The sequence below is a fragment of the Liolophura sinensis genome, chromosome 9 (assembly GCF_032854445.1).
Source record: "Liolophura sinensis isolate JHLJ2023 chromosome 9, CUHK_Ljap_v2, whole genome shotgun sequence".
Classification (NCBI taxonomy): Eukaryota; Metazoa; Mollusca; class Polyplacophora; order Chitonida; family Chitonidae; genus Liolophura; species Liolophura sinensis.
In genome coordinates this window covers 10,565,086-10,709,264 of record NC_088303.1, presented here as the reverse complement: position 1 = coordinate 10,709,264, position 144,179 = coordinate 10,565,086, and the positions used below count along the sequence as shown (strand labels likewise).

The 144,179-nt window shown below is 40.5% G+C and overlaps 2 protein-coding genes across 2 annotated transcripts; one reads left to right on the top strand and one right to left on the bottom strand.

The window, feature by feature from the left end:
* Positions 1–28,183: 28,183 nt before the first annotated feature.
* LOC135475575 (metabotropic glutamate receptor 3-like) lies at positions 28,184–107,250 on the bottom strand. Its single transcript, XM_064755500.1, has 10 exons — positions 106,842–107,250; positions 65,560–65,705; positions 57,351–57,521; positions 38,275–38,419; positions 36,603–36,745; positions 35,953–36,240; positions 35,597–35,702; positions 34,890–35,029; positions 30,996–32,121; positions 28,184–28,468 (listed from the first exon to the last, which is right to left on the bottom strand). Exons 1-10 carry the CDS (start codon positions 107,248–107,250, stop codon positions 28,284–28,286), a joined length of 2,859 nt encoding a protein of 952 aa, XP_064611570.1. The 3' UTR covers positions 28,184–28,283.
* Positions 107,251–124,450: 17,200 nt separating this feature from the next.
* LOC135475574 (glycoprotein 3-alpha-L-fucosyltransferase A-like) lies at positions 124,451–130,695 on the top strand. Its single transcript, XM_064755499.1, has 2 exons — positions 124,451–125,103; positions 130,587–130,695. Exons 1-2 carry the CDS (start codon positions 124,451–124,453, stop codon positions 130,693–130,695), a joined length of 762 nt encoding a protein of 253 aa, XP_064611569.1.
* The last annotated feature ends 13,484 nt before the right edge of the window (positions 130,696–144,179 follow it).

The window sequence follows — 144,179 nt, the reverse complement described above, 5'->3', positions numbered from 1 at the left end:
TACAACATTTGCCCGATCATACAGTCAAATCATGAAGTGGGAAACATCAAAATCTGTACCTCAGGTTATCAGATCACTGAGGTTCGTCCCCTCCCCTTTCCCCCACTCGGAGATCTCAGCTACGTAGTCTTTCAACAAATCATGTCCTTTAGTTCTGCTACACTCAGAGGTTAGCATTATTTTCATTAATCTTTGCTCATTTACTGTCCTTACATTACTGATTTACATATTTACAGCTGGTGAAATTTGTCCTCCACCAGGCTTGGCGCTCAGCATTGAGGGTTAGAGCAAGGAAACAGGACTGGTTGGCCCAGTATCAGTATAATGTGACTGGGTGGGGTGTCATGTCTGGTGTCTTCGGCATGATACTTCAGTGGCGGCAGCACTTTGGCGACATGAACTCGTCCTGCCACAAGAAAACACATTATATGTACACACGCCTAATGGCTCTTCGCCGTCATATGACTGGAAAATTGTTAAGTATGACGTAAAACCCCAAATATTCATTCATTCTTCCACCAGTGCATGGTGGGTGCATGTTTTGTCCCACGTGAGAAAGTTCCTGAGTAAATTTCCAAAGATGTGTGGCACCCTGGATTTCTCCATCCATAAAACTTAAAGTAATTCATAAATCTACCTTACGTTCACTACTATTGGTTTATGTTCAATGTTGTAGGCCTATGTACTGGTCTTGCGATTATTGACCTCGAAAAATGTCATACGTATCAATATAATTAGCCAACGTGGCGGTCTAATGCAACTAAAGACCTGCTGGTGATAACTCGTTATAACTTCTACATGTACGTTGCATATTACTATTTTATATACAATCAGTTGATACGCACAACCTGGAAAAGAATTTTCTTACTTTCTACTAATTCTAGATAAATTTCCGGCTACAACATATTTATTACACAGGTTGTTTTACAACAGGCGCTTTTAACTATCATACACCTAAATTATGAAATGAAAAACATTAGACAAAAGATATGGCACTGCAAAGATTAGTCCTGAATTGCTCTGAAAGCTTTAGCGAATCTGCCTTAGATTTGGACTGCCTTATCAGCTCTGTTCGACACAATATTCAGTAAATGTCTCTGCAGAGAAAGGAGCATTTTCTATTGTGTTATAACACAGTGATATATCACAAAACACGGTCCGTATGCATCGTTTATTCATTGCGATAACCGGTATATGTTTCAGACAGGAACTGAAGGATGCCTTGAAATCCGGATGAAGCCATGGAGGGATCGCAGATTCTGGCGGTTTAACGGAAACATAGGGAGAAAATTTCTTGATATTAGTCGTGTTAGATCAATTTGAGGGAAGGCCAATTATGGACTTTATCAATCCTCTCTTTTTGTGTTACAAATTTGGCGAACACTGGGTTCAGTTTATTCTGCTATGGAGAGGTTTCACACTATTATCTGATGATGGCAACTGTTGCGGCCGAAAGCTCATCATATACCACCATTTACAAAGTTGTCAAAATAGGGTTTTGGTTTTGGGTTCAATTTACTCGTTACGACTTTAACTGTCCCTTCCTACATTAACCATTGTCACGCAATCATATCACCAGGCTGTCTAAAGCGTACCTACCCAAACCGTTGCTCACAAAATCAATGTGTTATCACGCAGGAATATCATTATACAGACACCAAACGTGACACCGTATCCAGTCACAGTTTTCTGACGCCGGGTCAATCAGTGCTTGATCGATAGCCATGTGGTGAGCTCAGTCAATCTGTTTTTAAGACGGAATACAAGGGCATGCTCCAGTCCACTGACGCTCATGTGTAGAAATGGATTATTCAAGGGAATGGTGTTTCCTGTCTTACTTTTATAATCATGAGACGTTTTTAAAATATACGATGTTAGATTTGCTATAACTAGCATTAAGCTTAAAAAGGCTCCTACCATATGTCGCTTTTGTATAACATCTGAACACAGATAGGATTGTTTGTTTTGGGGATATCTTCAAAGGTGCATGGTCATTTAGCATTTAATATTTAAATTTTGTTTGCGCAAGACGATTCCATGGAATATGACGGCTTGCGGAATTTTTCAGCCTTCAAAAGTGGGGTGTGGTCTTCTATATGTAGCCGACAGCTGATCTTTCAAACACAATTAGCCGGCGCTCTTTTCCCGTCGATGGTTATGAATCTCACTTATCATGCAATAGTTTTCATTATAAAGAAACACAGCACAATAGTAACACCCAGTATCAAGAATACACAACTGACTTCCATCTCCCAGGAGAGTTTTCGCCGTAAGTATAATTCCTCGGATTCCCAACCGTTATGACAAATGGCTTGACACGGAAAGAACAGCTTTATCATCATACGCTCGTGTCGGACTTGCTTTTGCGCAGATACCTAGCAACGTTTAGGAGGCGTTCGTGAGCAGAGTGTCAGAATGCCATCAAGTCAGTGTGATGGAATCCGCGATCTGGTTCCTGAGGCAGATAAGTGTCTGTGTCAGTATTGATCTGTCCGGCTTGTGTAAATCACTATCTGTCATGTTAGGATTAAAAATCAGATATATTATTTTTCCACGCGGATTTGCCAGTCTAAGTCAATATGGTAATAACTTCTACGACTACTGCAAATAACGACACTGACAAGTTTATGTGTAAAGGTCAGAGTAGATTTATCATGGAGAAATACACATCACCGTCTTTGTCTTAAGTTTTAAACTGAGAAGGCGTTTAAAATATGGATTTGGTATATGTATCAATTAAAGGTTAAGAAGGCTATTGTATTATAACATGTCGCTTTTGTATAATATCTCAGTACTTCACAGATTTGACTGTATGGCTTGAGGACATCTTCAGTGGATGGGAAGTTATGTACTGTTTAAAATTAATGCTGTAATGCGCAAGACAATTGTATTGAAAATGACAGTTTGTGAAAGTTTACGAGTTTTCAGCCTTCAAAAATGATGTGTTGTCTACTAAATGTAGCCTATAGCCGTTCATTGAAAGATAATTACCCTATCATCTAGTTTCTGGCTGTTTATGAATCTCACCCATCGTTCTTAACTTTCCATTATAAATAAATCCACGAATCACGTAAATAACTTCCCCAATATTAAAGAACCACATCTGACATCCATCTCCGAAGAGATTTTTCGTCATAAATGTAATCCCACGGATTTCCAACCGTTAGGACCAATGGCTTGATAAATGGCTTTTTTTATATGCAGACACGTAGCAACGTTCAGGAGGCGCTCCTAAGCAAAGTGTCAGGACGCCATCAAGTCAGTGTGGTGGAATCCACCGATCTGGCGCCCGAGGCAGATAAGTGTCTGTGTCAGTGTTGACCTGTCCAGCTTGTGTAAATCACTATCTATTACATGTGGACTGTAAATCTATGGCATTCTATTTCTGCGTGTTTTTTGGGACAACAAACAATTTCGGCACTAATATGCATTCGTATACTGGACATATGCGATAGTGAGTGAGTAGGGTGTATTAGGGTGTAACGTCGTACTTAACAGTTTTTCAGTCATATGTCGACGGAGTCCTTAGAGTGCATGAACGTGTAATGTGCCTCCCTCTTACTGTGATTATTTGACGATATCGGAGAAAATTGCTCCCATATGGTTAAGTCCTCTGTGGTGAGGTCTACAGAGGTTCTGTATGATTACAGTTTTTAGCGTATTATTTGGCTGGAAATAGTGAGAGCGTTAGTCAGTAATGAGAGGATCTGTATTCTTCACCCCTTACTGTATATGTTGTAATATGGTTGAAATGTCCCCATGTCGTTATTGCTGTGTTGTGTGTCTTGTGAGGGCATATAACATATGGAAAAATATTCACAGGACAACAACCCGTTCTGTTTACATTAACATTTATTGATTAAATGAGACGGAGGTTCTCAGTGAAGTGTATCCATTCTAAGCTAAAAAGCCATGTTAAAATTGACGCCGCGAGACATCAATTTGTGTGTGCCGAAAAAAGACAACCAAAAAGTTCTTTGACGCACTTTTGGCTTTAAATTATTAACAAGTTCGAAAAGCTGCATAAAAACAACAAGGTATGCGTTTTATGATTTATGCAAGGAGCGATTAAATGTGATTGGTTGTTAATTTCTTGCCTAGTAGCACAGCAATCGAAATCTGTAAACAACATTGCCTTTGATGTCATCTTTCAAACTTAACCCTTGAACTTCCATACTGAGATTAGTCACGAGATCAAGGACACAACACAGAGATGAATTAACAGGCTAATGAATATTGTAATAACGTTTTTTCATCAGAAGACTGTAGGCTCGAGAGGACAGGGTGCGAAAATGTCTATCCCACAGATTTGGCGTATTTGTGATTTACCAGCCCCTATCTGTAATCAAAGCAGACTTTGGGGGAGATGAAGAAAGATTTTGTTTGTCCTTGCCTTTGATGAGGGATAGCAACTAAAAAGCTGCTGTTGTAAAACACCAATTGTATGCCTACAATCCTTTGACAAGTTTTTCTTAAAACGCCTCTAATCACACAGCTAAGTCGGCGATAACATTGCCATAATCAGCTGTAAAGTCAATAGAGAAGTCGATGGGTGCAGCTTTACCATAAATGCCTAAGGGTTGACCCTCTTAATTAGGGTCGTTCTCGCAGATCCCCATTCTCTGTGGCTGCCAGAATATCAGTGGGTTCTAGGGCTTTCCCTCTGTCACGTGCTGCTCTTCCTTCTGTCACGTGCTACGTTTCCAGGTCGATCCTGTCTTCTTCGGCTCTTCATTGTATAGTAAAGAATTGCGGCATTTTAAATCAACACCTGTTTGGTGCCTTTTGGTTGTGGGCCTTAGCTACAGTTTAAGGTATTGAATGCATTTTAAATATCACCTGCCCCGATAGCTTGGTAGAGCGTCGGCTTCGGGGACGGCAGATCCAGGGTCTATCCTGTGCCTTCGTTAAGTCGTCCCAATGAAGCAGCACTAGATAAGACAGTGGTGGAAATCCGTCCTGCAAAAAGGTGCACCCTAAGGACTCCTTCGCCGTCAAATGACTCGTCAAATGATTGTTAAGTACGACGTTAAACTATAAGCACTGACTCACTGACTCACTCAGTGACTCACTCACTTTTAACAGTGGCAAATTGTATTAAAATGAAATAAAGCTGTTGTAAATCAAACTTGGTATGTGGAAAAATCAAAACCAGGAAACATTATTCAATAGGCATTTTGCTACCTTTCATAGAAAACTGACTGGGTACAAAACTCGTCAGGCTGATACACATTTCTACGTAAGTGATTGAAAATGATAAAAAGAGGTTAACAAAGTTGTTTGAACACTCTTTAGGATATATTAAACAGATCGTACTTATTAAACCTAAGCACAGCCCATACTCAGAAGCGGGTCTGTGCACTATAAATTCTAGTCCCTATAACTACTGCACTTGAATGCATGTATTGATGGCAATGATACAAATGTCGCTACAGATTCTGAAGTGGACAACCTCCGAGCAAGTGGTGGGTTACAGTCAGTTCGTGGAAATTGGTTTGCCGTATTTTTATAAGGTTCGTGGTGCTGTGAACAAATTGAACAGCGGTGAAAAAACCCACAGCTGACCTAATTGATGAATAGGCAAATCAACTAGACAAAATGACTGCTCCTGTATACGGAACTGACTGGGAAGTGTAATAATCTGCACATGATAACAGGACGAATAAAAAACCGAACACGGACTAATGGGATTTTCGTTATGGCTTTTTTGATTTGTAGCTATTCAATAGGTTTTTGCGTCATCTTATGCACGAGTCGATTTGTTATCCTATAATGACGTTTGTATAATATCATTCGGGAGGAGATTTCATTAACTCTGACATTTAGACTAATACCTCTTCTATTTAAGAAAATTAGCATTGTGAAAAAATCAGTTCCTTGGCAAGCTCAATAACTTTGAGTGCTAAAGAAATTTTCGGTGTAGTCTAAATTAGAAGAAACTGTTCTTTAGTGGTGATATGATTTCTTTAACAGTACAAGTATTGTACACATCTGAAGCCTGAAAACTGAAACCTGCCTCTAAATTAATGTACATAATTCAATTTGTGAATCACTGAATCTTCTGTGCTAATATTGGGCTAGAATACATGTGTACTGTTTGTTATAGCCTAACGATGAAATAGGCCCTATATGCTGAACGTATATGGAAAAGACAACATAATACCTGCTTTCAACTGAATCCAGTTGTCATCTTCTAACATCCGACTCTAGATGACACATGGTTATGATCTATTTCTAAAAACACCCTAATTGTGACCGCCTCCAGATGACACCTAATTATGAGGTATTTCTGATGGCAGCCTGATTGTGGCCATATTTAGATAACACCCTGATTGTGACCGACTCCAGATTACACCTGGTTATGACGAATTTCTGATGGCAGCCTGATGACGGCCTTATTTAGATAACACCCTGATGGTGACCGACTCCAGATGACGCCTGGTTATGATGAATTTCTGATAACAGCCTGATTACGGTCTTATTCAGATAACACCTGATTGTGACCGACTCCAGATAACACCTGGTTATGATGAATTTCTGATGACAACCTGATTATGGTCTTATTCGGATAACACCCAGATTGTGACTGACTCCAGATGACATCTGGTTATGACGAATGTCTAATGGCAGCCTGATTATGGCTTTATTTAGATAACACCCTGATGGTGACCGACTCCAGATGACACCTGGTTATGATGAATTTCTGATAACAGCCTGATTATGGTCTTATTCAGATAAAACCCTGAGTGTGGCAGACTCCAGATTACACCTGGTTATGATGAATTTCTGATGACAACCTGATTATGGTCTTATTCGGATAACACCCAGATTGTGACCGACTCCAGATGACATCTGGTAATTACGAATTTCTGATGGCAGCCTGATCACGGCCGTATTCAGACAACACCCTGAGCATGACCGACTGCAGATGACACCTGGTTATGATGAATTTATTCAGATAATACCCTGATTGTGACAGACTCCAGACGACACCTGGTTATGATGAATTTCTGATGACAGCCTGATTATGGTCTTATTCAGATAGCACCCTGATTGTGACAGACTCCAGATCACACCTGGTTATGACGAATTTCTTATGGCAGCCTGATTATGGCCTTATTCAGATAATACCCTGATTGTGACAGACTCCAGACGACACCTGGTTATGATGAATTTCTGATAACAGCCTGATTATGGTCTTATTCAGATAACACCCTGATTGTGACCGACTCCAGATGACACCTGGTTATGACGGATTTCTGACGGCAGCCTGATCATGGCCGTATTCAGATAACACCCTGATTGTGACAGACTCCAGATTACACCTGGTTATGATGAATTTCTGATAACAGCCTGATTATGGCCTTATTCAGATAACACCCTGATTGTGACCGACTCCAGATGACACCTGGTTAGGATGAATTTCTGGTAACAGCCTGATTATGGCCTTATTCAGATAAAACCCTGAGTGTGACCAACTCCAGATGACACCTGGTTATGACGAATTTCTGATAACAGCCTGATTATGGTCTTATTCATATAACAGCCTGATGGTGACCGACTCCAGATGACACCTGGTTATGATGAATTTCTGACGACAGCCTGATTATTGTCTTACTCAGATAACACCCTGATGGTGACCGACTCCAGATGACACCTGGTTAGGATGAATTTCTGATAACAGCCTGATTATGGCGTTATTCAGATAATACCCTGATTGTGACAGACTCCAGACGACACCTGGTTATGATGAATTTCTGATGACAGCCTGATTATGGTCTTATTCAGATAGCACCCTGATTGTGACAGACTCCAGATCACACCTGGTTATGACGAATTTCTTATGGCAGCCTGATTATGGCCTTATTCAGATAATACCCTGATTGTGACAGACTCCAGACGACACCTGGTTATGATGAATTTCTGATAACAGCCTGATTATGGTCTTATTCAGATAACACCCTGATTGTGACCGACTCCAGATGACACCTGGTTAGGATGAATTTCTGGTAACAGCCTGATTATGGTCTTATTCAGATAACACCCTGATTGTGACCGACTCCAGATGACACCTGGTTATGACGGATTTCTGACGGCAGCCTGATCATGGCCGTATTCAGATAACGCCCTGATTGTGACAGACTCCAGATTACACCTGGTTATGATAAATTTCTGGTAACAGCCTGATTATGGCCTTATTCAGATAAAACCCTGAGTGTGACCAACTCCAGATGACACCTGGTTATGACGAATTTCTGATAACAGCCTGATTATGGTCTTATTCAGATAACACCCTGATTGTGACCGACTCCAGATGACACCTGGTTATGACGGATTTCTGACGGCAGCCTGATCATGGCCGTATTCAGATAACGCCCTGATTGTGACAGACTCCAGATTACACCTGGTTATGATAAATTTCTGGTAACAGCCTGATTATGGCCTTATTCAGATAAAACCCTGAGTGTGACCAACTCCAGATGACACCTGGTTATGACGAATTTCTGATAACAGCCTGATTATGGTCTTATTCGGATAACAGCCTGATGGTGACCGACTCCAGATGACACCTGGTTATGACGGATTTCTGATGGCAGCCTGATCATGGCCGTATTCAGATAACACCCTGATTGTGACCGACTCCAGATGACACCTGGTTATGATGAATTTCTGATAACAGCCTGATTATGGCCTTATTCAGATAACACCCTGATGGTGACCGACTCCAGATGACACCTGGTTAGGATGAATTTCTGATAACAGCCTGATTATGGCCTTATTCAGATAGCACCCTGATTGTGACAGACTCCAGATCACACCTGGTTATGACGAATTTCTGATAACAGCCTGATTATGGCCTTATTCAGATAATACCCTGATTGTGACCGACTCCAGATGACACCTGGTTATGATGAATTTCTGATAACAGCCTGATTATGGTCTTATTCAGATAATACCCTGATTGTGACCGACTCCAAATAGCACCTTATTTGAAACAGATTCCGTCCTGCGTGCTTTATTCATCATTCTCTAGAAAGAAGCATAGCTTGGTGGAAGTCCTTTGTTTTCTCCCTAGTTTGAATGAAGTTGTCAAAACAACGTTTTTGAAAACTTATTTTCAATAACGGTTCCAAACAAGTTTAAAAAACAAAGGTTATCAATCATTTTTGAAGATAACAAAAGCTTTGAAAGTATATTTTATCAGGAATACTAGAATAGGTAGTTAAGAAATAAACTGTATGCTGCTAACCAATTTGGCGGATTTTTCAGAACGATTGTCACACTTGTTAGCGTCACTGTTTCCACATTCTCAGTGGTAATTAGTTTCATTAACAGTCAAAATATATCGATGAAAAATATCATTACACCAGTGGTACCGTATGGTCACACTTGTAGCCATGTTCTCATTAAATTGTATGTATCCACTCATTGCATGAAATGCTCTCTTTCAAAAGACATGTTCAGACGGTGCAATTGGTCCAAATTCCACAACGTACATAAAATATCGTTTGTCGTTCGACAGGTCGAATGGACAAGTTGATACTACCAATCACGCCGCGTGAAAGCGATTTAACCCAGTGTCATTAAATCAGACCTGATAGGAGCTGCTTGTACTGTCTTGTCGGTAATATGATAAAGTCTATTCTTAACCGTTCCTCCAGTCGCAACCTTGTATTTTGAAATATGAAGGCGGCTCTGTGTCACTCGCTTGTCACGTGATACAAGGATTGTGATTGGTTCTAAGGTTAAATTTTCCGCCAAAGACGTGTCGTCGGTTAGGAATGGAGAAGATCTTCACGCTGCCAATAGGTTACTTGATTTGACCTTTAAATAGTCAGACTTCATTTATTTATAAAATTGAGAGCCTTGTAAAAGCAAGCTAGTTATTTGTTTCCTCAAAAATTACATATTATATAAATTGAATTACTCAAACTTTTAGACACCACGGGTTAACTTAACTGACCTCCAAAACGTGGACAAAGCGCTCTTTCCCGAACTGTCGCCAAATCCGTGTCAGATTCCAACAGACGTGATGGTAAATAGTTGGTAACAATATTCTTTCATATGTGTAATTCTCGTCATAGTTGGTGTCGTGAAATAAAAGGTGAAAACATAATCTCACCTTAAATTTTAATTCTGACATATACAGCTGGAAATGATATGAACTTACTGTAGCAGAACAATGTAGAGGAAAGATTCATACTTTAGCTAACGTGTTTTTTTTTTACAGTATTGTTATTAACACAGAGTAGATCATTTAAAAGTAAGCGTTGTCGATGCATGCTAACTCTCTTTTTGTGACATCCAGTATTTTATACGATTTTTTTGTAAGCGAGTATCTGTTCACAAAGTGCAGTATAATGACACATGCAAGGGTATTGTTCGGAAAAAAACTAGTCCTGTAGTTGGACTCAGCTCTTCAGTGAGGTGACGTATAGCTTTCAACAGATGGAGTCACTCATTAGCACTAGGGTTTACAAGAGGACGAACGTAATTCGCTCTATTTTAGGGTGTTTGTCACAACTTAACTGGCACTTTGGTGTTTAGAGGCTTGTTGAATATGAAAAAAAATGGAAAATTTATGTGAATGAAAACTGTGCATTTAAGAGTTATATTGATGAATTGTCGAAATTCGATGCTGCGATTGACGTCCCTTTGACACTGCCAGGTACCTCTTCCAGGTCCAGATTTTGACAGTCAGTCTATTTTAACGTTTATATGGTTGCTTGCTTAAAGTTGGGCAAGGTAGGCATCAATCATGCTTATTGGCTGTGGAATATGGCCATCACAGAGAAAAGCTTTTTGTTGTTTTTCTATCCTCTTTTTAGTTTCTTTACAAAATATGGCGAAAAAGTTGGTGCTACAGGGACTAAAGGCTGTATATATCATATAGTGAATATCATTGTTGTCATGATGATGTCTTCATGTACCCCATCCCACAGAGGCCATATTTCACCGGTTACGTGTGATCATTTGCCAGTTATCACGTTGTTCTCGTTTTACTCTCTGTTCTGTAAGTTTTTAATTTTATATATTCACATCATGCATGTCATGCTGACCTACATTTACTGACCTGTATATTCACTTTAAGTTAAAGGAAAAGATAACACCAGACCAAATGTATGTATGCATTGATAAAATATCACACACAAAGGTTAAAAAGCGTATCTTTTACTTTTTGTGATGTTGCGTAAACGAGGTATCGCAGATCAAAGTGAATAAAACTGAGCGCATTGTGAAATACGATAACACAGTAATGTTATGTGTTTTAAACAATCAGTCGCGAGTGATTTCTATAAACCTGGACCGCAGCTGTTTCCGCTGACGTCACCCGGGAAGCCTGTTTTGTATTTTAGACATTTATGCGTGGGGTACGAGTGATGGGACATCCTGTTTCGGGTTGGCGCCTCCCAAAGAATTACAGATTAAAATTTTTTTAAGTAGTTACCAAACACGTCACAAAAATATGGGTGTGGAAGTTTAGGTCTGTATCCATGCATCTTCCAAAAAAAGTAAGGTTGTATTATTGTTTGTCTTTTCTTTTCAATCTGTGCGGCATATATATTTGAACAAATTATTCAATTACTTACCGATGGTTTATTATGGTTTCCTAAACGGAGGCCGTTGATTTCTCAAGCCAAAGGGAAATATGCATGGTTACAGGCTTCAATCTATGAGTCAGTCAATAAATCAATCAATCTTGTGTGTGTACGCTGTCATTTTTACTGTAACTTAACTTTTTTAAAGTTCATAATAAAATCACTGATATGGTTAAGTGAGTAGTGTTCTTCTCTAGAGACATATACCTGAGCTCAATTCGAGCTCTGGTCCCACCAAAGATTTCATAATTGTTAATGTTTATACTTTCGCTTATACAGATGTATAATGAATACTATTCCGGTGGCAGAAAATTAGGATTGGGTTGGTGGCACCATGTTCAGCTTATTCGGCAACTCTGTTCATATGTTAGCAATGGAACTGCACGGCGACTGCTAATCATCTGCATGATGTCGGCCTACTGTTTATGTAATAGGCTGTATAGACCTATCAAATTGATAGGTCTATACAGTCTTATTTGCTTTGAATTTTTTTTTAAACTGTGAAACTTAGCATGGAAATGCATATAACGTTACAGCAAGATCTGCTCTAACTGAATCATAAATATGACTCGAATGAATGAGAACCTCCGTACGACAGTATTCGTAACGTTCGTGCTACGGGAAATGTTTAATCCAAGTCAGGAACCAGCTTACACAGCAAATCTGGCCAATCACTCACGTGACGTCCGCTTAGGCACGTTCCTCTCCCGTTTTCGAGTTAGATGCCTCGACAGTTCTTCATCCAAAATTAGTTCCATTAGCAAAGAGAGCCGTGATCAACGACTATAAAACCAAACTGTCTGTACGCAGGCGTGAAATCAAGCTAGCTCCCCTGTAACGCTCCGAGACGCCAATAAAACTAATTTCTAGGTTGGCGTTTGATCATTCAAAATATTTTGATTGATTACTCTCGTTTATCAGTAGGGAATGGCGCTTTTCTTCTACAGACACGGCGTCCTTTAGCCCCCTACAATTCATTTAAATCCACGCTACACACGGACCGCCAGTAAATTGACATAAAATTTACGCTAGAGGGATTCTCCTAAACTACCGGGCTGATTCAATCCCGTAGACATTTTGTGGATATGAGAATCGTGTCTGGACTTTGTGGCGTAATAGACTGAACAGGACGACGCTGTGTACATGGTTGCCTTTTATTTTAATCCGCTCTTGAAATATACATCTTAGTTGAGTGATTCACACAGGCAGCAAAACATAGCGACGCAAACTGCGTAAAGAATAGAATGCGGCTTGCCATTGACGTCACATATTTTTGACAAGCGTGTATAATGACGTCATGTATTGACGTAAGCCGCCTGTACACTATGGATACTGAGTTTGAGGTCAATACCATGCAGTCAATCATCATTTCAGTAGAGTAATATTTTCCTTCGTTTCCTTGGTATCGATTTTGACGTCATAAGTCGGATTGTATATTGTGTAGTTTCTAACCAACCAACCGGTCGTTTAGTCATTAATTTACCAAGTATGGTGTCAGTAGGCGCACTAATAATGGAGATATGAGCCAATAAATAATTTATAGAAATAATGACTTGTCCCCATTGAATAGTTAACCGCTAATTGCGAACCGCAGTCTAAGTTATTTCATGTTAGTAAGAACGTTGTATATGTAATTAGACAAAAGCACAAAGTTTGCATCCATCATGTTTATTGCATATTTGGTACATTCATGCTATAAAATACTTATGGCTTTTGGGGAGGATACAAAACATATGGCTTCTCTGGCATGTTTATGATATTTAGTATTTGCCAGTGATTTATCCCCGGCGTTTATTGCCACGCTTTTCGGTGTTTTGAAAGATTTATTATGTTTTCCTGGACGCAAAAAGGAGCCATACAACCTACTTAAGGAAGAGAGAAATCATCTGTGTATTTAATATTTGATTCCGCCAAGGAATGATTTACTTTACTAATATGTCCCATATGTCTTGTGCTCTCAAACGACGTCAGGCAGGAAACGAAAAAGAATTTGGTGTTTATGAAAATTCCATCACAACACACAAATCAACAAATCAAAATTCAATGTGACACGCCAAGCAATGAAATGAACCAATAAAAATCCAGCGTGGACACCAAAAGTTTTTAATTAAACCAAACAAAATCCACACACAAGTCCTTCATATCGACCAGTCTTTATCATATTTGTTTATATTTGCAATGCAGATCATTATTATCATTATTAACTCTTTTGGTGCAGCTAACAATGTGTGTGGAAAGTAGGTTCACAGTAATTTAAGAAAAAGCATAAAAATCATCATCATACTTAGAAGTATGCAACAAAAGTAGTTCTGTTTGTTGTTCATAGGCAGATCGACGATTTGGAAGCATTCTACAGAATTTCCATCGACGTTAGAGTAGGGAAATGATAAATTTTTCATAGTTGTAATGGCACAAGAATTGCAAGACATGTATATTTATGATTAACGACTTCCGTTCCCCACAAGATAAAATAAAATAAAGAAGTCTAGTCTATCATCACAAAACACGTCGTCCAAATGTTCCGCAAGAAAAGCCTTATTTCAAATGGATGTTACTATTAAACGATGTGAAAACCAATAACGGAAAACTGTAATAATGGACCTGTCACCAAAAAACAAAACGTTTTTCCACTTGTAAACAAACTTCCATTATTCACCTTGTTAATAATGAGGGAAGGAGCACTACAAGGTCTCAGCACGCAAAAAAAACCCCAGATATATCTAAGCAAAACATACACACCAAAACCAATATTAAATTCATAAATCATAATTAATGGTGCATAGAGATAACACTACTCTAAAGCAAGCTTTGTCTACTACATTTTTTCATTGAAATCTCGAACAACACGAAATAAATAGCAAACCGCATAGCAGGGTTCCCAATTTCTTAAGGTGGATAAACTTTCTCCTTTCGTTTGGTTTTTATGTAGCATAAATGGTCCAAGGGGGAATAAGAAGATCATACATGTATAATACGATCTGAAGATAAAACTCCTAGAAAAAAATCCCCTCTGTCCACCGGGACTGCTCTTAAGTGAGAATGTTCATCTCCGTGCATCCCTATCTCAACAGTGTCACATATGGTAACAGTTTCACGCCTTTTTGTTAATGAGCATGTGCACTTAAGGCGTGCGATACTATTGCCGAACGTAAGACTTGGTCCGAAATTTGCATCAAGTATAAGTTATGCCTTTGATCACATCAGTGCATAACTAGTACTTTCTGAGAAATATTCTGTAGCCAGTAATTTTGTAGTTTTTTTTAAAACTAATATAACAGATTCCTTTACATTGTCTCAAGAGGCGACCTTATCACGACAGCACACAGTGATCTATCTACTCTATTTAAAGTAGTCCCGTGTGACTTTCTGCTTGATACATAGAAGGAAAGCATTTGGTTCGAACTATTACTTTGGACGAATTTCCAGAACCGTTTTTCGTGTAAAGTTTACACGGATTGTTATAGGAGAGAGAAATGGTTGCATCATCAATTCTAATGTTTCTAATTTGCCTTAATTGCGGTACATCTTTTGAATTATGTCTTAACAGCATTGTAGCCTCAACGACACTTTAGGATAAGCTACATTCTACAGGCCGATAGGAGATCTGTAGTATCGGTGTCAATCTTCATTTCTCGGAGATGGGAGATTAAGGAACCAGCATAGGGAAGTATTATGTGGTTAGGTCTGTCACAAGTTGATGGGATTTATGTCTCAGAACTGATACGGGTTACCACATTTTACCATGTTTTTCTGTCAAAGAAAGGATCATGGTCTTTGCAGTTAATCTGACAGTTCCCAGTATCTCAACGGAAGTGTCGTTTTTAAACCGAATGCTACCAAAGATTTTAATCTGCCGTGACGATTGCGCCCCAGTAGCGACCCGTCGATCGATGGCCGGGGCAAACAGGAAAACTTAAAATACGAATCGCTTCTTTGGCTAAACTCCCCTTACAGTAAGGCAGTGGATAAGAATAATCAATAGGATCTGAGACGTTTGTATGTTTGGCAGACAGTACGTCAGGAAATGTCTACGTGTGTTCCGTTATGAGCTCAGCTGTTCCAGTCTCCTGACATGCCCAGAACAATTCAGTGCTTTCGTACCAAGCGATCTGAAGAAACTTTTTTTTAGATCAAACAATATTTATAGTGTGGAGGGAAAAATTCAAGACATTATGTGCTAAAAACGACGACTGTCTCAAGTGTATTCCAAGTAAATGTTAAATGAAAATGTTAATGAACAGCTGGAAAATTGAAGTTATTTGAAACAGATTTAGACAATGCTTATTTACAGGCAGAGGACACGAGAACAACGTCAGATACACAAAGTATGAAACGTTGCCTTACCTAATAATTTCTAATAAATGTATAATGTAAGAATACACTCAAAAACTTAAAGGTGAGTTGTTAATCACTTTACATGACGTGCTGCAAACTTAAAATAGTTCCCATTATTAACCAGTGTATTACTGTAATCAAAGCAATTTCCAAAGGTCGCAAAAACAATGAAATCGCTAGACAGAAAGTAACAGGAAGGACACGGTAACACACCGCGCGAACGAGTGAGCACATGCGTACATGCAAGCGCCTCTAATAAGACTAAATATAGGCTAAATTACAGATATACAACACAGAGAATGCGTAACTTCCGTTACAAAAACAAGACTGGAATCGATCCTACCGTTTTATAGACCTCGGTAGATACTCATGACCAGGAAACCTCAGGATTTACACGTCTACAACGAGTCTTCCTATCAGATTATTACGTGGAACAGCGCCCTCTGACTTGTTGTCACAGAGTGACCTCCCCTGGCGCACACTTTACGGTACACTATCAACACGGTTACACGGTATAATGCTTACATTACAAACATAAAAATACTAAATATTAACAAACTAAAGATTTGACCGCTGCACCCTCAATGCATTCATCTCCCTATTCATAAGCTTATTTTCCCGAACTCCTATGAAATTCTCCAGTATAAATATATATATTTCAACAAATGGTTTGAAGAATGGAATTAAAATAGTATATGGAAGTGTACATCTTAGATACAAAAAAGTTTGTACTTGTATATATAGCCATGTAGTCTTGCCATAGTTCCTAAGCTAACATGGCCGAACTGGCTTTATGGCGTCATTATGTCATTCAACCACAGCTCACTTCGAACACATCGAGGTCTGAGGTCGTATGCTTGCCATATAACACGAACAGATGAGTAAAACATAACTTAAGAAAGAAGTAGCCTTATTTGTGAGTTAGCAGCTGTCACTCACAGCTATAATCAGTTTCGCTACTCGCGGTCTACAGTTTTGCGCACTGAGACTGATTCCGTGCCTTACAATACCAGGTCCTTTCGATTTAAGTCAGGAATGACTTTGTGGAATAGGTCCTGCATTCTTATCAGTAACGTTGTCTGATTGCCATAGCAACCTTATGTCGGAAAAACAGCTAAAAAAAAGTTGTCCAGATTTGTCGCCTGTGGTTGCGCAAGACGGGAGATGAGCTAATCAGAAACGACATTCTTCTCTCTAATCACGGAAACTGTATTGACATTTTTCTCAACGCTAAGCGATGTTTTAGTTTACTATTAAAGACAGAGACTCTTCAATAACCCTGCATTGGCCTCACGGATTCTAGAACACTCAAAACAGGAAGACAAAATTTCTTTTCCTCTGCAATCATGATTACACCCCGTTAATGTTGCTTAAATTAGCTGACATCAAATTAGAAGTCTCTATGATGTTTTATGTACTACATACATGATCAGGATCAACAGACCAGTCATCATGGTATACAGGGTGAGAGGAGTTTGTTCATGAAGAACTGTGATTATGAAACTAACCGCTGTTTTCTAGCCGTGTTCACACGTAAGAATAATTTGTCTGTATTGTTAACTGGTTTGTTTGGAAGGTCCAGTGTCGAGTCCTGTCACTAATAGTATCAGTTCACAATGGTACACAACGGAAGACTATTATGGAAACTAGCTTTTATACTGTTAAAACAACCGACTTGACTCTATACAAAGTGATTTATTGTGCAATCTTAAACAGCTTGGGTTGTCAGAGCAGACTTTCCAGTGAAATATAAAGGCGTGACGTCTAAATTGCTGCCTGCGGCTTACTTCGACAAGCATTTTAACTCATGTAGTCCTCGTCCATAAAGGTACTTAGTCTCAGCGAGGAGAGATGGAGTTAAGCAGCAGGACTATTTGTCAACTTTAAAGGCGTTAGATTGCTTTTAGAAGTACCATCACGTTTCCAGGAAGGCCAATGCACGTCCAAACGATCCGTGTTCTTAGCGATTGCCTGACGTGAGAAACCCGCCGCGTCTCGCTCGACCAGCGCTGCTCCGGAGCGAAGGCCGTCATTGTCATCCGGGGACAATCACGCCAATTCTAGCCTTACGAAAGATGCTTGTCTCCAAGAAATCGCCAGCCAGGCGTCTTGGCAAACAGTTTCATCTAGGATCATAGATCAGCGGCGAGAGACAAGGTGGGTAATCCATCAAGAGAGAGACGCTCTGCTGACAGTTCCTATTGGATAGGACTTGAATCTAGTCTGCTCTTGCATGACCCAAACACAGCTATTCTATTATTTAAACAGGTTTTCCGTCCCCGTGGAAGGTCGGCACTCTGGCGACCCGATACGGCCGAATACAGGTCTCAGTCGTATCGCCCTAGTGGAGCCGATTTATAATGGGTCATAATGTGCTTGAGCCAAGGCAATGAGGAAGATTTCTAGACTATTCTGTGTCATATAGTGCCATCGAGCCTGTAAAGGTGGGTTAGGTAGTACAATAAAACCTGAAGGATGCAATCTAACCACACCTTAAGCAGCGAAATACGGACACTTAGCATTTGTACTTCCGTCGACACTTCAATCTAAGACAAAGCCTTAAGTGTAGATATTCCCTTTCCATCTAACTTCAGCGGATATATGTACTTCCGCTGAGGACTGTGTCTTGAAGGCAAAGGCCACGGAGATTTTTTTTATTAAACATGGCCTGACAAAGCGCCCATGAATTCCCCAATGTAAAATTGTTGTACGTTATCTTGCCAGTAGTTGTTTATATGAAAGTCTTGGTGACTGATAACAGTAATTCTTCAGCAGCATTACGCTGTTTGTCGCGTACTTAGTTTCGTTAGAGTTAATGTGAAGAAGAAAAAAATCGTGAAGAGCAGATATCACTCCACTCCTCGATATCTACATTGGAGTATTGCTGGAGTAAGGGGAAAACTCAATAGAAAACACAGTACTGTGCTGACATTGCTTCTCTAGTCTGAATAGATTGTTGTCTTTGGTGTTATATTCTTCCTGACATGGTTACAACTACATGAATTATATGTTGAGGAGTGAAAGGTGGGTGTCTGAATCTACACAAAGATATGCCAGTGATCTGGAGAGATTCCAACAGCTGAGTGACCACACCATTCTTATAAGCTGTGAAAAACGTATACAACGAGATCGGACCATATTTCAAACGCACAATAGGACCACTAATGAACCCTGTCATGCGACACGTTTGTCAATGGACGACCCTAATGAGTTTGTTGATGAAAATGGGTATAAAATGCCAGGAAGACAATGAGAAGTATACAACCGTATGTCAATGAATAATTGGATGCATGTAACAGAGTGATTTTAATGGAAGAAGCGAATTGTTTGATAATGAGTTCATGTGAACATGAAAGGGTCACCAATGGACAAAGTGTATATCCAGGTGTGATGTTCAATACCCCTACGGTAAACCTCAGCAGCTAAATGTACCTGCCTAATGATAGTAAACCGACATTAGTGATTATTGATCCTGTATGGACACCTTGTCTCTATGATTATAAACATGTAACCCTGCACAATGTTGTCAATGGACATTGTACCCAGCAATAACTGTGAATGAACTTTACTGGTCTTTAGTAGACTTCCATGATCAATCGGCCTGAAAGCGACGTCCATGGTCAGTGGACATTTAAACTGCATTCATCTGTTAAGTATTAACACGGCTCCGGCAAAGAAGTTTTAAGGCATTAGTAAACCATCTGTATGTGTTTCTGTGGTGTCTAATTTAAATTATATACCGGTTAACTTCTCAATTTGCTGTACAATAAAACGAAATTCAAAGTATATATAATAATAATCAAAATAATGTGACCATTTATCTCCTTGTCTGCTGAGTTGCTTGAATTTTTCATTAGTAAGATCTGTGTGAACTTCGGGAAAACTATTCATCAACAATGTACAGGTATTTGGATGGCTAAAAATGATGACCCCTTTTGGCTGACTTATACCTGCTGTTGTGTAAATACGATTATACGTAGAACTTGTTAAGTCTTTTTTTACCAGAATCGACCTGTCTCATTCAACAGACGGTATAATGGTAGCAACATATGCATCCCTTTGCATGAATGTGTCCTAATGTCTTACTTTGTGTACTTCTTTGTATGTTGAACGTTGTGTTGGAAATTAATCTTGCGATTGTTGAACATCTATTTTAGTTGACAAGTGATAAACGAATGTTTTGATATCTAACTTCTCTTAGTTGTACCATTCATAGACTGTCAAACTCAGAGTTGTGCTATGGAAGGAGCATGTTGTTAATTACGTACGCGTAACTGGAACACCAATGCTAAACAGCTTAAACAGGACAAGATATACAAAAGAGGAGTGCACAACCCAGAAATAAATGTGTGTTACTAGATTTATCATGTGACTGGCTAGACGTACGGAAAATGGTGTTGAAATTTGATTTACTGGTTCTTTTACACGGACTCCTGATTCATAGTGTTGTCTTAGTTCGCTAACCATTCTGCCCCGCAAGAAAGTGGTTTGCTTTAAGTTAAATGGCAAATAGATACAAATTATGATGGGATTATCGTAAGTATGACATATGTTTTTTGAAAAAAGGTTGCAAATATACAGTACGGTAGTAATTTTTTGGAAAACAGAAATAAGCCACTGAACCAGGAATGGTAAGTTTACCGTTTCACATTCATACCCATGGGGTGCAATGCAGACATGACTACACCTGTCTCATTGGTTGACCGTTGAATGACTCACGTGTTGCCAATGGTCCATTTATGCGCAGTCAACCACTATGGCAGCTGACAGGACGTGTTTCATCTGGGTGACTGTGTTTAGGCGTAATATCTGATTAAGACAGTCTAATTGAAACGACCAGTCCGTCTACTGACTTGTCAGACATTATCATGAGGCGTAAAAGGCCTGGTCAAACGGAAATGGCATGCCACGCAGTCAGGGTCTCTGGCGTCTACTCCAGATAAGATGGCTTGGCTATTTGGTTAAATGCATGAAATAACCAGAAAGAGAGGTACAATTTTATCGCTGGAAGTATAAATGGAACCCTTTGAAAAAGACCGCATAGCGTGTTGCACAGGTTCCGACCGGATGAGTTGAACTGCTACAGTTTACGCATTACGTGAGCAGACAGCTTTAAACCATATCTACATGAGGTAAAGATGTTAAGCGGTCATACCGAGCAGGAGCTTCCCATCTACCAACAGCAGACACCCATTAACACTTCACTATAATTCATGTCACTTTACACTTTTTAAAACGTCAGTCACGCTACCTAGTTCGAAGTACATTTCGAACATGTTTCAAAGGACCTGGCATTGTTAGGAAGGGAATCCGCCCCAGTGCAAGAAACTGTGCGCCTCCAGAAGCGAAACTGACTATAACTTTGAGTGACTCACTCGTAAGGACACTTCTTTACTCAGTTGTGTTTTACTCTTCTATTTGGCAAGCATGTGACTTATAAAGCCCCAAACATGCACTGAAGCGATGTATAGATCATAAAATCGAAGTATGGTACTCTGCTCTAATCACACCGAAATATCTTTTTCTTTGCATTAGACACTGTAGAGTGGGGGAAATCACTGAACCACAAATATAACACTTCTGAAAAATTCTGGAGCACGCGGTCAACTAAATAAATAAATAACAAATGTAACTTTCAGCTTTGAATATCCTCTACGCATAACATGATAATGTTAATGACAACTAGAGCATCACGTACTCTCTACCAGGATTCACATATGATTTCCCTATAGTTGCCACACGTAACGCAGTACCATAGCTTATCCATTCTAATTCATGATAAAAACACTTATTTAAAACAAGACGGCCTATATCTTTACTCACACAAAAGTTGGTTTCCAGAAACAAAAGAAGCACGAAGATTTCCTCCTCGAGGTTGAAGTTGTTCTCCATAGTGACTATACCAGTCCACTGTACTATGAATGATTCCTGACAGACTACGGCAGAAATACAGATTTTAAACTTGCCAAAATATGATCAAAGTCTTCACAGTATAAAGTTTATATTTTACATGTAAAGACAAACGTTAACCAAACTGAAACTTTGACAGCACGTAGAAATAAACATATCGAAGTTTCAGTATTTTTCTGGTTAACGTTGATCTTCGCATTGTTAATTAAAACCACAGTGCTTCATTTGAACGAAAAATTTAAAAATTTTGATCGGGAGTGCATCTTTGGCGGGTTATTACTAGGCGAACATCTCGTTTTATGACTAAATATAACTTTCATAGATGATTCGACCAAGTTTTAGACTTATGATTCGGAAATTTATAGAATGTGCTTGGATTTTGAAATTTTCACTTTCTTATCGTATCTCAGGATTCTTCGCATTACTGTACCAGGTCCTTTAAACCGAGTCAAGTAAAACAAAAGAATGATCTGCTTTGATATGGAACTACCTTGACCAGATTAGGAACTTGATTAAATTTGAATTTAAAATTAATTGTCATGCGCAAGAATATTTTAATCTTAGAACTACGGTCGATTTTAGGGATTGAGGAATTCGAAATACGCGGAGTAAACCACTGTCACGGGAAAATGGAGTTATGAAGTGTTAACCGTCAAACTAAGGCATAGGACCGGTAGATATTGGACAGGTAAGCATCAAATCTGTCACGAGACAAAGGAGGTAGTGCCGGTGTTTGTAGGTACTGGGCAGATAACCACTAAGTTTACCATGGGGAACTAGAAGTAGTGCCAGTGCTTTCAAAATTGTGCTTACTGGATAGATAATAGCCAAACTCTGTCACGAGAAACTAGGGATAGTGCCTGCGCTTGTAGGTACTGGACAGATATCCTCCAAAGTCTGTCATGGAAAACTCGAGGTAGGGCTGGTGCTTCTAGGTATTGGACAAAAAACAACCAAATGCTTTCACAAAGAAAGTAGAGGTAGTGCCAGTGCTTGTGGATATTGGACAGATAACCGCTAAAGTGGACAAGATTGCGCTTTAGTTTGGTTTTCTCAATGTGCGCGGTTTTACCTACTTTTGAGCTAAGATATCTCAGTTAAGCAAGATAACAATAATAAAATGGTGTACTTTGTAAGCTTTGTGTGGAACGCTTTATTGATGGTCCAGCGTATTTTCAACAGAGTGATAGGCAGGTGGTCAAGTGCAGTTCATGTGGACTCAAGATGGACTGGTATAATCGGTGTTACGCTAACTACCCATGGTGAGGTATTAAAGGACTGGTATAATCCGTTGAGTTTTCACTCTGAATCTTTACATAAGGCTGTGGTACTTTGTAGATATAACTGGGGGATATTCCGTGGATTATTTCGCTGAAAGTTATTGTACATGTACTAATATGGTTCAATGTATGAACGGGAAATTTCAGTTTTCCCCCCATCCAAGTGTCGGATAGTACCGGATGTCTCAAGCCAGCTAAAGAGGCTTCCATTTGGAACCGACAATGGCGAATATTCGTGTCTCGTCTGTCCCAGAAAACGTCACAATAAAAGCGAGAATGACGCCACAAAAGGCTTTGGGTCATGTTGTTACTTTGACCTTTCGTAACTGTTACATATGGCAGGTAAGTCCTCTTAGACCCAAAAAGCACATAGCGCCATTATGATACGGTGTAAAATGATGGGCGTGATTCTCATTACAGTGAAGTCTTCTTGTGTGTAATCGCAGCATTGCACATGTATGTGGCTTTCTGCGGTGGTGTAACCAGGAAAGAACACAGTGATTTATTTATTTGGTTGTTTTTTTTTTCGCCGTACTCAGGAATATTTCACTTTAACTATGGCCGAGTACACATTGAACAGTGAGTGAGTGAGTGCTTGGAGTTTAACGTCGTACTTAACAACTTTGCAGTCATATGAGGGCGAAGGAATCCTTAGAGTGCATGAAAATGTGCCTCCTTGTTGCAGGACGGATTTTCACCGCTCTTTAATCTAGTGCTGCTTCACTGAGACGCCTTACCGAAGGCAAGTAAGCCGCCACGCCCAAGTCATTATACTGATAGGGGTCAACCAGTCATTGCACTATCCCCTTCATGCTGAACGCCAAGCGAAACATTGAAGAGGAATGAAAATAGGTTTACCTTTATATGAAAGGGTACTCGTGAAGACTGAACTGAGCTGGCAATCTGGGCCACTCATTCACGTTCATTTAACATGACTGTGAAACTGTGCATGAAAACATTCATTGACAATCGGAAGGCGGCACATTTTTAAAATCCCGTAAGGTGGTGCTAGTGTGAAGCAGGACCTTGCGCCATTGTTTTGTCAAAAATGATTGTTGCTCACGCCTAAAATGTTGCAGAGTATTATTTCTACTGTTATGTCTTTCAGCCTTTATTGTGACGTCATAATGATGAGCTGGGAAATGAGGCATCAAGGTCCTACTGCCGGGCGTTTGACAGGTCCCCACTATAAAAACTCTACGTCACTAGTTCAATCGAAAGGTCAGTTTACCATCAGCTCGTTTTTTGATTCCGTTAAGGGTTCATAATAGTTTAAATGACAATTTCTTAAAACCCGAATTACTTTGTATGCAAAGATGTATTCGTCTAGTATCACATCTACCAGGAACAAATCCATCAAATATACGATATAACGTTTTCAACAAAGTTAATTGTTCTTCTCAGACATAAACAGCGTTTTACGAGAGAGCCAAGATAAAGTCTTATAAAAAGTCAGGAAATGTCCCAACCATTATATGGCTCAATTTACTTTGTACCAAAGTTGATATAAAACACTGCTCCGAATCTGAATTCAATATCAAACCTGTTCATGTGCATTTGTGGCCCTTTTCATTAAAAGGGGGTTCCCTGGCTGAGATGATTAGCACACCAGCGAGACGCAGTGACTCACGAGCCTCTCACCAATGCGGTCACTGTGAGTTCAAGTCCAGTTCATGCTGGATTCCTCTGCGGCCTTACTTGGAAAGATCTGCCAATCTGGGTTTCCACTGGGCTGTGCCCGGTTTCCTCCCACCATTCTATCCCCCCTTCTTGTAAGACAAATATTCTTGAGTACGGCGTAAAAGACCAATCAGTCAATCCATTAATCTTTTCATAAGGAGACCATGAAGACAATTCTAGAAGTTGACCAGACAGTTTCAAGATCTCAGTATTGAATAAACAAATTACAACGTAGTTGTTTCATTTTATTAGAAAACAGTTTTTAAGAGAACAAAACAACTTCAGCGACGCACATTTTTCAAGACGAATACTTATCCTCATTTTTGTAGTGAACTTTAATATATTTTGCTTAAAATGACAAAAGTGTATGAAGCCTTTCACGCTTAAGAATTTTACCGAAGATAAGCAGTCTGTTGATTTATTTTGTGCATCCTGTGGCCATCTCTCAGCTATAAAGTCGTTCGCACAAACTGCACCACTGCGTCACACAACAGATCAATGGAGAGTCATTCATGTTGAAACGAAACTAGCAACAGATGAGTGACAATATGGAAACAGTTTTCATGAGCACAATCACTACAATGACTTATAAAATCCAACAGCGAAAAAATAGTCACAAAAATTATCAGTGAATACATCTGTTTAACATAAGTGACAACAGTAAACTTGTAACCAACCAGAGACTATTATTAATGGCGGATGGATGTGGGTAGCCAGTTACCATTAGTGTAATATTCATGTAATGGTTGCCCATCTATTTGCAATATAAAAGCACCTAATCTGTCTGATACGACCATTACTGTCGAGTCTCCCTATAATTTTAACCTCTAAAGCACGAATGTTTCTAACCTCCGTCAAATTTCACTTTGGTATATTAGCACAAATCATATGCCTTTACACCGCTTTTGACGGCGGAAAGAGTTTTACCAGAAGCACCTCAGAGGTATAAGATTGTCCTTTCATTATCACTGTGGGTTTTACATTCACACCGAACAATCCTATTTTCTGTTTCAATTAAACGAATCAATGAAGTACTTTTTCAAACATCCGTGCCACCAGCTAGTCTCAGGCATTATTTCTGAATGTAACCAAATTCTTATCATGGAATGTTCACCGGATTATCCAAGACTAAATATCCCGAAATGTACAATCTTCTACAACCAGACACAACAGTTAAATCTGTCACTTCTTTCATGAATGCTCCAACATGTCACTTCTTTCATGAAGGCTCCAACGTGTCACTTCTTTATGCAATAAATGCACCAACCTGTGGCTTCTTTCAATGCTTCAACGTGTCACGTTTTCCGTCACACCTGTCATGAATGTTCAAACGTTCCAGGCCTGTCATCAATAGTCCAACCTATCACGCCTGCCATGAAGTATCCAACCTGTGACATTTGTCGATGGTTGTTTTGAAAACTGGGTAGGATCATCGAATGTAAAACGTTAGACACCATTGGGTGGTTTAAATTTTTCCGAGGAATCTTCCTTTCAAGAGTTGTTGTAGAATAATCTTTGTGCAAAAATCTTGAAGGTTCAAAGCACAATACGGTACAATCAATATGTACAGGAGCAGAAAGTTCCCAAAAGTTTCTAGACGTTGTAATAATGAAGACTTTCAGTTTCTCGCACTAATTGAATCTTTCAAAAGGCTATCAGAGGAGATTTTTGTGCAAAAATGTATCCACATAAACCCAATCGAATTTGTGCTATCATTTTGGAATTGCCCAAATAATTCTCTTCCACTAAATGGAATGGAAAAATTTGATTCCATTTGCGAAAATGGATTTTGTTCTGCCCAAATTTCATGTATAGCCTGTTTAACTTGAGATTATTCTATTATTATTTATTGACAGCTTTAACAATTCTGTTTTTCTCGCCATTCAGTCACGAAGTGACTTCCTATGCCTGTTAAAAACGTTTTGAGTCTCTATAAACCTGTGACATTAGTAAAGTCTTTCTTAGTTTATTTTATCAAACAGATAGCGCAGAATAATGACCCAGGTCGTTATGAGTTCAAGTCCAGCTAATGTAGGCTTCATCTTCGTGGGAATTCTGCCAGCAACCTGCGAATGGCCATGGATTTCCCCCGGACTGTTCGTTTTTTTCTCACCATCATTCTGGGCGCCGTGGCGGGCTATCATTATAATATTCTTGAGTGCGTCAAAGAAATAATCAAACATTGCCAAACGTCGCATTCGTCTATCACATTCAAAGCCTGATAATTGGAGTAGAGCCAGCAGTTGTACTCCATCGTGTGGCGAGGTTGTGAAGTTCTGTCAGTGTCAAACCCTAAGCATCTATTAGAAATCCAGATCGATCATCCAGTCAGAATGGTCTTATTCTAAGCTATGACGACGACAATTCGAATGTTATTCGTCTCATTAAATAAGCCCACACGTGTGGACAGGTGTTGCCTGATTTCTGCATGAATTGCTGACGTCATGGACTTACGATATATATGCAAATATGCAAATGTTGCGCGTTGTCCTCCATGTAAATCACCATTGACAGCTCTCGATCATGGCAATTCAGGTATCTAATTGGAATTAATTCAAACGGAATTTCTAACAATCAGAATTACGATGTCTCTGCGCTTTCACTGGACTTCAACAAAACAAACTTTCAGGTCGCACAACACTTTCATCTTGCATACTTCTAGTTCGATGTTTTGGCTAGTCTTTATTCTAGCCATTTATACTTCTATTTTATATACCTATAGTGTCATTGTGTTTTCCGCTCGGCTATGTTCCCACGATAAACACATTTATCGGGTACATTCATTGTGCCTTCCACAAACTTCATCCTTCGTTGTTCACATTTCTAATTCACGTATGTCTTTATTACGTTTTCTCAGGCATTTTTACCACGATATACACTTCTATCAGTTACGCCCATGGTGTCTATCTGCCTTTCATGGACTTCATCACTCGTGGTTCACACTTCCACTTCTAATTCACCTATTAGGTTTTCTCGGGCGTTTTCACCACCATTTACACTTATGTCAGGTATGTACATGGTGTTATTGCACTATTCGTTATACCACGATGCACATGGTATCATTGGGCTTTGGCAAGAGGCTTTTTTCTCACAATACTGATGATGTCCATGTGCTTGGCTTTGGCTAAAATCCAAGATTCATATTTCACCTGGCCCGCCCTTACATCTCTTTCAGGCAAATGCTTTGTGTCAAAGTGCTTTGCCTGGGATTTCCACACAAATGACGAACTACCACTGCACTCCACTGGTTCAAGCTGGCTTGTTCACGGATAGCACTTCGTTCAAACCTACTCATACGTCAGAGTATCAAACTGCTATCTGTGTCCACCAGCCATGACGTCACCATCTGGGCCACAATCTATTTGACGTCACCATCTGGGCCATGATCTATCTGACGTCACCATCTGGGCCACGATCCAGCTGACGTCACCGTCTGGGCCACGATCTAGCCGGCTTTCCCCGGTTTACACCCAAGCCGTTAGGTTTTCGGTGATATACAACGTTCATAACTGCACGTCCCCCGGTCTAACTCACGACCAATGCTGTCCAGAGTCTGGGTGCTGATGCTCGTTCCATTACTGCAGGTCTGGGTGGCGCTCGTGGATCGACTAAGTCCACTGCTGAAGGAACTGGAAGGCTTCAGGCGTTGCGTCATCTCCATATCTGTGGGGAAAGCGGAAGCAGTCAGGTGAGCAAAGAATGAAGTGTGAACGATCTGTCACAGGGCCAAAAATACTGTACCCTCAACGAATGACCCAATTATTTTGTTATTTCGAAAATGAAGGCATTTTTCTGTCATACCTTCATGTGTTTCTCTTCACTTTTAGGAATTTATGCGGAAAACAAGGTCTCTTACTGACCGATTAACCGAAAAAAACAGGGCGTGTTGCGTCAATTGGCAGTCACACTCGATCTAAATACCAGTAATGGTATGTGAAACAGATTTCACATCAACAATATCAAACGGACATAAATCTCCAAATAATTCCCTAACTAATTTGTTAAAAGAGTAATAACCAGAGTGGCAGGCGCACTGATTTGAGTGACGTGGATACTAATCGTTTGCATGACTGGCTGACTAAACGATTAACTGCAAACTGCAGACTGAATTACTGATTGAGACTATTTACCGAGTGATTATGTGACACTTAACGACTAAACACGTTCATGTTAATATTCTACAAGAACTAAAATTCTACAACAGGTTTTATATTAACTGCAACATCAATAGTTTCATTTTCTCACTAAAGTACAACGACTGTATTCAGTGTGGAGTGGCACTCATATAAACATGGCAATGTCATCATACACTGGATATGAATACCAATTTAATTCATCCCCATAAATGTTAAATGATTTCATTCTTTCATGTATTATGAAATTGGCCACGCAATAAGTATTCTTTGTCACCCGCACACGCGACAATCTCAGCTGCAAATAGCAGATTTAAATACAAAAGCAGCGTGTAAAAGGCGTGGTTGGCTGGAAATAAGATTGGTCCTGCAATATTAGCTGAGGCCAAAAAATTAACTAATAATGATGACGAAAAGGTTGAATCTTTTAACGACACACACCCCTATTATTGGCTCATTCAACTAAAACGTCACTCTCAACAGCGTTCATCTACGTCAAATACTCTAGAGTCAATGAGTGTTTGGTCTAAATCCAGTAAATCAACAAATAGCAATTGTAGATATGTATATCAATCTTCAGTTTTATACTTCATATTTCTTTCCCTGTATTTATGCCCACACGAGTGCTTCAAACATGAAGAATCAATGGGCTTACAGTTCCTTGGTGAATTATGGTTTTGATGAGGCCCACATCTTTTACTATAGACTCATTTATATATGTATAAATACATCTCACACGATCTTCAATGTTACTCCTGGCATTAAGCTATTCCCTTAACAGACCGCTTTGTATACTATGGATAATGCACGTCCCAACATGGATTAGGTACAAATTATCATGGCACGTAACGATCTATTTCTGCATGCATCGTGTTTTTCCAAACAAATCTTTCACAAGAAACAGACAAGTTTATAGAGAACACAGCCTATATTTAGATCCACTCAAAGCCATTCTCCATTTACAAACACACATGTAATTGTTCACAACGCTCACTTTCCCACATTTACACTAGTGTACATCAGTCTATTCATGACACCCTCTGTCTAAATTTCTGTACACATATCATGGCAAAGGATAGCATTTTGACAACGTGTTCTCAAAATGCTACCATGTTTACCATTTATGAAAGCATTAAAATTACAATTAGCCTATGAACAACTGAAGTCAACATGTCATTTGTGGACAATTCTGTTAAGAGGTAAGTGTAGTAGTCACGTTTTACACATCATATGTATTCTCTACTGCGTCGCTTTCTGTACCCATTACCACACTCCCTTACACCGTATAACGTTTTCCTTATGAACACATATGTTCAGGAATCCACGACTTCTTCCACACAGATCTTTTCTAACGAAAGTACCTGCACATTATTTCTCCATATAGCGCTTGTAAGTACTTTCCATTCTTTGCTAATGTACTTGTTCATTAATGAACACCCTTTCCCTGTGCAGCACCCTCCTATCTACATACCTGTTCATGAATGCATACTTTTTCCACACAGAGCTTTCCCTATATCTTTGCCTGAATGTATACTGTCTTTCATACATTTCCCCATACGTGTTGGCATAACTATTTATGAATGCAGACTTTCTCCACACAGAGCTTTCCCTGTATCTTAGCCTGAATGCATACTCTCTTCCACACATTTCCCTATCCTTGTTAGCATAACTATTCATGAATGCACACTTTTTCCACACAGAGGTTTCCCGATATCTTAGACTGAATGCATTGGTTTAAATATTTTCCCCCGTACCTGCTAGCACAGCTGTTCATGAATGCACACTTTTTACATAAGAGCTTTCCCTATATCTTTGCCTAAATGCACACTCTTACATGTAGTTTTTCCTATACGTGCTAACTGTTCATGAGTAGAGGTTTCTTTCACATAATGCTTTCCTTACTAATATATCTGTTCAAGAATGCACACACTCTCTCGGCTTCTCCATCAGCATATTTGTTCATGAACAAATGCTCTCTTTCATACAATGCTTTCCTTTCTGACATACCTGTTCATGCACTTACAAGCCTTCGCATGCTGCTACTATTCCTAACATACCATCAGATTGCGTACCGGAGTCAACGCGGGACGTGGAAGTGGAGTTATACTTGTACGAGACGGATGAGGTCTTGGAGGCCATCATAGACTGGCGCACGTTCCTCTCAGGGTGCAGTAGTATGATGTAGAGCTTCGGGGTAAACATACACACCAGAGCCACGGTACCACTAAGGCTAATCGTAAAGCACATGGTCGCAATCCTAATTTCGATTGTTTTATCCGTGCTGAAGTATATTGGGACAAAGGCCAGCCAAATAATACACGTCGTATACATAGTAAATCCTATATATTTGGATTCGTTGAAAGCCTCTGGAATCTTTCGAGTCAAGATTGCATATATTGTGCATATTATTATAAGAATATTTGGATAGGACAGTGCAATCATGTAAGAAAAGCCCACCCAGGCTATGCAGACCAGCTGGTGGTCATCTCTATTGGCATAGAAAGGTCCAGCTTTTGGAGGCGTCATAAATAGCCACAGAACACCAATAATTACTTGTAAACTAATGAGTCCAAAACATATAAATAACTGGGATTTGGGACTTATAAACTTTGGACGCTTTGCCGTTCGCTTCCCGGCTCGGAAAATCCTGGCAATCCTATTGGTTTTTGTTAAAATGGCGCCATAGCACAGCGCGAAACACAAGCCTATGCCAAATCTTTGCATTCCACACATGATGACGCCAGGTTTCGAAATGAGAATGAAAGTCATTGAGTAACAGAGGAAAATGCCAGAGAGAAGCACAAAGCTGAGTTCCCGGCCCGACGCCTTCACAACCGGCGTATCGTTGTACTTGGAGAACACCGTGATGACGAACACCGTGGCGATGATTCCAATGGAAGAAAAGATCATGGCCCCAATGGCCACCCCGTCTGTGTAGGACAGGTAGATGGGAGGAATGGGGACACAGACTGTCTTGTTGGCGTTTGGTAGCGTTCCCATGGCACACTCCTGGCACTTGGCAGGGGTGGGTAAGTACTGATACTTGGTACAGGTGATACATGTCCAGCAGCAGGAGCCGTCGTTGACGGGTTCCTGAGCCTCGCCCGTGTTACACGGTTTGCTGCAGACAGATTCAGGGTGGTCCGGCTCCTCCTGTCGGTACTGTAGCAACGTGCGGTTCATCTGGGAAAAAAAGAGGAATAATGTGTTTGGCGGACATCATGTTTTCTCCAGGTGGTCAGATTAAATAATTAAATTGTGCACCGAAAAATCTCAGTGATGTTGTAACTGATTTTAATAGCTCGCCTACCGCCCAGACCCCTCTTTTTGAGTCATTTTAAGTCTGTGGTATACCACAAGCGATATTCTAATTGTAACTCTAGTTTTATCGGTTCTATCAGATAGAATGATGGCAACAGGCCGATGTATTCGTATTGGACATTTCCCCGTGTAGCGGGCTCAGTCGGTTAAAGCGCTAGCGCAGCGTAATGACCCAGGAGTCTCTCACCAATGCGGTCGCTGTGAGTTCAAGTCCAGCTCATGCTGGCTTCCTCTCCGGCCGTACGTGAGAAGGTCTGTCAGCAACCTGCGGATGGTCGTGGGTTTCCCCCGGGCCATGCCCGGTTTCCACCCACCATAATGCTGGCCGCCGTCGTATAAGTGAAATATTCTTGAGTACGGCGTAAAACACCAATCAAAAAAAAAAAATCAATCCCCGTGTAGCGGCTAAGGGTAAAACCGCTTCAGTATCTTTTCAGACGTTTAATGCTTAACTAAATATTTGTGGCATTTATAGTTATAAGTAAAGATATTTGCTACCACATAAAGACGAAAACCCTAATACCCCTCAAGTTTTGTGGCAGTTTACCGGGCATTGCTCAGCTGAGGTGATTTTCAAACTTAAATGTATCCTGACTGTGAATCTGCAGTCCTAGATCTAATACCGGCTGAGGCGGAGCCTGATGGTTCAGCTGTCAATACAATGAGGTCGTTTGGATTCCTGTCAGAGGTATACGTTATGGCTCTGTTTGACAAAAGTTTGCGTAAGTGGTTAGCTGTTAGCCTTGCCAAGGAAATCTATAGGCCATACACTCCAGTTTGTCTGGATTTGCCGACCATTTGAATTCCTATTTTATGCCAAGCGCCACAATTACTGCCAAAGACGGTTGGGATTTTACCCTGCTTGATGTAAAAAAAGATATTTATCGAGAAATCAACACATGGTGAGAGGAATACTGGTATTTTTGGAAGTTTTGATGATAGTGTGTCTTTGGGTATGCAGCAGTATTTAGGGTATTCATAAAGAAACTTTATTTGGTGGTGTTTTAATATGTTAAAAAGGGTACAAAAAAGAGAATGACATCCAAAGGCCATAATTCCTTCCTAACAAGCAATCAAAGATGCATAAGCTCATGCGATATTGCGTTATTTTTTGCTCTTTGAAGTGGACTTCGTCTTGATAAACTTCTATCCCACAAGGCATCGTCGGAATTAATTGCAATTATGAAGTAGAACATCAATGAGTTTTAAAACTAGAGCACGTATGTCGGAGAAAATGAGCGACGACCGTGTAATGATTGTAATTGGTAATAATTACTAGTGAAACATACCCGTTATGGTAGCGTCGACAGCGTAATATTGTGTCGTGGTCAAACATACCCGTTATGGTAGCGTCGACAGCGTAATATTGTGTCCTGTTCACACATACCCGTTATGGTAGCGTCGACAGCGTAATACTGTATCCTGGTCAAACATACCCGTTATGGTAGCGTCGACAGCGTAATATTGTGTCGTGGTCAAACATACCCGTTATGGTATCGTCGACAGCGTAATATTGTGTCCTGTTCACACATACCCGTTATGGTAGCGTCGACAGCGTAATACTGTATCCTGGTCAAACATAATCGTTATGGTAGCGTCGACAGCGTAATATTGTGTCCAGGTCACACATAACGGTTATGGTAGCATCGACAGCGTAATATTGTGTCCTGGTCAAACATAACCGTTATGGTAGTGTCGACAGCGTAATATTGCGACATGGTCAAACATAACTGTTATGATAGCATAACGAAAGCCTAATACTGTGTCTTGGTCACACATACCCGTTATAGTAGTATCGACAGCATAAAATTGTGTCGTGGTCACACATAACCGTTATTGTAGCGTCGACAGCGTAATATTGTGTCCCGTTCACACATAACCGTTATGGTAGTGTCGACAGCGTAATATTGTATCCCGTTCACACATAACCGTTATGTTAACGGAGACAGTGTAATAATATTTGCTGATCACACATAACCGTTAAGGTAGCGAAGACTGTAAGAATTTTTGCTGATCACACGTAACGGTTATGGTAGTGAGGACAATGTAATAATTGCTTGCTGGTCATTGACCGATATGGTAGTGATGAGAGTGTAATAATTGCTTGCTGGTCACATAAAACCGTTATGATAGCGACGACAGTCAGTTTAATAATTGTTTGCCGATGACACATAACCGTTTTGGTAGTGAAGACTCTGTAATAATTGATTGCGGGTCACACATGGCCGTTATGGTAGTGACGACATTATAATAATTGCTTGCTGGTCACACATAACCGTTATGGTAGTGACAACAGTGTAATAATTTTTTGCCGGTGACATATAACGGTTATGGTAGTGAGGACAATGTAATAATTGCTTGCTGGTCACACATCATCATTATGGAATGGCTATCTAATTTTTCGTAATCATGCACAGCTGAACTCGGGCGTTTTTTTATGTTTCACTTGTAGTAAGAATTAATGGTGAGTCATTTGCACCAGAATGCTGTATAACCTCTTGCCCTGTACAAAGAACATACAAAATCAAGGTGCAAAATAAGACACACTTCTAACATGTTAGATAAAACATACAGTCTGAATGTTTATCATACAAACTGTGATATCTGGTATTGTGTTTTGCATGTATCACCTGTGTCAGCTTTCCGTCAATGAAGTATCCTACAGTTACCCAGCGGAAATTCCCGGGTCCAAATTTCCGGAAATTAAGAATCCGGTACTTGTTTGGACCGTCTCCATTGGACAGGAAGTTAAACTGTTGTCCAGACAAACCTGGATAAACAACAACACGAAATTTTGGTTAATATTTTCCATTTCAGACAGCCATATTAAAAACAATCCTTCTGAAGACAAGAAAACAACTTTTATTTACCTATGTTGGGCTGCGGCATTGAGTTGAAACCGGGTTTTCTCATTATAACATAAACCGTGCAGTCGCCATGCTTCTGATCATGTTTTCAATTCCTCTTAATTTGGTAAATGTTGACGATATACAATACACAAATACGATTCCATCCATGAGCAAAACATGAGATATCACATAATGTTTTTTATTTAATTATTTAGAGTTGTGTTCTCGATGCCGATTCCACTATAAGATAAACCTCGGAGAGTTTGAAGGTTGGAGGAGACACACTCGTGACAAAATTAATGGACGTTGCTGTACACTATCTAGTTGCAGACGCAAATTGACAGGTGGTCAGAATTCCCTAATTATGATATTTAATGTTAAATAATCATAAGAAGAATGACAAATGCCACCTGAGTTGATTCTTAAGTCTTTCCAATTTTACCTGGAAACCTAATTATAACGTCCTTTCTTTTATTAATTGTCCGTACCTGTGAAGTTAACTCTGTAAAGTTCTGACTTGACCATTTCCCCGTCGGGTGGGTCCATTTCGTCACACACCCCGGGTCGTCCGTCACACACTTGTTTGTGTAAACTCTGAAAAATATAATAGAGCATATGTAGATACAAGCAGTAAGTGTTTAAGTGTCTCAAAATCATTACGTTTCTCTACTGCCGTAGACAGACAATTTTGTGAACGGAAAAGGGTGCTAATGCTTGTGGTTTTTGACTCTAGGTGCGTGTTTGTTACACTTATACATTGAACTGACCTGCGGCACTTCGGGGTAACATTGGTGAGCCTACTTATGTCCTAGCGGAAGAGATCTCAACCACTTGAAGTCATTACCTTGTAAGCGTAGGCAAATGCCATGACGGCGTCGCTGACAAACTGTAACTGGGCCTCCGGGCTGTAGGGATAGTCATCACTGTACCGCTCTCTTCCTGTACACGTCCTGTTGAATTGCTCGTTGTAAGGGGTAAGGCTTCCGTTAGGGTGCTTACACATGAACTGTTTCTCCCAGTATTCAATAAACCAGGGGTTACGAGCGTTGTTCTCCGGGGTGCGACTCAGAAAATACTCATCGAAGCCTTGAACGGGGTAGGCCAAGGGCTGGACGGTCACTGCGCCCTCTACCTGTAGGCACAACATAGTTTCCTTGCAAAATTGTGTGAGTTTTGGAACAGTGCGCAATTTATTTCTTCTACACAACGGCAGTGCAGTTCATGTTTGAAGGAAATGGAAACCATTACAACACGTATCGTAACCAACATATGAAACCGTACACGAAGCCAAATCTGATGTACATATCCTGAGAATCTGGATGTCACCGCTTACACTCTCGTGGTTGTGATTTTATCATTTGTACTCAGGTTTGTTCTTTTACCACTACAGACTAATGGGTAGAGGAAACCCGATTTTCTGAGTAGATCAACACTCGGTAGCTATGCTGAGAGTGCTGTGAGTAACTACAGGTCACAGATCCACAGATACCTCACCTCTTCCTCCTTGCCCTCGTAAGCTAGGCCGCGGGCCCCCCAGCCGTCACTCCCTATCCAGGAGAACAGTCCTGTGGCACCTCGCTTCTTCACTGCCTTCATCAAGTCTCCGACCTCTTGATCCGAGCCAAAGATAATGACACCTGGCCAATAAAGTATAGAATCGAGTCAGTAGGAGTCAATAGAGCCCGTGTTATTTGGCCGTAGTCATAGTAATGGAGCGCAGAATTTGCTGGACCGGAAGTTAAAATAAACTGGAGAACGGACAGAAAATTGAGCTGCATATCAGCGAACAGAAAACCCCCTTTTGCATGCCCGTTAACCGAGCATTTTCTTCACGGCATCAGTTGTTGGCTGTATGGATCAAATAATGACTTTAAAAGCCTGGATAAAAGTCCATTTTACTGCTAAATTACTGCCGTCTTCCTTGAAATCCGTCTGAGAAGGATTGACGGAGACTACTTATAAACTTTGATGTCGACAGGATAGAGCCCATGGGCAAAAATATACTGAACTCAGAATGACGTCATAAAAATGTGAGTCTAGTTATTTCCCACGTTGTATTAAGATTATTCCTGTATTCCATAGCATTATTTTAAAAAAATCTTTGTCATATATTGATATTATTGCATATGATAAAATGAGTTTTTGTTCTTGCATCTGATTCGGACATTGTCAATATGTCCACATCATTTCAGACAGGCCTTATATGCAGGGTTAACGCTATCTGCCAATGCTAGAACTGAAGGCCATTTCACTTTTTTCACAGCCTCAAGCAGGCCTGCTATCTGGTAATTTATTTATTTATTTGATTGGTGTTTTACGCCGTACTCAAGAACATTTCACTTATACGACGGCGGCCAGCAATATGGTAAGAGGAAACCGTGCAGATCCCGGCGGAAACCCACGACCATCTGCAGGTTGCTGCAGGCCTTTGCACGTACGGCCGGAGAGGAAACCATCATGAGCTGGACTTGAACTCACAGCGACCGCATTGGTGAGAGGCTCTTGGGTCATTACGCTGCGCTAACGAGCTAACCAACTGAGCCAAGGAGGACCAACAACTGGTGAGCAATATGGGAAAAGCTGGAACAACATGTAACACACTTCACCAAGACTCACATTAATACTTCTTCATAAAAGATCAAATTACTTGGCTGAGAACTTGCAACGTCGCTAGACAAATCTAAAGTAAACAGGTAAACTCAAACTTTAAAACGTTATATCCAAAGTCGACATCGCTACAAAACAGACAGCTCAAGACTTATAAATAACAAGTGTGGGCGACTGCTTGGGGTGAGTACGCTGTAGGTTACAATTTAGAGACTTAGAGTGCATGTAATGTGCCAGATGGAATTCCACCTCTCTTTTATCTAGAGCTGCTTCACTGAGACGACTAACTGAAGGTAAGTAAGCTGACCCACCAAAGCCATTATACTGATACGGGTCAACCAGTCGTTGCATTATCTCCTTCATGCTTAACGCCTCACGAAGCGGACGCTCTACCAACTGTGCCATCGGGGCTGGTTCACCAAATTATGAATAAATATGATAGATTTCCTCATCACGCTTTAAAGAAACCAAACATCAGTGTTAGCAAAATTGCATGCGATAGTCAGACATGTTTGAATTTCTATTATAAGTAGTTGACAGATCAGCATTTAGTACCGACCTCTGGCGTTAGGTCGCTTCTTCAGCTCGTCAACTATGCTGAGGTAAGACTCCTCAGTGGCCACTCCGGAATCTTTCAGTAACTTGTCTGTCCAGGCTATACAAATGTTGTTTTCTTTCAAGGCTTTTTCGACTTCGTTAAATCCCTGAAAATACAGATATTACCATAAAATTAATTCCACTGGTTTATAATGATTACAAAAAGGGCCACAGTCCACACCAGGTACACTGTGGTTCATGAGACCAAGACTCATATTTATCAAACAACTTAAAACTTAAGTAATAAAATTGCAAGTACTTTTTGTTTCGTTTTCTTTTCAGGTCAATATAATCGCAAGGCCACTTTCCCAAAATTACTATTCAACTCAAGCTTTTGTTCTATCTGTATAAAAACTCAACAAGGAAAGAACTGAAACTGTGGTTGATACATTGTTTTGCAATATAAAAAAACGGTGTGCAAATTTTAAGCTTCCGTGAGCAAACATTGTAATTGTAGCTGTGTTTGAATTCTGCACTTATGTCTAAGAATGTTTGATAAATATAACCCCAAGGTTTTAAGACGTTGGAAGATAATGCTGGGGCTGAGCTTTTCTTACGGTACATACTTATCTAAACTCAGGGATATTTATGCCATGTGAGATATGTTTTGTCTCAGGAGCTCATTTTAGAGCCATATTCATAGGTATACGCAACGGGCGACTTGAGCACAAAACTGGCGCTAATTCGTATTGTTATATATAATATGATACGACGTTCTGAGTTTTTAATGCCTTGCATCCTTCTTCACTAAAAGTCTTCCATTTTACCTCATGAGCAGAGCAGAATTTTTCATGGCTTTTCCAACTGTTATCAAACATCAGCTTAACCCTGGAGACATGTAGCATACTTTTTATAAGTTTATAATGTCATTCTATGTAGGCTCATAGGGGCGAACCGAAACGCACCCCACCGCCAAGACGGTGCCTCTGCTTACAAAACTTTCGCCTATGGCAGCGATTTTTCAGGAAGAACAGGAAAACTGACTTCGTGCTTCTGATACCTCTATCTCCCTCTAAATACTTTTAGAACACCTGTCTTTTTACAAAAGTCCTGAAGGCCCAGAAGATCAGATGACCATAAGACTGAATGAGATGAATTCCCCCGTTAATAATCCATATTGCGTGATTATACTGTGAAAAAGCCCTAAAATGGTCCATCAGCACTGAGAGCACCTCGCTTAAGGCTAGCAAACCCTTGCCCACATTCCACGTACAGGTTAATCCCTTAGTTTGCGGCCAATATAACTCATTTCACCTTCCCAATGGTATTTTCCACTTCACCGAGCTATTATTAATCTTTTGAACGCCAGCTGTTCCATTGCCCACCTCGCCAAATAGCAAAGGCTTTTACGATCGCTGCCCTAGACCCATTGATCACTTCGTCAGCTTTCACGGAAGGCTGCGTTGCATGGCGTAAGCCGATCACCACGAGAAGATTCCCAACCCCACAGTCTATGTATGGCGAAAAGAGAAGGGGATGGGGGAGGGGATGGTGGTGTACAGATGAAGATGCAGATTGCCTCAGCCGTTCTATTAGCATACTGCTCTGGGAAACCCTAACATACTATGTCCTCGCGGTAATATCAACAATGCCTGTGAAGAAAAAAGTTGTTGCACATATCATTATGGATATGGCACAGATAGATTGTCGCTGGTGGAAGCCATGTCAAGGGATATTGAAAAGCTTTAAAACTTCAAGTTAAATCTGTACCCCATTCCTTGTTCTCTAGTTTGCTGGCAGTTTTCTGTTTGATCGAAGAGGAACCCTGGCCAGCAAAAGAAATCAACAGTGCCAAAACAGATGACACCTGCTGTAAAGCCCAGCATTGAACTACATGTAGACTGATGCCACATTGGAACTACGACATGTTACTATAGTGTAAGAGGCGTAAGAAGCCAATGAATATAAAGAGCGTCGTTAGTTCAGACACAAGCTTCGCAACTGTGAGCGGAATATCTTAATGGCCTAAAACAAAAATGAAGTAAGCCAAACAATTTATTTATGCGGTCTTCTAAACAAAGGAAGAACTAAATTCGTGGAACACATTTAACATGAGGCATATTTTATAAGGACACGTTATGCCACCATGAAAACATATCACAAAACAGCATTGCGCCAAGAGGTCCATGTGACCATGATTGCGCTAGCAGTTCACAGTTGCGTTCAGAATATCCACTGTTCCATTACATAACGACGTTTCAGGGTTTAGCATTTCCCTGAACAACGTGATCATGCTACTTTTTAACACATAACGTATTTGACACTTTCTTACACGTGTGATCCATCACAAAGATAGGGTAATACCGCAGGCCAAAAGCAGGTTTCTGAGCTTGCCATGCTTCTGATGACAAAACTGGGCAAATGCAAATAATAATACCGGTATGCCTTGCGACCAGTGATCTCTTGTTGATAAGAAATAGTGCAATGCTATTGTGTGGTGTTGTACGAAGTTTGCTTGAGAACTGATGCCTTCCATGAGTATAACGTACAGTAAGTCGTCCGAAAATTTGCAAGAAACATGGCACAGTTAGGTGCCCCTCTGGTTTCACCCACACATAAAGCTGACCTCTATCGCGCAGGTAAAAAATTCTTGCGTGAAGCGTCGGACATCAGTAAAATAGAAACAGCGGTATGATGTGAATAGGAAATGGAGCTTTACGATTTATTGACATACTTAAGTGATATTTTACACCATTCAAAAGAAAAATGTCTTATACGATGACGGTTTATGCTGTGAGAAAACCAGGCGTAGCCCGAGGGAACAATTGCACGTCGCCAGATGCTTGGCTATCATCTGACAACAGAATTAGTCGGATATTGCTTCGAACACGCCATCTCATTGTGGTATGAGCTATGAGCCTTGGGGAAACAGGTACAAACTGTAACCTGCTTTTAGTGGAATCGTTAGTTATTACATGGGGTTAAACGAAAGGTAAACTAGAATAAATCAGGCTATACAGCCATTAAAATATGATACTCAAGTTAAAAAAATTCATCGAACGCCAATTCTTGAAACATTGCTACACTTGTATCTTTAACCAGGAAGAAGAACTGGGGTTATGGTTACAAACAGAACAAAATCTCATTTTAGATGTAATGCTTCGTGTAAGTGTGCTTTTAAAATGAGACAAGCGTTATGTTAGTTCTTAACACATCTCCAGGAATCCAAGCTACTACCAAACATAAACGTATGTCTGTCGGAACTATAGCTGACTCCTCTCTTGCGTGCCTGTCAGACTCAATCCCTTCAGCCTGTTCTCTGACACCTGCGAAGTTCTCACGTTGTATATTTCCTGCTACGTTTCGCAGTGGATGATACACGTCCCCACGGGACATACGTCTCAAAGGGTGTGAAGAAAACCTGAAACTCATTCTTGACAATAAACGAAGGGGACAGCGACGCGTCGATAGTTATCTTCTCAAGAGAAACACAGGAGACAAATTTGTCTAATGAATCAAAGATTTCTTTGTTTGTTTTCACGAGAGATGACCACGTGACGTCTGGGCTAATGTAAATGTCTAAAAAAAGATGTCATGTACTCTAAAACGAATTTAAAAAAGGCTCAAATCTGTGCGTAACACTTCTGCTTAATTACAGAATGCTGATGTGTAGTCCTAAGAATATAATCAATGGGTAATTTGTTGGTATTATTTGCGTAAACTATGGCCTGTGTGCATGCCGCTGTAGGATAAGACATGTTGTACTCACATTCAATGATTTACAAATAATGAAACTGATTCTTTAAGAACGCATAATTTCAATCGTAAAGTTTTAGTAATGAAATGGATTTTACCAGCCATGTTTGACCAATTGCCAAATATCACACAGTGGTCTCTGATCTGGTTTTACATGTAAAACTATAGGGCTATATTCTATTATACTGAGCTATTAACAAAAATTATACGTCCAATATCATCTTTTGCCTTTGTCTTTTTTCTACTTTTTTTACTCTATCTGAGAAAATAGCACAAAAACTGTCCTTTAAATTCAGTTTTACGACTGTCTTCCCAGAAATATTTTGGAACACGGAATTTTCGTGAAGTGATGTAAATGTTGGCTGAAAGGAGAAGATTTCAAAAACCATCTGCTCTCGAATATTTTACTGGTAAATAGCAATCAATATGAAATGTGACATGATCTTATGGCTTTTTAAGGCCAGTTTCATTACCTTCTATGCATATTTATTTTAGGCTACACTTTTTCGCCCAAGTAAAATTGTCTTTCATTTCATGTTTGATTTATCCGTTGTTTTCTGTCAAATTGTTGCAGAGAAGAAAACGAAAGTGCCGGAAGTCTGTAGGAAACTGGAGGTATAGGTCCTGAAAGTCGACGTATAGCTACAGGTTGGTGTGAAACACGAGGCCTCGTATTGGATGTACTGGGTAGTCTGGGAGTTTTAGTCTCCGCATTTCAATCCTCGTATTTCTCCACCGCTGGGCAGTTTAACAAGCACTATAAAGCTACTAGACGGTGGAAAGTCAATATAAACTTTCCACCGTATAAAGCTTTTATGGAACGCCAGTAGGTATTTACTGGTAGTGAACAGCCGCTAGAAGTGAAGACTTTGAGAACACTTGAATCACATTCATTAAAAAACATAGACATTTATCCAAGAAAACACACCAAACATGCCTGCCTTGGTTTAACATATGACTGCTATGTCTTTTTATGACACAAATGTTTATAAATATGTGTGTTCATGTTTCCAGTTGTATTTTCTGACTTGTAGGACCACTGTTAGGTTTTATTACTGTAGGAATAGATAGGCCCAATACATACGAACAACTGTCGTTGAATACATAATTAGGTTAATGTCTAACATGGGCTATACAGTGAGAGCTTAGTCATGCCGTTGGCTGTTATACACCCTGTGCTAATCACATTTGTCCTCGCCCCATGGTGTTAAGGTGGCCATGATAAGATTAGCATAAATGGCTACAGGCAAAGGGCAAGAGATGCACATATTTAACAAAAATTTCGTTTCCTCTTAGTAGTGTAAATGAATTATTAATGGTAGAAGGTAACTTGGGAAAACCATGGAAACTACGAGAAATGAGGTGGGTAAAAAGAATGCTCAATCGAAACTTTATACCCTCCCAAACAACTGAGCATACCCTTCAGTTCTAACAAATTTCGGACTACTTTGAACCGGCAGAGTTGTCCAAATTGTCCAGTGTTAGACTATCTTATCAAAAGTTTCATTTTTAATTTATCAAATTAAACTTATTATGGCGTTTACACCAATAAAGCAAAAAAAAAAAAATGGCTTAGTGACTGAGTGAATTATTTATTGTGGGAACGGTTAACTAATAGTTTGGTTCTTAAAAAATCCGGTTTATCTTGAAACATATTTTAAAGCAATAATCCACTTTCCACTGACAGACACAATGTACTGAGGGACAGAAACACTGTTCAGGATCGTGAACTTAACCAAGGCGTAAACTACATGCAGTGTGATGACTGGTACTTCATGTGACACAAAAGCTTTGAATCTATGCATCGAAACAGACATCGGTATACCAGCCGTCAACCAAGATGGACGTTCCAGGTCAATATAATCGCAAGGAAAGTTTCCCAAAATTAATAGAGTTACTATTCAACTCAAGCTTTTGTTCTATCTGTACATAAGTAATAAATTTCCTGCATTGATCAAACCATTTTGCGCCAAAAAACAAAATTACGACGATACAAAACCAATGCTCAATAGAAAGCAAACAAAATAGCTTGATATGGACAGCATTCTTAGAATTGTAAATAACTCATTGCCACGAGTGTTAAAGGAAGTCTTCTACTCCGTTCAAACGAAAACAGTCCTGTGCAACAGTCAAATAAATCTTAAATAATTAGCATTAAAAAATTTAATAATCTATCTCCTGAAGCAGGAATTTTCACAAGGCTTTCTAGTGACAGTCACATGTTTATCTACATGTACATGGTGTATGTTGGTCCACTACCTACCCAGCAACTAACATCAACTGAGGGGACGCCACTGTATCCCCCATCTGTGTCTCTTAGAACAGATAAACTATACCTTGTTATGGTTCCAGATTTGTAGATTAACGATATCGAATGCTGCTTTCGTCTACGGCTTGATATTTATAAGGAGCTGGTGTTTTAATTTATTTATTTATTTGAGTGTTGCAGTGAAGAAATACTCCAAATTTTTCACCATATACGACGGTGGCCATCTTTATGAGTGGAGAAACTCTGACAGCCCGAGGCAAACCACCTTCCCTTTACAAGTTAGTGACAAACGTTCCCATATGTAACCTGCAAGATGTGCACACCATACTGGTGAAAGGCAATTGGTGTTCCACAAATGGCCTCTTGAGTAGTGAAAGCCGGGAGTGGTGGTGGTGTTGGTGATGCTATAAATGCATGTCATTGAAATGCCACGTTTTAAAGAGCCGCATCACACGCTAAATGACCAATTCCGTGCATAGATTTAGCCAGAACTTGAAATCAGACCGTCTCATTTCCAATTTTCTCCTATTTTCTCTCATCTCTGCCACGATAATGTTGTCGGAATAGGGCATATCAAAAACTGTGAGACTCCATCCAGGCTAAACCTATGGTCCCGTGTCTACAGTGTGAACCATTGACCACTTTTAATTTACCTTTGCTCTCTGTGTTGTTCTCTGGGCTTCTGCACGTTTATAATTTCCACTGGTTTGGAACTAGACGTAGCGAATCGATTCTAAACGGTCGTTTCTGCCTTGAAGGATATGTGGCGACTGTGCATGAAATATGATGCCTCCGTGCGGTCTCCATAAGCCCTCGCCAGATTTGTATTATAACACTCATGGTCTAATATGTCTAATACACAACACAACAGAGAGAGTTTGTTGTGAAATAAAGACCAATCTGCATTACCTCGTGTATTTTCACCTATAAAACCATCAGAAGGCTCCACTGCCTTCTGATGTGCGATATAGTGTTTTTTTATGAACCTTACGATGCCATCCACGCAGTGCATCCGGCCTTTTCTAAAGTTTACTGAGAGGGGATTGAAAAAGTATTTTCTGTGCACTCAAAATGACGGAAGTACGCCTGAACCGGAAATGCACGGAGGGAGATTTAAACACTTGACCGGGTAACACATTATATGGGTGTTGCAAATTAACCGAAAGACCCACATTAATGGTGATGTGTTATCGAATGATGGGAAGTTGGAAGGATAAGGCAGGGAGAGGGTGGATACAAATTACAGGCCAACTCCAGAGACCATATAGAAAAGATGTGAACACAGCATAAGCAACAATACCAGTACATCTCCGCCTGAAAGCCATTGATGAGAGACAGTCAGATGGCGTGATCTAAACCAAAGTTGCAAGGTCATTCTTACAAATAGCGTCTAGTAACATGTAGCATATAGGGAATGACCATTTGGCACTTTAATATGACAGCCATAAAAAGTTTGTACAACTACTTTGTACAGAAAAAACAAATTTGCACAAAATAAAATACTTTGTTGTCAGGGACACATGCTTGTAATTACACAGGTATGTTTTCCGGAGACTAAGACTTCATACAGATGGGTTTATTCAAAATTATAACTATTCAATTACACTCTCTGTTAAATGACGATGTGGCATATTTTGGCCCTGTGCAGATGACACATTTTACCTTTTGCCTGCAGGATATTATTGGCTTGAAATCGCGTTAAATAATTAATAGGGAAAACCGGTCATTAATTTGATAAAAAGTTAAATCGGATAGCCCCTTGAACTGATTAATCAGTTTTAGGCAGCATTAACATATCGCTTTCCCCTGATAATGATAAGGAATAATATTTAGTACCAATCATGGATTTTCACTATGAATTCTAATGGAATAAAACCCGTGAATCAGAGTTATGATCTACCCTTCAGAAATTTTAGCGGCAAATCCTATCCGCGTCGTAACTGCCACCTCATGAATTACTTCATATCTCAGTGAGTTTTAGGGTAAGCTTATATTCGGTCACATCCTCAGACTATCACAGCAGTATGTCCTCCGAGGCGATCAGGTGTCAAGAGGTTCACATGTAGCCAAATTCCTTTAAGTTAATCTGCAACGGAGAACCTTCAGCGTTTTTCACGTCCTTGGTTGCCACAATCAAGTTTGCGAACATAATCTTACCTCCAGACTTAAACATCCGCTTGGGGTTTCTACCTAGCTGAATGCCTTCCTTTAGATTTAACCCTCCGGCTATAGCCACTAGATTCGACGTCAAAGCCTAACTAGTGTTTGATCACGGATTTGGCGAGCTCGAATTTCATTTTCACGCCGAAGAACGAGTATATCCCAAGTAGATAAACCCAGACCCGATATTAAGTAAGCTTTTGTAGGGACTTTGTAAAGGAAGATTCCCAGATTGACTAGCTTTCGGACTTACAAGTCGCTCTACTCGAAAAGGTGGCACGTTCTGGAAACAGTACGGCCAACCACTCGCTTCATTGCCTTCTGCTCTAAGCTGATTTCCTGAATAGTTTAATCAAATAATGATCCACGACGCTCCTGCAAAAATGGACGCCTAACCAGTGGCAAGTCCGGAAGTGTATGATTGCTGTAAATTGATTGGGCTGATGTATCCGCCGTGGAGTCCGCCGCTTGTTTCGGATCCTGTGATCAACGGGTAGAATTCCACACGGCAGAGTAAACACTCAGCCATTATGTCAACCTGACAGGCTTCTGATGACGAACACGGGCTTCTTACGTATACGCAGACTAAGCAAGCGCCGTTAACGAGTTTATCTGTGAAGTCTCTTTGCCGGGGGTGTATTGGCCCAGCCCAGTCACTTGCTGACCACATGACGATCGGTACTGCACTGTGATTACACGGTTGATAAACCAAAGATTTGGGTTTAGTCTCGTCAAAAGGCAGACACTGACGAAGTAGCCTACGCTGTAGTTTCTCTACAGATACTTGTCAATATCGGGATATTCAAATAGCAACTAGGTCGTGTGTTTGTCCTATGATAATATAAATGTGTACAGCATTATTCTGTTTATTAGACATGACCTGTCCCCTTCTGCTAAGCGTTCCGCCTGGAAGTTTGAGGAGTGTAAATATTTATAATCTTAAGCGGAAGAGGACACTGGATTGAATCCGAATGTCTGGCTTGCAAGGCCAAAGCTCTAACCGCTTGCAGCGCCGACCGGTTATTATCATGGAATCCAGATGCTTTTACTGAGCTAACAATACCGCTACGACAACCTACAAACAACCCATAGGCTTGATACCTAATTTCGTGTTTAAAACGCTACCGCCGATTCTTTTGAACACCAATGCTGAGCCATGTTTACACCCATAACGGTTCCATCTCATGAAGGAAACGTTATCAAGGTGCACGGGATTTAAAGTCAAATGTTGTAAGATGAGCAGTGTGTTAGTCACATATGTGTTTACAGAATGTTGTGTTGTCTGCAGACATTGGTGTTTTATCGCAGAACATGATATTAAAAGTAAGTGCGAAAACAGCTTTATTTTAACACAGTCATCAAAACACGTAATATTTTCTTAAAATGAACAACTTCATCCGAATTCCAGTTACCTTTGTGGGGCGTCCAGATAAGAACAAAAAGATAATCTAGGGTAAGTGTCTGTGCTTTTATAGATCTTAGAATATCGAGACACTGTGAGTGAGGCAAACGCTTACAACCTTATCATACCGGTATATGTCACTTGTTTTTTTTTGTTACAAGAGCACCTCGTAATAACTTTCTTCCCATCCTCAACACCACCGTCCAATACAAAATGTATGTACCCTTTTTGTTCTTTCCTGTAATACATTGCATTTTTGGGCGTGTTTTCAGTCATAATAGAATTAGGTGGTACAAAGCCATGTGTGGAAACAGCAGAAAACTACTGTAGGTGTTTTTATTGCGATTTGGACCTCTTTATGTAGCACATTAAAGTGGAAAACCTCCTTAGCACCCCCTATATCTGTGAGGTCGTGGTCCTGAAAGGTCGTGGTTTTCTTATACCCTGCATAATCCTTTAGAAGACCAACGTAATGGTGACCAAATATGTGAGTTAACCTAAAATAAGTAGACCGAAGTCCATCATCGTATTATTGACGAAAAAAAAGGGAAATAAATTTGAAAAAGAAACCCACGTTCGAACCAAAATAACCAGATGAAGTACAAATGTGGAGCTTTACTTTCTCGTGTTTTATACATCACGCGTAATCTCATGTCTCGCCCTGCGAGTTTCAAACTGGTCACCTCTTTTCAGTTAGTTCATATACTCCTCCTACATGTATTACATTTGGCTTTGAATCACATACATCTGATTCGATTTCTGGGTGTAACAGATAAATCTAAATCGTAAGCTGACAATAGTTATTGACGGACCAAAGGTTCTGCGCTACGCACGTAGAAGTGAAATTAATGTCCTCAGATCTGGACCCAGTTGTTCGAAATTGGATGACCTAATTCTGGTATTAAGTCAAATTTTAAGTTAAAAATTTTAGACAAACTCAGCAGCCAATGCAGTTGTCCAAAGTCAATGTAAAACAGCAACAGATTTATTGCATATTTAATACACTGTTGCACAGTTTTTTTTAGGTTAAGAACACAATTGAAGGCTTGGTTTCAAGTCTGGTATGAAGACTTAAGTCCGTTTTGAGTAAATTTCAGGCTTTCGCACAGAAGAATGTTGTTCAAGTGTGTAACCTGACATTTGATTTATAGATGAAAGCGCAGACATGCAAATGTAACACTAGGACGTAGAACTCAGGTGTTTTAGCTGTAAAATCTAGATCCACACCTTATTTATGCCGTTTTATAACACACAAAATGCATCAATTTAAAGTGAAAGACAGCACCTGGGTTAAACATTTTTCAGTCGAAAGCAGGACACTAAAGCTTGCCAAAAAGTATAAGACCTTATCATTTTAATGGGATTTCACCCAATAACATGTAGAACAAATGACATCACTGCACAAATGACTGGCGTGAGTCGAGGCAGCCATCTTGAGAATTTTAACCAATCGAACACGTTGCTATCAGAATGCGCGGCCTATGCTGTGACGAAGCACAGAGCTACAGCATAAGACGTCATTTTGAGATCGTTTACAACGATTTAGGTACTTGTAGCCAAAGCGCCATTTTACAAAGTACTGTGGGGCAAGTCTAAAAGGTCTAAAATCAGTTGATTTACAAGCCGTAATAATATGTACGACGGTATCACAAATTATGTCAGACAGTAGCATACCGTCTCGGCCCAAACTACATTCATCTCCCCAAATACTTTTTTGTCGACAGATGAAAATTCATTAAGAATGCCGAAGATTTATGAGAATGCGAAGACGGCATATCACCCGATAATTTTTTTCTCTCTGAATTTATTACACCTGAAGAATTTAAATTTTGCTCCTTCGTCTTTCTCGCATGCAGGGAATGTTTTGTTTCTGTTTTATTTTATAAAATACAGTAAAACTGTTGACACACCGTGTTCAAGCCAAGGTGTTTTCTCTGAATGCCCGAGATAATTAGGTCAGCACTGTTTCAATCTTAGAGGCCACCGTTAAAGAACTGAAGCATACAATCCAGCGACAGTCGAATGCCTAGATCAGACTCAGTGGTGCTTAGATTTATTTCCATTTGTTTCAGAATTAAGCATGAATCTAGTTGTACAACGTTCTTGTTGTGATTTTGTAAGCATTTATTAGAGGTCAAAATCATCAGCACAACCCTCCGGAGGCTACGACCTACACCAGGAATACTCTCGCCAATAGCCGTCAATAAACGTAGCTGGATAGGCCGAGGCAATAGTTCCCGTATAAGGTAACCTGGTTCTAACACACACCTGACTAAACCCATACGTACTAATGGGAAATTACAGTCTTTTCTGACTAGGTACTCAAGGGAATAAAGGCCATTCAGACATCAAACACAGATAGATTGTTCGTGGATTATTTCTAGACGTGGATATATCAGTGTCCTGCCGACAGAATACCTCTGTTACTAATTGAGGAGATGGTGCGAGACAGACCTGGTGATCACACCTCAGCACGCAGTTAATGACTGTCGCTTTGTCATGGTTAGTCTGGCTGTCTATCGCGTCGTGTACACACTTCGAATCCACAGTCAATCCCCATTTTCAAGACAATATTGAGATGACAGCATTGTCTTACTCGGTAGGAACCATCCTAGTCCCTAAAAGACTTAGCCCATAAACGCTCTCTGAGGAGATGTTAAATTTTCTGGCAAGGAGGTTACGGGCGTTTACTAGCGTGTTCATAGATTCCATCAAGTGGAAAAAGCCATGACCAAAATTTTCATGTCGGAATTCAATTGGTAGATATCGCAATCTCTCAAAATATTACTGGCTTCTGTGAAACAATTTATAAAAATTCACTTCATTCCAGTGTTTCAAAGAGTAATGCCGTTTCGTCTGTCTGTGACTGAACATAGTTTTTTTTATGGATGGGTACGCGGATACGAGGAGACAATCATATTACAGACACTGATAAATAACTTTCATCTAATGTTGATGTTCTTTATAATCTATACTAAACTTTTAGATTTAGAGGTTTAGAGATTAAGGTCAACTTTGTGACTGCGAGCGCACATGCCTTGACAACGGTGGTTAGATGGACACGTCATCGTCAGTATCCAACATATAGACTTGAATCAGTATATGGCACTATACGCCTATCATGGCTCTCTGTCAATTAGCGTGAAAGGGATCGCGAGCACTACACCAAATTTAATTTACAGGAGACGTCTAGTAGCAGGTAAATGTACCGGATTTTCTGTACTGTGAATAGTATGATACGTGTAGCAGTATGCTGTATCGAGACTCTATTGACTTTCTTATTTAATAACATGGGACGCTATTGGAATACGCACTACAGGAGGTTAATGTAATTCTTGTTAAACCGAACAGATTTTCCCCTGTACCGGATGGTAAAACTACTCGAATTGTGACTGCGGTAAAAATGAGCCATATACATTATCATGTAACATGGCGTGCCAGTGGAAATCTCATTGTTGTCACAGCGGTCTTATCCACATGTACATGACAAGGTCCTTGTCGAGTGAGTACATTCTGTTCTTATTCCAACCCGCCAAAACTCCCTTTGTCGAGTGTAGTTACCCCTCATGATTATATATCTCCAAGGGCAACCCTTCATACTTATGCGCTGGAAGCAATTTACCAACATACGCCCGGACAAATAGTTGTAATGTACAATGTGGAAAAAATAGATGTACTTTCCGATTTGGAGAAGCATGTTAGTTTGGGTGGAAACATTGCACATGCGATAAAAAATGTTAAATCTTGGTGGATAGTCCACAAAGTTCAGTCTAAGTGCGTACGTTAGCATAATATGAGACACTCGCACACTTCTTGCATTCTTTTTAAATATGCGTAACACAAATTCTTGAGATTGCCATTTAGATTTATTTTATTGCTGTTTTACTGCGGCATAGTTTGAAAAAGGGTGAACAAAATTGCAGAGCGTTCTAGATCCGCTGATTGGGTCAAGTTCTAGAGAAATCTACTGTAGTAATACTGAAAGGCACGGATTAACATCCCTTTAATGTAGTACAGTTAACTGCAGTTCATTAGTTGGAGAACAGGGTGTATCTTACTGGGGACATGAGGGGTATCCAAGGGTACAGAATTACGCTATAAAATAAATGTGTAAAGTATTTGCGGATTGTTGTCTGGTGTCGGTTGTCTTTATATTCGGTACCGTGTCATTTTGTGGATATATCCGAAGATTATCAAGACTGAAATCTGTGGATCCAACACATTCAGGTTTTACCGGATGCGATTTGTCAGTTGTATATGTTCCTGATACGGTATAAATAACTGTCTTATTCACGCTGCAAGCTTATTACAGCATCCACTGTGGGGCACCATTCTGTGCACGAATTCTAACAACTAGTTTTTAATGCGCTTTAGTATAAGTGGAGGTCACAGCAGATGCCTTTAACTGAACAAGAGCCGTTAGAAACAAAATTCCCTGACACGACCACAAATTATTGTCATCAGCGTTGCAAATCAAATTTTCTTCAGATTCTCTTACACCTTTTACAAAGGAACTAGGCCCGGCATTAATAATACATTCAGCTTCCATCAAGTATTTTTGTCCCCACGGACTAGGCTTATTAGTCAATGCCCAGTCAATGCCAGCCCCGTGCAGTCGGAATACATTTGTCATCGTTGAATCACTTACTCTAATGATAATGTGCACTCTAGGCAGCTGATTGATCGAGTCTGTTACACCTCGGTGACGTGAAGCTTTCATTTCTTCAAGGCTTACTTCAGACCAGTTCACGGTATTGTCCTTCATACATATGACCTTTGGAGACAGGTCGTTTTGTGCCATAGAATTGTATCATAATACTCCCCCCTAACCTTCCCCAGCAGTTTGGCATTTGGATCGAATCAAAATTTATTTATTTATTTATTTGATTGGTGTTTTACGCCGTACTCAAGAATATTTCACTTATACTACGGCGGCCAGCATTATGGTGGGAGGAAACCCACGGCCATCCGCAGGTTGCTACAAGACCTTCCCACGTACGGCCGGAGAGGAAGCCAGCATGAGCTGGACTTGAACTCACAGCGACCGCATTGGTGAGAGACTCCTGGGTCATTACGCTGTGCTAACGCGCTAACCGCCTGAGCCACGGAGGCCCCTCGAATCAAAATTTAAAAAAATATATACCAGAAAGTCTTCCACAGAAGCATCGCATGTGTACAACTGGGAAGTATTGGAAGCTAACGTTTCATTCTGTAGGTCAATACCCCTAAGCCGGATGCTCATCAGAAGACTTCAGAAAGTAGGCCAGCTTACAAGCTAGAGTTGACTTGTCTTAAAGGTTGTGATAACTAGACCAGGTTTTTTTTTATAACTTACATTATAAGGTAGTAGAATAAAAAAATGTAAATATTCATTTATGTGTAACAGCTGATGATTCTCTGATTTTAAGTGGTAATGGTGTTGTGGAATGATGGCCGGTTATGGAGTGAAATGTCACCGGAAGATAACGATCAAGCCCGGGAAAAAGAAATGTACCAGTTCACGGATGAAGCGAACATCACCATTACAAAATAACGCAGGAAAAAATCGATTGTATCAACTCTATGTCCATCAAACGCGCATAAAGGAAATGTTTTGAAATCAAGATAACGGGGTTAAAAACAATTTTAATTTTTCTTTTCCGAATCGCTACATGGCGTGATCCCTTTTAGGACTCCGAAACTCTGCTTGAATGACAGACGGCGCGCAAACCGGATAACATGCTGGAAAAGATACTAAAAGTGTAATTAATAAATGTAAAATGAGCCATTCACACGCGGCTCTGATATATAAAACGATGATTCTGAGGCACAGAGTGAGCATGAGTTAAGAAAAGCACTCACAGGAGTCACCTTTGTTGATTTCAAAGCAAAGATTAAAAATTTGAAATGTATTTTTCTGTCTTGCTTCATTTTTTTTGCTGTCTGGGGGGTTTAATGCCGCTTGCGGCGCTGCCAGGAATAGGATTTAATCTTGTTTGTTCCGTTGATATCGAGAGAGTTTTATGTTGGTTGCTTCCTTGTTAGCAAAATGTTTCAATTTGCCCTTGCTTCGTTGACATCAAGAGGGCAAAATGTAGCTTGTTCCGTTGATAGCGACATGATATAATGTTGCCAGTGCCGTTGACAGCAAGAGGGATGATGTCGCTTGTTTACTTGATAGCAAGAAGGATGATGTCGCTTGTTTACTTGATAGCAAGAGGGATGATGTCGCTTGTTTACTTGATAGCAAGAGGGATGATGTCACTTGTTTACTTGATAGCAAGAGGGATGATGTCACTTGTTTACTTGATAGCAAGAGGGATGATGTCGCTTGTTTACTTGATAGCAAGAGGGATGATGTCGCTTGTTTACTTGATAGCAAGAGGGATGATGTCACTTGTTTACTTGATAGCAAGAGGGATGATGTCGCTTGTTTACTTGATAGCAAGAGGGATGATGTCACTTGTTTACTTGATAACAAGAGGGATGATGTCACTTGTTTACTTGATAGCAAGAGGGATGATGTCGCTTGTTTACTTGATAGTAAGAGGGATGATGTCGCTTGTTTACTTGATAGCAAGAGGGATGATGTCGCTTGTTTACTTGATAGCAAGAGGGTTGGTGTCACTTGTTTACTTGATAGCAAGAAGGATGATATCGTTTGTTTACTTGATAGCAAGAGGGAATGATATCGCTTGGCTGGTTGACAACAAGAAAGTACAATGTTGCTTGTGCCGTTGATAACAAGAGGGTACAATGCCGCTTGTTTACTTGATACCACGAGAGTATAATGTCGCTTGTTTACTTGATAGCAAGAAGGATGATGTCGTTTGTTTACTTGATAGCAAGAGGGAATGATGTCGCTTGGCTGGTTGACAACAAGAAAGTACAATGTTGCTTGTGCCGTTGATAACAAGAGGGTACAATGCCGCTTATTTACTTGATACCACGAGAGTATAATGTCGCTTGTTTACTTGATAACAATAAGGTATAATGTCGCTGGTTTACTTGATAGCAAGAGGGTATAATGTCACTTGTTTAACTGATAGCACGAGTACAAAATGTCGCTTGATTGGTTCATAGCAAGAGGGTATGATGTCGCTTGTTTGTTTGATAGCAAAAGGTTATAATGTCGTTTGTTTGATTGATGGCAAAAGGGAATGATGTCGCTTGTTGCGTTTTCAGCAAAGAGGGCATAATGCTGTTTCCTACGTTGTTAGCTGGAGGGTTTAATGTCACTCGTGGTTGTTTTTACATCATTTTCTCTGGTCTATTTTAAAATTTGTTTTTACAACTAATATCATTTTTGGAAAAGGCTTCAAATTTGACTGTTACACGCGTGATATACAATAGATAGAGGTCATAGATATCAAATCACGAAGAATATCCCTTGTCCTATGTAACAAATAATATTTCTTATACGTGGTCGAGAACAAACTCTCAAGAGCTTTACAACGAACATGATAATCCATGTTTAGAAATGTATTTACTGCTCTGAACTCGGTGAATAAATCAATTAGTAAACGAATGGCTCTGTATCTATTTAAAGCAACATTGCTATTATAAATGAAACAGACTTTCTCCCTCGGCTATGAAAAGTCAGCCCTTATAAGTCCGAGGGAATTGCATTGGGATACTGTGACGAGTGAAGCCAGGGTGGAGAAATTTGTCTTGAAGCAAGACACCTAGGACCGGGGAGTGATGGCTTAACTGGATATGCATATTAAAGACAGGATGCATAATCCGAATGCTGACAGTACAAGGACTTTACTCATGCAGACGTACCCCTGAGTTGATTAATCATGGGGTTGTGTCACAGGACTCGGCAATATCGCCAGGGCGAAACGAACGAGGCTGATACAGAAGCCGTTAGGTAGGCAATGATACAGAGCGAGAGGTGGTGTTGATGAAGTAGATAGCCAGCGTGATTCCGGTGGTGGCTGCCCGTGTGTACAGCTTCAGACTGCGGCTAACCCATCACTTCTTCCGGTATTATCATTACCTAACTCCACCCCAGCTAATGCTTACAGCGGATAGGCATACCTCACCGTCAATAGAAGAAGCGTGGTGGGCAGAGACGTACGGACGACATATATATCAGAGCGATTACCGAGAAGCCGTGCTGGTTTCCATTTAAACAATTCAGCGACCACGTTGATACATATCGCTCTCTGTTGCGCACATTAGCAGTCACGCACTGGAATATCCGCTCTCCACGCTTAGCTCATATTGACGGTCAGTCATCACATAAAACTGCTAACCTCTTATACATTATACAAAAAAAAAACATCGCCACAATATAGCTGCAATATTGCTGAAATGTTTAAAAAACAGCCGTGTATATATCAACTGATTCCAGACTGCGAGAAAAATATGCTGTAAAATGTAAGACGGCAAACCTTATGTTGTGATTTTGCAAAAAAGTGCGTTTTTTGAAGAATGCTGTATAATAACACAATATAATAACACACCCACTGTGAAAAAATTCCACGAATCCCGCAGGAAAAGGAATCGTTTACACTTACGGGGATCACGTATGTGATCACACTTGTTATGTTAACGGCGAGTATATAGACGCTCGAAATATGTCTTTTACATTTGAGATATAGTTCCAGACTGGTAGATTTTTCATTTTGAAAGTGTTTTTAACCAACAGTATTATTGTTACTGGGGAATGCGCGTAATGTATATAACACATATTCTAATACTGAAATTCGCTAAAGACGGTTGCAATGTATATTTGGCTATCAGGTGCCCGCCATTGAGGTGAGGTCGTTGGTTCAAAACACAAAGTGCTCTCAACCAACTTTCAGAACTAGAATCTGCGCAATATGCACATCCGGATAGTGGAATTTCCAAGAACGACGATACTATCACCTAGGTAAAGATGGTGTGGTAGAGTGAAGCAAAATGAATTTTGTTTGGGTGAAAAAAGAAAACGCTGACTCAGTGGTAGCATGGAGTGTGGTATGTTATGTTCACCCTCTTCCTGCAACAGCATTTCTGGTCATCAAATTCTCTGCATGTGCCTTATCCAGTGATCATGTCTTAGCCTTGTTGTGACCATGCCCTTTATGTAGTTTCTGGTAGTGAGTTGTTAATGAATGTAGAAACAATAAGGATTCGTTCATATTATGAGTACTCATTATGTCATGGGTTTTTCCCGTTTTGTGGGACTATACAGGACATACTTAGCAGATTTTCAAATATTCTGAACTAAATTATATGCATCGATAGACTATAGACATCGGACAGCCAAATAAGGCTATGTTCAAAGTTGGGTTAAGTTTAACAAAGAATGATCCTTTTACAGATGTCCAAGTATCTCGCGTTTTCTTTTCTTACGATGCTGCCATATATCACTTTGCACCAAGGCACTTTCTGTAACTACATAATAAATACATGACATAGCTTGTCTTATCTTCTGGAAAGGGTTATTAAGTACCCTTAACCAAGACAATGGCCTAGTTTCCAGTAAGCTACGTATTTTGGGAGAGTGATACAAGAGGTAATGATGAGATAATGACATTACCTTAATGCCATAACTCGATTCTTCGTAGATAACGGAAACATAAGACCAGCCGTACATCTTGACCAGCTCCACCATAGCCTGGGCTTGGTTCACGTCAGATGGAATGGTTCGCAGGAAAAACGGGTATCTATCTCTACTGCTTAGCTCCGCACTTGTGGAGAAAAAACTAACCTGAAACGAAGAAAAAAGGTGGATCAGAAATCAGGTGAATAGTAGGCTAAAATGTGTAATTTAGAAATCAGGTAAATGGTAGACTGAAAGCGTAATTTCTTGGTATAATTTTCTTGGAGATGAAGCATCGTTTCCCAATGACGCAAGCGCGGATCTAGAATTCGAAACCATTCTAGTAGCCGTGATATCACTGACACAATGAGATACAATTTCCCTTTACACTAACGCAGGCAAAATGGTATGCCGTTTCCTGTGAGAATGACTCCAGCCATTTCTCAAAATGGGATACTATTTCCCGTCAGCTTTATTCAGCTGACAATGGGATGCTTCTTCCCGCCAGATGGATACCGAGAATTGCCTCAAATGGATACCACTTCCCCACGCAATGGCTCAGGTGGTCCAACACAATGGATATACTACTTTCCGGTGAAACTACTAGTCTATGTGCTACAATGAGATGTCATTTCCCGTCACTTTGACCTAATATGGGGAGATGCTTTACACTACACGATAGGCCCACTTTCATGATAAGTCTCGAGAAATGCAAGGTAAGCTTGAAGGTTGGGTACAAAAATGTGTTCCTGTTCTAACAATCGGAGTACCGACGCGTTTCCAATATTCGTGTGACCATTTAACGCCACGACATTGATGTATTGGGTTGCACAGTGGCTTGAATGACAGCTATGGAAGGACATCCAGGAAGAATAATGGAAGATTTATGCAAATGCTAAACGCGTTTTAAAATCTGCTTAATTAACACAGTGAATGAAAATGGCCAGTTGTATCTAATCGAAAGTAGATTCAAAAGAGACATTTAACCAGAATGACACAGAGGATGTGACGGGTATCAAGAACATGTTTCAAGAGAATTTTTTGATAACAACGACTAAAGTTGATTAAATGCTACCATTTTAAGCTGTCCATCAATGATGAGTTTTTGTTTAAAAATCGTGTGTATTAGGAAATGCCATTGATTTAGATCTCATCGCTTACACCAGCTGGTGTTAAAATATTAAAATTTAATATGTTGAAAAGGTACGCGTGAACTTTCCCGACATTTAATTTGAAGCAACGTCCTGCTTCAGAATAAAATCTGATGTTGAATACTATACTGTGTATAATGAAAATATGAGAATAGTACACAGTATTTGTTCAGTCCAGGAGACCTGAGCATGCTTGCGGCTTCCCAATAACGTCAATGGCAGTGACTCGCATTGTACCACTTGCGTTTATCAAGGTGTGATTGGAGAACACAACGGCTATTTCACGGCTCGGAAATACAGGACATTATCAGCAAAGTGGCAAGGCATATTGAATTTCCATGCTTCCCTTCAGATGTTAGAATTCTGTGACTAATGTGTAATAACAAGTCTGGCAATCAGCTGCTGGCATCGCCACGACATTGTTCAAAAGCACATTGCGCCTACATTGAAACAAAAAGGGTAGATCTATTACAGTTTTTGTAGTTTATCAAGAGTTCGATCATTCACAAGCACTTATCTCTAGTATCTAACACGTGGTCATTCTAATGTCCTGTATTAATACGGCGACAATAGATCAATAAATCCCTGCCTGTTTTGAAGTATAACTTTCACACATTGTCGGCTTCTGTAACTCTACCTGGCCTACACTTTATGACAAGTATCAGGTGTTGCAAAAGGGTGTGGCCTGACATTTTGACCATACCAGCCTGGCGGTCAATACTGTCACACATGTAACGCGGTATAGAGAGTATATCACCAGCATGCAGTGGACGAATCTTGAAAGAGCTGTCGGCTGTGGACAAGAAGCGCTGAGCTGTTTGTCATAAACTATTGAGTGTTTGATGATTTACAGATCACCCACCAGGTAGATGTCAGGTCAGAAATCCATACAGCAACCATCAAAGGCGAACAGGGCGTATATTTCAAAGCGACTCAGTGTAAGGAACGGCCACAATTCAGGTTACACATTGTTTACAAGGAGTCGAGAATTGTCAGTTGTCAATTTTTCTTCTGTACATATCAGAATATTATTATATCTGCAGAAGAGTATCACAAGAGAAATGTTGAGACAGAAAGAACTGAAATTCAAAATAGAAAGAGACACACAATTCTAAGTCTTGGGATGTTATAGAAATAACGTTGGCGGATCGGAACTCCCTAACGCTAAGCAGGAAAACAGCCGATTATCATTTGGATAATTGAAAAATGTGGCAATATGGATGGATAAAACATAAAGTGAAACATGGCCATTAATACAAATGACTCTAGAATGTACACCGGTATTGGGTTAATATAAAAAGGACTTTATTAATTCTCGTTGGAAAATGATTTTTTTCTTTAAAAATAGAAAGGAAAACTCATTCAGTCGTCTTTTTGGGCCCACATGTATGAAGCCCACTTAACATTACGGACATGTAACAGTCATGGCCGCGTAATGCCTACCTTGTTGTTTGCCATGGTAGTTACGTGTTCGTAACGTTAAGAAGGCTTCGTACAAACAGGCCCTGTTTTTAATGTCGTTATCAACGTTATTTCGTCGTGTCGAAAACACCAGACATAACATCGCGCCTGAAACACCAGGTATAACAACCTGCCAAAATACCAGGCACAACATCGTGCTAGGGCCAGGCATAATCCCGAAAACATGTCAAAAACACCAGACATGACACCGAACTGCAAACACCAGGGAAAACACCGTACCAAAAACACCAGGTATAACCCCATGCCAAAAATACCATATATAACACCGTTCAAAAACACCCAACACCACTCATAGCTCCGTGCCGAAAACACCAGGCACACTGGACATAAAATGGTGGCAAAATGCCGCGCCGGACACACCTGGCATAACACCCAACCAAAAGCCCCAGGTATAATACCCTGCCAAAAATACCGTAAATAACACAATGCCAAAAACACCAGATATAATACCATGCCAAAAACACCAGGCATAGCACGGTAACAAAAACACCAGACATAACACCTTGCCAAAATCCCCTGATATAACACCAAGCCGAAAACACTGGACATAACTCGATGCCAAAACACCAGACATAACACGGTGCCAAAAACACCAGGCATAACACGGTACCATACCCACCGGACATAACACCATGCCAAAAACACCAGACATAACACCTTAGCAAAACACAAGGCGTAACACCCGGCCAAAACACCAGGCATGACACACTGTTGAAAACATCAGGTAGAAAACAGTACCAAAAACACCATGTCGCCCCCTCCCACTTTTCCCCATCCCACTAACGGTATAAAAAAAGACTACTAGCCATAACTTGCTTTTGACGATGGCAAACGCTGACGCATTAGGCTTGCTAATTCTAAGCATAGCACGTGACATTAGTGTCTGGAAAGATCCTCTGGCACCACATTCGTTAAATGGTATTTTATTTTTGACTACATCCTTGTTCCGATACCAGTAGATCTATGCTTGGAACCTTTCGTAGCACCCCTTTTTTTCACTTATGTTGAATCAAACCAGAAACTGAACCGCCGATCTCTTGTCAGGGGATCTAACCCCTTATTCTTCACATAACTTGTAGATTGCCTCTGGAACAGATGTACATAAATGACAGGTACAAAAACTCTTACCCGTAACTAAGCAATTAGATTTCCATTAATGTGAAATAGCTTTTTTAAACTAAAAAATGCTTTACTGAGAAACGTCAGTTGGGAGCTAAAGCAGTGTTATTATCTGTAATAACCATAACCAAGTGCATTGTTTCTAGGGAAAAAACTATCTGACATAATCGCCTCAGGGTAAGACCTCTTCAGTGACGTCACTCAGATATTCCAGACAAGACTTTTGCTGTACTGTGTGTATGCCCAGGCTCTATCCTCGTCAACACGTCTTACTTAGTCGATACAGCCCAATGAATTCTTCTGATTTAGCGGATACAAACAGGCTATTTATTAATTCCCAGCGGAATCATGGCGAAGCTGAATTAATCCCCGGAGAGTCGTGGTTATTTCTTCCATATCCTGTTGGCGTCTCGTTACCAATGTTCATGAGGTAATAAATCAATGCCTTGTTCCGCTCATTGGAACACAGAGCAATTAGTGCTAGGTCCAGCTGTACCCGGCCAGGGCATCGCCTACAACCAGGGCTTTGTCCATTTACTTCTTAACAATAACTGCTCTTTTCTCAAGATTATGTCTGAAAGAGGACAAGTCCATAGATGTTTAACAGGGTCCATACAATAATTGCAATGTTCTTACAACGGAATAATCAGATTCTTTCAAACCTGACTAGATGAATTTGTCGTAATCGTTTCAGTTTTGACCACATGATCTGTGTGTAGTACTTCAAAAGAATGATGCTCGTTACCGTATGGTATTTTTAATGACACTAAGATTTATTGTGTACCAGAAACAGGAAATGCGACTGACATTACATTAAGACTGTTTCAGAAGGATACAAGCGCAAAAATGATGCTTATATTGCAAAGATTCACACTCTGACCAAAATTATGTAACGTCTTGACAATGAAAGTGTACCGTTGTTCCAAACACAAAACTACATGATATGTTCACTCCAAGAGCAAATGCAACAAACTAGGCAACATATACTGAACGGGCTTTTCGTTATAATATCTTCTGATAATATAATGTGAGCACAATTTGTGGTGGCATTGTGCTGTGACAAAGTCTTGTGACGGAAGGCTGTGCAAAGGCGAGGAGAAAAAATGTTCTACGCAGAAATAGCTGCGTCTTTACAGAAAAATGCGCATTGTTCGGTTATAGTAGGATTACCTCAAACTTTTCTTTACTTTATCAATCATTGTCGTACTTCTACTTATGCCAGTTAAAATGCTTTATAAGAAACTGCGTCAAAGCAAAGAGAACCAAAACAATTTCAGTCACAGAGAAAATTGTGAAAGCGTATGGGCATCAAGAAACAACATCACAGGGGAGAACGTCAGAGAGAACACTCAAAGAGGAACAACTGCAAAAAGAACCATATATACATTCGCAAGGGACACACAATCGCATAATGTCACGAACTACACTAACTTGTAGTTGTCATTAGTATGATAAAAAGTCAACCATCTACCAACCGTTCTAGCCTGAACGTTCATGCTTTTGTTAACTTTTTATAATATCTTCTGTGAGCCAACAAAAATAGAAATATTTTTCCGACCTATTGTTACTGTGATCCTATATCAATATTGCATAAAAGAAAAAAAGCATTGAACGATGATCGCTGCTAACTAATGCATGTGTCCACATGTGTTCATCACGAAGAAATGTCATTAAAGACCGCGCGTGATAAAAATTATCGCCGGTGGATTTCACAGCAATAAGAAAGCACAGTATACGAATAGGCAGTTCCACGTTTCTGACTGCGGGTCCAATCCTCTGTAATAAGTTGATTACCACGTATACTACATACCCCTCCTGCAAATCTTTGCCCAGAAATTGTTTATTGTCTGGCTCAATTGAAAAAGGTTATGATTACAAGGCACTGTAAAAATGTGAACCCTTGACCAGCCTTGTGGTGAATAGAGGACATGAATTTCTGGGCGACTTGAAATTGTTGTTTGTGAGGAAGGTATTCATTTTTCTCCGTCTCGGATTAGACTGGAATCGATTGGGAACTCTGCGGGTGTATAGCTTTAGAAACTTCCAACCTCCCCGATAGAAATTAATTTCACGGACAAAGCCGTTGGAGATTGGCGTGCTAAGTAAAAGCAGTGACGCCATAAGCGTGTGAAATCATATCAGGTCGTTACTCGTATGACCATCCACGGACCTAAATAATCCGGATAACAGCCGAGTAAAACTGACAAGGTGGCTCTACAGGCAATCACCTTTCTGTCGGCCGGCAAGCTTAAGGCTCTCACTTTACAGCCTCGCTGTACCGTTACTTTGGATAATTGGTGATACTATTCCCAACACTTACTGCCGTCCAAACCCACACCACCTGTAATAACCTTCACACAAAGATGGCTTGTTTACACGTTAGTCAAGTTAGCTGCTTTTACAACTTGCTTTTTAGCCAGATCGAGGGAAGCGAAAACGTGCAGAGTGAGTGCCAACACTTTACACAGTTAAAACAAGATGTTTTATTTACGACCACAGACCAACGGTTATTTTCATCTCTGAAATAAAAGAACTGTGTGCTCAGTAACTTAATCCTGTTAATCAAATGTTTCGTTTACTGCTGTTTTATTTGGAAAGGTAGGCAAATAGTTGGCACAAAGTGTGAACCTCACGATATTGGCAGAAACTCGAGCAATGAATTAGTAGATTAAATGAAGTTCTGGTCGTACAGTTCTCCAGAAACATCGACGAACGCCATTTGTGAGAAAATGCTGATCGCCATGTCTTGCAGCCAATCATGACATGCAGGTTACCATGACATGTAGCAAATGATGACATGCAGTCCAACACCACATGCAGTACACCACAACAAAGAAGTCCACCATTACATACAGGCCACCATAACTTGAAGTCCACGATGGTATGAAGCCCACCATTACATACAGCCCACCATGGCTTGAAGTTCATGATGGCATGAAGCCCACCATTACATACAGCCCACCATGACTTGAAGTTCACGATGGCATGAAGCCCACCATTACATACAGCCCACCATGACTTGAAGTTCACGATGGCATGAAGCCCACCATTACATACAGCCCACCATGACATTAAGTAAAGCTTTCATAGTTTGCTCACTTTTCAGAGATATCCTCACCAAAGCTATATACTTCATTTTTCTTCTCTACACACGAGGACAGTTTCAAACCTCAATATTTCAGAGATAAACTGGTCGCAAATCCTTCAACACAAACGCCCGTGTGCCAACCCCTTGGCTATATTATGCCAATGATTCCTAGTGAATAGAATTCGCTAAATTATTAAATTCATTTCTTGTAAATATAAGATGGTGAGAGACGTCATTGCTAACAACCTTCATGTTGTTCTGAGAACGCATATCTATGAGCAGTCCTCTATCTAACTCCACAAGACATAATTCACATTTCATGACATGACAGAAGACATCGACATAATATAGTCTGCTGTCTTTTTTTTCACACATGACGAATGAAACAATTTGTTATAGCTTAAGGAACTTTGTTATGCATTATAAATGGTTAGTAAGAAGTAGTTTGCCATTTGTAGGAAAAGGTTTCCCACTGGCGAATTGATTAGCTGTCGCTGGTTAAAAGCAGCCATTTATTTCCTATCCGTTTAAATATACAACCGGCAAGAAACTGAATTAGCTTACATGAAACATATGCTGGCGTTTCGAATAATATCATCCATTTCGATTTTCTGACATACCCCGCTACAAATTCACTCTTTCCAGATGTTGTAATCTGATAAATAACACAGAAAACTCATTATTGTGCATTCGCCGTGATACAGGACAGAGTTGACGAATGTTTGGCCGTCGTTCTCTTACGTGCTATCTGAATGGTTCGTGACACACAACACACCGTTATGTCACTCATGTGACAGCAGACAGGCTTTGATGTGGAAAAATACTTATTGCATACACTGATTGCTTTTACTGATTTTATCAGCGTAGCACTAGATTCTGTCAAGTCGGTTTCATGAGTGTACAGTTATCTACAAAGGGCAAAGGCCTATACAAATATTCCCTAGCATAACAGGTAAAGCTAACTGGTAAAGCATATGAACTCGATCTCTGATCATACCACAGCGCTGACATTTCATCACCTTAAATAATGCTTGGATTGTCCCAGTTTTAATCCAAGCTTCTCTTTTTTGCCTGCCCAGCATATCAACCGACAAAGGCAGTGGTATAGAAAACCTGCACATGTATATACCATTTACATTTATATTCAGTTTACACATGAAACTAACTGACATGGTATACGAAAAATCTTCTAGAGTATGGCGTAAAATAACGAAAGAATAAACAAGTAAAGTTAAAAAAATAAATAAATAAACAGATATATCTGGAATTCAACATGTCTGGCAAATACTGTAGATGGGATTGTGCCCCTGGTACACTGTCACCTAGTTTGTCATGTGGAATACACTAGCTGCCATCGTGATCTCACCTGGGGTATTTTAAAGAGTTTCAGCAGGTTTGCCACCTGTATAGATGTGACGCTAGAGGGCGCCCCGAGCACTCCGGAGATGAACAGCTCAGACTCCGTGTCCTCGTCACACTTGTGTTCTGTGCCCCCCACTAAACTGATCGACCCTACAAACAGAGGAAATGTCAAGCATGTAGTTGGTTATATAGATACATTGACACGTCAACTGGGTGATGGAAAACCATTACACTGCTAGTAATACGACAAATGTCCCCAGACACATGTAGGCTATAGACCTCAGGGTAAGGATATTATAAACCAAGCCTCTGTGGCCAAGTTGTTTAGTGGACCAGTGCGGCGCAATGATCCAAGAGCCTCTCGCCAATGCTGTCGCTGTAAGTTCAAGTCCAGCTCATACTGGGTTCCTTTCCGGCCGAACTTGGGAGCAACCTGCAGATGGTCGTGGGTTCCCCCTAGACTCCGCCCGGTTTCCTGAACCATAATAGCTGACCGCCGTCGTAAAAGTGAAATACTCTTGCATACGTCGTAAAACCCCAAATCAAATAAATGAATAAATAAATAAAGACCAAGCAAACAAAATTGTTTGCGATAGGCTACTCCAGGTGCGCGGAAAAGACTCACATGGTACCGGTACATATTCAGTTGACAAGGTATACAAAATCCGTACGAACGTCATCATCAGCCTCACTTAGTTTTTGGATATTTGTCTCATTTTTACAGTATTCTTTTACATGAAGTTGCTTTGTTCGTGAATGTCACACAGATCTCACACTTCTCGTAAACTGTTTGTATTCATTCCGTTGACACGGAACTAATGAAACTAAGCGTCGAAACAGAAGTTCGTATACCAGCCGTCAACGAATAAGGACGTCCCAGCTCAATACTCGCAAGGCCAATTCCCAAAAACGATGTATGACACAGGCCACCAAAGAACTAGGAGAGTATATAGAGTACAAAAATAAGAACGACTCATGCAAAGAGAAGCAGTCAACAGTCTTGAGCGATGTTTGTAAACACAAGGCATGTTCTAGGCGACTGAGTGACATCAGCATTCAAAAAACCCAATCTGTTTGTATATAGGTAGGGTCTTTTAAGTGATCTTGTATGAATCTCATTGAGATCACTTGCCTTTTACCAACACAGTATGCTCGCTGAGCCCTCCTGACGAGAGACAAGTGCTGGTATTGCGGTCTCCTCTATTCAGATAATGGCCGCCGATTTAAAAAGTGAAATACTTTTGAACACTGCATGAAACGCTGGCCTGTAAGCAGTCCACCAATCAGTGAAATTAATACCCAGTTTTGACTTAGGTGGCAATAGAAGTAATACTTAATATGAATGTCTACAGTTTGCAGCCATCAAGGCTGATGGAAGTTTCAGTGCTCTGTTTGCTCCTGTCAGATGAATCATTTCAATTAACTCCAACATGTCGTGGGAGTGTACTCTGGTATAACTCGTGTGTCTGCATAGATGTTCAGGGGAGTGGATATGGTTGGAGTCTTCGATCGAAGCCCTTTCCTGTTTATTCCATTTAATATTGTGAGTGTCTTCAACTTGGTCAGTCTAAGATCTGGGTTATGTTATTCTGGAGAATATAATATCCGCATTAATGTCCTGAAACGTGTAACAAGAGTAACAAGATGATTGCTGTTTATAAACATAGAATGTAATATAATTAAATTCGGTAAATATACAGCTGTATTATCAGACTATCACTCTGCTGGCACTACTCTGCTCTTACTCCCCGTGCTGTAGTAATCTGTTCCCTTTGCACTGTTTTCATGTTATCTCGATTAAATCTGGCCATGGCGGATCCTGATAAGCAATTCTAAGCCAGTGACGTGAAATAATTTGTTATTAAATACCTCAGTATTTGTCACCAAATTCTGCTTAATTTATTTTATTTATTTATTTGAATGGTGTTTTACGCCGTAGTTAAGAATATTTCACTTACACGACGGCGGCCAGCATTATGGAGGGTGGAAACCGGGCAGAGCCCGGGGGAAACCCACCATCATCCGGAGGTTGCTGGCAGGCGTTCCCACGTACAGCCGGAGAGGAAGTCTTGAACTCACAGCGACCCCATTGTGAGAGACTTCTGGGTCCCCACGCTGCCCTAGCGCGCTAACCGACTGAGCCACGGAGGCCCCAAATTCTGTTTAAACCATGCTAGTTCGGAGGTGTGTATGTTGCTATTATTTTTGCATTTACATAAAGTGTTCAAAGTTGCAGTGATAAGTTGCCAGTGATTAGTTTCAGTGATACGTTGCCAATGATAGGTTACCAGTAATAAGTTCCAAGTCATAAGTTGCAGTGATAAGTTGCCATTGATAACTCTCAGTGATAAGTTGCCAGTGTTAAGTTGCAGTGATAAGTTGCCAGTGATAAGATGCCAGCTATCACACATGGCGTCACACATACATCAGATGACTGAATGCTTGAAATTTAGAATCGCCAAAGACCTGCCCCCACTGAAGTATCATGTCGGAGAAACCAGACATGACACCCCACCCAGTCACTTTATACTGACACCGGACCAAGCAGTCCTGTCTCCTTGCTCTACCCTCTCAGTGCTGAGCGCCAGGCGAGGCAGCAACAAGTACCATTTTCAAAGTCTTTGATAAGACCCGCCCCGGGTTTGATCCCGGGTCTCCCAACTTCGAGACGGATCGACGTTCTTTTTTTTTTTTTTTTTGATTGTTGTTTTACGCCGTACTCAAGAATATTTCACTTATACGACGGCGGTCAGCATTATGGTGGGTGGAAACCGGGCAGAACCCGGGGGAAACCCACGACCATCCGCAGGTTGCTGCAGACCTTCCCACGTACGGCCGGAGAGGAAGCCAGCATAGGCTGGTCTTGAACTCACAGCGACCGCATTGGTGAGAGGCTTCTGGGTCACTACGCTGCGCTAGCGCGCTAACCGACTGAGCCACGGATGCCCCGGATAGACGTTCTAGTTATTGGGCCACCGAATCAGTCACATATATTGAAGCACGGGTCATCACCTGCTTAAAACATATTTCAATCAAAATTTCATTAAAATTAAAATATCATATCTGATTTTACCGAGTAAGATGCAAAATCTTAATGACAGTACCGATCAATAGGAATAGGCTGGTGTAAATCGATAACGCAATCTTGAAAAACAAGTGTACTTATTCGTATCATATTGCACAGCCTAACTTATGTCTGTATTCTTTATCCATTCACTTCATCAAGGGACAGCTGAACATATTGAATGAGCGCACCTCTTTGAGATCATTTGCAACAAGTTGGTTAGGTGGAACTGAAGGGCCATTTCACATTATTTCACGGTACTTTGGAACAAGTCTGTGTCATTACTCACCATCACATATGAGCAACTATGTCCAGATTTACGACCAGTATAACGTGTAACAACAGGTTCAAAAATTATGTATGGGGGTAGCGTATATTGTCTCGGCCTATCTATCTCAGCTCCCATGCCACCTGCCGGTAGACATACATGTCATTTACAGTACAGCTTATATAATTGTATTCGAATAAAACAAACAACATAGAGGTAAATATATTATGTCGTAGAAACAACCCACGCGTTAAGACTTTATTTCATGCGTTAACAACGACATTGGGGGCAATGGAAGGCACAGATCAACAACTGTTTAATCTCGTCACTAGCCCCACTTGGGCTTACATTTTAAATGTTTTCAAAACTGGCTATGTTGCAAATCCATATGTTTGTAGCACAACCCTCGGTAAACTACGCCGTGGATCCTATGTGTTTTGGCAGTCTGTTTGAATGGTAGCCGGGGGAGCTGACCAGAGGGCAGGTTCCTCACATAAGGGTCGAACTTAGCTATTCCGAAGCGCCCGTGGCCGTTCCACAGATTCTCAAGGTGGCACTGAGACTGTGTCTGTATATGGAAGGTCACTTCAGCCTTTATCGCCTAGGTACACAACTTTATCAGCCATACTTCCTAGCCCATTTTGCGCCAAGTTCAACTTGTTACTTCGAACTAGAATAGGTAAACTAATTTACCTTTGAAGTTACAAGTTACAACTTGAAGCTGTGTCATGATCAAGGTTTAATAAACCTAATTATTAATGCCTGTTTAGGATACCTGCAATGGAAAATAAATATTAATCAAATGTTGTCTTATCCTTTAATTGCTGTACTATTTGACACTGTTATCACTTTGTTCATGGTAACATGAATTTCCAATAATTTGTGGTTACATATGAATGAATAAACAAAACTCAGCAATACCCTTTCATTTCATCGAATTCCTAATATACTGCAGTCTCTTTCTCTGAGGAGACTGTCGATACCAGGGTGTAAAGTGCGTTTCTATGTTCCACCCACATAAAAAAGAGTTGTTCAATCCACCCTTTAATACAGGGAATCGTCTTTGATGTAAGTAATTGCCTCTCAATGTCCAGATGCCTGTGGGTCTTCCATGTGTCATAGGAATAACGACATATAGGTTAAAATGAAGCATCGCAGTGGTAGGCATTTATTAGGAGATTCATCAACCGAGTCTACTCGCTGCATGGACAGATGTCTGTTTCGATAATTGACCGATCAGTTTGGATAAAACACAAATACGAGGTTCATGAGCCCGAACAAAGGACACGAGGAAATCACTCAGGCTGCATGTCAAATGATAATCGCTTTCGGAAGAATTTATTTAGTTGTGAAGTCGCTTTAAAATAGTGCACGCGACCCCATAAAAATAACACCGAAAACTGGAGCAGTCGTCTACCGCCTTTTATTCAAAGGTGGTATATGTAGCTATGTATGGTTGGTGAACTCCGGTACCAGTGCTGAACACATTACAATATCCCAGGAGAAGACATGGTAACATTGTTACCAGATGACGTGCGAGACATTGCTGTTTGATAAAGTGTCGGTTACTCAGTTTGTTCCAATAAAGAACATCAGCGATGACACCGCAGAGAGATTCTAGCTTCGAGCGCTTTATTGCATTTTATTACCCAGCGTGCCTCTGTGTGTGCCACCAGAGACCCTTGAGTACCCTGATGTTGCCCGATGTCCGAGCGCCTGAAGAGCCCTTGTCAGAACATTTACCAAATACATTTCTCTCCTTAAGAGACTAAGCCGTAGGAAATGTAGAGCATAGCCGGCGGCAGGCTATTGTAATCGAACAAAAACGAACATACCAAATCTTGTACACACTTTTGTAGAGCTTTACAACTATGAGCTTCACCATCTGTTACCACAAGCACGCTAATAAGCGTAAGTAAATGTCCAGTTATAAGAAATTACTAAGAATTCATGATTTCTTAGAAATTTGATAAGCTGGTGCAAGGACTACGTTCCTTTTCATATAAAACTTTATGCGTGCTTACAAAAGAACATCTACTGTACTATAATTTAGTCTCTACTTACATAAATCAAAATCGAACTGAATATTTTTGCATTTAAGCTAGTACTGTTGATTGCAGTCAGGTCTAACACAATTACTTATTTAATGGCATGGAGCATGTTAGCTACGGCATTTAGTGCGAGTTTTTGTGTTGTCACATCATAGTTGCACCCTTTCCGTTCATGTTCTTTGACTAGATTCCAGGATTCACCTGGAAACGTAATGGATTTATTTGTGACTATTTGTAAATATCAATCCCGGACGCCATAGGTCTGTCTGGGGTAAGAGGTCGTTCGGTTTGGGGACTACCTATGGCGTTGCTGGCCGTCAAAGCTTCACGAACAATGCCAGATAACGCTGTTCGTCAGCCTTAGATCTGACAGCGTTACTTGCAACGAGATCCATAACATAGTATTCCATGTCCTCTGAGATAGTTTGTCAACGAGTGAGTTTGCCTTCGTTTTCAAAATAATGAGATATAACCCCGTAGAAGATTAATTGCTTGAGGTGGCCGCCTCGCTCCTGGAAAGAGGAGGCCAATACGATTGATTTTTACAATGGCCACGGGCTCCCCCTAAGCGGCGAATTGCCCAAACCTGCCTTAGGCAAACCGCCCATAAATTCATTCAATTGACTCCCAAATTATCTTTGATAGATTAATTCAGATTATGTGTGGCCGGTTCTGTCGCATTTGCCGAAATAAGCGAGGTCAAGTGCTTCATCTGTCATCTCCATCCAACAACTCTGACCATCTTAGCCAGCCGACAACGTGTAGTGGTCAGTGTCGCCTATAGAACACAGCACTTCCCATTATATATGAGTAGATCGATGCCTGAATGATGGACCTGTGATACCTCCAAATAAAAAACCAGAAACCTTGGTTACACTAATGTCTGTCGAAGAGAAAATTAGCAAAAATTAGGTCATTTCTTGAAAGCCCTTCTTCGGGTCTTTAATGAGACGCCTTTGACAAGTATTTCTTAGGCTTTTCTTATTCCAATGAGACATCTGCTTAACCATGAAGTGATACGACCATAAAATAAACGACCTGACATATGCTGCATTAAAAAAAAAAAAAACCCACAAGCATACCTTCTATATAAGTAGTCTGAAGATCAGCTCTGCTTGATATCGCAGATGTATTTTTAGCACACGTTTGCTGCCAGGAGATGGCGGGACGATTGAAAGCATTCTTTGGTCAAAACTGGTACATGCTGTACACTGTGGATGAATTACACTGAAATCCAGGCAGCAGTGTTCGTAACGTCCTGTGGCGGTAACATAAGACATATTTACTCACGAGACAAAACTGTAAATGGGGAATGTTTGCCGCGTATGTACATAAACCTTTCTTGGAATATGTCAAATGATGACGTGTAAGTTTAGGTTGTTACTGATTTCCTGAATTATTTAAGAACAGACGTAGTTGTTGCTCTATATAAGCCAGCTCAGATATATATTCGTGTGAACACAGCGATACAGAAACGGATTTGATTCTATACCAGATTGTGTTTAGCAAATACCATCAATAAGTTCTGGACGTATTATACCACACTTTTGAAAACACAGATATTGTAGGTGTATGATCGGCGTCAGATACGGCTGTACGGATATCGTGAAATACGCGAACCACCCTAAAAAATGTAAATGATAATTCACTCACATGATGTTTTTTAAATATCTCAAAAACGGGGCAGTTGGGTTTGGTTGTACGTGGGAACTGTGTCCCTGAAGATATAGTCTGATTAGCTTCGTTTGTCTGTTCAGGTCGCCCGGAAACAACAGCCAAACAATGAAGTGCAATGACTCCCTAGGAGTCATCCTAGGTAGACGAATTATCTCCGCAAACGTACTGATAAAGGTCGTGTGTCGCCATAGACGGAATTATTCAGAAAATAAACGTATTCCTGGAATGCTAACAAGCCTTAGTTACTCATGGGCAAGATATTGTGTACAGATAAAGATAAATAATCTTTTGTATTCTTAATGACACTGTCTGGTGGTTAGTTTGTTTTATTGATGCATAACGGCCAGTTAATTAGTTTCGTCAGACACACGACGGTGTTGGAATAGTTTCCGAAAGCTCTACAGTCTGTTCTCAGCCATTACACCTGACCACTCTCAGAAAAATGGTAAATAGCCCATTCCCAGTATAATGGCACTGTTATGTCATTGTCTATTTTTGGAAACTTGTAGTGTAGGCCTACCCTTGGTAGAAATGATCTCAAAGCACGTTTGATAAAGATCAAGTTTTCGTATTCTTCTGTACGAGTATCTATTTTGGCACTAATAGGTTAATTTATGTCGGAGTCGCTTACATCTGTATATAGAAAAAGAACAAGGATACAATCGCACAGGAGTATCGTGGTGTTTAATACCATAACGGATAGATATCCATGCGTAATCCATTCAGTTAGGGAAAATCAATCTTCAAAGAAAGCATGCAACCACGAGCTATGTTCGTTGCACGTAAAGCACTGAGTGAAAAAATATTGTAAACCTAACTGGGCTGTTATACAGAGATAATTTACAGCGATATTACATAGCGACAGGTGAATCCCGGTCTATATGGGTTTGAAGTCAGTTGCTTCAGAAAGATGACACACACTGCTACGTCACGAGCACATTGTTGTATCTCAACTGCAAAGCCGTCCCTTCTGTTCCGGTTATCGCCAATTTGTCTCCACGTAAGTTTATCAGTTTCCGCACTTGGCACTGAAATAAACCCTAAGAGCACCCAAATACACTCACACAGGTTCCCAATACATTAATAATATATAGTGTGCTGGTTAAATTAGACGCTATTTCCACGCCATACTGTACTCTGTTTACAGAAAACTGCTCACAGGAACGACGTGAAACATTTCCATCTTTTGTCGTTAGCCCGGCTTATAGTCTTACATGTAGACACCACTCGACCTGAGCCATCATCTTCAGTCTCGTTTAAGCAGTCCGGTAATGGGCTCGCTAGAGAGAACTGAATATACAACACTATGAAAGCCATGAAAACTCCATGGATTTAATCGGCCTACCACCACGTGACATTCACTCACATGCTGCATGTCGTTGTTGTGGTTTAAACAGAGTACGGTTCCACACACTGGTTACAGGCACGCGACGTGACACAAGATTATGAAAACGTACAGGTGGCTACTTTTCCAGCTTTATCACTAGCTTTTAGGTTTTCGGCATTTTGCATTTCCCCAACATGTTGATCAACTTGACATGGTATATATGGGGAAAGGCTATTTACACTTGACAAGCACAGCTGTTAAGGCCCACGTTTATATTTTGTTTGCTACTCTGCGTTTTATATAGTCAGTTTCAAGACATATTCCTTACTAACGCACTCGTTGCTTACGCTCAGTTTCTGTTTGTTTTATGTGCTTGTTTCAGATCATGACTAATTCGTCTCGGTAGGACACTAAAAACGAACACAGTATGTACAGAGTTCTTTTCCGAAGGTTAAACCTACGCTTGTTGGCATAAGGTACTATACAGGGAAAGGTCATTTGATCTGTTAACATGTGGTCGCCAACCTCTTCATCGCAGTCTAGATCCAAGAGACAGAGGCAATAGAACAATTCAGTGAGTAAAACGGATGCATAGGAAGACAAGGCTAACTTATTCCTATACATACAAGTATCAATCTTTATTTTGCCACTCCTTTCCTGGATTTAATATTTGTCGAAAAGTGTATTGATCAGTGTGTAATATCTGAAAGAAATTACGTAACTCGGAGCATATTTAGTGTGTTTATCAAAAATACTTTTTTTTTGAAGAAAAACAGAAACCAGATTTACTAACGCCAGCCTTCCGTGCGAGAAAGGAATTGTCTGATGTGCAATAATTAGAAAAATCTATCCCGAAGTAGATGTTGAATTTCTATTAGCACATTTAACTGCAGGCATATAAAGCATCAACAAAAAAGTCGGCTGGTTTCTGGGTTATCGTTGTCCAGGTCTAGTGACAGCTTATCCTGTTCACGCCCCGCCAAGTTAATTATCCCTCCGCTGTTCTTGTCTTCTGTGCTGACCCGCTATAGTTCCTACCCTAAGTCGGCTTAGCCCCGCACCACGTTGGGTTTACGGTCAGACATATCGATTCCAACTGATAACAACATGAGAAGCGTGTTGACTTTTTAGTCAAGAGGCTCGCTGTTGAGTGAGTGTCAACATTTACTGGAGGACAAACCGTTCGCATTTAAGGCCGCTGAGAAAACTGCCTTGCCAGAAACCAAACCGTCGGGGTCTAGCGAATCTCGCCAACCTTTTCTTGTGTGACAGTGTTCAAGTTTACAGACTATTTATCGAACTTAAGCCCTTCCTCTGGCTAACCTGGGTTTATTCGGATAACCGAATACACACAGACAGACACATTCCGGGATTACTCCGTCTGATTAATTGATTGTCCGTAACTGCGCCCTGCCTACCTTATTATCTATCTTGTGTTGTATGTTTGACGTGTGTCTGTTTGGTGTTGATAACGGTTGACTTGGACATGTGCTGTGACATCGTGCCTTTAAATAAGACAAGGAGATAAGTCACAGTTTCCTGACACAAATGGCAAAAAATCGTGGTTTTTTATACGGGATCTTCAGACACAGCTGTACCGTAGTCATAGGGATGTAGGGGATATCCTATCAACAATTTTGTGACACCATATACCTGACATCCTTTTTACAGTTCACAGTTACAGTACATACGTGACATCCACATTTGTCGGACACCCTATACGTAACATCCTACCCACATTTGTTTTACACTCTATATGTGACATCCTATCCACATTTGTCTGATATCCTATACGTAACATTCTATTGACAGTTTTCTGAAACATTACACGTGACATCGTGTTCGCAGTTTTCTCACACCCTGTTCAATGTACGGGGTACGGGATGTTTTCTGACACCCCCTACATGTGACATCCTATTAACATTTGTCTGACGCCCTATACGTAACATCATATAGACATTTGTCTGACATCCTATACGTGACATCCTATATCCACAATTTTCTAACAACCTATACGTGGTATTCTATCCAGATTTGTCTGACGCCCTATACGTGACATCCTATCTACATTTGTTTGACAATCTATAGGTAACAACCTATCAAAAGTTTTCTGAGACCCTACACGTGATATACTATCCACATTTTTTGACGCCCTATAGGTGACATTCTATCCTAGGTGGTTTCCTTTACACATTATCAAGATTTCCTTCGTGAAGAGAACATGTCTTGGAAGTGAATCAGACACGCTAACTGTGAATCGCGTAGAAGGAAAAACATTCAGACGTGTTTGCTTGTTTGTTCACGTGACGAGAGCTTAACACAGTACTCAAGACAAATCATCTTAATGTGACGCCCTAGAAACCTTGATGATAGGCTGGGGGTGTGTATGTATGGATGCTTGGGGTTTAGCATCGTAATGAACAATTTTTCAGTCATATAACAACGAGAGGTTATTTGGTGTGATTACATATATTTGTTCTTCTTGTGACAGGGCGGGTTCATGCCGCCAAAGCACTGCCTGCTACTAAAGTATCATGACGAAGACACAGACATGACACCCCACCCTGTCACATTATACTGACACCAGGACAACCAGTCATGATTTCGTGCTCTGGCCTATAGCATTGCTGAGCGCCAGCAACAAATAGCATTGTTAAAGTCTTTGGTATGTTCCGACTCGGGTTCGCGGACGGTCTGTCAAATTTGGCCACCCAAGCGGTCCAGGCTCAAAGTATGGTCATTCAATTGTTTGGTCAAAAGTTATTCTTGTTTCGTTCTTAGTTTGTGTCAGCAGAGGCCTGCCAGGTTTTAGCGCTATGATAATTAAGTACATATGCTAATAGAATAGCACGTTACCAAACAGGATTCGGTGCTACTCTCCAATCCCTGTTAATTACTTTTGGTAATAAAACCTCGCCTCATTACAGCCGTGTTTGCTCATGATGGGGATAAAACAGGCGAGTGGTTTTTGTGTTTTAACGACAAGAAAAGAGGATCATGGCAAATCGCAGCTTTCAAACGAGCGGCTTGGTCTACAGGAGATTAACCTTGAGGACCTATAACGATTGTGTTGGTGGGAAAAAAATAGGCATAAAGGGTTTGATTTGTGGATGCTTTGAATGGCATGCATTACCGTACTGACTGGTTCTCCCGCAAGGTTAATATTTGTATCGTTTGGATGTGAAGCGACCCGTGGTATACTGACCGCATCGGCTTACCGGAGGCTCCAGAGTAGTGACCCGATTCTCCACAATATTGTCGCAATAGTATTTGTACAGGGGGACAGTTCGAGATGCTCGTTACTTAATGTAATTAATTAGTCTGAATGGTAGAGCTATCAGGTTCATTCAAAGGATAATGGGACTTTAGGTGTATTATCGACCCCGGAGTCATGGCTCTGTCTAGCCTTTTAATGCGATCTGATCGGAGAGTCAGAGGCCCCGTGACACTTCGCTGAAGATAGTAGCAGTAACCTATGAGAATCCTTTCCATACCTTTAACCCTGACCTAGTGCGTTGCTTAAAGCCTCTACCGTTTCTGAGGTAGCCCAATCCCGAAAAATAAATATTCTCTAAATGGCAATTTATTACCGATGATGCAGAAACCTGGCTCAACCAATGAATTTATCACTGAAGTTGGACTACGACCAGGACAGCGAGGTGTAGATACCCTTATACTGTCATTACCAGGAGCCGCGTGGCAATACAAGATATAGGCCCTTCCAATAATACCAGCCCCAAGATAATAAGACTTTTCATTACACATTTATACTAGGTCATTATCCATTAAGAAATCGCAACAATACAGCTAGATAAAGGTTGAAGGCCAAGTTGTTCTTTACAAAGCTGTCCTTAAGAGGTACTATTCGAAACGTACACGGCGCTTACCTTAATTGGGAGGGACTCAAACAAACATTTTATGAGTCACCTTGGTGGTATAAAGCAATTCTTTACTGCGTTACAATTCGATGTTATGAGATATAACTGTGAAACAATTTCCCACTGTGAGGCAATAGTGAACGGTTAGGTATTGTCGTGTTGTAAATCAATTTTATACAGTATACTATAGTACTGTGAAGCTACTCAGTAGTTTGATTTCATTCGATAGTGAGCAGAAATACAATGATGAAATATTTGATTTATTTCTTTTATTAATGTTTTATGTCCTACTCAAGAATGTTTGACATACAACGGTGGCCAGTATTCTCGCAGGACTCTCCGCACGGATAAAGTCAGCAATGAATTCGTTGGTGAGAGAGCCCTAAGTCATCAGTCTGCACTAGCACGCAAACGACTAGTCCACGAAGGACCTTATTATAAAATAAGGCCAATGTGCGGCAATACCATAGTAACACAATTCGGTGTAATGAAGTAATTCCATACTGTAAAGCAATACGCCACAATATAACGTACATCATGAATAGCATGATACCAAAATGGCAATACACATCCAGGTGCATAATGTAAAGCATGATATCATCATGGCAATACACAGCCTGGTGGCATGATGTCATCATGCCTAGACACACCCTGGTGCATCATGCAAGTCATGATATCATCATGACAACACACACCCTAGTACATCATGAAAGGCAAGATACCATGATGCCAATACATATCCTAGTACATCATGTAATACCGTGGCTTGCATGATGCAACCGGGTGTGTGTTGTCATAGTGATACCGTGGCTTGTATGATGCACCAAGGTGTGTGTTGCCAAGACGATACCGTGCCTTGCATAATGCACCAGGGTGTGTGTTGCCATGGTGATATCGTGGCTTTAATGATGCACCAGGGTGTGTGTTGCCATGGTAATACCGTAGCTTGCATGATGCACCAGGGTGTGTGTTGCTATGATGATACCGTGGGTTGCTTGATGCACAAGGGTGTATCTTGTAAAGCATGACATCATTATGGTAATACACATTCCGGTGGATCATGTAAGGCATGACATCCTCATGGCAATACACATTTCGGTGGATCATATAAGGCATGACATCCTCATGGCAATACACGTTCCGGTGGATCATGTAAGGCATGACATCCTCATGGCAATACACGTTCCGGTGGATCATGTAAGGCATGACATCCTCATGGCAATACACATTCCGGTGGATCATATAAGGCATGACATCCTCATGGCAATACACGTTCCGGTGGATCATGTAAGGCATGACATCCTCATGGCAATACACATTCCGGTGGATCATGTTAGGCTTGACATCCCCATGGCAATATACATTCCGGTGGATCATGTAAGGCATGACATCCTCATGGCAATACACATTCCGGTGGATCATATAAGGCATGACATCCTCATGGCAATACACATTCCGGTGGATCATGTAAGGCATGACATCCTCATGACAATACACATCCCGGTGGATCATGTAAGGCATTATCTAGTTTACTGGCACAATCTACTTTTTGCAACATAGTTTGGAATACATGTACGTACGTTTTTATGGTAACCAACCTGTTTGACTTTTCTATTGGTAATATATAGTTGGGCAATATACAGGCGCATTTATCATGTACAGACTACAAGTATAAAACAACCATACATATACTTTCATCATCTCAGAATAAACCTTAAATGTTAAGCTCTCAGAAACAGCAGGAGGTAAAGTGGCACCAGTAGGGGTAATAAAAACGATAAGAATCTTTGACAGGGAAGCACGGTACATTACGTAATCCAATCTGATCATTGTTAATATAATTGTCACGCTCTTCGTATTCCAAGAAGAAGCTGCCTCATTCCTATTTGTAATGACGGGTCGGAAGCCAAGTGGATTCCATTTAGGCATTTGTCCACCACTTCTGTTGCTATGTACGCACAGCAGTGGGCTCAACAGAGAGTTGGATGCTGTTCATGTTTCAGGAAACAGCTTAAGATGCATAGAGATAAGTGCCGGGTCAAGAGCATTGCAGTAAGTCGTTGTTCATGGCATCAAAACAAGTGACGGCCATCTTGAAATCGTTTCAGGAGAAGCAGTCAGAATTCAACGGATCCTCTAAAAAGCTCTTGGCTAAACTTCCAATTACACTGAGGCGGTATTTTCTAATTGTCCTCCCTGTGGCCCCAGTCATTCATTCTGGAGGAAGCAGCCCGTAGTAAATCACCGAATTAAAGCCGTTGCTAACAGAGCCAATCAGTCCCATGTCGGCATGGTTAGCTCCACATCTGATGCCATAGGTCGATCTCATCAAGGCTCCTCACATTCACTTTGCTACGTCACTCTTTGCCCTACCATGCCACTTTCTAGCCAGGAGTCTGATATGCTGGGGATAACAGCCTCGGCCTCGACCCCCTCCCCTTTCTCGCCTCCTCGTCTCACTCTTCTAACCATTTACCAGATTTCTCTACATCCCAGTTAATGGACATTACACAGATATCATGCGACAAATGTCGGTGATAGCAAGTGATCATTCAAATATGGTACACGTTATCCAAGAGACCAAAGCATATCGTTTGCTTCTTCACATTTCATGTGCTATGTTTGACCAACTCAAGCAGCTACATGACTTCGCTAACTTTGTTCTTTTAGCCGTTAAAAAGTAGACTCGGTTGTCGGAGATTTCTTTTATAATTCATGCTTATACAATACGATAAAAGCAAAACAAGCAGTTCAGAAATGTTATTATGTTGACACATTTGATCTTCAAAATGAATTTGCCATTTGGTAGAATGTCTTGAAACAAGAATGGGAATTGCCTTTTTTGGGGTGGGGGGGGGGAGTACTGAAGGTCAGGCAGGACGTTACTTCGCTGAAGCATTACTTAAAGCGTATGCAAACAGCTTTGCAGTTTTTGTTCTTTTTACGGAGATCTGAATGTTCGTGATGCAGGCTTGTAGCTCCAGCGCTGTATTTTTTCATAAAGTATCAGACCATCCATGTTTGTTGCCTGGGGAATAACACACTCGATCCAGATTATCTTCACTTGCCTTGGGAGGTAGGCTTAGATCACGGCCATCCCACTATCGTGTAAACTATTTGTTCCTGTGGTGTGTGAGGCGTTTTGTAGTAACCGTCAAAAGCCTGTCATTTACTTACGTTTTATTAATTTATTTATATAATTGGGGTTTTAGGCCGTACTCACTTACACGACAGTGGCCGGCAAACCGGGCAGAAGCTACGATCATCCGCAGGCTGCAGGAAGACCTTCCCACATACGGCCGGAGAGTTTTCTTCTCTCATAACATCAACACATTTTTTTTTTGCATTAAGTAATTCGAAGCACCAGTTTTAGACCCTTTTAGGGGGCAATGAAAGTTGTTAATAGTACAAAAGTAACTACAATAAGAATGGTAATATTATCAATAATATACACCAATTGGCACGATACTTGTGTCTAAGGCATGGCTTCTATCTATTCCCCACCTTGGTATTACCATAACTCACTGTGGGTGTTACATTGTATGGCCACGATGTGAGTGGTGCTAATGGCGCCACGATGTGAGTGATGTTAGTAACGCCACAAAGTGAGTGGTGCCAGTAGCTGAGGATTAAAGCATCAGATAAGACCGCTACAACAGAATATTTTCTCCCACCTGCACGTCATGTAACCAGTCAACCATTAATTAAACAGGTTTAGTAATCTTAAAAATATATTTGACGCCACTTTGACACGATCATAATCAGTCCCGGCAAATTGTCTGAAAGGAAAACATTAGTACAAAGTGTCAGTTGAAAGACCAGTAAGTACTCTGCAGGAAAATGGTTTGATTATTTTTTTCTTTAGATCTTCCACATGTTATTAACACATAGTAAACACACTCTGCTAGATTTCTGGGCCCATGCTGTTGTTCAAAAGTGTATAAGCAGTTAAACCTAGAATTAACTTTAGTCTGGACTAAAGTCCCAGTTTTGCATTAGGTCAAAACCGGTATTAAGATTTAAGTCTAACTTTTAATACATCCTTGAACAATGGGACCCTGCTTTTCAAATGCATGTACAGTGGTACATATATAGCTGTGAATGCATTCGCCAAAATGGACCTTGAAACGAACTGTTTTAAGAAAAATATGGATGTGATCTCACTGATGCCAACTGGGTCACACCAGAGCACCACTGAAACTAATGTTTTAAAAGCATTTTACTTGTTTCTAAAATAAATATAGAGCTATCTTCTGAGCTTTAATGGTCGTTCATCTAACATATTCGTCACGTTACACGCAGTACTTTCTATCCCTTGAACATCGTGCACTATACGTGTACTTTAAGAAACTGACTTCATAAACAAAACAGGCGCGCGGAATGCAGCAAACATCAAAGCATCAAAGGCACGTGGAACGTAGTAAACATCAAAGGAAAGAACTGTGGATGCGCCAGATAAACAATTCTGCTTTTTGGCGCATTTGTGAAGTGTTGTTAATTTAGAAATATGTTCATCTGTTGGCGACATTTTCCCGCAGGCCATATTGTGGCAAAATAAGGAAGCAGAAGCATTTCCTATCTATAAATATATATGCACATATTCCTGAAGACCTAGACTTTCACAGACCGCCAAGTTTATGAATGTTTTATACAGTCATTTGTTTTTATTCTCCTGGTGCATCTTAAGGCTGTTTTATCTGTCACGAAAGGAAAACATTCGCATATCTGGCGGGCGCATATATCCGTGCGTACAGTTTAGGAACAGAAGTTCGGTGAGATTACCAATAACCCCTGACATCTTTCTGCAATTCAAATGCAGAAACGATTCCTCGTCAAAGACATAAGAGGAGGGTTGATGGATGACGGAGGGGCCCCATGGTATTGGCGATGGTAATTCTAACTACAGTCATACCGCCAGTGACGCAAAATTCCTCATTGCTTAAGATGTCTGGAATCCTTCTGCTGGTCGCCGCCTGTACTCTTTCTAATTGTGCTTAATATAATGACATCCTCGGAAGGTGTACGAGCGATTGGCAACGAACAGGAGCTCGTGTCTACGCTCTACACAATTTACACCGACAAAACGACATTTAAAACCGAACTGGTGTTCACTTATAAATAGCATCATATTACGAGCGTCTGGCGTAGTCAATTACGGTCTGTGATATATGACTCCATCCAGGCACAAATATCATTTAGGCCTTATAAAGAACCCGATTATACAGACTTTTTTTTACTGCAACTCAGAGAAAATACGGTGGCCATCAGAAAGCTGTTCCGGGCAATGCACGGGAAGGTTTGTGAGACTGGTCTCGTGATAAAGTCAACAAGGTTTTCTCCTGATCGATGGTGTAGCTAACTAAAGGCAGTGGCGGCTAGTTTGCGGCCGTTTGCTGTGCCGATGGTCCTCGGTGATAGCGGGCGGAATGACGATATTGACAAAACTTGCCGATAAAAACCGTCAAACCATTTTGAGCTACAGCTGTTACTATATAATCTCTCGTCCTCTTTCACGGGTTGATATCGGAGCAAATTCCCGAGTCAACGCTGTCAAATTGGTACCGTGTTCTTAAGCAGCGCTATCAAAAGCACTTTTCCGTTTGAAGTGCAATCGAGAGAATCGCAGCAACCAAATGAAGGGGGGCAAAAGCCGAAGGGCCAAACTCCAATCCAGAGGATGACTTCTTTGACAAGATCTCATCGGCTTGATGGAGTTCCCTTTTAACGTGCCAATATACAAGAGCCGCGACACGACTGCAAATAGTGAAGACAATACCCCATCGATTAAATATCCTTACCATACATCAGACTGACAAGGCGTGAAAACGGAGAAATTCTATCCTGCCCAAATGAATGGAAGAACGCTGAAGGAGTGGATTTCGTTGAAAGGTGTCATGGTTGAAGAGTCATGTCTGACACTTGTCTGACAGTCATCGGAGTATTGCCCTTGAAGAAAAGGACAAAAGCTCCAAACGTAAAGATGGATTGGCGGTCTAAAGGCTGACCATAACAGTGTTGTACACAGGATTGGACACTTATACTTCATCAGCAAATACATGTAAATACTGAATCTTGATTAGTTAACCGAGAGCGTATGTAAAACCCATGCTTGCGTTACGAGATCAGTTTCTGTCGGCGTCTTTTCTGTACGTGTGAAATTCATTTATTGCTAATGCACTCATTCATCTGTAGCAACATGTGTTTAAACGGAAAAATCAAATTAATCAGATTAACCATACATGTATTTTATTGTGTCTATCATTTTCAAATAATACTGGCATAATATGCAACTTTCGTTAAATTTTGCAAATGAACGTCGTCATCTATAAAATGCGCCATAGCTGAACAACACATCTCATAAAAATCTGGAGAAATATGAACTCTTTAAATAAAGTGTCTGGAACAAAGAGATTTTACACCCATACCCGAATACACATTAACTGACAACAACATGGACCCAGCTTACTGAACTTTTTAAACAAAGAATGTTTTTTAGTCTTATTTGTCATATCCAATGTATGTATGTAGGTGTGCCTGTTTGTATGCATGTATGCTTGGGTTTTTACGTCATACTTTTTCAGTCATATGACCACGTGGAGTCATTAGTTGTGTGTACATACAGAGAGTCTTCTTGTGGCTTGGAGAGTCCATGCAGCCAACGTAATGCCACCACTGGTGCAACATGCCGAACACACGAGGCATGACATTCATCCAGCCACACTGTACTGACACTGTTTCCTGTTTTCTTGCTCTGATCTCTCTATACTCAATATCAAGCGAGGCAAGAAGAAGTGTCATTTTCGAATGACCCGAACAGGGTTTCATACCAGGTTTCCCGACTTCCATTCGAACGTTCTAACCATTAGGTCACTGAGGCGGTCCAATGAAAAGTTATCTGTTTTGCAAATGTGAGTGGAATAAAAGGATCATGCTTTCAGTATGTTTGTCACAATCACACACACACTCCAATCCTGTCCGACAAGTGGCTTGCAAATACTGTATATAAGTAGTTTGATGTCAGGTAAATTAGGCTTTCCACCAAAATCAACCAGGGCCGAAACTTTGATCGTCTGGCTGATAATGAACCTTTTTTGGACAATGGCAACCGGTTTAGAGTATGGTTAATGTTAGCAGATAACCGCAACCCAACTACAGGAGCTGTAATGGGGCCTGTGCTTTCAAAGATCTCTTTTTGTTCAACGAAATAAGGGTGGAAAGAGAACATCCGGGTAATGGAGACCATTGCTGATCTCTGACAGAGAAGAACATTTTGCCTGTGGCAGCGATGCCCTGTCTGTCCAATCTTGAATACATTGGCCAGTATTGCATCTTAGCTGGCATAAGGCAGTCAGATCGTGGGTCATGCCATGATTTCTGGAATCTCAAAGCGACACTGAATTCAGACACACAAGACTCTCAATTATGTATTTCAAATAAACACAAACCGTCTGCAGTGAAAATGAATGCTTAGCCCCACAGCCCTTCATGCACTGTGAAATCTGTCATACTCGGCTAACAGGCAATTATATACACACCCACAACCTCTGAGAAACTTTTTCAACCATACTGATGTTGTTATTCTACATGATAAAGAAGAACTACATTTTTTAAACGTTTTCAGAACTTTATTCATTGTTTACCCTGTTGGTGTGTAGTAAGTATAGACTATTAGCTGCTAATGTCTTATACTGGGAATTACAACGGATGTTTGTTCCTGGTGTGCATAGAAATATATATGTCTATCTCACAACCGTGTTTTCCGATTTCACTGAGAATCAACACAATAAAATGCAGAAGCCGAATTCAACAAGATCTCCGACCGAAGTCAATTCACTCCAGTGTGGTGTGCATAGCTATACGTGACAGATGGGAATGTTCGTCAGCAAAATGCCGAGAGACCGTGGTTTACACCGGGAACTCCGGTTTCTTCTTCTCATAATGCTGACGGCTGAAGTATGGCCATCAAGAACAGTCAAGTTTAAATGTATAAAATAAAATAATGTACGATGATTATGCTTGTATCTAAAGCGTTGATAAAGTGGTATGTTTACATAGTATGAAAACTGTATCGAAAAGAACAGAAAACATCAGACATCTTAGTGGCATTCCACTTTTCTGTCAGTGTTTTAGTTGAGCATGTGGGTAAAGCTGTATAGTGAATGGCAAACCTCAGAAAGACACCGTTCCTGACTACGGTGTAAACGCCAATCAAGAAAAATCCAAAGGTGAGTAAGGATTTCGAAGGAACCATACTGCTTTGTCTTGTAAGCACAAAAAGTCAGTGCCCAGACCAGCCAGCTTTAATACACAAATATAAACTCAGCTATGAATCTCCAACCTGGCACAGACAACAGACAGCTTCTTCCAGAAGGATAAACATATGGTTAACGATGAAAAGCATCGGCTTCTTTTCTCCAGGGTCTTTCCTCCAATCCAAGACGTAGGGGACAGTGGGGATACGGGCGCTTATTAGCCTTTCTTTGGAAAATAAGTCCCAGTAAATACCGGTACCTGTAATGCTCCATTGTTCAGTGCCTTTTCTTTGAACATCTGGGAAATGAGCAAGGCTTAAGAGATGATACCTAATCCATATCGCCAGAATGGTTTACACCAGGTACGCGCCTGTATGTACAGTCTTGGTATGGACTTAATTAAAAATCGTGATGATGGGATCCTTCCATTCTCGTAATCACGTGAGTATAAAGCATTAGTGATCGGGTAATTTCATTATATTAGCATACCCTTAATCGGCTAATATAAAGGGGCTTGGTATTTAGATATCCTTTCTGCAAGCCACATCTATATTTGGTAAGTCGCTGATGTATGGAAATCTTTGATGTACAGGACATCTGATATCCATATCAAAACAATGTCGTAACAGGTGAGGAACGTGATGCTAAATCTTAAATCAAAGAGTTAACAGGTGAAAGGTGTCTTATAAGTCTCATAGCTTTTGAAGAAAACAGTGAATCATCGCACACTTTACTCAGTGTATGAAATTCATATCCATGTTGCTTTCATACATAAATCCTAATTCATCATATCTCATTCTTAGGAACACATTTTTTTAAACATATATTCCTTTTTTAAACATACAAACATTTTTTGTATGTTGAGTAACATCAGGTAATGCACATTTAATGTAAATTTAAATGAGAATAAAGTCAAAAGTGACTTCATGCGTAGCAACTCGTCCATTCGTTGTCCATTCGTTGTTAGTAAGCTACAACCTCAAGGGAGGTCATGTCTGGCGTGTAATCAGTCGGGTGGAGCGTCATGTTTGGTGTCAGTGAGTTCGCTACAACTGGGTGGGGCGTCATATTTGGTGCCAGTCAGTACGCTACAACTGGGTGGAGCGTCATGTTTGGTGTCACTGAGTACACTACAACTGGGTTGGGCGTCATATTTGGTGTGAGTATCCTACTGTTGGGTCTGGTGCCATGTCTGATTTAATTATGCTACATCGGGGTGTGACGTCATGCTTGGCGTCAGTATGCTACAAGTGGATAGAATGTCATGTCTAATATCAGTGTCCTACAACTGGCTCCTTAGATAAAATATTTACGTTATTCCCATTAATTTGAGAGAGGGGTTAAGGAAGTCATTTTCGTAAATGTTCAAAATCCCACTCGTGAATTGTATCTCAACATGGTAAAATTTGTTCACTCGTGTAAAACTGTATTATATTCAAATTCTGTCACTAAATACCAGGTTTAGTTGTCTTATTATTTTAAATTTGTATAGACCCATTGTATATTTCAACTGTGAACGTGAACTGTGTTCACTAAGAAACTTACACATACTGGCTTGTTCACCTTGTTTTTGTATAAATAGGAATTCATTTTGTTTATCATCTTACTCTGTTGAAGGCGATAGGTTGTCGCCGCAACGTCAGTAAATAATATACATTGTCCAGTGGAACAGTTTTATAGTGTTATCTTTTATAGTATATTAACCTGGGCGTCTGACAATCTGCATGCCTATATTACTGGCATTGGACAGGCCTGATATAAAGTGTACAGACGTGCAATGTTCGAAATTACTTTGAAAGCTACGTTTATCTCTAAATAGCACAAACAATTAGAGCGTCTGTTGTTGACTTAAACTGTTCATAGAACTATTTAAACCCTAACTGGCGCATTTTCATGGGCCATTTTGAAACTACCCTTGCTTCAAGGGTGTTCTACGACGAAATGTTGCCATTGATTTTCTGTTCCTTTTGATGATGGTTTCGTTATGAAAATCACATTAAAAGAGAGTAAAACCTCTCGAGCTAAAATTATATTTATTGTATAAAGGAATCATACTGTAAAAACTGACACTGCTTAATGTCCAACAATCTCATGTAGCAAGTCTTCCATCACTGTTTATGAGATTTCGGTGACGTATGCAGCTGACGTCGTCGGTCAGTACAAGAAACGGGCACCTGCCGAGACGACCGGCCTCTTAGACAGCCTTCTTTCTCGATACCGTTACACTTTTAACGCAGTATTTGGATTCAGAGACATTTCCACGAAGAACTTAGGCGTGATTTATGCCGGTGGAATAAGAGCTAGATTCTCATAAATTGGGGAGGTTGGCACTTGGTTAGCACCCAGCGCTCTCGTATCTACGCTCAAAGCTTTAATATTTATGGGTTTTCCTGTCAGTCGTCTATGAGGGACACTCCAGGCCTCGAGCTGTATCAAGCCAGCAAACAACGTCTTAGAAGCACCGCCCTAATGCTAAAGACGCTGGGGGACAAATTGTTTGCTTGGCAATTTTTTGCGATCTCATGTAGCTAGCGGCTTACTGGACATTCGCCTACAGAAATCGTGCTTTGGAATGCCTCAACGAGCAATAAGTTTTGCTTCCTACGTAGCTTCGTCAATTCTGTTGGCAGTCAAATTGATTGTTTTCTTGTTTGCCTGGCATATAATAGTGACTTGCCCACATGGCGTTTCCGAAGAGAAGAATGTGTTTTGCCTGAGAACATCAGGCTTCTAAGAATACGCTGGTAGAATTGACGCCCGAACATCTGCTTCTCTTAGAATTACTCTACGTCTTAAATCCATTAATTTACAGAATTAAATTAAATCCAGGATCCTTGATATACTGGATATAGTTGAATATACGGATATATTTTAGAAGCATACTTATCTATTTCATGAACAGGTCGCCCTATGAAGAGTGTAAAAAATCTCCATATAACCCCCATCGTGACTAGAACAGAATGTTTGCGTAGTAACAGCGTCTACTTGTTTTCTATCGACGAGGTGTTCTCGCTCTTTACCTGTTCAAAATTACAATAATCTAAAAGTTTGGGTCGCATGAGTTGTATTAACTGTCTCTTGCCGACGGGTCACCACGCTACATACAAGTAAAATATGGAAGGTTCAGGCTCGCCAGCATGGAAAGTCACATCATTCAAACGGGCCACAAAAGCAGTAAGAGTTATATTATGCAGGAACAATGGAACTGGCAAAGGATGGAAATACATCTAGCTGGTGTAGCGAGATATTTTGTTTGCAAATTTTAAACCAATACCATCATTTACATGTTTTTTTTTCAATCTTCTCCTCATTAACAACTGATGATAGTGGGCCAGACCCTTGACAAAGATACCCTTTCAAGAGATGTTTAGCGTGGTAAATGTAATCCAGCGTAATATAGCTGGGCATTACGTGGGGAGAGGATACCGGAGCATTGTCAGCCCACAGAGTGCGTCATCAAATCAGAGGAGGGCTGATGGTTTTACTGCGGAGATGGACTCGGAGCCCATAAATGTCTTCATGCCGCAATCATAATATAGCCAACGCTGCTTGATTTACCGTCCAATTTCTACAATAAACACCCCATAAAGTGCCAAACGAAAACAAGTTATTAGCGATTTCATTGCAAAGGACTCTCGCCTGCGCATAAACATAGATAGGGGTGATAGAGCCTGGATATTGAGCGATCCGCTAGCCGGTAGGGCGCGCGTGGAACCGCCCAGTCCCGCCTGGACTCCCCTGTGGCATTACCGACTTCCATCAATTCAGTACACTGATATTTCAAGCTGGAATACTAAATGTATACTGGTCTGAATTGCTTCCCGACGAATATATATATATATATATATATATATATATATATATATATATATATACGCCAAAGGCGCCAGAGGCGTGGATGTCTTTCCGCCGGTCTTTCCTAATTTGTATGAAGAGCACTGCTTGATGGGATTAACGAAATCGTTCCCCTGACAACATCAAACTGACTGTAACTAAGTTGTAATGGTTGAAGGATTTTCTCTGTGACTCACACCGGGATTTGAACTATGATCGCGTGGTCCGAATTCCAGTATTCTACCGAGCTAAATGGCGATTTTCGCTTCTCAAGGCTATATGTACTGAAGCACTGAAAAGCTGGTCACGTGATATATCCTTGAATGGAAATAGGGTACATCAAGGATCATCCGCGCCCCAAGGACAATGTGTTTTTCTCTTAATTGGAACAAGCTTTTCTGATATAACAAAAAAAATTTGTCTTTACTGACCATTAACAAATACAACCAAAACATAATTTGTTATTAGTCAAGATCACGGAGTTTAGCGCACCATTTGTTAAATGCGTAGTAAAAGCCAAAACACAAACATAACATCAATCATCTGATATTTTAAGTGGACGACATTTTAATGAGGATCACCGTATGTCTTATGTGATGAACTATAATCCGGATGCTCCAACCTTCTGCTGAGCCATGACAAAACATTTAAATCGGTCTATTTGGTGCTATTTGCGTTTGTAAGTACATGTAGCTCGTATTTTAGTGAAACGTAGCTCTGTAAATAACGCTATCTGAAAATCTGTGTTAATGCCAAATAATGTGTAACACGGCAAATAAATGTTTGTGGCTATGGCGCAATATGTCAAAATTTCCCAACTTCTTTTTTTAATGGGTTTAATTGCTCATTATTCTTTATATTCCATTCTACCATACACATTCCTCCCACCAAAACACTGGCCGCCGAGGTATAACAGAAATATTCTTGAGTAAGGTGATACACTAGTCAGATAAATAAATTAATACCATATAGAGTATTCACTACACAAACTACGGGTCATGGGGGCTCGGGAACGGAATAAAGTAACATACGATCTCAAGACAACAATATTTTCTCCACTTTTCAAGCAAAATTAGAGTTATCTCGTCACACTTGATCTCCATGGATCCATGCTTCCCTCTTTATGTTCATATATGTGTCTTTTATGTGTAATTATGCTCTTTGTTATGTTATATTAAATTTATTTGTCCTTATACATTTATCACCTTATACATATGATCCACAACACAAGTCTCTAACTGGATTTTACTCTCGCCATACGACATGGTGGATAAATAATCAATCATTCAAGCAATCAACCAATCAACATTTGCAGCCCACACTTGCCAGTTTGAGAGGTGTGTAAAACATATGATTCTATGCTGGTACCCTGCTGCAGTGCATACTTCTGCGGCTCAACTATACACAAACAACCCGAATTCAAGGGAAGGCATATTAGTCTTGTGTTGGTAGTGTATATCAGTTTTAAAAAGCGTAATGACGAAGTCTAATGTACTCTGTCAGTGACAGCTGATCATATCGTTAGTTCTTATGGTGAACTACTGTTTTCATGTAGTGAGGAATCAGAGAAGAGAGGCAACGGGAAAGGTTAAACCGCTTTGGCTGACTTGTATTAGGCAGCTAATTATCTGGAATACACACGTGTTTCTACTTTCTTTATATAACTTGTTAGTTTTATCGTAAATCACTCCCCACAGGTAGTGGTGGACCACTTCTCTGACGGTAGATCTGAAGACGTGAAAAAAACAGTCCACAGCTTACTGATCATGTTTCTCCAACCATCAAGCATGTCGGTACCAGTTATTCACCCATTAAGTAAAGGTGTCAAAGGAGTGTTTTTTGGGGGTATTCTCATTTTATCCAGGTAACCTTAAAATATTGGTCACTTGGAAGCTTGATGTATACACTTAATGAGGGTTTGTTTATTGTTCTTCTTTGAGTTTAACGGTATCAGGAATGAGTTGATCGTACCACGATGGAATCTTTTAGTAACAGAGCCATCCATCAATCACACCAGGCATGAAATGCAGCGCGGATCTGCCAAGACATTGCCATCATGTGTCAAACAGTCTTTGGTATTTGTTGACCTAGTCGTAAGTAAACAAATGGATCACTGAAACAGTCTCTAGAGCCCAGAATGTAGCAAAAGCATAAAACGTGGACATACATGTAATATCCATGGTAAAATTGAACATTGGACATAAGATTGACCACAAGCACATGGCAACAATGCACACAAGAAAGCCATTGACACGCTACACACAGGAGCTCTGCTAAAGAATGGTTCTTCTTTAGCTCAGGACACAAAACACATAAGCAGGGTAAACACACTGGACGGTCAGCGGATGCTCTAGACTTTTGTAAGCAAGATTTCGTGTTGTTCATTCAACACAATATCGGGCAAGCCCCGCATTTATGCAAAAAACTGTATGTCACGCAATTGACAATTGGCAGTTTGTCCAGGTGTGTTCCATTCGATCGATTCCACAGTCATTATGTACGATGCTTTTACATTTGTGAGTCTTTTGTTCAACACAAGTTTCAGTACGTACGCAATCCTGACGTTGATGCAATCAAGCGATCTCAATCTGGCAGGCCAATTTGGTCGTAAGCCGTCACATAAAGTTAAATCTACGATCCATTTCTGACTTTTTTACTCGTTCTGGCGGAATTGAACTGTGTGTCCATGGGAGAGGCATAATGGCAAGTGAACAAAATAACCTTTGTCAACACGCAAATGAATGCGTTTTCGACAAGGTTTTTGTATTTGACTTCACAAAGTGTTACAAGGCCGCATGCCAAACACGCATCGACTGGCATTTCCCACGAGAAATAAGGAGAAAGCCGATGTCAAAACCAAAAGGTCCGGTTAGATATTTGTCAGGAGCTGAATTCTCCCCGCCTTCCGTACATATCCCGCAAGTGGAGGTGTGTCGATCCTATTTCCTGTAAGTAGCACACACACACGCACGCATGTGACGAGAACAGCTTAGTGCTTTGCACTGATTGTTTTAGTTTGTTGAAGGCCAAATAAAGTAGCATACCAGAGTTCTGAATAATGTAATTAACCGTATAGCATAGTTACATGTTGTTACTCCAGTTAGTCATAATCGGCCTCATATAACTGGAAATGTGTCCAGTGTTTAAACATGAAGTGTGTATTTGATGCGCTAAGTGATGTGACGTCATTGGTTAGAAAAGTCCAACGCAGAATGCACAGTTTCAAATACATAAATGCAATTATTTTATGGTGTTTCAGTGTTTAATGGTGTTTCATCTAACATACATTTCGCGTTAGTGTATTAGTTGTTTTAATCTTTGGAAATTTTACTTTGGGCATTGTTTAACCGCGTGGCGACCCTATCTGCTATTTGGACAATCTTACTATTGTCTATTTCATTACCATTTCAGAGTCTTTCTTACCACATTTAATGCGAGACTGTAAAACATCTAGCTCTAATCATATAAGTTCAATAATGCTGAAAACTGTTTCATTTCATCTTCAAACGTTAATGATTAAACGGTTATATGTAAAATACATTGAAAATACGCCACCCGGTTTAAACGTGTGTAGGTAACATTGCCCTCGTTGGTCCTCGAACATTGTGTTAATGGATTACCGTTGGCCAATGTCATATACCAATTACATTCCCGGTGGCTTGTTAGACGGGGCGATATTGCCTCTGAAGTGAGAATGGCGTTGGCTAGTTAACAGGTCTGTTTTAGTAGAATGGGTACAAACCCAACGCGACAATTATCCCTCCAAACCTCCAGGAGACAATTATGTGAGTCCAAGTGCGAGCCAAGTTTTCTATCATTCATCAGGAAAACTAATAATGCCGGATATTTTTCTCGGGGGATTTGATAAATCCTCGGTGTCAATGTGCTTCTTTGCGCCTAATTCGAATGGGCACTGACCTGTTTGACAAATCATTGGAGTGTTAGGGTAGGAAGATCAATCTATGACGTGGGAGAATTGGGAGACAATATCATGCTCGCCTTGTTTTGCCACCAGCCAACCGTTTCGTGACGTCGAATGAGAATGATGCTGAGCAGCTTTATAGGCCTGTAAACGGTCTCGATCGCTAAGTGGAACTTTGGGCACTAAGAGCTGACGCAGGCAGCCGGATTAACACATATGGCAGTGAAGGATCAGATTCAAAATATATCGCCTAGAAAACTGTGGCAGGTTTTGGAAGTTTCAAACTTTACAAATTCCTCGCTGACACAAACCTAGTAAACGACATATATGTATTATAACGACGTTTTTAGAGCCTGTTTGATGAACTACGTTCAACAATGTTTAATCTAGCTTGTATCTTGTCTCTATAATAATATAATTAAAGATGTACAACATGGATAGTATACAAGAGCCAACTTCAGGCCCCCAATACTGGCCGAAGTTTAAGGCTCTTTGACTTTGTATAAATGATCTAATTTCATGTATAATACAATCACGACCATAGTCAAAGGTACCTATGCCAACAAACTGGTTATGAACCCATGCGTCGAAACAGATATGCGTATGCAAGAATTTTCCAAATCAATAATCGCAAGGCCAATTCCCAAAAACGACGTATAATACAAACCACCAAAGAACTAAGAAAGTATATAAAGTACGAAGATAGGACGGAGTCGTGCAAAGAGAAGCAGTCAATAGTTCTCAATGATGTTGGGAAGATGTTTGATATAGGAGACTGAGTGAAAACAGTATATAAATCGTGTACCATGCCAGAATATTAGTTGTCGACAACAAAATATGAATCTCAGTTGCGCTTTGATAGCTGCTCTTCATATATCCAACGTGGCGATCTAATTCAACACGGTGGATATCCTATCTCTCGCCTCGGGTTAAGCGGAATAAGACACAATCATGAAGCAGAGCGCCAGAGATTCCGCACGCTCCGTTTATATTTACTTACAAGAGAATTATACTCATAGTAAAACTAGAAAAACTTGGTGTACAGGCGTTTGATGGAATAAACTTGACACACTAATCTTTGCAGTAATAACCTGCGACGTTGATTGGCATCCTGACGCAGGATCTAACAAATGCTACAAGGCGAGATATATACACACCATATGCAGAACCCTTCGATATAATGCTGTCCAAATAAGGATAATTTACAGTGTCAAAATTTAAGTTTGCACAAATATAGGTCCAAACCCATGTAAAACATACACATATTGCCCATTTGTAAATGAGATTTGTTGTTATAGTCGCGCTCTGTGTTAAGCGCACTGACATATGTGAATGTTGAGGGGACAACACGGTTCGTAACGTCGAACATTTCCCGAGAAATGGGCACTGTTTATATACCACAACAAACGAATACACGCATCAATACAGACCTGATCCGCTTTGCCGCGATGTCATTCTGGACAGCAGCTATGCTACAATCACCGCCCACCATGTACACTGGGAAATTACATCAACTCTGCAATGCACACGGATGCACGCTCTAAATGTAAAGGTTTGACCCTGGGTCCTTTAAGGCATGTGTGGATTCGGTTTACCAATCCAGCCAAATAGATGCGATGTGTCAAAGCGGCCATTCAACCTGTTCTGTCTACGACCAGGGTGCAAATCCCAAACGTAAAAATCCAATACATTCATGGTAGCATCATAATTCTTTCATGGTTGTCAATTGCAATGTGATTGATGTCTAACTGTGATGAATTTAAGTTTGACCTTGAAAAAATCTAATCATGTTTTTCTGTGAACAAAAATAGAAAACAAAGTTTAGTGAGTTTCCTTATCTTTGAATAATTATTAACATTCGTTTATAGAAATTCCAAGGTGTAAAACGATGTCTGTATAGGAAAACATCACTTGTAAGAAGGCCCTCCTCTCCGCTATCTACCGTTCAGTGTGCAAAGATTCGTGTAATGGTATCCGTACCACGCACCACATTATGTAATATGCTTTCTATGATAAAAACTAGGGTTTTCCCTCTCTCCTCGCTCACACAGTCCCTCATTTTCACACGTCGCCACACGGGCAATAGGCCCACTGTTGGTGAACTTCAGCGGCTTTGTTATCCGGTGTGTCATGTTAGGGCTTTGTACATGTCAGCCGGATAACAGAATACTTTCAATCCGCCACCAGCTTATCAATTTTAATATTGGAGTTCAGCGATATTGTTCCGATCCAAGCTATCATGGCTCCTGTGCCATCTCCGGCACGCTGCTAGCCCTGTCAGAACAGGCCATCTAATTAACCTGAATATACTCCAGTAACTACAGTGAAGTCTTCTCTGCATTGTCATAACTAAAGGCGTTGCCAAAAAGCTTTCAAAACTAGCATGTACTAAAGCTACATGTCAAATTTCCACTCCACTCATTATTTGCAAGACATTCTTTTCTTATTTAGTTGCTGTAAGCGCTAGACAGCAGCCCAACAGAGGTCCCGTCACTCACACTCACAGATGTAGATATTTGACTCCGCAAAACAAAACATGGTATCCAATTACACAACAGGAACCTCACCATCGACACTAGGATTGGCTTTATATCTAACAAGCAAGACTGCTGACAAACCTTCAGTTAACTGCATCGTCCAAGTATCCTCTTATAAGAGCCCTACAAACGTGAAGATCAAGGGAGTAAACTGTCATCTGCCAGTCAAAAAGTACACAATGGCAGCAGTGTTAGAAAAACTTCATGTTAGGTTTGATTTCTCTTGAATAATCATTTTACACATCAATGGCGAGTAGAACCTTTGAAGTATCGGATTAAAATGTAGAATTCCATACCTTTGGACCATTCATCTCATGAGATCCGCACTCCATTGCTTAACAAATGCACAAATGAACTGCTTCTGTATACTTATATTTCTCTGTGGTTGCATGTATGGTTATAAACGCCGCTACTCATGTGGCTGCATGTATGATTATAAGCACGTCTACTCAAATGGCTGCATGTATGGTTATAAACACGTCTACTCAAGTGGCTGCATGTATTGTTGTAAACACGTGTACTCAAGTGGCTGCATGTATTGTTGTAAACACGTGTACTCAAGTGGCTGCATGTATGGTTATAAGCACGTCTACTCAAGTGGCTGCATGTATTGTTGTAAACACGTCTACTCAAATGGCTGCATGTATGGTTATAAACACGTCTACTCAAATGGCTGCATGTATGATTATAAACACGTCTACTCAAATGGCTGCATGTATGGTTATAAACACGTCTACTCAAATGGCTGCATGTATGATTATAAACACGTCTACTCAAATGGCTGCATGTATTGTTGTAAACACGTCTACTCAAATGGCTACATGTATGGTTATAAACACGTCTACTCAAATGGCTGCATGTATGGTTATAAACACGTCTACTCAAATGGCTGCATGTATGGTTATAAACACGTCTACTCAAGTGGCTGCATGTATGGTTATAAACACGTCTACTCAAATGGCTGCATGTATGGTTATAAACACGTCTACTCAAATGGCTGCATGTATGGTTATAAAACACGTCTACTCAAATGGCTGCATGTATGGTTATAAACACGTCTACTCAAGTGGCTGCATGTATGGTTACAAACACGTCTACTCAAATGGCTGCATGTATGATTATAAACAAGTCTACTCAAATGGCTGCATGTATGGTTATAAACACGTCTACTCAAATGGCTGCATGTATGGTTATAAACACGTCTACTCAAGTGGCTGCATGTAGGGTTATAAACACGTCTACTCAAGAGGAATTAATCAATCAGTGACAGTAGTTATCGATTTTACGGCTGTGTGGATTAACCTGTTTATGTGACACCAAAATGATCTTGCCTAATCACATAGCCGTGTACCAGATGTGTAGAAAACCCACATCCAATTTCAGTAAACGAGACATTCCAAGACAAGTTATGTATTGCAATGACCCTTAAGTTTTTCATCACATATCCCCTAGACATCGAGGCGTATGTAGATAACAGTATCATTTTGAACGTTTTGAGTAACTTTGAACTGATGTTCGAATACATCGACCATATACATTAGAGTATAGCCGTGCAGATGCAGTATACTTATTGTTCCTAATGCGTGAACCTTGTTTGGGTCTTTTTATAACTAAGTGCACCAAATGTACATTTTTTAATGGTTGCAAATGTCAGCACTAAGTGGCATAATTGGTTAAGTTGGTTCATTTAATTATTGTATTTATGATTTTACGTCTCAACGTGCGGTTGCCTACATGACGACGGACAAGTTTATGTCTTAAAGGGCAACCTGGAAGAGGCAAGAGTACCTCGCCAGCTACCCGACAATCCTCCTTACCGGATAAGCCATAGCTGAGCCTTCGAGATTTGATCTCTCAACTTCGTTACAGATCATGTCAACGCGCGCTACATCCATAATCCACATTGGGACAGTCAAGACTTGTTGTTTATTATGAAAATAGCTGTACAGAAACTATGCTTTGACATCACTTCGACTGTGGTTCAATAAATCATAATAATATTCAATATAATAATAATATTTAGTGACTGATTCATAAGTTAAGAAAGTGTCACCTGATGTATTGGAGTAACAGATATATGAAAGCTTTATATCGGATGCCGTAATGTGGTGAGAGGACGTGTGCGTGTCTCCTGCCTGGTCTAATTACAGCATTTGAGGTGCTTAGGAAGCAAAGTAGTTCATATCTGTATCAGGTTGTAGAACGCTGCAAACCGCTATTCTAAGGAGACCAAAACATGGCCGATGGCAACAGCGTAATACCTTAGCACTATGACATAGGGGAGCCTTCCGTGTTCGTGCCTAGGCATTTTCTCTTTATGGAAATTTTCAATTTGCTTCTCGGCGGATGGTTTGAGAACAACAACGGTCTTCTACTTTTGAGAGAAATTTCAGCTTTGGGGTAATACACGCACAGGTCGAAGTATCACGAGCAAAGAAATAGATACCTTGGCTAAACTCGCTCAACCAGCCGCCATGGGCATATGTAATGGGTTGTGGAAAATGGAAAAATGAACAAAGGATCATGGTAAAGACATTTCTATTGAACTAAAGAGGAGACCTCGGGCGAAGTAGGTCATAATCTGCCTATTTCTTCGATATGACCACGGAAACTGATGACAAAGAATCAAAAAGACACTTCACAATGCAAGTTAACTGAAAACGACGCATAGCTTGGCCGATGAATAGTTCTATTTTCCATGTGCATAAGTGATCCCTTATCAGTGCGAATCGATAGGTAATAATACAGTTTATGAATACCCACTGGCCTTCTATTATAGAGAAAGGTGATACTTTTATAAAACCTCGTTGATATCTATGAAGACTCCCATACCAGAGACGGCAGTACAGATCAACAGAACTGACAATCAATTTAATTGATTTAGGTGTTGGTGTCAGAGGACACTGGGCACAAAGATAGTTTTTCTCGGAATTATGACGTCACTTTTGTCTCATTCTGTTTTCCAGTCACGTATCTTTAACAGCTTTATTTAATAAATTAGCTGATAGATCCAATAATTGACAACGCTCTAAGCTTTTCCCTAATTTCAAATATCTTAACCCAAAGGTAGACTGCAACGATGTCAAATTTCGTAGAAACTACAGTCAGCAGGCGTCTAATGTTTATTGTGTATATTTACGGAAGTTTTATTTGTGAACAAAAAATTGATGAAGTGTTTGACTTTAATTGTTTACAAATTGTGCTGTTTAAAGTTGGCCAAGCATCACCTACGAATTGCATACAGGTATCCAAAATGATGGAAATATTTAACGCAGTTATTTCACTCGTTGTAACCCACGGTGACATCAGTGGTGATACATGCAGTAACCATTAAACAGCAAATTGCATGTAAGCATGCAAAAGTGAGTAATCAGTTGATCGTTGAGTTTATGGTTACCGACAAGGCTTTGATATGAAGGAGTTCAGTACCCACGTATAATATCACAATAACGCCATACAGTGCCGCATACAATGTCTTCTCCAAAAGCCCCCTGTTTAGTATTGTTCTCTTTTGTTGTCGTAAGTGCAATGTTGAACTCGCATCCTACAGTGCCAGACACAAAACGATCCATTTTTGCAAAATGAGAGCTTCCAAAAAACGATGCTAACGCTAAATTACACACCTTGTCTTCTTGTTTTACGTACTCCCAAGCAGTAACTGTCATTCCCTACCTGTCCACAGTCATCTAGTTTTCTGGTCAGATCATTTTGAACAATATTTTGACAAACAAAGTCGTCAACAACTCTTCTCCGTTCACGCTTTCACTTGTAGCTACCACTGTGTGCGCACAAACTGCTTAAGTCATGCGCATCATACACACTGAAACGCTTCATGATTTAAAATGGATTGACCTGTGACCAGAACTACTGACTGCCGCTAGGCTTATCACACTATATACTACAAATGCTAGTCAGAAAATTTGGACTATCCGGCAGCCATATTGAAGTGGAAGGGGAAAAATCTTTTGATTTTGAAATTGAAAAAACTTAGCTCTTTTTCTAACAAAATTATAAACAAGATTAAAAGCAGACGGGTTTCATTCCCATGTTACAATGCAATAATTATATAGCATAAAAATTCAGTACACCCTTGAACATCCCAAGGCTTTCCTCAAAGATGCAACAGCGGTAACATTTGACAACTTCGATATAACTCTTGTTAAACCTTAACCTGCATATTTGCAGAGGGGCCCGGCTGTCTTATTTTCATTATTCGGTTAGGTAGTGTTCTTATGGTGCAGTTGTGTCTCGTATATACAAAACAAATAAGCCATATAAAACATCACAAACGATATAGATCAGGCCTGGTTATCGTGAACACCTTTGCGAGTTACCCAACTCACCAAAACAACATTCAACTGAAGCCTTCTTTTATACATCATAAAAGCCCTTGTCGGCAGATGGCGCGGGCCTTTTCTTCAAATCCACAGTCAGATTTCTACTTGGCTTTGTACTTTAAACTCAGTCAAAAGCACTTGCCTCTAGGCGGTGCTATTGCGTGTACAGGAATATTTTTCATCCTGACACATGAAGAAACGTCTCATTTTGGTCGCGAAATTGCCGAGAGATTAGCCTTAGTGTTTTTTCGGAATGCCATTTGGTGTGTTACCGTTACAAACAGATATAAAATCGCTCACCTTCATTCTACTGATCTTATTATCAGCTGTTGCCGGCCCAGATCGAATGAAAGATATTATACAAAATATGAACTTGAGTTATTCATATGGCCCATAAGTCTTCAGGTCATGAACGCAAGCCATCGGAAAGCTCGTTGTAAAATTGTGCAGATCTTGTTCAACTTCATTATTTAATTTGTTTTGCCTCAGGTTGTTTCCTAGCAGCAGAATAAATAAACGGCGAATATTGAATATCACGGAGGATTGGAAACTTAGCAAACCGTAGATGTCCGTAGCCATGAATGCTATTGTTACTTTGTGATTCGTCTGACTTTCTATGGCATGTGACCGTACTACATCTAAATAAGCACACACTATAGCTTCACAGATACAAAGTAAAAACATGTGTAACAAGTTAATCGACTCTTTAGTACAGGTCGTCAATGTTTAACACACCCACATTTAGAAGTCACGACAAAAAGCGAGTTCTTCAAACCTTGAATCTGCAGTATCGGCATGAAGCGACCACATATCACTGATCAAAGAATTTGACTGATTTATAACACGGAGTAAACCACCAGCCTTATGCAAGTAATTGGCCAACTTCCTCACATGAGACACTCAGATTTTCACTCACAGGCTGAGCCCTACATGTATATTGCTGGAAGGCAATCGATCTCCAATGAACTTCGTGCAAAATTTCTCATACAACCATACGAGGGTTGTGGACCGCTAATTGTTGCCAATACCCCAATCGAAAACAATGGAAGCAAGGCATTCTGGAAAATCTTTTCTCCGAGACTGAACGATGCTGATGCCAACGATACCTCCGAGAAACGACATTGTCACGAAGCCAAAGCCAAATAATGAACTCCGAAAAGCGTCAAACATTTCACACTTGTTTTAACATTTCCATTTATTGAACCATTGTGTACTTAATCTATGAACCTTGAAAATATCATAAATTACCCCGCATTTGAAACCAGGGTTAGAAGTCTTTTGTCAGGCTTTTATCTGAAGAAAAAATCGTTTTCTGTCAAGCAATTTTTAAACATACATTTAACATTCTACTTTGCAGAGAGTTGTTCGGGTTGCAAACAGTTGTAAGGTGTAAACAGTTGAGACTTTTGTCACCGTACTGATTCGTACGAGATGTGAACCAAATGGAAATTTTTCTCTCTTATTGAAAAGTGTTCTAACAGGCATTGTTGCTCTCTTAATACTTAAAACTTGTTAAAGATAACTTATTACAAAACAAACTTAATACTTAAAACTTGTTAAAGATAACTTATTACATTACAAATTTACAAACAGACTGTCTTTATTTTGGTAGATTAATATTATATTAATGTAGGCTATCATGCCCTTTAACTAGATAATCGCTTCCATTAAGCATCTTATGTTCTTATTTCAATGAACAACTGATAAATTTGGCTTGAACAAGACATATCTTTCTCAAATAAATGAACATTTGTATACGACAGGCTTGTATAAGAGAGATTTCTGTTACGGCCAATAATATTCTTGACAAATGTGACAAGATTATATCAAGAACAACTAGAAAATCATTGCAACGTTAAGAGGTTTTTCTGGAGAAAAATAAGCTCCAAGTGAAGTATTTCGTGATAGGATCAGTGGATCTTTTTCCAGGTCACTGTGCAATCTTGCAATTCTCTTAGATAAAACAGACAGGCCATAATCCTACCAATAGAGATTTTCACGGGATTTCGAGAACAAGAAGAGCACACAATCGGTTCTAGAGAACTACAGTCTTTACTGTGTGGATACGGGGTTGTATGACGCTTTATTATAAACTGTGATGGCTTAACTGTACAGAATTTAACCGAAATATGGAAACACATTTATGCTGAGCTATGTCCAAAAAACAAAGTAAACAAACATCGGGTCCAATTCTATCGAAAATGATGTCTCTCCTAGTCAATCGATAATATTTGTCACGATGTTCACGTATTTTATTTCAATATGTAGTCGTGACAAACGAAAGGTCGCGTATTCAAATCCACTTCTCGCTGTATGAAAAACAAGCGTGGCTGACGCAGCGCGCTTGTGTAAACAGCGCCCTTGCCATGAACGGTTACTCGTGCTACTATCTAATGCTATGGGTGTAGATCTACTCTGTATTTTTTCTAAAAGACACTCATTACTTGATCTGGTATGTCAGACATACTGAATATGACCTTCATAAATCGCAATGAAGCTGCGATATAACACAAACGCAACGAAGCAAAATACGACTTAATTGATTTTCAGGATTCGTTACAAAGATATATATGAACTGATTAAAATATTGTTAAAAGGTTTGGTCTCTGATTTACATCGGGATTTTATCTTAGCAGGGCTTCCACTGAGGTCAACGGAAACGCCGGTTAGCTATTGCTAATATAAGAACTTAAAACTGCTTACGTCGTGTATGATCATTAAATATGGATATGATGCAGAGAAAACATCATCACTCTTTTGTTCATCACACAATGAATACAGAAAAACATGTCAACATTTTCTGTAATTGAGAATTTTGGGGATCAGAATGTGTTTTTCTTACAATACAGTCGAAAAATCCGTACACCGCTCACACTAAATGAGGCCCGTTCACCAATTAGTAGCTGCTTGGTGTGTCTTTTCACTAGAAGAATTGTAGATCACAACATGGAAACCATGCTTAGACAACTATGATCGCGCAATAAGTTTCTGCGGCAGATACGGCAACTCCAGTTTCAGGCGACAATAAAATAGGTCAATACACCTGGCGACACCTGGTGTCACAAGAGATCCTGAACATAAGCGCATATACAGGTGGTGCCTGTAAGGGAACTCGCTCCGGAACTGCCTATACACAGGTCTTACATTCAGTGGGAACCACATAAATACATACACTACGTAAAAGAGTTTCCCAAGTGTAAGTTCTCGTATCGTGACATGACTGAGTGTTTTTCACAGACGATAAACAGCTTCAAGAAATAGTAAAGGCCTTTATGAGATCATTCGTGCATACACTAGAAAGACACCATCAATATATCAGAGGAGGCGTGAATGAGGAATGACCCCCACACAGGCGTCAATTTGTCTTATCTTCCTTGACCAGCTGCCAGGACTATCGCTGTTTTCACCGGAGAGTAGCAAGTACAAGAGAGACACAGCTGTCTGCGACCCTGCCCAATCCAGGCAACGCAGAGGCTAATTCTTTAATAAATGATATACTTGTACTTAAGTTTTCTCCATTTCTCAGGCTAAGCTTCACAGCTGTAATGAATTATAAATGCCGCCGGATACTTTTAAGGTTAAAGTTGTGTTTTTTGCAGTAGTGACGTTACTGTATCCTGAGAGATGCAAACATTGTCAGAGCAGGTCAAATGTCTGACATTTTATATCATCGTGAGTGTGATATGACATAGAACACTTTAAAGTAAATAACATAAAAAATATTACCTAAAGTGAATAAAAATAACGACAGACTTTCCTGTAATTACGATTTGTATAAACTTTTTTTACCACAGAAACAGGAGAATGGGAGAAGAAACCAAAGAACGAAAAGTGTCAAAATACATTAAGTTTTTGCACGTGTTTAATCAGCGAATGAATACGAACGCTTTACAGAATACAGCCTTGCTGTTTTGTTTTTGATGAAGTTTTATTCTTGTGGTACCCAATCTATAGACTGGACCCATAAAGCTGGGTTTGATGATGTTTTACTCTGCCTGTTCCCACCCTATAGTCCGCATTGTAGCTTTGTTTTTGATTGTAATTGTACCTAATCTACACACTAGCATCACTCTGTAGACCGTCCTACAGTTTTGTTTTTGATGATGTTTTACTCTTGTTGTTTCTTGTTTTGCGTTTGATGACGTTTTACTCTGGTTGTGCCTGCCCTTTAGACCGCTTTACTTATTTGTTTTCGATGACATTGTACTCTTATTGTACCCGCCATATATAAAGCCTTACCCATTCGTTTTCAATGACATTTTACTCTAGCTGTGCTCGCCCTACCGCTTTACAGTTTCGTTTTCGATGATGTTTTACCCCGCTCGTGTTTGCTCAGTTGACTGCCGTACAGTTTTGTTTTCGATGATGTTTAACTCTGGTTGTGTCCGCTCTATAGACCGCCTTACGGTTTTGTTTTCCATGATGCTTACTGTGGATGTGCCCGCCCTATAGACCGCCTCACGATTTTGTTTTTGATGATGCTTTCTCTGGTTGTGCCCGCCTTGTAGACTGCCGTTCAGTTTTTTTTCCGATGATGCTTACTGTGGTTGTGCCCGACGTATAGACTGACTGTCCATTTTAAGTTTGAAATTCACGCTATGTACTCTTCGTTCATATACCATATCACACAATGTAGACAGTAATCACCGCCAGCCAGATGGAGTAAAAGCCCTTGACACAGCCCTGCGGCTGCCGTGTAAAGAGGGCCCCTGGTGTGCAGAGTCTTTCATTCGGAAAAGCCAGCTATGATTAATAGCGTTGCAAAATAGTCCTACCTGTACTGTTGGGTAATATAATACGACCTCACATGTCTACGGAGCTTTGAAGTGTCGTGCTCCATAACGAGCTTTATCAAGACAAATCAAACAAATCATCTATGGACTGTGGGGACCTAGACAGGAATGCTGTATCAAGTAAACCGCAGATCACGTAAGGCTGTAGAGCTAAGCATTCAATGCAATTTTGTCAATTGTTAATGTGTAAATGCCATTGAATTTCCTGAAGGTTGTTTACTTAATACATGGAAAGAAGAGGATTCTGGCCTTGTCGTTTGCGAAACACAGATAAACAAAAACATCTCGTGAAAAGCTACGTGCACTTTAATCTTACAAGACATCTCATTATGTGTTCTTTAAATCAACGTGGTTTATACATGTATTGACGTGATAACACAAAAGGTGTTCCCTGAATGATTTTCCTATTTGAGATTCAACAGTATTTGCCTTGTACATGCATATAGGTTAATTTAAGACCAAGACACATGTGGTTGTACGTGTCAGCGCGGGGCAATGATAATGGAGCCTCTCACTAATGCGGCCGCTTATGAGTTCAGGTGTGGCAACCAGCGGATGGTCGTGGTTTTCCCCCAGGCTCTGCCCGGTTTCCTCCCATCACATTGCTACCCGTGGTGTATGTAAGTGAAAAATTCTTGAGTGCGACGTAAAACACCAATGAAATGAATAAATTAATATACAGTTTTCAGAGTTTCTAGATTAAGGTTTTCAATTTAGTTCAGACTTGACAAAACAGTTTGCCATTGTTGATATTGCATTTTGCAAAACCGTTACGGCAATTATGAATTATGGCTGTTGTCATGTTGTTGAAGAGGTCACTAAGTATACACTGTTGTACATGTGTGCACAGTTAACATAACTTTCATGTAAGGTACAGGGAAACCATATTTGTAAGTATGTGAAACTTCGACAATCTATTTATAACCGTGTCTTATACTGTGATCATGTGTATTTAACTCACACCGTATTCTGTGTCCTCAACTCATACTGTATTCTGTGTTCCCAACTCCTACTGTATTCCGTGTCCCCAACTCATACTGTATTCCGTGCTCTCAAGTCATACTGTATTCTGTGTTCTTATTAAAGTCGTACTGTGTTCTGTGTACGCAATTAATACTGTATTCTGCCTAACTTATAATGTAACGACCTTAAGTGCTGGAACAACCAATACTAATACTGTATTCTGTGTCTCTAACTCATACTGTTTTCTGTTTCACTAACATTTACTGTAACAGCCTTATGCACTGTAACAGCCAATACTGATACAGTATTCTCTGTCCCTAACTCATATTGTATTCTGTGAATAGCAATAGCAGTCTGGCACAAGAGGAGACACAAATACTCACCTCGTATGAAGTCCACGGATTGTTCCAAGCCATAGATGTCTCGATCACAATCGTCTTTGGCCAAAACCCCTAGAGTTACGCCTGGGAGAATGTTATTTTGGTTAATGTGATCCAGGGTGTAAAGCATCACCTCAAGAGCTTGTATTCCTCCCTGTGGCATGATGGGGCCACAGATCTTATCCTCGCTCCTCTCGTGTATCATGTGCAGGGCTCCAATCATGATGTCTCCGTCAATTCGTGCCGACAGTTCTCTTTCGGGCCACGTATAGTTTCCGTATCGGCCCCTCATTACGAATGGCTTTTCCTTTGATAAGCCACGGTATTTGGCGTTCTTTTTACCAGAGCACAACTCGAAACATAACAAGCCAAAAAGCAAAAGCACCAGTACCGGGGAGGCAGGGCAAACCATAGCGCTTGACCGTTGCCGCCTGCATTTCATTGCCATCTCACACAGCCTGTTCTATAGTCATGAAAACTTCAAATATTAGCAGTTGCCCTCAGCTTCATTTCCACAAAACAAATTAAAGCGCTCAATCAGTGAAGAGTGGCGACTTGCACGGGACAAAGCGTTCATCTCCCTGATCGACTCAGCTGACTGCAACCCCAATGTGTACCACAGGCGCAGCGCTGGTGCAACTGCTCACGAGGTACGGCTGTAAACGAGCCTGGTCATCAGCGGAGAAGCATTACAGCAACACGCGGCTAATCAGATGTTTTCGGCCCGCTTTTTTCTACTTCTCCAAACCTTTAATCTCACCTTTTTATTCAGTCACCAGAGTAGCTACTTGGCTGATCCTCCGAATTCTCTGTAAAACTGTGACCAGTTACGCCTTCCATTATTGGCGCAATAAATCCGTGGAGAGAAGGGCAAATTTTAGTTGTGTTTCACCACAGCGAACTCCAATCCCGTTGCTGACCAGAGCATTTTTTCCCAAGAACAAACGATTTAGTCGTGTCCAGTTGAGCTAAGAGGCTTTGCTAAGCCTCCAACAAGTCAGCCACTATATTTAGCTACAATTATCCTCAGTACATTTGAAAACTTTATGAAAACGTGTAATTGTGCTTAGCAGCGTATATTACACGGATTATTAAGTTGAAATTCTTCGCGAAAAGAAGATAAAAAACGTGCATTCTGTTTCTTGCTCACATTATTCCTCCGAGAATCTGTCCAGCCACTCTTTGTCAGGATGGTCGTTAAAATCTTCCTGAAAATTTCGAAAGCACACAGAAGGCTAACTCTGGCACCTTGACCGCGCACGTACTTGCTCCTGCAAGGCCCCAGTGGAAACTGCGCCACCGTTTTCGGAGGCTGTCTGCAAAGTCCACGCGGAAGATAATCAATGTCGCGACTCAAGGCTGGTATGTCCACAGGTTTGCTTGGGAAATATCGGACAGTTCCGCCCCTCTATCTTTCCACTGACACCTTTCCATCAAGCAGCAAGTAAATTACTTGGCGTACAATGAAATATATGCCAGCCCGTGATTGATACCTCTGTGCCTCTCCTATGGATCTTTCTAGTGCCATGCTTGGTTTCTCGGATGGCAAGGTCGTGAGAACGATTGCTCGCCCCAAGCCAGCCCGAGATAAGGGTCGTCTTCGGCTTATCCACCCGGGGCTCGGCACAGCCATCCCTCCTTCGGCCACACGACGAACTCGTGGAATTAATAAAGTGCCCTCAACCGTGAGAAATAATTTTGTTTTCAGAAATTCAATCTTGTCCAAACTTCTTAGGGGTAAAATATATTATTACGACACGGAATGTAGGGCTCTGGGAGCGTGCAATGTCTCGGACTACATTAGTACCAGTGATTGGATCAGCGAACCCAAATAGTTAAACCTCGCCGACAGCTCTCGGACCAATCATATACAGACGTCAGCGATCCCTTCGAGTAGAGTTCAGACAGATAATGCGCCCTGAATTGCCGAATGTTGGATTGATCAGTGGATCAAGTAATCGGTTAACCAATCGGTCAATTGATAACGCCTTTGCGTCATACCCGGTATTCCCAATAAGGAACTAGGATTGAATTGTTTTAACACGGAAATAATTACAGGATTTATGACAAGAAGGGAATATGAATTGTTTTGTTACTATATTACTGTGTAGCAGCAGTTACTAATTTGAAGATTTAAAATGGATTTAATTTCAACGGATTTAAAGAAAATTGCAGACAGTCGGGATTGTGCATCTTATCTGAACTTGTATTTCTGCAATGACTAAATCGATTTCTTGTCACGCCAACTTTACAACAAGAGGGATGGTTTCAATTTTGACATTTTAAATTATTCATCCTGGGATAGCGATATACCGAAAAGTCCTGTATATTGTGTGTACATGCATCATCTTGTAATATTTGATAGATCCTGTATTTCGCAATTTCAATCAACATCACAAGTTAATAACCGATATTAACTTGTGTGTGTCACGATTATATATTTCATCAAACACCTTCACTCTAAGTTCCCGGTTTCCTCCCACCATAATGGTGGTCGCCATCGTATAAGGAAATATTCTTGAGTACGGTGTAAAACACCAAATAAATAAATAAGTAAATCACTCTAAGTTTTACAATGGGGATAATTCCCTTGTATGTGAATATGGACAAAGTGTTCAGATTCTCTAGCTTAGCCGGAGGCTAGAGAATGTATGCTCATCGTGCTGAAAATGATCGCCACGTTTGATGTATGGACAGCTAACATCATATCACTAACGAGATACACATTTTGATTAACGACAACGAATAAACTTACAGTATAGTACACAACTGGGGTATACTGATTTAATTCATTCCATGTGTCTTCCCAACATCACTGAAAACTGTTGACATCTTATATTTGCATTTTTATGTTATTGATCCGAAACATCTAAATTAGTTTGATGACGCCTAGACTAGCATTCACAACAAAACACATGCGTCTCAAAGTATCTGTCAAATGAAAGACTATCATTGAGTGAGTCAGTGAGTGCTTAGGGTTTAACGTCGTGCTGAAGAACTTTTCACTCATGTGACGACGAAGGAGTCCTAGGAGTGCATGTACGTGTAATATGTCTCCTCGTTGCAGGACGGATTCTCACCGCTCTTTTATCAAGTGATGCTTCACTGGGACGACTTAATTCGAAGTCAAGTATGCTGCCCAACCCAAGCCATTATACTGACAAAGGTCAACCAGCCGTTGCACTATCGCCTTAATGCTGAAATCGCAATTTCCTCTTTTAAAGTCTTAGGTGTGACTTAACCCAGGACTGAGTCTGGATCTACTGCAGACGCTCTACTAACTGAGCCATCGGGACGGGTCAGAAAGACTTTCAGGATTATTTACTGAAAACGTGCATGCATATATGCACACAAATTACCTGTCTGTGGGATGCAAACAAATCACTTAGTCCACCGAGTTTAACCCCAAGTAGCGGCTTCACAATATCCCATCTGCTCAATGTTCTGACATAAGTAGGCTAATTTTTATGGTGATAATAATAATAATAATAATAATAATAATAATAATAAAAATAATAATAATAATAATAATTAACTATTTTATAAACTAAATAATTATTAATAAAATTTATCACGCTTGCTAAAAACTGATTCGTGATGTGCAGTGCGTTTATGGTCAAAGGATTAGAAAAATCACAGTTCTTGCATCTAGAAAAGTGTTGTATGCCTTAAAATATGTCGAGATAAGTTGATATGGAATCTTTATCTTTCTGTGATCAGGTCACTTAAATGGTGACTAAGCGGTTACTTCAGTTTCGTCAAACCAATTATACCTTCACTACATAGTTGATGCCTTGCCAGTGTCAAATAATCCCATGATCCACACAGCCCCATTATGACACAGCCCATGCCACCCAATTTTCACACTTCGCTGTCCCATTATAACTTGATCCAATATGACGTGACCATGCCACCCAATTATCACATGACCCATACGTACCAGCATTGCATGGTCCATACCGTCCTATTATTACGTGATCCATGCCATCCCATTATTACATAACCGATACCGTCCCAACACTACCTGGCTCATGCTGTCTCATTATTGCATGATCCATGCCGTCCCATTATCACATAAACGATACCGTCCCAACACTACCTGACCCATGCTGTCTCATTATTGCATGATCCATGCCATCCCATTATAACATGACCCATACCGTCCCAACACTACCTGACCCATGCTGTCTCATTGTTGCATGATCCATGCCGTCCCATTATTACATGACCCATACCGTCCCATCACTACTTGACTCATGCTGTCTCATTATTACATGACCTAATATCCCATAAAGCGTCATTACATGTAGTACATGAACCCTTACCGTCTTATTATTACAGAAGTTCTGTCCTTGGACAGGGTGTTTGTATGTCTCGCATCCTCAATGTTCCCGGGGTCTTTTTCACAAAACACTGTCAACGATACTCATGTCGTCGTCTCCGCTGTGTAACGTTTGTTGAAGGCCACGTCTCTTCCAACCGTGTAGTGTGACTGCCATGGCATAAATGAACAATCATTCGGTAAGCCTACGGCATTATATCAAATTTATATCGTCATTCTTAATGATATCCCAAATCTTAATTTATTTATTTATTTATTTGATTGGTGTTTTACGCCGTACTCAAGAATATTTCACTTATACGACGGTGGCCAGCATTATGGTGGGAGGAACCATGCATAGCCCGGGGGAACCCACGACCATCCGCAGGTTTGCAGCAAGACCTTCCCACTCCCAAATCTTAGACCAATTCATAATGGTTTTAAGTGATTGGGGAAATCACATATTTGCGCACAGCTGCCATAATTTTAGCATGTATCTTTCAGCATGTCTCTTTTAGCATGTACTTTTTATTCAGCATATCAAATTCAATGAAATGCACTATATTTATTTATTTGATTGGTGTTTTACGCCGTACTCCAGAATATTTCACTTATACGACGGCGGCCAGCATTATGGTGGGTGGAAACCCACGACCATCCGCAGGTTGTTGACAGACCTTCCCACGTACGACAGGAAGCCAGCATGAGCTTGACTTGAACTCACAGCGACCGCATTGGTGAGAGACTCCAGGGTCATTGCGCTGCGCTAGCGCGCTAACCAACTGAGCCACGGAGACCCCGATTTCAAATGAATGAACTTCGTTCACGTCAACAAATACCAAATTTAAAACGGAACAAGGGAGGTAACCCAACAAGGTCCTGATACTGTGCATGGCTGGCGTCTACGAAGTGTAGATCTGTTTTAACCATTGCTTAAAATAACTGACACAGGCCATTACGTCAATGGTTTTGCAGCAAGATACCTCTAAATATTACATGCCAAAAGAGACAGGCATAGCAGAGCAGCCTCCATCTGACGACGTCACATATCGTAGGCATACGTGTAAATTGATTAATTAAATCATGAAATATCGCGAATCATGTAATATTTTTTTACAATTAAAACCTGCTTTACACAGATGGACTTTAATAGCGAAGCAGTTACAGGTGTTTGCTCTGATAACTGATTTAAAATTTAGCGGATTTATCGTCGTCACACGTTGAGTTTTTTAACATTTCTCAGACATTTGCTTGTAAAGATTCCCGCGGCAGCATATTAATCTACCTTTGCTGATAGGAATTATACTTGTTGTAGAACTGCAATATATTGTTAAGCTTTTAGGGTTTTCCTGCAAGTCCTTGTGAGTGGTATGTGGTAAATTTTAGGCCAAAAAAATCGAACAGCGCTAATTCATTCGGATTTTTGTTATAACTTCAGCATGATCTAAATAATTACATTTCACAAAATATCATTCTCATCTGTGCATTTTCTTATCGTTAAAAACGGGTAATAACATCACTGAAATGTACCGTGCCAGTCTCATTATATCTATGTCGAACAGAACATATGTGTTATTTTCATTAAAGGTTATGAATTGAGCTATTCTTGGTAAATACCAAACATTTGATTTTTTTTTCTTTTCTATTTTCCAAACATCTTTAGTTTAGTTTTTTAAATAATCTATGCCTGTGTCATGTTTTCGTTATTTATATATCTAATTCTCCATTTTTAATATATCTTCATCTTTTTCATGTGAAATGTACCGTTTTCTGTGTAATCACTTCCGAGTGGCAGTATAATATACATATCCGATAAATGACATGAATTGCTATGAAAAGTAACCTGATGGTTTTCTAGATTTCTGTGATATTAGATGTTGGTGTACACTATCCTTAGCGCTCCATGTCATAATACAGCGGAAATGGCGCCCGTCAGAACAATAAGAAAACAAACAAAAGGCAAAAAAAGGCAATTTAAAACAAGCGACATAATTTTGTGTTAACCTTTAGAGATTGACAATGATCATGAGCACGTCATTAGCACGTACCTGGTCTAATGCTTAAACGTGGGGCAGATGAAGTTAAGGATCCGTTTCTTGAAACGTTTTATTGTAGCCTAGCCATAGAACTTATGCATATAGGTTAGGTTTGTCGACAGGCTGATATTGATCAGAATTACGGTGACTTGCATGCAGCTTTCGCCATCGCTTAGCACAATTTTCCTCTGCTTTGATGGATTATTTGTAACGCGCTATAAACAACCCAGGGGAGATAACTCAGACAACTTCCCGCACATCCGCTCAGTGAAATCATACCAGCCATCTGTGGTCGCGGGCTAATTTGCACAAATTTGGACCTGCGTCAAGAAGACACTGACAATTCGGTTTGTTAACATCGGAAGTTCATTAGAACGACAGGAAATCCGCAGTCGTGTTGAAGTTTTAATTTTATAACGTATAACACAGCTTCTTCGCCCTCTGTTAAAACCGTCTTCTTTGTCAAACCAAAAAAAAAAAAAAAAAAAAAAAACTAAAAAAACTAAACCATATCAAACATCTTACAGAGACAAACATTTACTTCAGTTTAATACTTGCAAACATAATGTTCCCTACTATTTGCGTTTCTTTAGTGTTTAGAGATTTCTCCATTTCTCACAGTTTTTATCTGATTGTCTGGATCCGTAGTCAGTCACGAAATACATGCATACAATTCTTAGCCGATAACGGCAGTTACATATCCAAATGCATTTTTAGTCATTTTAACACGCCTTGGTGACCTACGGACCATTCTCCAGAGGTCTGCAGCTAGCCGTTTTCTTTGTCTCTTTTGTTGGAAAATTTTTTGGGGAAATCATTTTCTGACTTTGGCAAAAAAAAAAAAAAAAATAAAAATAAAAATTAAAAAAAAAAACAAACAAACAAACAAACAAAAAACCCCCCAAACCTTTACATACACTATTTCGGACATGTATATATATGTAATTTCCATACATTATTTATAGTTATTTGAATGTATTTAAATTTAATTTATACGGCCAACACACCTGTATAAGACCTCCCTATGAATACCATTAAGGACTTCCTTTTGTAGAAAACCCAACATCAGGTCTGTCACTAGAAGCAAGCATGACCAATGTGTACACTGTGAGATCAAATATCAAGGTGAGTGATGGGACAGCAATGTTAGTACATACTTAACCTAGCCACAGGCTATAGATGATGACCTAAACTTCGCCTAGGGCATGCAAACATTCTGTTTTTATATCTTTATTGCTTGCCATGTTAACCGCACGACACGATTATCCACAGCCCTCAACTGTCTTCACCAAAGTGGAGACGCATTGAATGGGGACCGTCATACTAGAAGACAACTGCGCCCTATATACGAAGACTACAGCGTTAAGTCAGGTATTATTTAGTTGTTAGAAGTTGTAGTCGTAAAAAAGACTTGCCATACAATATCTCCTGATTTACAATAAATCACTGGACTGGCTTGAACGCATTAAGCAATCTGACGGTGGTGTCAGTGCAACAAATATTCTAAATTAGTGAAGCTACATTTGATTGACTGATCAGTAATGTAGGGTTAACCTCACAGAAAGCACATTAAAACACCGGAAATACAAATATCCTCCCAGAAATAAAGCGTACTGGTTTCTGTTCTCATATTAGATCATTAGGGTCGTCAGGATGAAGGCATACGCCAGGAATAAATTTCATTTGACGTTATGCATAAAAAATGTAGGCCTAATTTATACGAAGCCATCTCTGATCAACTCAGATAGAATGTAATGAATTTGTACATATTGAAAGCAATCCAAAGGATTTTGAAAATTCATTTTCTCTCTCGGCTTATTATGTAGGGAGTAATGAAATGAGAAAAGACATTCTTAAATTCCATGAAGGTTCCTTCGTGGCCGAGGAGGTTACCATACCAGCGCGGCGTAATGACCCAGGAATCTCTCACCAATGTGGTCGCTGTGAGTTCAAGTGCAGATCATGCTGGCTTCCTCTCCAGTGTTTTACAAGTGATATAACGGACGCTAATTTGAAGCACTAAACCATTCTAATTAAATTGGTAATTTGTATTGATTAGGGCTTATCTGAGGAAAGTTCAAAAATTTACCCTTAAAACATACTGGATCTAATCTACTGTTTGTATTGATATATTACACTTTTTGATTTTATTTATTTATTTATTTGATTGGTGTTTTACGCCGTACTCAAGAACATTTCACTTATACGACGGCGGCCAGCATTATGCTGGGAGGAAACCGGGCAGAGCCCGGGGGAAACCCACGACCATCCGCAAGTTGCTGGAGTACCTTCCCACTTACGGCCGCACTTTTTTGAGGAGTCTGGTCCGAGAGTTAAGGATGGCCAAATGTTAAACAAACAACCTAAAAGAAATAAATGGTGTTGGTTTGCTTGATGTAAACCAACTAAACTTATCCTTACTTATCCTACCTTTGAGGCTGTTTGGTTTGCTTGATGGTTTGGCTGATGTACTCGTCCTTGATAGCTAAAATTATTGCTGTTGTTTGGGCTGTGTTTAAGTGTCCCCAAACGCGGCCACCTAACTCGTTGTAACACCAAAGCTTAAATAACAGACGAGCATTGTGAGTGAAAATAGAAGCTACGCTATTTGGCACAGATTTTCGTTCGTCGGAATCAATCTTTGTTTAAATGCAGATATTTTACCGTGGAAGTCTCAGATGAGAACAACATCTCATTAGAATAACTTGTTTCTGGGAGCACAGAATTTCATTAAATGACATACATGTAGTTTAATTGGTTTACAGTGAGGTACTGCAAGTATTGTCTGCAGTCACAGGAATTATTCTGTGTATTTGATTTGTTTATTTGACTGGTATTTTACGTCATACCGGTAGTCAAGGATATTTCACTTATACGAGGGCGGCCAGCGTTGTTGTTGGGGAAACCCACTACCATCCGCAGGTTGCTGGGAAAGCTTCCCACGTACGGCATGAGAGAAAGCCAGCGTGAGCTGGACTGAATTTACAGCGACCGCATTGGTGGAGGCTCCTAGCTGGGTTATGGCGCCGCGCTTACCCCCTCGGTCATAGAGGCCCCCTCTGCGATGATTTTTTTTTTGATCGGTGTTTCATGCAGTACTCAAGAATATTTCACTGATACGACGGCGGCCAGCATTATGGCGGGGAGAAACCGGGGCAGAGCCCGGGCCTGCTGTGATGTGTAAGTAGTCTATTTGACTGCTCAGGATATTTGGTACAACATTAACTGGATAGTTTTCAGTAGATCTTTAGTCTGCGAGTTACATCAAGATGTTATAGGTTTTCCTGGTATGAAGAGATCCTAAATATTAAACAGAGCTAAACTTGAGCGTGCATATTAGATATAGTAAATAGTAATATAGTAAGCAGAGTAAAGGTTCATGCTTTTCTTTTTGTTTGTTAGTGTCTACTCCTGACGGTGATTTGCATTCGTCAACCGTTATTCATGACTGCTTACTTCACGCTGACGGAGACATCAACTCACTGAAAAGTCGAGCTCAGGACTTCACGCTTCACTCATTACTTTTTTGGCGTGGACACACAAATGTGCATAGTCTGTACGCTTAGTATGATTTAACTGACAAGGAAAGTATAAATATAATACAACCTCTTCTACCTATTCTTGTGTTTTATCAGAATTGTCAACTAATCAACACTTCATATTTATTTATTTATTTGATTGGTATTTACCACCGTACACATTTACATGACAACGGTAGGTTTTATGGCTGGAAGAAATCGCAGATGACGACTGTATTTTGGCCAGGCTAGATTGTGACCACATTTATTAGAGAATGATCAGCTTCGGGTTGAGCCGAACGCTTTAGCTGAAGGCTGGTATCTTCAAAGACGGGATACAAGAGGATGAGAGAAATCGAACATTTATTAACCGTCTTATGGGGAGTTAATAGCGTGGGTTATGGATACAGCCTGTCTTGGGACCTTGACAAATACTGACGGGTGTAAGGGCATCCAGTCCCTGGCACATTTGGATGAAACATACCGTGGTTTTTTATTTTTCATTTTATTATTTTTTTTTTTGCGGGGTTGGCAATTTCTACATTGTCTCATAAATCCTAGGAATTGCTTTATCTTTTTTCTAACAGCCACTTTGAACAGCCTAAGCAGCAAAGCTCAGTATCGGCATTCTGTTAATGCTGCATAGAGTGGCACAGTGATTGCAATAATACATTGGTTCCTGAATATAAGAAATGTTTCTTCATAGACCAACATATACAGTCTGCACAGGTTCTAACAAATTTTGAAAGAAATTTTAAATATATGCCGCATTGTACAAGGCAGAAGCAACAATATGATGCATCGTGTGCATTTTGCTGCGTTTCCGATTGTTTAAACAGCTGACAATAATAAGTATCATGGTGTCGATCACACAGTCATTCGGTCATATAGTTAGTCAACTGTCAAACCAGAGTCTCAGCCAAAATGGCAGTCGTTGAGTTGGGTAGTCAGGCGTGTATATAATAAGTCAACTCACAAGTCAGAATCTCAACCAGCATGTCAAACGTTGAATTGGGTAGTCAGGCGGGTACATAGTTAATCAATTCGCAAGCCAGAATCCCAATCAGTATGCCAGTCTTTGAGTTGGGTAGTCAGGCGTGTACATAATTAGTCAACTCACAAACCAAAATCCTAATCAGTGTTACAAACTATGAGTTGGGTAGTCAAGCGGCTATATATTTAATCAACTGATGAGCCAAAATTCCAACCAGCCTGTTAGGTAGGGTAGCCGGGCATGTATATAGTTAGTCAACTCAAACCAGAATCCTAATTAGTATGTCAGTCGTTAAGTTGGGTAGTCAGGCAGGTATATAGTTAGCCAACTCACAAGCCAGAATCCCAGTCAGTATGCCAGTCCTTGAGTTGGGTAGTCAGGCGTGTATATAATTAGTCATCTCACGAGCCAGAATCCCAACCAGTATGCCAAACTTTGAGTTGGGTAGCCAGGCGGGTATATAGTTAATCCATTCGCAAGCCAGAATCCCCCCAGTATGCCAGTCTTTGAGTTGGGTATTCAGGCGGGTATATAATTGTCTTGATAAAATTTGAGTGATGTACATATAGATATTTGCTTGCCATGTAGTGAGTCACATGGTTTAGCTAAAAACAAAGCTATAATTAATTTTATAATCAAACTCTAACTCATCAAAAAATCGGTCACTTCTATAGTCTTTCAGCCATAAACAGATTTACTGTATTCATTCAGTTGTCTTAGAGTGTGTCAATCAACCAGTGATTTAATGGTGTGTCAGTCAATCAGTGGTTTAATGGTGTGTCAATCAACCAGTCGTTTTATGGTGTGTCAATCAACCGGTCATTTAATGGTGTGTCAATCAACCGGTCATTTAATGGTGTGTCAATCAACCAGTCGTTTAATGGTGTGTCAATCAACCGGTCGTTTAATGGTGTGTCAATCAAACGGTCGTTTATTGGTGTGTCAACCAACCGGTCGTTTAGCAGCGTGTTAATCAACCAGTCGTTTAATGGTGTGTCAATCAACCAGTCCTTTAATGGTGTGTCAATCAACCAGTCCTCTAATGCTGAGTTAATCAACCGGTCGTTTAAAGGTGTGTCAATCAACATGTCGTTTAAAGGTGTGTCAATCAACCGGTCGTCTAAAGGTGTGTCAATCAACCAGTCCTCTAATGCTGAGTTAATCAACCAGTGGTTTAATGGTGTGTCAATCAACCAGTCGTTTTATGGTGTGTCAATCAACCAGTCGTTTAATGGTGTGGTAAGCAACCAGTCGTTTAATGGTGTGGTAAGCAACCACTCGTTTAATGGTGTGGTAAGCAACCACTTGTTTAATGGTGTGTTGATTAACCAGTCATTTAATGGTTTGTCAATCAACCGGTCGTTTAAAGGTGTGTCAGTCAAGCAGTCGTTTAATGGTGTGGTAATCAACCAGTCGTTTAATGGTGTGGTAAGCAACCACTCGTTTAATGGTGTGGTAAGCAACCACTTGTTTAATGGTGTGTTGATTAACCAGTCATTTAATGGTTTGTCAATCACCCGGCTGTTTAATAGTGTGTCAGTGAGCTATTTACTCATAGAGCTAATAACAAATTGAATGTGGAAATTTGAACAGAATGTGGACATTAAGGCAATGGCAAGAAAGAAAGATTCTAAATATTAATTCATACGCACAGGCTTATACGGTTAAGGATAATCATACTGCAGTGTTTATAGAATTTTTCGTGAAAATACCATTAAATTAACCATTTAATGCCATTATTAGTGGTCCCCAAAAGTGTTATTATGAAGATGAAGAAATTTTGTTCCAACACGACAACAATTGCTAAGGATACATAATTGACGCTTATTGGCTGACAGTGGAGATAGGTTTCCTAGGTTAAACTTTGCAGCCTTGATCACGCTTTAATAAACCTAACTTAACTGAAATTCAGCTTACGACAGGCAAAACCTTGACTTGCCCTTAACTACAACCTTGGTATCTGGTCGCTGTAGATTGAAAACTCAGTCTCTGATATATAGATCGTATTAATAATTCCTAGCTGTGTCTCGACAACTTTCTGGCTTTCAGGACAATAATTGGTAATTAAATACACAGTACGTGAGGTAGTTGTTATATGCCGGATACGACTCCGCCTGACCACCCTGATGTCTACTTGAGGTCTTAGCACGAATACAGCATGAAGTATGGTGACATATTTGACTGGCATTCAATTCGCATCTCCCCATTGTCTCAACCGTATTACAGCTAACAGATTTAACAATCCCGCTTCCATTTTTACAACGAAATAATAATGTGCTACACCTACAAAATTGTGGTCCACAAACATGGTAAACCATACCAAGGGTGTTTTGCGTTGCAGTAACCATTTAGTTCTACTGCATAAGTGGATATTTCTCCTTTCCTCTGTAGAGTTGTATGTCCAGCCAAATTGTTCTATTATATTTGTCCTGCATTGTTCGGCTTTGCCAAACCTTTTCCAACAACTTTTGAACTGCCCATATTGTCTATCCCATTGTTCAGTTAAGCGAATAATTTTGGCTTAAGTCTTCAAGCATGGGCAATTTTTCCGACGGCGCGTTCATATTTGAATATTTCACTGACATTACGAATTCTTTTGTACAAATGTATTCTGGCTCAGCGGTGTCTACTGTCGCTTTGAAGTTTGGGACAATGCGGCATTGCATGTTTTGGCCGGATGCAAGCTCACCTAAGTATTTATGGTGTAAATGTGTGTACGGTTCGAAATGAGCACGACGACGGAAAGTTGACGCTCGCTTTTAGGGATCTCATTTGTTTATATATTAAAAACCTAAAAACTGGTGAAAAATTTTATTGGATCATTATGACGCGATTGTTAACGATAAGAGGATGCAGAACGTAGAACACATTTCACTTTAAAGCGCTATCTGAAGAAATAGTTTAGATCTGGTAAAACTTGGCACATTTAAGCTGATGCCGTACAAATCTAGATGTCGAAATAAACCTTCGTATACAACCAAAATGTAAATCAATAATCAAAGGTCAAAAATCGCAAAATCACTTTCCAAAACAACGTTCAACACATGCCACCCAAGAACAAATGAAATATATCGAGTAAGAAATTATGACGAATTTACGGCTAACTTACAGCTGAAGCTATCACAGTGCGAATGTCAGGGTATGATGTATGAAGCCTTATTTTCAATAATTTCTTATTAGCCTTATACCAATTTCATACCAATTGTACTAGTTTATTCTTCGATCCATTCACAGATTCCGTTCAGTTGTTACAGTTAATGGAAATTCACAAAATAAATGTAGAATACTTTCATCATTTATTTCACAGAGAACATGTATGCTTATCAACAAGTTTCATTTTGAAGAACGATATCTAGCACGTGAAAGATCGAGTTAAATTTTGTCTAAACCATATCGACTTTCCATCTTTTGTCAAACACTTTAAAAGTGTATATACTGGGTACCACTTTCTTCAGGAAAATTCAAAAGCCTATTTTTTGCCACGCCATTTTTTCACAATCAACACGCATTTACTATGGTACATACAGGTGGGCCACGACGTCGTCTGGAAACAGGTGATTGTTTCTTTCTGAAGGAACTAAGAGCAGACTTCTCGATTCCATAAGACAATTTAAAATAAAGATTTGTAAAGAGGCATTTTTCACTTTAGAATTTCAGTCAAAATTTAAAATATCGTCTCAATTCTTAGCTTTTGGTTTTAAATATTGAAATTTTGACACGTTCATTTCGACATAACATTGATGGGATGGTCAAAATTTTACTTCAGAAAGCTTGAAAATAAGCTCTGAAATCATATATTTGAAAGTTTTATTTAAATCACTACTGGCCGTTTAAAGTCGGTCTGACGATGATTAGGCAAAGAGTTATCCCCAAAAAGACAAATGGTTTGTTATAGAGGAGTAAAAAATAGAATGTCATTAACATTAATTTCTCGGTAAAATAAAGAAGAAAATTTTCAGAATTTTGTTGTGACATAGAACAACATACAATGTGAAGATTTATCTAGAATTCAGGAAAATTTTACTAAATAAATGTCTAACTTTTTGAATAACTGTATAAACTTTACTATATTTTGCAGAGCCAAGTGCTAATATGGCAGTCTGATAATCCCGGACTGATGTGAAAGTCTGATAGTAGAGGCCTGATATGACAGTGTCATAGTTCAGGGCTGATATGACAGTCTGATAATCCAGGGCTGATGTGTCAGGCTGAGAATTTAGGGCTGATGACAGTCTGATAATCCAGGGCTGATATAACAGTCTGATAATTCAGGGCTGATGAAAATCTGATCATCTGATAGTCAAGGTATGATGTGAAAGACTGAGAATCCAGTGCTGATATGGGAGTTTGATAACCCAGGGCTGATACGACTGATAGTCAAGATGTTATGTGAAAGACTGAGAATCCAGTGCTGATATGAGAGTTTGATAACTCAGGGCTGATACGACTGATAGTCAAGATGTTATGTGAAAGACTGAGAATCCAGTGCTGATATGAGAGTTTGATAACCCAGGGCTGATACGACTGATAGTCAAGATGTTATGTGAAAGACTGAGAATCCAGTGCTGATATGAGAGTTTGATAACCCAGGGCTGATACGACTGATGGTCAAGATGTTATGTGAAAGACTGAGAATCCACTGCTGATATGAGAGTTTGATAACCCAGGGCTGATACGACTGATGGTCAAGATGTTATGTGAAAGACTGAGAATCCACTGCTGATATGAGAGTTTGATAACCCAGGGCTGATACGACTGATAGTCAAGATGTTATGTGAAAGACTGAGAATCCACTGCTGATATGAGAGTTTGATAACCCAGGGCTGATACGACTGATAGTCAAGATATGATGTGAAAGTCTTATAGTCCAGTGTTGATATGACAGTCTGATGACCCAGGGCTGATATGACTGATGGTCAAGGTCTGATGTAAAAGTCTGAGAGCCCAATGTTGATATGACAGTCTGACAATTCAGAGCTAATGTGAAAGTCTGATAGTACAGGGCTGATATGACAGTCTGGAAAATATAGGGCTGATGTTACAGTCTGGTAATCCAGGGCTGATATGGCAGTGTGATAGTTCAGGGCTGATATGACAGTCTGATAATCCAGGGCTGATATGACAGTCTAATAATCTTGTGCCGATGTGAGAGTCTGATAATACAGGGCTGATGTGACAGTATTATACTTCTGGGCTGATATGAGAGTGAGATAGTTCAGGACTGATATGACAGTATGATAATCCAGGGATAATGTGACAGTAAGATAGTCCAGAGTTAATGTGACAGTCTGATACTTCAGGGCTGATATGACAGTATGATAGTCCACACCTAATGTGACAGTGAGATAGTCCAGGGCTGGTGAGACTGATGGCCCAAAGAGATAAAATTCATGTAATATATATCGATAGTGAAAAAGAAGACAACAAAGATGAAGTTAGTCATTATGAGATATATTTACTTGAATATCATTAGGGGGATTAAAACATTTTTATTTTGAATTTAGGCCTTCACACGCACTGGTACGTTTACATTGGCCTATTTTTTCTGACATGTATTAAATGTGTAATTACAAATGAGCAGCTATTCCTACTGTAAATATAGTAGTGTTATATTCATGAGTTCACACTGATGTCAATATGGCTTTAAAGGTCACCTTGGCATCCAAATACGTTAGCAAATAGATTTAATTGTATTTAAGAAAAATTTTATAAATTTAAGCCACTGTAGACAGTGTTCAGTGGTATGTATGATGCCACTTACGTTTATACTGTTTATTTAACATAGCCAACATTCATACTGTTATAGCTTATACTTCATTTGGTTAATAAGTTATGGTTTTGTTTGTTTGATTTGAATGTGCTCATACAGATCACAGGTCGCTGTGAGGCCTTGTTCGCCGAGTAGTGTAGTTGTCCTGAGCTTAGACGAGTAGCCAATGATCATACAGATCCCACGGAATCATCTATTTCTTGTTTCAGAGTAGAAGTTTGGCGTACGCCTATCACACTTCTGGGGTTATTTTCTGCCTTTGCCTTACAAATGACACTAGTCACCGAAGTAAACTGAAGAGTCAAATGCTAAGAATAATCAGTTAACAGTCTGGAGAATAATTTGTAACTGCTAATCACAGATGTCTGCATTTATCGCGAACCCACCACCCCTGCCCTACCCTGTTCACTTGGGATGGTCCACACAGAACATAGAATATCGTTCATGTTTAGTGTCAAGTAGGTCAATGAAATGGTCAATACGGCGGCAGTTTTATCCAGATATAGCCATGGCCAGGTTCAAGTGGAAAATGCGCCTAATTCTCTGTGTTTTTTCGATTTGTGTCTTGTACTTTTTGGTGAAAACTGACATGAAAGAAAGCACGGATCGTGGTACTGAGCAGGATGTTTCACAGGAGTCGACATACCTGCACCAGTTGTGGGGTGTTATCCACCCATTCCCACCACAAGGTGGCAAGAAGAAATTAATTTTACAATGGACAAAATTCTTTGGGTATGATGTCTGGTTGAAAGATGATATTTTCAAACATTGTCCCGTCTCAAGCTGTGAATTTACCAGGAACAGAAAACAACTGAAGACAAGTGACGTTGTGGTATTTCATCCAAGGAATATGCACGAAGACCGATTTCCGTCCCGAAAATGGCCACATCAAAGATGGCTGCTATTTAACTTGGAGCCACCTTATTTCACTGGCATACAACCACAAAGGTATAACAATCTTTTCAATTGGACAATGACTTACAGAGAGGATTCGGATTTTGTATATTCTTACAACCAGGTAGAACGTCATAGGGATAACAGCAGTTTCACTGACGTCAAGATTGAAAGAAAATCAAAACTTGCTATTGCTATGATTTCTAACTGTTTTGCCACCAACAACCGTCTTGAGTATATCCAGGAACTCAGAAAGCACATGCCTCTAGATTTCTACGGACACTGTGCAGGCCGCGTGTGCTCGCCGGGTGCATGTAATGATGCAGCTATGAAGAAATACAAATTTTATCTTGCTTTTGAAAATGGTAACTGTATGAGTTACATCACGGAAAAATTCTGGAACCCCTTGCTATTGTTCGAGGCTGTACCAGTGGTACTGGGGGGATCATCGCCACGTGACTACGAACTAGTAGCGCCCCCTGGCTCTTACATAAACACGGCTGACTTCTCTTCCCCCAAAGAGTTAGCTGCTTATTTATTAAAGTTAGATAAAAACGACCAGTTATACATGGAGTATCACAAATGGAGGAGGAACTACAGGGTGAAATCGCTCGGGCTTCACTCACAGAGAGCATGGAAAATAAGCCCACCCCATCCGGCTTGGTGCGATCTGTGTACAGCTGTGCATAATTCGTCTTTACCTCCCCAAGTCTACACCGACTTAGAATCTTGGTATTCACAAGATACATGTCCGTATTACCACCAAAATGTATTCTGTACAGCGTGGAATCGTTGTTGTTTTCGGAAACAGTCCAGTGATATTTTCACCTGTTTCCTTTATTGAAATCTATTCGCCCGACTTTTTTGTGGGTACACCTAACCCGGGCGATCTTCCTGGATTCTCTTTGTCAGTGTATTTATGCCTTCTTTATATAACAAAAAGGTTGCTCTTTCTAGAATGAGCTGTTTTAAACATATGTATTGTTTATGTCTAAAACTAGAGGATTGTAGTATGTTGTTCAAGCGTATAGATAGCCCAACCAGTAAGTGCAAGTTTGCAGTGTGTGAGTAATCTATAACTTGAGATTTTCCTGTCGGGAAAGCTCATTTGAAAGCAGGGATTTTGTTACTGAGAACTGGTTAATCATTCGAGCATCTTGACAGTCACACATCGTGTGAGTGTGTGATTGCCCACCGTACCAGTGTTTAAGACTTCTGTTTTGAGCTTTTATTGCTCACCGTTTCTTGGTGCTTTGGTGTACTTTTATCCCAATTCCACTCGAGTTGACATTGCTGCGGAGGTCACTATTTGTCAAGACCATAGGCTTGGGGCTTTGCCTAGCCAGTTTCCATGGGGAGATTATAGCTTGTAGAGCGATTGGATACAACCATTTCTCAGTGTATGACTGAACTACCATGCCGAAGACACCAGACATTACACTCCACCCAGTAACATTACGCTGACACCGGGGTCAACCTGTCCTCGTCTAAGCTCTTAGGGCTAAGCAGCAGCAAGTGCCAGCGAAGTTGCACGGCTCTGATTTCATTTGTCTAAAGAGTTAATTAAAAAACTCTTAACCTAATATTTAATGATGAGCCGTAAAGTAAATACGATAAATATGTGGCCCCACTGGTTCAAGCCAATTTTATACGTGTAAGAATATCTACCAAGGAAAATCTGTGAATATCGATATTTTTATGTTGTATTAACTTACAATATTTTCACGAAGTTCTTTTTGAGCCGAACAGAGACGTTGGCAGAGACAATTTAAGGTTGCTAGTCTTCAGAATTTACCATGATTTTGGTTTTTTAGTTTAGTGAAACATTATCGTACCAAGGACCAATTGTTAGAAACCATTCCGCTTTTTATCTCTCATCTAGTTGTATCAGTGCATCTAAAATATTGTCATCCAGCCTGAAGAAGCTTTTAACAATTTTCAGGATGTTTGTCTGTTAGACATTTTTGTTAGATTTCCTATTTAAAATACAAATGTAAGTCTGCCGTTTTCCAGATCTTTTTTGATTTCCTACAATTTACATAAATAATTTGCCATAATTTTTGTAACTAAATTGTGTATTTTAATTCTGATTATGTAAACCTTCCCTCATTATGCGTCCAAGCGACTCTGGCGGGATAAATATTAAAATTGTTAGATTTTTTTTGTTCGCAAATTTCGTCCACCAATATCAATCTCTAAAACTAAGGGTACAGAAATCAAACTCAGTACATCAAGTATTGAACACGTGGAAAAAACAGTTGCCCCTTTGTAATTTTAACGGGTTAAATGTATGTGATTTGAGGACTACTTTTGAGTAAGCAAGTAACGTTTAATAAATTGCGATTAACATCACTGCATTTGTTTTCTTTACCTAATTCTGCTTAAGCCATGGTGCTAAGGAGTGTGTAATCATGCCTTACGTAAACAGTAAGAAATAAAACCCTGAATGAGGTAATCTGACAAGAGAGCGTATTTCAACTTTCATGTGTGCTCCTTTGCCAGCTGTCAAACGCTGTCGTCGCCTTTCGAAAGTGTCAGCAGCTGTCAATCACAGCTATAGTCAATTTAACTTGTTGAGGTGCACAGACTAATGTACTGAGCCCAATTCCCTGCCGCACCTACCAGGTTCTTTATTTATTTGATTGCTCCATGTTTTACACCCTTACTAGTGGGTTTATACTGGGTCTCATACAACCTAGCAGTCTTACGTTGACGACCGTGCGTAGAAAAGTCTTCCAGCAACCTGCATATGGTCGTGGGATTCCCCCAGGCTCTGCCCGGTTCCCGCTTCATAACGCTGTCCGCCGTCGAGTAAGTGAATTATTCTGGAATAATAAGCCCCATCCACCACACAGACTTTAAGTTCCCATCTACTTTCTGTTTTACACTGTTGTTGTATGCTTTTTCTGAGAATCTGCCGACATATCTGCAACTAACGCCTACCTGTGGAACATTTCGTTAACATGAGCAGCATAAGATAAATGTGGATAGCCTGTGGATGTATGTATACGTATGTTGTATGTATACACTGAATCGTAATTTATACACACCAATGTAAAGGCGGGTTCCGATGTGACATAACCAAAGGCAACGAAATTTTGGCCTGATGAAATTAAACCTTATCAGATAGAATTAGTCGCGCTGTTTTTTCCTTGAAATAAGATGAAAGTCTAAAATACCAAAGTCTTGAGTTCTTTATGCTACGTATACAATCGAGAGGATACATGTAGTTTCTGTGGCCCAATGTTTTAAGCGCCCGTCTCTAAGCTGGGAGACCACGGGATCAAACCCGGATAGTATCACACCAAAGAGATTAAAAAATGGCACTTGTTGCTGCCCCACTTGGCGCTCAGCACTGAGAGGTTAGAGCAAGCAAACATGACTGGTTGGCTGGGTGTCAATGAAATGTGATTCCGTGGGGTGTCATGTCTGGTATCCTCGGCAGAATTCTTCAGTGGCAGCAGCACTTTGGCGTCATGGACTGGCTCTGCCACAAGAAGAGACAATATATCTATACACATCTAATGACTCCTCTTCGTCATATGTCTGAAAAATTGCTAGGTACGACGTTAAATCCTAAATATACATACCTACACACGTACATGCATACTGTGTTGGTAGTGACCATGAGTGGCTACAAACATAGCTTAAAGTGGACAAGTATAAAGAGGCAGACTATTGTGCAAGACACAGAGATATGTTTGTGCAGAGTTATGGCTCTACGGGCTGTTCCTGTGCAAGCCTTTACCACTGTCACGTTCATAGCCTACCAGTGTGTACATGTACTTGATCACTCGCTCGACCCAATCATCGCATGTAAGCAAGTTCGTATTTCCCCCATTAATGCTCGAGTTGTTCTTGAGAACGACGTAAAACATCAGTCAAATAAATAATTAAACATACAAATACATAAGCCGTGTACACTGCATTGTAACAACAAGGGCACCAACTACAAAAGCAAAGCCGTCAACACATTATGATCTCTTGTTATGGGTCAGTATCCTCACTACCAGCTTCATCTTCATCTGTCGATGGCCTACGTGACGTTTGTCCTTAAAATGACAAATATCCTACTGCCTTGCATAAAACAGGAAAATGAAGGAGAATTTCTACTCTCAAAAAATAATCTTTAAGCTAGGATGTATTCTGTTAATGCAGCAAATATAGTTTCATGTAAGTATCGGTACACTCATTTTATCAATTAGACAGAATTTATATTATTTATTTTAGTGATAATGTCAAATAGGACACAGGATTACAAGAACTTGACATGTTGTGCATCTTTTTTGTTGCTAAGAAAATGTATTTAGAATTTTAAAAAATACATCAGCTTATTTTCGACACATCAACTTCACTGCCTCGAATGACGCCATGGCCATTCACATAAAGACGTAGCCTGCTCGACGGAGAGTGAAACCACTGGACATGTCCAGGTTTTCCACATAATTCGCAGTTTTGATGGCCCGCTGAACACTTTGGATAGTTAGCAAGGTGTTTCCCAGATCCAAATCTGTAGCATTTCCAGAGGCAAAAAAACATTCTTGTTGCCATTTCTAGAAGGTGTTTGTTTGTTCAAGCAATGTTTTCGTGACGACGTTTACGACCGGGTGCGGTTGTACACCGATAATGGAATATGCCTGTTTGAGTGGTGTTTCCAGTCTTTAATGACTCGTCTTTGTTCACTTTTTGCAGTTGTGAGAACTGCAACAAATTGAAAGTTCTCGAACGAGCGACGCCATTGTGACCATGTGAGTGTAGGTTCACCACGGGGTGGACGAAACGGAGCTGAAAGTGAAAGATCACAAGGTGCCATGTAGAAAATATGAAGCAAAAATGTTCATCTTTGGATGTATTGTAAGGAGTTGTATCTCTAAATAGAAAAATTTAAATCTTTTTTGCATTGTTGAACCCTCATTGTAAAAGGTTAACTTACTTATGTAAATTACACATTCACTGGAAACGAATGGATCCTTCATATATAACATTCTCATGATGGGTAAACAAAGGATTGACGTCACAACAATCGTTAGAGTCGTCTAAAAGGAGAAGCTTTTATGGTCTTCCCGGATAGCTCATTGAGATATGTTTTAATGTTTTAAGGCCTGATGTTCATAAGTTCGATTCCCGGTCTACATACGATTGGTGTTTTGATACATTGCAAAATTTCTGCTTTTCACGTTGTATATTTAAAACGGCGCCCTTGACTGATCAGCCTGTATGTATTTCCTTGCTATATTGCCCCCTCTTCCTCTGCTACTGATTATTCTAATTGACTAAGTCAAAATATATTAGCGTGGGAAGATTCATGTCTCTTGCTACATACTTTGTATGAATTATGTACAGACCATGTGTGTACGACAGTCTTGAACTCTAGCAATCCTATATCCTAAGGCAATAGTAAATCTACATACGCCATAGACACATCGCCGTGGCTGCTAAGATGAAAACTTATCCATCTCCAAGATTTTATAAAAATATTACAATGCCCAAGGTCACTCTTGCTGCTATTTTTCTGGGATGGTTACGCATACAGCCCTGCGTATTTCAGAATTGTATAATCTGTCCATGCTGGTTTCCTCCCCGGCCGTATGTGTGAAGGTCTGTCAGCAGCCCGCGGATGGTCGTGGCTTTCCCCGGGCTCTGCCCGGTTTCCTCCCACCATAATACTGGCCGCCGTCGTATAAGTGAAATATTCTTGAGTACGGCGTAAAACACCAATCAAATAAATAAAAATAAATCTAATCTGTCACATTGGGCCTTTGTTTCCAGCAGGTTTATAAGTTAAGTCATACCTATACCAGCGTGTCACGACCGCTCAACCTGACCACGTGGTGTGGGTTTGTAACTTTGGAAATCAAGCTCCCTACTATCAGCCTTATGTTTTGACAAACTCAGGCACTTTTTTCATTGCTTCTTTCATGTTTTCATGTGGGAAACTGGGAGAAATATACACACTGAGAACGGAAACTCGAGAATCAAACACACCTCGGCGTGATGGCAAGGCCTCTACAGCCTTTGTTGTCAAGATGATAATGACAGTCTCATGTGGTATAACTTTACAACAGGAAAGTGGCATATATTTAGCCTGAACAAGATCAAAAAGTGTAGTCCCTGTTTTTGTTATGTACTTCCGCCAGTTCAAATTTTGGGCAAGATGGTAAACACATCATACCATGGAGTCAATTGTTGCAAGTATTTTATTTTGTTTTCTTCAGCAAAAACTTCAAAAAACACCAACTCTCCCTGGAGACTACTGCTAAGGTGGCCATTAGTCTAACTCCTCGTGAATACTCGGGCTTTACAGAGTTCATCGTGACCATGTAGACCCACTTTAGTTCGGCGGCAAATGAATATCATTCAAGTAACTAAAACAATTGGCTGTCGTTGTATCAGGTCTACTTAAATGCTCTAAGTGGATCTTAAATAAACTCGGCTTTTAAATGCTGGACAATGATTTTTTTTAATCTCCAGACCGTCATGTATCATGGGAATCCAACTATTCTATAACATTTTCTACTGTCAAATACTCGTGAAATTACGTTTTTCTGATAGGAATGACTATCCAGATGACGTGAAATTATATAGCAGACTTACTGTTTTCTCTGTTCGAAATACGCCTTTCAATTGGTTTAAACTTCTTTAACAGGCACTTAGTTAGCGCCAATGTTTCTATGGTTTTCATTATATTCGACTGAAAGCAAAGCATAGCCCTAAAAATTAGACACACATTGACGGGTTTGGTGAAATGTTCATAGAGAGCTTTTTCTTTAGGGTTAAATCTAAGCGTCAAATCCGACATCTGTACACCCCTCAGAGACCATGAAGGGGTCTTTCAAGTTGATAAGCGCAGGACACATTTCTACAACAATGTAAAACACCTGTTCCCGAAAGGAATATTTACAAACAATACATGACTGAAGCTGGTAACGTATAACACAGAAGTAGTCATCAACTGTCAATATGGTACAGGGAAGACAGTCGATTTTCTAGGATCCCGCTGGTGGACATACCACGCATGAAGCCTGATCTTTTGGCAGTATTTTCTTTTGATTATTCATTAAATGTGATGTCAACACAGCATTTTGAGTAGGCTTATTTCCTAACCACTGACGTATAATTTGCAATTAACACCGCTGGACATTTGTCTTTTTTAAACCAATTCTGCTGGAACCATGGTGTAAAACCCTAACTGAGGTAAACTGACAAGAAGTCGGATTTCACTAGTGACTGTTTGTGAATTATCACATTGTCGTCGCTCTTCGGGTTTTGTCTCTATGCTGTATTGTTTTGTATTGAAATCCAATTCAGACTTGCACATCCTCGAAGTTATGTTTTAAGCTTGTAATCAGTGAATTATTTCCATGTTATTTATAGATATCTTTGATTACAATTGTCCATCCAAACACTATGTTCATGTCATAAATATGAATTCTTATTCGACCCACTGTCCCGGGGTAAGCCGAATTAGATACCGTACAGGTATGGCACAGATCCTCGGAGATCCTGAATCCTCTGGTCATATTAGCCAACCAAGGAATTATACTCATTGCACAATTTTAGAAACTAGGATGAAGTATCCTTGACACATGTGTCCATAACTCTAAATAGTTTAGATTAAAGTAATCACATTTTACACAGGGTCTGACAAAGCGAGATATGTATACAGCATATACAGGGCCCTTCCGTGTCTGATTCTATCTAAATACGGATTATTAACAATTTTGGAAGATCCCAGTTATCCCATTTGCCATATACGCGGTTTGAAAGGAAATCTTGATTACCCTTGTACAAATATACGTACAAATAAGACGTACAACTATCCGCTGTCTCTTTCAGTTCTAACGAAGGTAAACTTTTTCACCGTCTCGGCATTATTGGAATTATTACTTGCCAGTAAGTTGTCAATATACGGTATATGAAAATGATCGAGGTTTAAAAAAAAGTACTTTAATAATTTTTGCATATAGTCGTACTCGTATCAGAACGTGTATAGATCTGCTAAAAGAGGTACGCAATTGTGGTAGTTTTTTCTTTCAGCCTAACTTTTGTTGTCTTTGTTTCCACAACACCTTGGCAACTATGGTAATTGAACACAGAATACAAGGAAGTAGTTAACGACCTATAGGGTTCACTCAGAAGATATACTTTAGGTCCTTTTTAGGACTTATCCACGGTTTCGTTTATAATGAGGAGTTTGTCCAACCACTGTAATCTTTAGCATCTACCTTTTCAGAGACATAACTGTTTCCAGCTAAGCCTTTACAGCTTTCTGGTCAGTAAGTAATCTGAATACCACTGTAACATATAAACGATATAAATGTGTTAGAAGTGAAAAAGGGTAAATAATACTTTTGTCACTTTTAGATTCTGAAAATCTTGACATCATGTCATTAAACAGGATATTTCATATCAGTTGTACCAGTTTATTCTTCCATCCATTCACAGATTCCGTGCAGTTGTTACAGTTAATGGAAATTCACAAAACAAAAATGTAGAATACTTTCATCATTTATTTCACAGAGAACATGTATTTATCAACAAATTTCATTTTAAAGAACAATGTCTTGCACGTGAGAGATCGAGTTAATTTTGTCTAAACCATATCGACTTTCCATCTTTTGTGAAACACTTTAAAAGTGTATATACTTGGTACCACTTTGTTTCCTCAGGAAAATTCAAAAGCGTATTTTTTGTCACGCCATTTTTTCACAATCAACACGCATTTACTATGGTACATACAGGTGGACCACGACGGCGTCTGGAAACAGGTGATTGTTTCTTTCTGAAGGAACCAAGAGCAGACTTCTTGATTCCATAAGACAATTTAAAATAAAGATTTGTAAAGACGCATTTCTCACTTTTGAATTTCAGTCAAAATTTAAAACATTGTCACAATGCTTAGCTTTTGGTTTTAAATATTGAAATTTTGACACCTTCATTTCGACATAACATTGATGGGATGGTCAAAATTTTACTTTACAAAGCTTGAAAATAAGCTCTAAAATCATATATTTGAAAGTTTTATTGAAATTACTACTGGATTTGTGAAATCGGTCCCACGATGATTAAGCAAAGGGTTATCCGTAAAAGACAAATAGTTTGTTGTACAGTCTTGTGTCACCAGAAGACTGAGACAATTTGTGTATTCATTTCACTGATCATTAACACTAATTTCTCGGCCGAATAAAGAAGAAAATTTTCAGAATTTTGTTGTGACATAGAACAACATACAATGTGAAGATTTATCTAGAATTCAGGAAAATTTTACTAAATAAATGTCTAACTTTTTGAATAATTGTATAAACTTTACTATATTTTGCATAAAGCCTGAGAGCCCAGTGCACATGTGACAGTCTGATAATCCCTGGCTGATGTAAAAGTCTGATAGTACAGGGCTGATATGACAGTTTGATAATCTCGGGCTAATATGATAGTCTGATAATTCCGTACTGATATGACAGTGTGGTAGTTCAGGGCTGATATGACAGTGTGGTAGTTCAGGGGTGATATGACAGTGTGGTAGTTCGGGGCTGATGTGAGAGTCTGATAATCCGGGGCAGATATGACAGTGAGATACTTCACGGGTGACATGACATTACCATAGTTCAGGGCTGATATAACAGTGTGGTAGTTCAGGGGTGATATGACAGTGTGGTAGTTCGGGGCTGATGTGAGAGTCTGATAATCCAGGGCAGAAATGACAGTGAGATACTTCACGGGTGACATGACATTACCATAGTTCAGGGCTGATATAACAGTGAGACAGTTCAGGGCTGATATGACAGTCTGATAATCCAGGGCTGATATGACACTCCGATAATTCAGGACGGATAACATTCTGATAATCCTGAACTGATATAACAGTCTGATAATGCAGGGCTGATATGCCTAATAATCCAGGTCTGATGTGAAAGTCTAACAGTCCCGTGCTGATATGAGAGTCTAATAATTCAGGGCTGATGAGACAGTCTGATAGTCCAGATCTGATGTGAAAGTCTGACAGTCCCGTGCTGATATGACAGTCTAATAATCCAGGGCTGATGTGACAGTCTGATAGTTCAGGGCTGATGTGACAGTCTGATAGTTCAGGGCTAATGTGACAGTCTGATAGTTCAGGGCTAATGTGACAGTGAGATAGTCCAGGGCTGATATGACAGCGTCACAGTTCAGGGCTGATATGACAGTGTGATAATTCAGGGCTGATGTGACAGTCTGATAGTTCAGGGCTGATGTGACAGTCTGATAGTTCAGGGCTGATATGACAGTGTGATAGTTCAGGGCTAATGTGACAGTCTGATAGTTCAGGGCTAATGTGACAGTGAGATAGTCCAGGGCTGATATGACAGCGTCACAGTACAGGGCTTATATGACAGTGAGATAGTTCAGGGCTGATGTGACAGTATGATAGTTCAGGTCTAATGTGACAGTGAGATAGTCCAGGGCTGATGAGACAGTGAGATAGTCCAACGCTGATGAGACAGTCTGATAGTTCAGGGCCAAGGTGACAGTGAGATAGTCTAGGGCTGATGAGACAGTGAGATAGTCCAGGGCTAATGTGGCAGTGAGATAGTCCAGGGCTGATGTGACAGTCTGATAGTTCAGGGCTAATGTGACAGTGAGATAGTCCAGGGCGGATGAGACTGTAAGATAGTTCAGGGCTAATGTGACAGTGAGATAGTCCAGGGCTAAAGAGACAGTCTGATAGTTCAGGGCTAATGTGACAGTGAGACAGTCCAGGGCTGATGAGACAGTGAGATAGTCCAGGGCTGATGAGACAGTGAGATAGTCCAGGGCTGATGAGACAGTGAGATAGTTCAGGGCTGATGAGACAGTGAGATAGTCCAGGGCTAATGAGACAGTGAGATAGTCCAGGGCTGATGTGACAGTCTGATAGTTCAGAGCTAATGTGACAGTGAGATAGTCCAGGGCTAAAGAGACAGTCTGATAGTTCAGGGCTAATGTGACAGTGAGACAGTCCAGGGCTGATGAGACAGTGAGATAGTCTAGTGCAGATGAGACAGTGAGATAGTCCAGGGCTAATGTGACAGTGAGATAGTCCAGGGCTGATGAGACAGTGAGATAATCCAGGGCTGATGAGAAAGTGAGATAGTCCAGGGCAGATATGACAGTATGATACTTCACGGGTGACATGACATTACCATAGTTCAGGGCTGATATAACAGTGAGACAGTTCAGGGCTGATATGACAGTCTGATAATCCAGGGCTGATATGACAGTCCGATAATTCAGGGCGGATAACATTCTGATAATCCTGAACTGATATAACAGTCTGATAATGCAGGGCTGATATGCCTGATAATCCAGGTCTGATGTGAAAGTCTAACAGTCCCGTGCTGATATGAGAGTCTAATAATTCAGAGTTGATGTAAAAGTCTGATAACCTAGGGCTGATGTGACAGTCTGATAGTTCAGGGCTGATGTGACAGTCTCATAGTTCAGAGCTGATGTGACAGTCTGATAGTTCAGGGATAATGTGACAGTGATATAGTCCAGGGCTGATGAGAAAGTGAAATAGTCCAGGGCAGATATGACAGTATGATACTTCACGGTTGACATGACATTAGCATAGTTCAGGGTTGATATAACAGTGAGACAGTTCAGGGCTGATATGACAGTCTGATAATCCAGGGCTGATATGACAGTCCGATAATTCAGGGCGGATAACATTTTGATAATCCTGAACTGATATAACAGTCTGATAATCCAGATCTGATGTGAAAGTCTAACAGTCCCGTGCTGATATGAGAGTCTAATAATTCAGAGTTGATGTAAAAGTCTGATAATCCAGGGCTGATGTGACAATCTGGTAGTTCAGGGTTAATGTGACAGTCTCATAGTTCAGAGCTGATGTGACAGTCTGATAGTTCAGGGATAATGTGACAGTGATATAGTCCAGGGCTGATGAGACAGTCTGATAGTTCAGGGCTGATGTGACAGTGTGATAGTTCAGGGCTGATGTGACAGTCTGATAGTTCAGGGCTGATGTGACAGTCTGATAGTTCAGGGCTGATGTGACAGTCTGATAGTTTAGCAATAATGTGACAGTGATATAGTCCAGGGCTGATGAGACAGTCTGATAATCCAGGGCTGATGTGACAGTGTGATAGTTCAGGGTTGATGTGACAGTCTGATAGTCCAGGGCTGATGTGACAGTCTGATGGTTCAGGGCTGATGTGACAGTGTGATAGTTCGGGGCTAATGTGATAGTGAGATAGTCCTGGGCTGATGAGACAGTCTGATAGTTCAGGGCTGATGTGACAGTCTGACAGTTCAGGGCTAATGTGACAGTGAGATAGTCCAGGGCGGATGAGACAGTAAGATAGTTCAGGGCTAATGTGACAGTGAGATAGTCCAGGGCTAAAGAGACAGTCTGATAGTTCAGGGCTAATGTGACAGTGAGACAGTGCAGGGCTGATGAGACAGTGAGATAGTCCAGGGCTGATGAGACAGTGAGATAGTCCAGGGCTGATGTGACAGTGAGATAGTTCAGGGCTGATGAGACAGTGAGATAGTCCAGGGCTGATGAGACAGTGAGATAGTCCAGGGCTGATGTGACAGTCTGATAGTTCAGGGGTAATGTGACAGTCAGATAGTCCAGGGCTAAAGAGACAGTCTGATAGTTCAGGGCTAATGTGACAGTGAGATAGTCCAGGGCTAATGAGACAGTGAGATATTCCAGGGCTGATGAGACAGTGAGATAGTCCAGGGCTGATGAGACAGTGAGATAGTTCAGGGCTGATGAGACAGTGAGATATTCCAGGGCTGATGAGACAGTGAGATAGTCTAGGGCTGATGAGACAGTGAGATAGTTCAGGGCTAATGAGACAGTGAGATAGTTCAGGGCTAATGTGACAGTGAGATAGTTCAGGGCCGATGAGACAGTGAGATAGTCCAGGGCTGATGAGACAGTGAGATAGTCCAGGGCTAATGTGACAGTGAGACAGCCCAGGGCTGATGAGACAGTGAGATAATCCAGGGCTGATGAGAAAGTGAGATAGTCCAGGGCAGATATGACAGTGAGACACTTCACGGGTGACATGACATTACCATAGTTCAGGGCTGATATAATAGTGAGACAGTTCAGGGCTGATATGACAGTCTGATAATCCAGGGCTGATATGACAGTCCGATAATTCAGGGCGGATAACATTCTGATAATCCTGAACTGATATAACAGTCTGATAATACAGGGCTGATATGCCTGATAATCCAGGTCTGATGTGAAAGTCTAACAGTCCCGTGCTGATATGACAGTCTAATAATTCAGAGTTGATGGAAAAGTCTGATAATCCAGGGCTGATGTGAAAGTCTGATAGTTCAGGGCTGATGTGACAGTCTGAAAGTTCAGGGCTAATATGATGGTCTAATAATCCAGGGCTGATGTGACAGTCTGACAGTTCAGGGCTGATGTGGCAGTCTGATAGTTCAGGGCTGATGTGACAGTCAGACAGTTCAGGGCTGATGTGACAGTCTGATAGTTCAGGGCTGATGTGACAGTCTGATAGTTTAGGGCTGATGTGACAGTCTGATAGTTCAGGGCTGATATGATAGTCTGATAATCCAGGGCTGATGTGACAGTCTGACAGTTCAGGGCTGATGTGACAGTCTGATAGTCCAGGGCTGATGTGACAGTGTGACATTTCAGGGCTGATATGATAGTCTGATAATCCAGGGCTGATGTGACAGTCTGATAGTTCAGGGCTGATGTGACAGACTGATAGTTAAGGGCTGATGTGACAGTCTGATAGTTCAGGGCTGATATGATAGTCTGATAATCCAGGGCTGATGTGACAGTCTGACAGTTCAGGGCTGATGTGACAGTGGGATAGTCCAGGGCTGATGTGACAGTCTGATAGTTCAGGGCTGATGTGACAGTCTGATAGTTCAGGGCTAATGTGATAGTCTGATAATCCAGGGCTAATGTGACAGTCTGACAGTTCAGGGCTGATGTGACAGTCTGATGGTTCAGGGCTGATATAACAGTCCGATAATTCAGGGCTAATGTGACAGTCTGATAGTTCAGGGCTGATGTGACAGTTTGATAGTTCAGGGCAGATATGACAGTAAGATAGTTCAGGGCTGATAAGACAGTGAGATAGTTCAGGGCTGATGTGACAGTGTGATAGTTCAGGGCTAATGTGACAGTGAGATAGTTCAGGGCTGATGTGACAGTGAGATAGTCTAGGGCTGATGTGACAGTGAGATAGTCCAGGGCTAATGTGACAGTGAGATAGTCCAGCGCTGATGTGACAGTCTGATAGTTCAGGGCTAATGTGACAGTGAGATAGTCCAGGGTTGATGTGACAGTCTGGTAGTTCAGGGCTAATGTCACAGTGAGATAGTCCAGGGCTAAAGAGACAGTCTGATAGTTCAGGGCTAATGTGACAGTGAGATAGTCCAGGGCTGATGAGACAGTGAGATAGTCCAGGGCTGATGAGACAATGAGATATTCCAGTTCTGATGAGACACTGAGATAGTCCAGGGCTGATGTGACAGTCTGATAATCCAGAGCTGATGTGACAGTCTGATAGTTCAGGGCTGATGTGACAGTGTGATAGTTCAGGGCTAATGTCACAGTGAGATAGTCCAGGGCTGATAAGACAGTGAGATAGTTCAGGGCTAATGTGATAGTCTGATAGTTCAGGGCTAATGTGACAGTGAGATTGTCCAGGGCTGATGAGACAGTGAGATAATCCAGGACTGATGAGACAGTGAGATAGTTCAGGTCTGATGAGACAGTGAGATAGCCAAGGGCTGATGAGAACGCGAGATAGTGCAGAGCAGATATGACAGTGAGATACTTCACGCGTGACATGACATTACCATAGTTCAGGGCTGATATTACAGTGAGACAGTTCAGGGCTGATATAAGAGTTTAATAATTCAGAGTTGATGTAAAAGTCTGATAATCCAGGGCTGATGTGACAGTCTGATAGTTCAGCACTGATGTGACAGTCTGATAGTTCATGGCTAATGTGACAGTGAGATAGTCCAGGGCTAATGTGACAGTGAGATAGTCCAGGGCTGAAGAGACAGTCTGATGGTTCAGGGCTAATGTGACAGTGAGATAGTCCAGGGCTGATGAGACAGTGAGATAGTCCAGAGCTGATGAGACAGTGAGATAGTCCAGGGCTGATGTAACAGTCTGATAATCCAGGGCTGATGTGACAGTCTGATAGTTCAGGGCTGATGTGACAGTCTGATAGTTCAGGGCTAATGTGACAGTGAGATAGTCCAGGGCAGATGAGACAGTGAGATAGTTCAGGGCTAATGTGACAGTTTGATAGTTCAGGGCTAAAGTGATAGTGAGATAGTCTAGGTGCTGATGAGACAGTGAGATAGTCTAGGGCTGATGAGACAGTGAGATAGTTCAGGGGTGATGAGACAGTGAGATAGTCCGGGGCTGATGAGACAGTGAGATAGTCCAAGGCTGATGTGACAGTCTGATATTTCAGGGGTAATGTGACAGTGAGATAGTCCAGTGCTGATAAGATAGTGAGATAGTCCAGGGCTGATGAGACAGTGAGATAGTCCAGGGCTGATAATACAGTGAGATAGTTCAGGGCTAATGTGACAGTGAGATAGTCCAGGGCTGATGAGACAGTGAGATAGTTCAGGGCTAATGTGACAGTGAGGTAGTTTAGGGCTGATGAGACAGTGAGATAGTCCAGGGCTGATGAGACAGTGATATAGTCCAGGGCTAATGTGACAGTGAGACAGTCCAGGGCTGATGAGACAGTGAGATAATCCAGGGCTGATGAGAAAGTGAGATAGTCCAGGGCAGATATGACAGTATGATACTTCACGGGTGATATGACATTACCATAGTTCAGGGCTGATATAACAGTGAGACAGTTCAGGGCTGATATGACAGTCTGATAATCCAGGGATGATATGACAGTCCGATAATTCAGGGCGGATAACATTCTGATAATCCTGAACTGATATAACAGTCTGATAATGCAGGGCTGATATGCCTGATAATCCAGGTCTGATGTGAAAATCTGAAATTCCCGTGCTGATATGAGGGTCTAATAATTCAGAGTTGATGTAAAAGTCTAATAATCAAGGGCTGATGTGACAATCTGGTAGTTCAGGGCGGATGTGACAATCTGATAGTTTAGGGCTGATGTGACAGTCTGATAGTTCAGGGCTGATGTGACAGTCTGATAATCCACGGCTGATGTGACAGTCTGATAGTTCAGGGCTGATATGATAGTCTGATAGATCAGGGCTGATGTGACAGTCTGATAGTTCAGGGCTGATGTGACAGTCTGATAGTTCAGGGATATTGTGACAGTAATATAGTTCAGGGCTGATGCGACAGTCTGATAGTTCAGCGTTGATGTGACAGTTATATAGTTCAGGGTTGATGTGACAGTCTGATAGTTCAGGGCTGATGTGACAGCCTGACAGTCCAGGGCTGATGTGACAGTCTGATAATCCAGGGCTGATGTGACAGTCTGATAGTTCAGGGCTAATGTGACAGTCTGATAGTTCAGGGCTAATGTGACAGTGAGATAGTCCAGGGCTGATGAGACAGTAAGATAGTTCAGGGCTAATGTGACAGTCTGACAGTTCATGGCTAATGTGACAGTGAGATAGTCTAGGTGGTGATGAGACAGTGAGATAGTCTATTGCTGATGAGACAGTGAGGTAGTTCAGGGCTAATGTGACAGTGAGATAGTCCAGGGCCGATGAGACTTTCTGATAGTTCAGGTCTAATGTTACAGTGAGATAGTCCAGGGCAGATATGACAGTATGATACTTCACGGGTGACATGACATTACCATAGTTCAGGGCTGATATAACAGTGAGACAGTTCAGGGCTGATATGACAGTCTGATAATCCAGGGCTGATATGACAGTCCGATAATTCAGGGCGGATAACATTCTGATAATCCTGAACTGATGTAACAGTCTGATAATGCAGGGCTGATATGCCTGATAATCCAGGTCTGATGTGAAAGTCTGAAATTCCCGTTCTGATATGAGGGTCTAATAATTCAGAGTTGATGTAAAAGTCTAATAATCAAGGGCTGATGTGACAATCTGCTAGTTCAGGGCGGATGTGACAGTCTGAAAGTTTAGGGCTGATGTGACAGTCTGATAGTTCAGGGCTGATATGACAGTCTGATAATCCACGGCTGATGTGACAGTCTGATAGTTCAGGGCTGATATGATAGTCTGATAGATCAGAGATAATGTGACAGTGATATAGTCCAGGGCTGATGAGACAGTCTGATAGTTCAGGGATGATGCGACAGTCTGATAGTTCAGGGTTGATGTGACAGTTTGATAGTTCAGGGTTGATGTGACAGTCTGATAGTTCAGGGTTGATGTGACAGCCTGACAGTTCAGGGCTGATGTGACAGTTTGATAGTTCAAGGCTTATGTGACAGTGTGATAGTTTAGTGCTGATGTGACAGTCTGATAGTTCAGGGCTGATATGACAGTCTGATAGTTCAGGGCTGATGTGACAGTCTGACAGTTCAGGGCTGATGTGACAGTCTGATAGTTCAGGGCTGATGTGACAGTCTGATACTTCAGGGCTGATGTGACAGTCTGATAGTTCAGGGCTGATGTGACATTCTGATAGTTCAGGGCTAATGTGACAGTCTGATAGTCCACGGCTGATGAGACAGCCTGATAGTTTAGGGCTGATCTGACAGTGTGATAGTTCAGGGCTGATATGACAGTGTGATAGTTCAGGGCTGATGTGACAATCTGATAGTTCAGGGCTAATGTGACAGTGAGATAGTCCAGGGCTGATATGACAGCGTCATAGTACAGGGCTGATATGACAGTGTGATAGTTCAGGGCTGATGTGACAGTCTGATAGTTCAGGGCTAAGGTCACAGTGACATAGTCCAGGGCTGATGAGACAGTGAGATAGTCCAGGGCTGATGTGACAGTCTGATAATCCAGGGCTGATATGACAGCGTGATAGTACAGGGCTGATATGATAGTCTGATAGTTTAGGGCTGATGTGACAGTCTGATAGTTCAGGGCTAATGTGACAGTGAGATAGTCCAGGGCTGATGAGACAGTGAGATCGTCCAGGGCTTATGAGACAGTCTGATAATTCAGGGCCAATGTGACAGTGAGATAGTCTAGGGCTGATGAGACAGTGAGATAGTCCAGGGCTAATGTGACAGTGTGATAGTCCAGCGCTGATGAGACAGTCTGATAGTTCAGGGCTAATGTGACAGTGAGATAGTCCAGGGCTGATGAGACAGTGAGATAGTTCAGGGCTGATGTGACAGTGAGATAGTCCAGGGCCGATGAGACATTCTGATAGTTCAGGGCTAATGTGACAGTGAGATAGTCCAGGGCTGATGAGACAGTGAGATATTCCAGGGCTGATGAGACAGTGAGATAGTCCAGGGCTGATGAGACAGTGAGATAGTCCAGGGCTGATGTGACAGTCTGATAATCCAGGGCTGATATGACAGCGTGATAGTACAGGGCTGATATGATAGTCTGATAGTTTAGGGCTGATGTGACAGTCTGATAGTTCAGGGCTGATGAGACAGTGAGATAGTCCAGGGCTGATGAGACAGTGAGATCGTCCAGGGCTGATGAGACAGTCTGATAATTTAGGGCCAATGTGACAGTGAGATAGTCTAGGGCTGATGAGACAGTGAGATAGTCCAGGGCTAATGTGACAGTGAGATAGTCCAGGGCTGATGAGACAGTGAGATAGTTCAGGGTTGATGTGACAGTGATATAGTCCAGGGCCGATGAGACATTCTGATAGTTCAGGGCTAATGTGACAGTGAGATAGTCCAGGGCTGATGAGACAGTGAGATAGTCCAGGGCTGATGAGACAGTGAGATAGTCCAGGGCTGATGAGACAGTGAGATAGTCCAGGGCTGATGTGACAGTCTGATAATCCAGGGCTGATGTGACATTCTGATAGTTCAGTGCTGATGTGACAGTGGGATAGTTCAGGGCTAATGTGACAGTGAGATATTCCAGGGCTGATTTGACAGTGAGATAGTTCAGGGCTAATGTGACAGTCTGATAGTTCAGGGCTAATGTGACAGTGAGATAGTCAAGGTGCTGATGAGACAGTGAGATAGTCCAGGGCTGATGTGACAGTGAGATAGTTCAGGGCTGATGAAACAGTGAGATAGTCCAGGGCTGATGAGACAGTGAGATAGTCCAGGGCTGATGAGACAGTGAGATAGTCCAGGGCTAATGTGACAGTGAGATAGTCCAGGTGCTGATGAGACAGTGAGATAGTCCAGGGCTAATGTGACAGTGAGATAGTCCAGGGTTAATGTGACAGTGAGATAGTCCAGGGCTAATGTGACAGTGAGATAGTCCATGGCTGGTGAGACAGTTAGATAGTCCAGGGCTGATGAGACAGTGAGATAGTCCAGGGCTGATGAGACAGTGAGATAGTCCAGGGCTGATGTGACAGTGAGATAGTCCAGGGCTGATGAGACAGTGAGATAGTCTAGGGCTGATGAGATAGTCTGATTGTCCAGGGCTGATGAGACAGTGAAATAGTCCAGGGCTGATGAGACAGTGAGGTAGTCCAGTGGCTAATATGACAGTCTGATAGTTCAGGGGTAATGTTACAGTGAGATAGTCCAGGGCTGATGAGACAGTGAGATATTCCAGGGCTGATGAGACAGTGAGATAGTCCAGGGCTGATGTGACAGTCTGATAGTCCAGGGCTGATGAGACAGTTTGATAGTCCAGGGCTGATGAGACAGTGGGATAGTTCAGGGCTGATGTGACAGTGAGATAGATCAGGGCTGATGTGACAGTCTGAT

What these genes read in the sequence shown, in the direction of transcription:
- LOC135475574 (XM_064755499.1), top strand. Translation starts at nt 124,451, where the DNA reads ATGACTTACAGAGAGGATTCGGATTTTGTATATTCTTACAACCAGGTA. An exon ending in TACACCGACTTAGAATCTTG is followed by an intron (nt 125,104 to 130,586) that starts GTATTCACAAGA and finishes TGTTTTCTTCAG; the next exon opens with CAAAAACTTCAAAAAACACC.
- LOC135475575 (XM_064755500.1), bottom strand. Translation starts at nt 107,250, where the DNA reads ATGGTTTGCCCTGCCTCCCCGGTACTGGTGCTTTTGCTTTTTGGCTTG. An exon ending in GAAGCGACCTAACGCCAGAG is followed by an intron (nt 36,746 to 38,274) that starts GTCGGTACTAAA and finishes TTTATTGGCCAG; the next exon opens with GTGTCATTATCTTTGGCTCG. An exon ending in TTGACGGAAAGCTGACACAG is followed by an intron (nt 32,122 to 34,889) that starts GTGATACATGCA and finishes TTTTTTTCCCAG; the next exon opens with ATGAACCGCACGTTGCTACA.